The 144,179-nt window shown below is 47.6% G+C and overlaps 1 protein-coding gene across 1 annotated transcript; it reads right to left on the bottom strand.

The window, feature by feature from the left end:
- Positions 1 to 47,996: 47,996 nt before the first annotated feature.
- On the bottom strand, positions 47,997 to 87,981 carry TMEM74 (transmembrane protein 74). The gene is made up of 2 exons (XM_083186699.1): positions 87,847 to 87,981; positions 47,997 to 51,330 (listed from the first exon to the last, which is right to left on the bottom strand). The coding sequence occupies exon 2, from the start codon at positions 51,279 to 51,281 to the stop codon at positions 50,466 to 50,468; it is 816 nt and encodes a 271-aa protein (XP_083042825.1). The 5' UTR covers positions 51,282 to 51,330; positions 87,847 to 87,981; the 3' UTR covers positions 47,997 to 50,465.
- Between the last annotated feature and the right edge of the window lie 56,198 nt (positions 87,982 to 144,179).

Consider the following 144,179-nt stretch of genomic DNA (forward strand, 5'->3'; position numbering starts at 1 on the left):
TTACAGCCCTCTTCACATTACATAACACTGTAGTGCCTCCAGTTCACATTATGCCACATTATAGTGCCCACAGTTCACATTATGCCACCTGGTAGTGCCCACAGTACACTTTATGTCACATTGTAGTGCCCGCAGTTCACATTACATAAAAATTGTAGTGCCCGCAGTTCACATTAGGCCACATTTTAGTGCGTAAAGGTCACTTTAGGCCACTTTGTAGTGCCTGCAGTTCACATGTCACATTGCAGTGCCCACAGTTCACAGTATGTCACATTGTAGTGCCCGCAGTTCACAATATGCCACATTGTAGTGCCCGCAGTTCACATGAGGCCACATTTTAGTGTGTAAAGTTCACATTAGGCCACTTTGTAGTGCCTGCAGTTCACATTATGCCACATAGTAGTGCCCACAGTTCACAATATGCCACATTGTAGTGCCTGCAGTTCACATTATGCTACATTGTAGTGCCCACAGTTCACATTATGTCACAATGTAGTGCCCACAGTTCACAATATTCCACATTGTTGTGCCCGCAGTTCACAATATGCAACATTGTAGTGCCCGCTGTTCACAATATGCCACATTGTAGTGCCTGCTGTTCACATTATGCCACATTTTAGTGAAGTACAGTTCACATTAGGCCACTTTGTAGTGCCTGCAGTTCACATTATGCCACATTGTAGTGCCCACAGTTCACATTATGCCACATTGTAGTGCCCACAGTTACCAATATGCCACATTGTAGTGGCCACAGTTCACATGAGGCCACATTTTAGTGTGTAAAGTTCACATTAGGCCACTTTGTAGTGCCTGCAGTTCACATTATGCCACATTGTAGTGCCTACAGTTGATATTATGCCACAGTGTGGGGGCCCCAGTTCACATTAGGCCACATTTAATGCGTAAAGTTCACATTAGGCCACTTTGTAGAGCCTACAGTTCACATTATGTCACATTGTAGTGCCAGTTGATGTTATGACACAGTGTGGTGGCCCCAGTTCACATTAGGCCACAGTATAGCAACTCCAATGCACATAAATGAGACAAATCATACACCATACTTCACTGGTGGAACAAATAATGCGTACAGTATGAGAGTCTGGAGGAGGAGATCTCCTGTTACAAAAGTCTCCCCAGTCTCTAACTCATCCAACCCCCCTTCTCCCCACCCACACACTTGGCATTTGGAGTCAAACATCTCCTTTGCCCCAATGAGTTGCAGAACCTACAGAATACACACAAGTCACATCTTTACATTTAACTTCAGTATAAATCCAAAACTGTCTTCAATTTTTTTTAAGTTCAGAGCCACATTACGTAAATATATCAGATGACCATGACCTCATCTACGGGGTGGCGTACGTTGGGCATTTATGCAGTATTTTATATTTCACAAAGGCACACAGCTGATAAATTCAATCTGATACTTTACATAACATTCATGGAAGTCTCTGCTGTAAAGATGGAAAGTTCTGTGAGTGTAATTATAGCACCGAAGCCTGATCTTACTTTGTGGGATATAACTGACAGCGTACTGCAGATGTAATCATGATAAATGTTACAAAATGCATAGAAAGTGTGCTCCTGGAACGTAATACGCACAGAGTAAGCGCTGAGACACTAAACGAAGCAGACAGGCAATTATCTCCATTTATAATGTGGTCTGAATTAGATACCTTGGATACGGGACTATCTGATCTGGCAATACCAATGGTGACCATCCTACAGAATATAATTATGCTGGTGCTGGATCTGCAAATGACTGTATTATTTACTTCTGACTTTGTTGTTGACATCGTAAGATCACAGCAAATACTGTAGCTTGTACTAGGCAGCGGTACTCACTGTTATATGCACTGCTAATTAGGAAACAAAATTGTGTGGGAGGCAGAGAGCGGGAGGGGTTATTTGTAGTCATGGACTTAACCTTATCCACCTGATCTCCATTAGGCCCTTATGGTGTACCTTATCTGTCTCATTCTGGGCAGAAACCATTGTATGACAAAGGGGAGTCCCCTCTTCCAAATAATGCGCCCCCTTAGTAGTTATCGTCAGGAGATCACTAGATTATGATGATGACGCATGAAACCACAGTGTTGTTTTATAAACACACACTCACACTTAGGGTGGGATGTATTAATATACATCGCCACCCTTCACCTGACAGCCGCCGCGATGCAGCCGCATATGTACTAACATATGCGGCTAGCATCGGGGTGCGGTGACGGAGGTGACCGTTGATGTGGTCTGCGGGGGTCTCCGTCACATCCCGGCGGCTGCCAGTGTCCCCCTCCGTCTCCTCCTCCCCCTGCAGCCGGATGTCCTCCCGGCTGTGACACCTGCTGGGGGAGGAGGAGTTCAGGAGGACGGGGGGGGGGGGGGGCGCGGACGGCGGGCGGCGATAGAAGCCCATAGGCTTCTATAGGGTATCGCTACCCTCTGGGTGGCGATACCCTGCCAGGCAAAAACGGGGCGGACGGATAATGGTAAATAGGAAAATGTGGTAAAACCCCCGTTTTACCGCATTTTCCCTTTAGTACATCCCGCCCTTACACATCTTAAGATTAAAACACTTGTTTGCCTATGTTAGTTACATTATTTTTTTTTCCTGTATTTGGAGAACAAAGGCAAATAATATTTTATGAAAATACAAAGTCATACAGGTGGAGCCGCCGTCATTCAGCGGAAGCCGTCGGAAGGGGACCCGCGTGCATTAGACGCTCACGCGTCCCCTTCCGAAGGAGCTGCCCGTCTGTCCCCGCCACATCCCCGTCGCTGTCCGCTGGTCCCTGCACTCCCCTAACCCTGCCCGTCTCCCCCACCGCCCGAAAACTGGGACGCGTGTACGGGTGAGACGCTTGAGTGTCCCAGTGAGATGGAGTGCCTCTCCGCCAGGGATCACCAGTGGGGGCATTCTGACGAGCGCCGGCGCCATATATTCACATTCTAGGCCTTATTCAGCTTGGATAGCTACTGTGAGTATTCGCCGTGGACTGCGAGGAGATAGAAAGAAAACAGCACCGTGGTAATCACTTTCCACTTGCAGATCCGTACGCAAGTCCAGGAACATCGAAGAAACCTTTGCCGTCTGCTTCCACTAATCTGTGACTGAGATGGGGTGGAAGTAGTCAACGCTGAATTAGGCTTCCTGGCTGCTATTGATTAATTAACATATTGCATCATTTGCACAAACTTTCCTTGGACTCATATATTTCCATTAAGACGAACTGAGACAATTTCTGTAGTTATAAAATAAGCGTTCACGATGCTACAATGTTGCCCCCTACAGGCCAGTACTATTATAATCTTTAATATAAATGTGTATTGTCCGTGTGGCTCCGGAACACCGCCATCTGTTGGCAGAGAGTGAAACTACATCTACTAGCTTTGGAATCATTTGCTTCGAGCAGCCTTACACTTCCATCTGTTGGCAGCAAGTAAACTATAGCTATTAGCTTTCGAAGCATTTGCTTCGAGCGGACTTACTAGCGTGATAATATGTGACTAGGGTGGTCAATTCTGGGATCGGGATCAGTGGGATCCCGGGATTTGGCCACAAAATTGGCAGGATTTCAGTCCTGGGATTGGAGTTTAATGCCGGGTCGCATCTGAGCACCCACTCAGACGCTGCCTGGCTTCTCGCATCCCTGGCTGTGCAGCTCTGTGCAGCATGACGTGGTCAAAAGTCACTCTGCGCAGGCCACATGGCCACACTGCCAGCGCACCTCACTGTCCTCAGCACCACACCACAATGCACACCCAGCTCCCTGGGGCACTGCACCACCCGCCGGCTCCCAGATGCACTGCACCACCCACCCGGCTCCGGGCCGCACCACGCATCCAGCTCCTGGTCGCACCCTCCAATGTAAGTAAATATGCGATGCGGCTGGGGCATTTTTTTTTAAAATAGGGAAAGCAATCCCTGGATCCCAGGATTGAGCCCTTTCAATCCCGAATCCTGGGATTAAAATAAAATGCCCCTCTCATTATAGGCTTGTCCTGCATTGTTTTGTACAGTAAGTCAATTTTTTCTTCCTTCGCTCTGCGTATGCCCTTATTACGCAGCTTGTGGTGCCATATTAATACAGTATAATAATGAAGCCTGTATTTATATAACAGAGGACAAGCTGGCGGATACTGTACGGCATATACTATGGCCTATAAATACTTTCATTCAAATTTCAGGCTAAGTCAACACTCGCTGCATTTCTGGGACACATAATTGTAATAACTATCCCGGAGAACACACTACGCCGGCTACATGAGATCAATGGCTGAAGCCATAATTGCCGACAGGACAAGGCGGAGAGCTCCAGGGAAAACATCCCTTCAGTGTTCTGGCCTGTTCCATCTGTGGTTTGGGCAGTCCATAAATAAACAATGAAGTCACTCTCCTCCGTTCTAGCTATAGGTTGGGGTGCAGTGTGTACGCCTGCTCTCAGAGACACTGACAGATGCAGTATAATGCTGTGCAGCAGTCACTTTCCTGGCAGGGAACGCACACAGCGCAGCGGGGACAGATCGCATATGGTAATCTTCATGCCGGGACCCCAGGAGAGAGACCCCCATAGAGAGCCATACAGGGCCTATGCCGAAAGGCCCTGTCACTTCCAGGCATAGCTAATATTAGGACGAGACAAGCTTGGGCTAACAAAATCTATATATATATTTTTTTTAAATGCGCCATCATTATAATCATTATTATAATCATTAATAATGGACCAAACCGGTCCAAACACAATTACTCTCCCAACAGGGTTTTCATGCTTTTTACTAGGGGGTATGCTCATTGCCAGTGGTTTCATGCTCGTTGCCAGTGGTTACATGCTCATTGCCAGGGGTTACATGCTCATTGCCTGGGGTTTCATGCTCATTGTCAGGGGTTTCATGCTCATTGCCAGGGGTTTCATGCTCATTGCCAGGGGTTGTATGCTCATTGCTAGAGGTTTTATGCTTGTTGCCAGGGGGTTTTATGCTCATTGACAAGGGATTCATGCTCATTGCCAGGGGTTGCATGCTCATTGCCAGGGATTTAATGCTTGTTGCCAGGGGTTTTTATGCTCGTTGCCAGGGGTTTCTTGCTCCATTCCAGGGGTTTCATGGTTGTTTTTAGAGCTTTCCTGCTTGTTGGCAGGGGTTACGTGCTTGCAGGTGTGCTAGCATTCTCAAAACTTGGTACTTCCAGGTAACACTGTACATGCTGCACTCCCCTGACAGGCGCTAGAGGTCCAGTAGAATCTGTCTGCTCCAAGGCAGTGGATATTTTGGGGGCCTTTTGATTAGATTCCATGAGGACGGCCGGACCAAATGCAATCTGCAGAGAACCTACAACCCAGCGGCACCGGCTCCCCAAGCCACCGCTTGTGGGGCATTGTTACCCCACTGAAGAGGGCCCTTTCCTGGGTTTTCTTGTAAACTAAATAGTAAGTCAATGTTTTTCTCTTTTAGAACACGTACAGTACGTATACACTTATGCACAAGCTTTTTTGCAGGTGCCAGCTTTCGCCCCAATTAATTCATTTAGGCAGGAGGCAGCATGGCAAAGGGTTAAAGAGGAGGAACGAGTGGAACGTAATATGGAATTAGTAATTGCTGCATTTTATAATGACATCATTCCTTAATAAGTGGCTATGATCTCACTGGTTTATATCAGACATCGCTAAGCGATCGCCAATCTATACGAAACCTACTTACGTTGGTTGGTCACACAAATGGACATTGATTTTTCAATGAATTGGATCTTAGGCCAAGATCAATCTGGCCACGGCATTACCCTGGAGACATCGTTTCTCGCTTATCCCTGGCATTGGAGATAATTCCACAGCACTAAAGGTCATTGTGATGACGCAAAAATAAAAAAGAGCAGAAAAGACTGTCTAGGCCATATATGTGCAGTGTATACTGTATATAATAGTTCTCAGGGGCTGCGGTAGTAATGGGATAATAATACAGATATTTCCTGTTACCTAACCTGCACTGTCTTATACATGACCCTTAAGGCAGCAAAATAATTGTTATTCCATTTGTAAGGCATGCTGAAACTGTGTTATGGAAAATGTGCCTTTTCATTGTCCACCGATTCCGCTGATGTGTGTAGTTAATTGGCTCCTGACAAATTAACCCTAGAATGTCTGTGTGTGCGTGTACATGTGGTAGGGAATATAGATTGTAAGCTCCACTGGGGCAGGGACTGCTGTGATTGTTCAAATATTCTCTGTACAGCGCTGCGGAATATGTGTGCGCTATATAAGAAACTGGTAATAAATAAATATAGCCGGACAACATCTACATCTGAATTCGTTTAGCAGCGATCAGGTCTGAATCAGCCCCGCATTTACAAAACATTGTGTACGCTGTAATCCAACATACAGTTTATATGAAAACAAAACGACAAATATGTGGCAAAATGTTATTTTCATGCAAAACAAACACAACGCGATATAATTAGGCTAAACGGGTGTTTTTCATTTATCACATTTTTGCTTTGAGATATTGCACACACAGTTGGAGCAGATCTCGCCTGAGCTGCTCCTGGCGATTCTATTGACAATCGCCGCCCCCCCCGGCCGCCCTCCGACAGAAGGGGGCACCCGCGCTGTTCTGTTGGAGGCTGTAGCACCCCTCCGTACAGATCTGCCCCTCTGTCCACTCTGCCCCAGCCTGCCCTCGCTTCCTGAAGCAGAGACGGGCAGTAAAGTCGCGCCCCGCCACCTTGCTGACAGGGATGTGCGAGCGAGTGAGATGCTCGTCCATCTGTACAGGGTGAAATTTAATAGGGTGAGAGATTCAGAAAGTGAGAGATTTGGTAAGAAATCTCCAGTTTTTTAAAAGCAGCAATCATTTTGATTTTGCAGTGTAAATGATTGACGATTTAAAAAAAACTGGAGATTTCTTAATAAATCTCTCACTTTCTGAATCTCTCACCCTATTAAATTTCCCCCACTGTCTTTATTGGTCCATTGTTAGGCACCACCCACTAGGATCTTGATGATTTCCTCATTAAGTGGCTGTTAGTTTTCATTGGTTGGGCTGCAGCCAATCAGACCATTAAACTGTTTATTCAACAGCCTAAAGCTGAGCGACCATATTGCCAGTGATTTCATGTGCTGTGGGAGATAAATCGCCGGGAGCGCGCTCCCGCAGCCAGCCCTTCATGGTCGGTGGTCGCAGGAGCATGCTCCTCCGATTATGGCTAAAAATCGCTGGTCGATGGTGCACAATGCACTGTACACCATCGACCAGAGATTTCTAGTCAAAATGAGGTAGAGACAGAATGAGACAGAATAGCTTGCAATTTTCAGCCAAAATCGCTGGGCGCTGATGAAAACGGTACGCTGAGCAATATATTGCTGAGAAATATTAGACCAGTACACTGAGCAATATATTGCTGAGAGATATTAGACCAGTACACTGAGCAGTATATTGCTGAGAGATATTAGACCAGTACACTGAGCAATATATTGCTGAGAGATATTAGACCAGTACACTGAGCAGTATATTGCTGAGAGATATTAGACCAGTACACTGAGCAGTATATCGCTGAGAGATATTAGCCCAGTACACTGAGCGATATATCGCTGAGAGATATTAGACCAGTACACTGAGCAGTATATTGCTGAGAGATATTAGCCCAGTGCACTGAGCAGTATATTGCTGAGAGATATTAGACCAGTACACTGAGCAATATATTGCTGAGAGATATTAGCCCAGTACACTGAGCGATATATTGCTGAGAGATATTAGACCAGTACACTGAGCGATATATCGCTGAGAGATATTAGCCCAGTACACTGAGCGATATATCGCTGAGAGATATTAGACCAGTACACTGAGCGATATATCGCTGCAAGATATTAGCCCAGTACACTGAGCAATATATCGCTGAGAGATATTAGACCAGTACACTGAGCAATATATCGCTGAGAGATATTAGACCAGTACACTGAGCAGTATATCGCTGAGAGATATTAGACCAGTACACTGAGCAGTATATTGCTGAGAGATATTAGACCAGTACACTGAGCAATATATTGCTGATAGATATTAGCCCAGTACACTGAGCGATATATCGCTGAGAGATATTAGACCAGTACACTGAGCGATATATCGCTGCAAGATATTAGACCAGTACACTGAGCGATATATCGCTGCAAGATATTAGCCCAGTACACTGAGCAATATATCGCTGAGAGATATTAGACCAGTACACTGAGCAATATATCGCTGAGAGATATTAGACCAGTACACTGAGCAGTATATTGCTGAGAGATATTAGACCAGTACACTGAGCAGTATATTGCTGAGAGATATTAGACCAGTACACTGAGCAGTATATTACTGAGAGATATTAGACCAGTACACTGAGCAATATATTGCTGAGATATTAGACCAGTACACTGAGCAATATATCGCTGAGAGATATTAGACCAGTACACTGAGCAGTATATTGCTGAGAGATATAAGACCAGTACACTGAGCAGTATATTGCTGAGAGATATTAGACCAGTACACTGAGCAGTATATTGCTGAGAGATATTAGACCAGTACACTGAGCAGTATATTACTGAGAGATATTAGACCAGTACACTGAGCAGTATATTGCTGAGAGATATTAGACCAGTACACTGAGCAGTATATTACTGAGAGATATTAGACCAGTACACTGAGCAATATATTGCTGAGATATTAGACCAGTACACTGAGCAATATATCGCTGAGAGATATTAGACCAGTACACTGAGCAGTATATTGCTGAGAGATATTAGACCAGTACACTGAGCAGTATATTGCTGAGAGATATTAGACCAGTACACTGAGCAGTATATTGCTGAGAGATATTAGACCAGTACACTGAGCAGTATATTACTGAGAGATATTAGACCAGTACACTGAGCAATATATTGCTGAGATATTAGACCAGTACACTGATCAATATATCGCTGAGAGATATTAGACCAGTACACTGAGCAGTATATTGCTGAGAGATATTAGACCAGTACACTGAGCAGTATATCGCTGAGAGATATTAGACCAGTACACTGAGCAGTATATCGCTGAGTGATATTAGACCAGTACACTGAGCAGTATATCGCTGAGAGATATTAGACCAGTACACTGAGCGATATATTGCTGAGAGATATTAGCCCAGTACACTGAGCATTATATCGCTAAGAGATATTAGACCAGTACACTGAGCAATATATTTAGCTGAGAGATATTAGCCCAGTACACTGAGCGATATATCGCTGAGAGATATTAGACCAGTACACTGAGCAATATATCGCTGAGAGATATTAGACCAGTACACTGAGCAGTATATTGCTGAGAGATATTAGACCAGTACACTGAGCAGTATATCGCTGAGAGATATTAGACCAGTACACTGAGCAGTATATCGCTGAGTGATATTAGACCAGTACACTGAGCGATATATCGCTGAGAGATATTAGACCAGTACACTGAGCTATATATTGCTGAGAGATATTAGACCAGTACACTGAGCAGTATATCGCTGAGAGATATTAGACTAGTACACTGAGCAGTATATCGCTGAGAGATATTAGACCAGAACACTGAGCAGTATATTGCTGAGAGATATAAGCCCAGTACACTGAGCATTATATCGCTAAGAGATATTAGACCAGTACACTGAGCAATATATCGCTGAGAGATATTAGCCCAGTACACTGAGCGATATATCGCTGAGAGATATTAGACCAGTACACTGAGCGATATATCGCTGAGAGATATTAGACCAGTACACTGAGCAGTATATTACTGAGAGATATTACACCAGTACACTGAGTAGTATATTACTGAGAGATATTAGACCAGTAAACTGAGCAGTATATCGCTGAGAGATGTTAGACTAGTACACTGAGCAATATATCGCTGAGAGATATTAGACCAGTACACTGAGCAGTATATTGCTGAGAGATATTAGACCAGTACACTGAGCAGTATATTGCTGAGAGATATTAGACCAGTACACTGAGCAGTATATTGCTGAGAGATATTAGACCAGTACACTGAGCAGTATATTACTGAGAGATATTAGACCAGTACACTGAGCAATATATTGCTGAGATATTAGACCAGTACACTGAGCAATATATTGCTGAGATATTAGACCAGTACACTGAGCAGTATATTGCTGAGAGATATTAGACCAGTACACTGAGCAGTATATTGCTGAGAGATATTAGCCCAGTACACTGAGCAATATATTGTAATGCTTCAATTGTACCATTGCATTTTCAGGTATTTTTCTATGTGAGTAAAATTTTGATATATTTCCAATCATCTGGTATTGTCATTTTTAGCGCAGCTCGACTCGCCTTGTGCTTGTCCCTTTCACTGAGCAATATATTGCTGAGAGATATTAGACCAGTACACTGAGCAGTATATTGCTGAGCGATTTTAAGCCACAATCGCTCAGCGATCAAATCGCACCGTATGTGCACAGCTATAAGGTGCGTACACATGGATCAATATGATCGCTGGCAATATATTGCTCAGCAATCATATTGCTCAGTGTCCCGTTTTCATCTGCGACCAGAGATAGTCACAGATGAAAATGACATACTGCCGGGAGAAGAGGCAGGTAAGTCGCTGGTCGGAGGAGCATGTTCCTCCGACCAGCGACCATTCAGGGGCTGAAAACGGGAGCACGCACCTGGCGATTTAACGCTGGTGCACACTCCAATCACTGGCAATATGGTCGCTCAGCAACCATATTCCCAGTGATATTTACTATAATCGCCCCCATGTGTACGCACCATTAGAGTTTCCTGCAGAAGTGTGTCAGGACTCTGTGAAAGTTTCTTGTTTCTGCTCCAACCTGTCTTTGCACAAATACTATTTATTATCAACACATATACTGTATTTATACACTATGGACCTTATTCTGGTTGACACATAAAGATGAGAATCTCGCAGCTTTGCGCATCACGTATGCGCTGCCCGCCCCCTGCACAAAAGCCCGTCCCCGCTTGCATGCCGCATGTGTGATTTTGCAAGCAATCGCTGATCTAAGACACCTCTATGTGTCTTAGAACTGTGAGCTCCTTGTACGGGAAGCGGGCGGGCATCTGACATCCGCTGACTTCCGCTGTCATCACCGAATTACTATAAGGATGCTCAGTGTTTTCATGGGACGCAGCCCCTCGCCGTTGCTTCACGCTCTCCCTCGCCCACACTGCTAGGTGCGAAAGGGACGGCGAACAAGAAATTCGCCATTCTTATTCGCACCAAGCAACTGCACACGTGCAGTTACAAATCATCGCTCCCCTGTGTGTGTGTGGGTGGGGCTACGATGATGCAATTCAGAACAAATGACATCATCAGACACCGCCCACTCTAGAAGGTGGTGGCGTCGGAGGTTAACTGTTCTCCACCAGTGAACTGTTCTCCACCAGGGAAGATCGGGCTGGTGGAGAACAGCTGGGAGACTTGCCCACTCTTCCAGGAGGCCTGGAGTGCCACCAGATTATCAGAAGTCTCCCCGCTACTTGGGGAGAATATGCAACTATGATGTGCGCCTGTCTACTTTATATATAAAGTAGAGTTAAACCACATTTAAGCAAATGTGATCTGTAAACAGAGAATCCAAGCAGCGCTCACATGTACCAGAATCTCTGGTTGCTGTTGCTGCATTCTTGAAAAATTGTACAGTATCTGTCCTCTGCTAAAATACATTCATCCATTATCTACATCTATTAAATTTCCTATAGTAAGTGGAAAATAATAACCGTGTAGAAGGAAATAGTTTTATGAAATGACTAAGTAGAAAGAACCCATTTGTTCCAGTGTGCCTGGGAGCACGTGGCTGGCTGCCGACCCCCAGAAACAGATATTTCATGCACTTTAATAAGTAGAGTCAGGCAGGAGCGCTGTTTATGCCAATGTAAATGCCGTTTGTTTTCACGATAGATTCCCTTTAACTGTAGCTTTTGGCCTCAGAGTGGATTCAGTTGCATAGTTCTGGTGCAGTTAGTAAGAGACATTAGTAACTTCACATCCAGCTGTCCGATCATCTCCTACTAAAGTAGAGCTAAGAGGGGGAAAACTCATCCAGGATCAACACGGAACGAGTCTTGTAAATCTGCCAAAATCAATGGTCAGAAATTTTACAAATGCCAGAGGTTTCTTATTGTGATACCCAGAATTGCGCCACAAAATACCACGCGTTATTCTGTGAGCTTACAATTCGTATCCATATTTGTGCGTCACACATGAGAGAGAAAATGGACTTAAAATAAAATACAGAATAATCAGATTCCTTCTATTTCGATAAAGACTAATAAAGCAGAAAACATGGCATTTCCATACACAGGCATTTCAGCGACACTGTTAGAGAATTCATTTTTATTATTTATTAAACTCCATTTTTATATATATATATTTAGGAGTTACTGCATTTTGTTATGCAGGATAACCCACACGCTGGGTTTTCACCTAGAAGCCTGTTGGCATCTTACCGCCACCCACCCCACCCTGCACGGACCCCCGCCGACCCCCCACGGACCCCCGCTGACCCCCCTCACCTACGTCTGGGTAGCACAGTGCTGTGCTGCCCGGACCAGTGACCTCCTCCTCCCTGCACTGTACATCTTCTTCCGGATGCAGGGAGGAGGGGGCGGAGCCCACCCCACAGCATCGGCCTGCAGCTGTGTAGGAGGAGGGGGGAGCCGCTCACCCTCCGACGGCTGCTTTGCAGAGGCCAGCTCTTATTGCATATTTCCAGAGCATTAGTATCGCTGTGGTAGGCGGCGGAGGGGGGGGGGGGGCGGTAACTGACGGCGTAGGATAGTGCATCCCGCCCAATACCTTTTTATATCTGCACATTATCACACTCCATTGAGAGACTGGTCTTAGAAGCAACAACCGGATGTTTTCTGGTAACCCACCGCTGTGAGAGGGAGAATTCCCAAAAGACCACCTTTGATGAGTCCTAAAGCACAACCTAACGGTACGCACAATACAAGTCACTATCACTGTAATATGTCACTATTACAGTAGAGAGCGCTGTGTCTCACTTCTTTTCAGCCATCACAGAATATGTTAATCGTTTCAATGTGTTCTTTATGGTTCGCGGTGTATACTGTATATGTATTTAGATACAAAGGGGGAAATTTAATAAAGGAAATTTGTAAAAAATAGGTGTATTTGTATCCAGAAATACACTTATTTTTGACATTTACTATCCCAAAAATACGTAAATATTGGTTATGGTTACAGCGCTTCTACCTCTGTATGTAGGGGCTGCTCAACTGAGTTGTCCGTGCTCAATTCTTAAGGTAAATAAATGGTAGTTGTTAAGCGCTCACCCTTGGTTCTATGTTGGTGCGAATTAACTGACGAGATGCTAATGTTTTGAATAAGGTTTATTTGTCAACAATAATGTTCAATACATGCAATGTACATGAAAGAAGGGGGGCAATAATAGTGCACGTGTGCAGGCAGGGCAGCCGAGAGGAATGCCGGGCCCCGGTAAAATTTTGGGGTTGTGGCCTAAGTGTGTGTGGTGTGGGCACCTCCCACACTTAGGCCACACCCCCAAAATGTTTAGAGGTGGGTAAAAGAAAACTCTAAAAACTGTAATCTCAGACGCAGCACACACCTACAGCATGTGCTGTGCTGACAGCTGGCTCAGCATGACCTCTCACGCTGTCAGTGAGACACTCATGCTGAGCCTGCTGTCAAAACAGCACATGCTGTAGAAGTGTGTGCTACTGTTGATACCCGGGAGGGACGGAGGGGGAAGGGAGGGGTCGAACCAGGGTCCCTGCGGGGCCCCTTCAGCAAGCCTGGGCCCGGGTAATTAGTACCTGCTCCCCCCCTCTCTCGGCTCCCCTGTGTGCAGGTAATGGGGATGTCTGAGATGAGCCCTGTGGGGGAGATGGGGGTGCCAGCAGGCCCCTTTACCATAAGCCTGCAAGGATTATGTCTCATTCAGTGTTGGGTGATGCAGCAGCGGCCTGCAATGAGCCCTTGCGGGTATCAGGGGTCAACAGAACCCTTTTTACCATAAGCCCAAGGGCCTTTGTCAAGGATGCTGTATGCTTTGTATGGAGTGGATTTATTTATGAAACGCGTTGGACATTACACGCACTATTGACACGGCATCAACAGCATCTAAGTCTCCTCCAGCCGGAGTCAAGCACACAGCTTCCCCCTGGTGACGTCATCGCGCTAACCCGTAATGGGACAAAATGACTAGGGGTCCCCCGTATTTTAAAAACCAGCCCCAGGCACAACCAGCCAGCAGGGTAATGCTACAGCCGGGGGACACATGATATAAGGTCCCGCGGCCAAAACATTAACCCCCTGACCGGTCAGCCTGGCCAGGGGCCCTGGGGGAGTGGGGACCCCCCCAATGAAGGGGTCCCCCCCCTCCAGGACTTACCTGACCAGGCTGAAGCCTGGTGCTATCCCCGGTGACCCTGGGCTGTGGTCACCGGGCTGATTAAAGTGTAAAAAAAAGAATAAACTATTGTTTAATACTGGTGAACTATGAGTCCCAGCAAGCCTCCCCTGCAAGCTGGGACTTGGAGAACCACAAGTCCCAGCCTGCGGGGCATTAAAGGGCCCGCTGGGTCTTGTAGTTCCACAGTATTAAAAATAGTAAAATAAAACACACTGACACACACTTAAAATAAAACTTTAATACATCCAAAGCCCATACATACTGATACTTACCTATCTTCATCCCGTAGGTAGCCCTGGTCCTGATGTCCTGGTCTTCTGGTCCTGTGTCGTCTTCTGGCTCCATGTCGACCGTCGCTGTCCATGTCGTCGTCGCTGTCGGTGTCCGGGTCCGACGAAATCCATGGAGGAAGCTGTGGAAGGAAACCATACTCACCTGTCCCAGGGCGACGTAGTCCAGGGAAGGGGTCTTTGCAAAAAAACAAACCGAGAACGCGAACCAGACCGAACAGCTGAGCCGCACAGTACTCTGTGTACATCGTGCGGCTCCGCCCCCGAATGCCGCTATTGGCCGCCTTGCGGCCTAGCGGCCAATCAGGAGCTGGGACTTGTGGTTGTCCAAGTCCCAGCTTGCGGGGGAGGCTTGCTGGGACTCATAGTTCACCAGTATTAAACAATAGTTTATTCTTTTTTTTACACCAAGATCAGCCCGGTGACCACAGCCCAGGGTCACCGGGGACAGCACCAGGCTTCAGCCTGGTCAGGTAAGTCCTGGAGGGGGGGGATCCCTTCATTGGGGGTTCCCCACTCCCCCAGGGCCCCTGGCCAGGCTGACCGGTCAGGGGGTTAATACTTTGCCCCCGGGACCTTATATCATAAGTGTCCCCCGGCTGTAGCATTACCCTGCTGGCTGGTTTGGCCTGGGGCTGGTTCTTAAAATACGGGGGACCCCTAGTCATTTTGTCCCCCGTATTTTGGGAACCAGCCCCGGACCTGGAGCCTGGGGCTGGTTGTTAAAAATCGGGGAACCCCTATTTGTCGGGTTCCCTGATTTTTAATTACCGGCCCCAGCTCTGTCAGCCTGGTGCTGGTTACAGCTGTGGGGGGGGGACCCCACGCTGTTTTTTTATTTATTTATTTATTTTTTCTATTTTTTTTTTACACACTGCAGCCTGCACGGATCTGACTGATCCGTGCACACTGCCAGAAACATTCGTATTAGCGGCTGTATATACGGCCAGCTAATACGGATGGTTACACAATCGGAGGGTTACAAAGCAGTCGTATCTGACTGCTTTGTACATTCCCCTCTGGAACACGACTTTGCATACGACTGAAACAGTCGTATGCAGTCGTAGGGAAAATACTAATACGAAAAACTAGGTTTTTCATATTGGTAAATTTCCCCCACAATGTAACACGATGTAACACAATGTAACACGATGTGGCCATTCACTAACTGCGGATTTTATTACAAGTACAATTGGAAAAACAAAAACGAATTAAACTGCGTAATGCAATAAAGATGCGTCCAACCAACGCTGATATCAATTACAATTATCATGTATTAGTGATACTTTGTAGACCAGCACTAAGGTGTTACATACGGGTCCTTGCTGTGTCACGTACAATGACATTGGGGTGATAAAATAAGTTTCACAGGACACTGGCAGGAGTATCGGTCATTCAGAAGAGCAAGAGGAGGAGAGTGTGTGTGGCAGTCCACCCCAGAGGTGTCCCTGTGCCCTCAAAGAAGGTCAATTGCAGCTAATGCTGCTCAGAGAAAGAACTGCATTTTTATAGAAACAGCAGGGCTGTGAGGGGTTAACAGACTCAGCTAGTGTCCTAGTGTCCCAGCTCCCCTGGACATGAGACAGGAAGCTGGGAGGTCAGAGGTGATCCCAGCAGCAGTGTAAGAGAGAGAGAGAAAGTGTGCAGAGGGGAGAAGAGCTTGTATCCTGAGCCAGGAAGCATGCAGACAGAGATGCTTTGCAGAGAGAAGCACACACCTGAGACCAGGCACTGGGAGCAAGGACCCAGCAGTGAATGACAGCCAGCACTGCTGACCAGAAGAAGGGGTGAGCAGCATGTGAAGGGAGATAGAGCCCTGTAGGAGTGACTGCAGAGACCTACAGCACGGAACTAGGCAGAGAGGGACATTGCAGCCCATCTGGGAGTCACCCAGAGGACCACACAGCACCCAAGACAGGCAGTGGCCAGCCAGGAGTCGTGACCAGCAGGAGCTGGCAACTGCAGCTGAGTCTCCAGGTATTGTGTGCTCCCCACTGCTGGCCTGGAAGCTATATGCCCCTTGGCCCCACCTGTGCCCCCTTCTAATGTACCCAGATACCGCAGAGAGTCCTTCTCCCCTGCATAGGGGACAACTGTTATTGGGGTGCTGATCACCCTGCGACATTGGCAGCCAAGAGACACCTGCAACGCCCCTCTGGCTGCATGCCAGATTTGCCACCCCACCAAGCCTATATCTACAGCCTGTGTTGTATATCTAGCAGGGAGTTGCCCTAGGTAACGGGGACTCGCCTGTACCCCGTTATAGGGGACCATTAATATTTTCTGGCCTTTATATAGTAGTGTGCACACTAAGGTAGAGATTACCGTTTACTTGTAAGGATTACCGTCGTGGGACCTTTATTTGAATGTAATAACTGTGTGGTTTGCACCAGGGACTACCATGCAGCATATAGGGTGCATAGCGCCACCTGGCGGACTTATTGTGTTGAAGTGTCATATGTGTAGCAAGTGCCGTAGTGACGTAGTAATTTGTGTTTTGAATGTTTTGCTCTTTTCGTATTGGTATTGATGATCTACTGCTTTAAGTACTACATAGTATTAAGTGACTGTTTTGCATATAGCCGTGAATGTCTTGCAGCAACCGGTTTTCATATATTTTCTAAATAAATATTTGTTGCTGCTAACCGTAGTAGCCTCGTCTTTTGTGGGTTCCTTGGGTTGTGCCATTCCCTGCCACAGGTTCTCCGGAAGAAGCCGTGAGGAATCCAGAAGCTGCCGCCGTCACCAGCTCCAGATTAAGGTATCATCTTACACCACACCGTTACAGGGGCACTGTCACACTTGGCGTCTACGAACAGGATTGCACAAGACCCCTGTGAACGGCAAGATGTGGCGATCGCAGTACATAGAACCGCTGGAGATGCGAAGAACTGCCACTCCACCAGCCCAAGCCAATCAGAACTCGATTGGGGCCATCATCGAAGCGATGACCGAAATGACCAGGATGATCCGTGAGATGCGTCAGGAATGGGCGGAGGATGAAAAGGAAAGACAGCAACGTGAAGGTGGCAGAAGGCATAGATGGCAACAGAATCGCCAATGGAGGTCGGAACGACTACACAGTGACCGAGCCGATGTATGCCAACAGACTGTGAGATGGCACGGGAGAAGAGGTCCACCGGCAGTGTTCCAGAACACGTCAAGAGCATCCGGTGTAACGCAGATGACTGATAGGCCGCGAACCGGCCCAAGAAGGATCACAGGTCATGTCCTGTGGTTTGATGTGCCACGCGGATATGGATTCATTAAGCGCGCAGACACTGGCCATAGCGTGTATGTCCACTATACCGCCATCCAGCATGCCAACCCCCAAAACAGCTTCCGGAGCCTGAGCAACAGTGAGGCTGTAGAATTTGAATTGACAAGCGGGAAGAAAGGCACCAAGGCCGCCAACGTGACTGGACCGAATGGAACACCGGTGCTACGTAACAGATGCACCCCAGCACACTATCCAAGTCATGGAGAGCCCCAACCGTACTACCAGCAAGAGTACAGCCACAGCGTAAGTAGAGCTGAACTGAGGGAAGTAAATGGCGAGAGTGACCGATTTAATGCCAACCCGCCTCGACCAGGACAGATGCCCCGCCCACCAGAACCTGACATCACGAGGTCAAGCAAGAAACCGGTCGTGCGGAGTGAGGCAGTCCATCAGAACTGGCAAAAAGCGACCAGGCCTCAACTTCCGGAGCCGACGCGGGATGGACGATGCCGATTAACGGGTGGCGAATCTAAGGCCAAGAAATGTCGGAATGGTAGACCAGCAGAGAAGCCCAGAGATTGTGGTTCACATGGCCGTGACACAGACAGTGGAGCCGTCAGCAGCAGAACCAGTTGTGCCACTGCCTGAATCCAAGGCCAAAGTAGAAGCACCAGAGAGAGAAGACAAGGCCAAGATCAGTTTCATCGGTGGGAAGCCGGTAACAAGTGGTGAATATACGACCATCTCAGGAGAGGAATTCGCCCTCAGAATCCAGCAGGCGATACAGAGGTCGAAGAGGCAAGATCGAGAGGTGAGACATGCCTAAAGATGCGTACATCGTGAGAGTGGGCGCCATCCATTGACAGCCTTGGAGAAGCTGGACCGCAGAGGGATGGAGGTCCTGTGGCAGAGGGATGGTTGACCTGGGGAGCCCACATTAGATATCAGGTGGCAGGAAGGTAGTGATGCTTATAGTTGTTATTGAATGTATAATTGATCGTACCTGTTTTCATTTAGCGTTTGAATGTTGTTATGGACATTGACAGGACTTTGTCAAGAACTTATTGGTCCGGGTAAGTTGCCTGCGGACAGGCAAATTTCCAGCAGGGAGGTGTGTGGCAGTCCTCCCCAGAGGTGTCCCTGTGCCCTCAAAGAAGGTCAATTGCAGCTAATGCTGCTCAGAGAAAGAACTGCATTTTTATAGAAACAGCAGGGCTGTGAGGGGTTAACAGACTCAGCTAGTGTCCTAGTGTCCCAGCTCCCCTGGACATGAGACAGGAAGCTGGGAGGTCAGAGGTGATCCCAGCAGCAGTGTAAGAGAGAGAGAGAAAGTGTGCAGAGGGGAGAAGAGCTTGTATCCTGAGCCAGGAAGCATGCAGACAGAGATGCTTTGCAGAGAGAAGCACACACCTGAGACCAGGCACTGGGAGCAAGGACCCAGCAGTGAATGACAGCCAGCACTGCTGACCAGAAGAAGGGGTGAGCAGCATGTGAAGGGAGATAGAGCCCTGTAGGAGTGACTGCAGAGACCTACAGCACGGAACTAGGCAGAGAGGGACATTGCAGCCCATCTGGGAGTCACCCAGAGGACCACACAGCACCCAAGACAGGCAGTGGCCAGCCAGGAGTCGTGACCAGCAGGAGCTGGCAACTGCAGCTGAGTCTCCAGGTATTGTGTGCTCCCCACTGCTGGCCTGGAAGCTATATGCCCCTTGGCCCCACCTGTGCCCCCTTCTAATGTACCCAGACACCGCAGAGAGTCCTTCTCCCCTGCATAGGGGACAACTGTTATTGGGGTGCTGATCACCCTGCAACATTGGCAGCCAAGAGACACCTGCAACGCCCCTCTGGCTGCATGCCAGATTTGCCACCCCGCCAAGCCTATATCTACAGCCTGTGTTGTATATCTAGCAGGGAGTTGCCCTAGGTAACGGGGACTCGCCTGTACCCCGTTATAGGGGACCATTAATATTTTCTGGCCTTTATATAGTAGTGTGCACACTAAGGTAGAGATTACCGTTTACTTGTAAGGATTACCGTCGTGGGACCGTTATTTGAATGTAATAACTGTGTGGTTTGCACCAGGGACTACCATGCAGCATATAGGGTGCATAGCGCCACCTGGCGGACTTATTGTGTTGAAGTGTCATATGTGTAGCACGTGCCGTAGTGACGTAGTAATTTGTGTTTTGAATGTTTTGCTCTTTTCGTATTGGTATTGATGATCTACTGCTTTAAGTACTACATAGTATTAAGTGACTGTTTTGCATATAGCCGTGAATGTCTTGCAGCAACCGGTTTTCATATATTTTCTAAATAAATATTTGTTGCTGCTAAACGTAGTAGCCTCGTCTTTTGTGGGCTCCTTGGGTTGTGCCATTCCCTGCCACAGGTTCTCCGGAAGAAGCCGTGAGGAATCCAGAAGCTGCCGCCGTCACCAGCTCCAGATTAAGGTATCATCTTACACCACACCGTTACAGGGGCACTGTCACATGTGCACTTCTACTCCCGGTGTCAGTGTGCCATTAATCTGTGACCCCAGGTGTCAGTGTTCTGGGACCCCGCCTGTCAGTGTGTCATTGTTCTGGGACCCTGCGTGTCAGTGTGTCATTGTTCTGGGACCCTGCATGTCAGTGTGTCATTGTTCTGGGACCCCACGTGTCAGTGTGTCATTGTTCTGGGACCCCGCGTGTCACTGTGTCAGTGTTCTGGGACCCCGCCTGTCAGTGTGTCATTGTTCTGGGACCCCGCGTGTCAGTGTGTCATTGTTCTGGGACCCCGCGTGTCAGTGTGTCATTGTTCTGGGACCCTGCATGTCAGTGTGTCATTGTTCTGGGACCCCGCGTGTCAGTGTGTCATTGTTCTGGGACCCCGCGTGTCAGTGTGTCATTGTTCTGGGACCCTGCATGTCAGTGTGTCAGTGTTCTGGGACCCCGCGTGTCACTGTATCAGTGTTCTGGGACCCTGCCTGTCAGTGTGTCATTGTTCTGTGACCCCAGGTGTCAGTGTGTTATTGTTCTGTGACCCCGCCTGTCAATGTGTCATTGTTCTGTGACCCCAGGTGTCAGTGTTCTGGAACCCCGCCTGTCAGTGTCTCATTGTTCTGGGACCCCGCCTGTCAGTGTGTCATTGTTCTAGAACCCCAAGTGTCAGTGTGTCATTGTTCTGGGACCCCGCGTGTCAGTGTCTCATTGTTCTGGGACCCCACCTGTCAGTGTGTCATTGTTCTTGAACCCCAAGTGTCAGTGTGTCATTGTTCTGGGACCCCACCTGTCAGTGTGTCATTGTTCTACGGGGTGCCGGACGAGGTCCTGACAGTAGGGATCCCGACAGTCATTTACCCGACATCAGGATCCCGGCTGTCAAAACTCCGACAGATGGGTGCCCGACGGCCACCCGCTATTCTCCCTCGTGGGGGTCCACGACCTCCATAAAGGGAGAATAGAATAGGTGGCGAGCATAGCGAGCCCGCAAGGGGCCTTGTTGCGCTCACCATGCTGTCTGAGTCCAGGCAGTCGGGATCCTGACGTCAGGCTAATGACTGTCAGGATCCCGACTGTCGGTACCCTATACCACACCCGTTCTGTGACCCCCGCCTGTCAGTGTGTCATTGTTCTGGGACCCCGCGTGCAGGGCCATCTTTTCGTATGGGCTTAATGGGCACTTGCCCAGGGGCCCCAGGTGTATAAGGGCCCTATGCTGATAGCTGAGGATCCCCTTTTTCCAGGGATGCCAGAATTTTGAAAATCGGCCCTGGGGAACTGGAGATATCCAACTTCAAATCAGCAGTCCATATACCAGGGCCGTAACTAGGGGGTCACACGCACCGGGCGCTGGAGGGGGGGGGGGGGGGGGCGCTGTCAGGTCCGGGGACAGCCAGTGGAGGTCCGGTGACAGGCAGCGGGGTTCCGGGTAGCCGCTGAAGCGGCAGCTTGACTCCGTCCGTCTCTACTCTCTCCTACTAGCGTGGCGGCGGGAAGCGCTGGTGATGACTTTGAAAAGACTTGCCGGACACTGATTGGCTGAATTCAGCCAATCAGCGTCCGGCAAGTCTTTTCAAAGTCTGCAGTGACTGGGGGCGATATCTGCAGTGACTGGGAATTGCAATTAACAGGTCGTATGTGCAGGGCCGAAACTAGGGTTTCCGGCGTCCGGGCCAAGGCAGTCATTTGGTGTGTCGTCCCCCCCCCACACCAAATGACTGCCTTGGCCCGGGCGCCGGAAACCCTAGTTTCGGCCCTGCACATACAACCTGTTAATTACAATCCCCAGTCATATTTCTCAGGTTCTCTCTGACTTAGAGTTTTTCTGAGAGTACTGTATATTCCAAAAGCTGGGACTCTCCCCTTTCTGTCGACACCAGCGGCTTGTCTCTATCATGCCCAGAACCAGAGATATCAGCCATCCAGCAGCCGGTCCCGGCTCCAGCTCCAAACGTCTGGTGTGCAGTTTTATATTTTTGTCAATGGATTGCTCTGGCTCCTGATCTCTGATCCCCAAGTTCCCAGCACCTCCTGAAAGTTGGGACTCTAGGTTTTTATACTTTTGAAGGCTAAGAAATCTATTTCCAGATAATGGCGATATCTGCAGTCAAACAAGCTGCCCTTCCACCGGGAAATGACGAATATTAAGACCACTCCATTATCCAACCCTCCCCTGCGTATAAAACACCCCCTACCTCCCTGGAAGTCATTTACAGGGGACCCTTCATTCAGCTCAGTGCCCCCTTCCACACGTTAGTGTTCTCCCTCCCACCACCTGTGCAGTAAAGGAGTAATTAGCAGAAGTTACTGCTCCAGGTCCTACACATTGAATGGAAGATAGAGCGCCCCCTGCCACCCGTGGGACATGTTTTGGTAGCCAATATTTTATTTTTCTAATTTAACTACAAAGTGTACCTCCAAAATAGGTTTGATATTTTTAAGCTTGGGAATCGCCCCCAAATCTCATCAATAATCAAAAGGGATTTTAGCTCAATACTACATAGAGTATATTGTTAGTAAACATATTTAATCCTCTATATTTCATCTTACTGGTGCAGGCACAACACCCACCCCTTTGTCCCAGCATGCCATTGTTTTATTGGCCACTAGGGGGCACTGTTACGATCTGATCATTTACCTTGTATTACATTCTATTGCAGATTCTCCTTAATAAACACAAGAGAAAAGATTCTCTGGCGCAGATGTGTTGGACAGCGCAGAGATAAATGAGAATCAGTCTCCTTATGTCATGTTATGGCTTTTGTTGCTACAAGAACCATCACCAGGGCATTGTTATATTAGGACGCTGATGGCGTTTTTACAACAATGCTGTCAGCGCTGATACTTTGAAATAGCAGGAAATAAGAGATTGTTTTTCATTGGTGTGTATGTGGTTACAATTATCCATGCGGGACGTTACAGTTATTCATTCAATATGACTGCAGTCTGAGGCTGTGAACATGCAAGTCAGTATAAATACCATAGTTACCTCCCCCCTGCATTCTGCAGGAGACTCTCTGACATAGCAGCAATCTCCCTCTCTTACTCATTAGTCTAGCAATCTACCTCATGTCACCTAGCCTACATTACACTGTTACATCATAGTTACCTCCCCTCCTGCATTCTGCAGGAGACTCCCTGACATAGCAGCAATCTCCCTCTCTGCCTCATTAGTCTAGCAATCTCCCTCATGTCACCTAGCCCACATTACACTGTTACATCATAGTTACCTCCCCTCCTGTATTCTGCAGGAGACTCCCTGACATAGCAGCAATCTTCCTCTCTCCCTCATTAGTCTAGCAATCTCCCTCATGTCACCTAGCCCACATTATACTGTTACATCATAGTTACCTCCCCTCCTGCATTCTGCAGGAGACTCCCTGACATAGCAGCAATCTCCCTCTCTCCCTCATTAGTCTAGCAATCTCCCTCATGTCACCTAGCCCACATTACACTGTTACATCATAGTTACCTCCCCTCCTGCATTCTGCAGGAGACTCCCTGACATAGCAGCAATCTCCCTCTCTCCCTTATTAGTCTAGCAATCTCCCTCATGTCACCTAGCCCACGTTACACTATTACATCATAGTTACCTCCCCTCCTGCATTCTGCAGGAGACTCCCTGACATAACAGCAATCTCCCTCTCTCCCTCATTAGTCTAGCAATCTCCCTCATGTCACCTAGCCCACATTACACTGTTACATCATAGTTACCTCCCCTCCTGCATTCTGCAGGAGACTCCCTGACATAGCAGCAATCTCCCTCTCTCCCTTATTAGTCTAGCAATCTCCCTCATGTCACCTAGCCCACATTACACTGTTACATCATAGTTACCTCCCCTTCTGCATTCTGCAGGAGACTCCCTGACATAGCAGCAATCTCCCTCTCTCCCTCATTAGTCTAGCAATCTCCCTCATTTCACCTAACCCACATTACAATGTTACATTTTTTGGGGGAAAAAAGGAAATAAAAAAGGAACAAGAGATAGATACAGTTACATTGAATTATCAGCGCCATTTCCCAGCACATTAACAAGTATAGTAGCTTTTACTAACTGCTTTGGGGCTCATCTACATTTGGATATAAGATTCCTCTCAGATGTACACCCACGCTTCTAGGTGCCACGTTCACAATCTCTTTGCACAATCTCTTCATATATGAAACTAGCCACGCCCTTTGGGTGGAGCATGACACGCCCCCTCAATGGGGCTAAAATGCGCCCTCCGAAAGAATTCGGAACGGACCGCACCAAGCAGAATAAGGCCCTTAGTGTCAGGGTACATGCCAAGCTCAAACTGCAACACGATTATACTAGAGGTTACTATACCCTGCAAACGCACTATAAACGTCTGCAGTATTACCAATATGTCAGCTTGAGAAAAGGTGGTTGTAAGATCTGCCAGTGTGTATACATGTTAATAAAATCTTTCAATTCAATGTGCTGATACACACGAAATATGCCACGCTTAATCAAACTGACACACAGGGCGAGATTTAGTGGGTTGACCGTTTTTTTGAGAAAATGCGATTTTTTCTCAAATCGCCCTATATCGCCGTTTTTTAAAATCGCATTTTTACCACGAATTCGCATATTTAATGAGGTGTGTATTCCGGCATGAAAAGTGCGAGAAAGTGCGATATAGGGTGATTTTAGGCATGAAAAAGTGCGATTTTTTTAGTCATGAAAAGGTGCGATTTTTGTGATAAAAAAAAGATGGCGTGAGGTCCCCCCTCCTGTACATAACCAGCCCCGGGGGACAAAAAGCGTAGGGGTCCCCCGTATTTCTGAAACCAGCCCTGGACTATTGGACTGGTCCTGGTTCCAAAAATACGAGGGACAAAAAAACTGGGGGTTCCCCGTATTTTGAAACCAGCACCGGGCTCCAACAGCCCGCAGTGTCATGCCACAGCCGGGGGACACTTTTTACATAAGGTCCCCCGGCCGTACCATGAGCACCGTGGCTGGTCAGCCTTGGACGGGGTACCTGGAGGAGTGGGGACCCCCCCAATAAAGGGGTCCCCCCCAGGCTTCACCCGTCCAGGGCTGAAGCCCGGGGCTGTCACCGGCGTCCCTGGCCATTGGACAGCAGACCTCCCCCGGAGAAAGCCGGTTCAGCCCGCTGACAGTGCGGGCTGACCGGCTATGCTGCAGAGAGACCAGCGCTGGATCCTGGATGGGTAAGTATGTGGTTGTAAAAGTGAGGTGTGTGTATGTGTATGTAATAAAGTTTTACTTTTCTGAGTGTGTGTTTTCTTTTAACATTCTTTTTACAGGTGGACTACAAGTCCCAGTGGGCCCATTAATGCCCCGCATGCTGGGACTTGTGGTTCTCCAAGTCCCAGCCTGCGGGGGAGGTCTGCTGCCACTTGCAGTTCTCCTGTATTAAGCAATGTTAGGAATGTCACTTTAACCATATCAGGCCGGCGCCCAATGGCCAGGGACGCCGGTGACAGCCCCAGGCTTCAGCCCTGGACGGGTGAAGCCTGGGGGGTGGGCTCAAGGTTGACCAGCCACGGTGCTCATGGTACGGCCGGGGGACCTTATGTAAAAAGTGTCCCCCGGCTGTGGCATGACACTGCGGGCTGTTGGAGCCCGGTGCTGGTTTCAAAATACAGGGGACCCCCAGATTTTTTGTCCCCCGTATTTTTGGAACTAGGACCGGTCCAAGAGTCCGGGGCTGGTTTCAGAAATACGGGGGACCCCTACGCTTTTTGTCCCCCGTATTTTTGGATCCAGGTCCAGCTCAATGAGCCCGGGGCTGGTTATGTACAGGAGGGGGGACCTCACGCCATTTTGTTTTTTACTTTTACACATATTTTACCAAAGAACCATACACAGATCCCAATGATCTGTGCATGGTTCTGACAAAATCGCCAGTCAGGATCAGGTCTATTTTTTTTTTTTTTAACTTTAGACCATTTTTTTGGGCGATTTCAAAAATCGCATCTCATTAAAAATGCGAATTGTATATTTTTCAATGGGGAAAACATCTGGATGCGAATTCCGGAGATAAAAAAAAATCGCACTTTAAGAATAATTAATTATGCGAATTCGGAAAAAAAAGTGCGAAAACGGCCGTTTTTGCAATAAAAATCGCCAAAAACCCAACATCGATCTCTAATAAAAGTCACCCACAGTGTCAGAATACTGTGTATTAACAATTGTCTCACGCATAGCTCTGACGGCAGCGAGACCATAGGAGAGGTTTTTGTACCCCGCAAATGGACTATATCGCCCGCAGAATTGCCAGCATGTCAGATTAAGATTTAAAATTGCCACCCAATAGATTGATCTCAAGGGTATCCACACAGAATTGTATGTATAAAATAAGCGAGATTACATTAGAGGTTATCATACCCTGTAAGCGCACTGTAACACTTACAGTTTTGTAAGCATATCAGCTCAAGAAAAGACGGTTGTAAGATCTGCTGGTGTGTATACACAATAAATAAATCTCTCAATTCCATGTGCTGATAAAACTTATCACGTTTACTTTTACTTGACACATAGGGCGGGATGTACTAAAGGGAAAATGCGGTAAAACGGGGGTTTTACTGCATTTTCCTATTTACCATCACCCGTCCGCCCCGTCTCCGCCTGGCAGGGTATCGCCACCCTCTGGGTGGCGATACCCTATAGAAGCCTATGGGCTTCTATCGCCGCCCGCCGTCCGCGACCCCCCCCCCCCCTCCCGTCCTCCATCGATCTCCTCCTCCCCCAGCAGGTGTCACAGCCGGGAGGACATCCGACTGCAGGGGGGAGGAGGAGAGGCAGGGGGACACTGACAGCCGCCGGGATGTGACGGAGACCCCCGCAACCACATCACAGGTATCGCGGGGGTCTCCGTCACCGCAACCCGTTGCTAGCCACATATGTTAGAACATATGCGGCAGCATCGCGGCGGCTGTCAGGCGAAGGGCGGCGATGTATAATAATACCTCCCACCCATACTGTGTGCTAATAAATTTATTATTTATTTATTTATTAACAGTTTCTTATATAGCGCAGCAGATTCCGTTGCGCTTTACAAAGGAGACAGTGATACAACAAAACAGGGTATTTACAGACAGTCAAAATGTAGGAGGGCCCTGCTCGCAAGCTCACAATCTATAGGGAAATAGGCATTGATACATAAGGATAGATACTGTATTCTTTATTGCATCGATTCCACCAGAATGCAAGGTTCTGTGACTGGTTCTGGAATTTGATAAGCTAATAAATGTTGCATGCACAATCTCTGACGGGAGCGAGATCATAAGAAGAGGCATTGCCCGCAGAATTGCTAGCTTGTCAAATTGAAAGTGTTATTCAAAAGATTAATCTTTATGGCATCCACACAGAATTGTACATTATTGCACATAACAGATACACACAACACTGGTCAATACGTGCACGGGTTCTGTCCTCTACAGACAGCCTCTGCATGAAACAGTTTCTGGGCACCCAAATTCCCTTTATGGATAGAACATGGTGACCTTTAATTGGATGATTGTATCCCTCTAAACAGGAACTGTCGCCAAACAAGACTTTGTTGAAACGCAACATGTGACAAAACATAGAGACATTAAAAACACACAAAAAGTCCTCACACGTGCTGTTTTTAAACACGCACCAATTTTCACTTTGTATGTCATTTTTTGTAATTTATTTTATATTTCGCAGTTTTTAAAAATTACCCAATTAAAGGCTACATTTTAAGAGTATCATTATTTTTCCTAGGTGCACCACGACACACTTTTTCTTTCCTTGTGTATACTTACAAACCGACTCTAGTGACGCAGATATCGGGGATTTGCATACCGAGAAATGGAGTTTGAAATTATATATATTTTTTCAAATATCCATCCCAATAAAAGAATCTACCCCTCATCGTGTAATGTAATGCATTTTAAGTAAAGGTGTATGAAGTTATGCTTGTTAATCATGCAGTCCCTTATATTGGAATCCTCTAACTCAGGGGTCTTCAACCCATGGCCCGCGGGCCACGAGTGGCCCACGGAGCTGATCTCAGTGGCCCTCTGCCCACCGGCCAGCCATGCACAGGATTTATTTTTTTTTTTTAAGTAAAAGAAAATGCTGCCGAGGGAGGCAGGGTAATGGAGTCCCCCCGGGTGCCGCCTACCTGATTTTTCATTGGCTGCAGGCAGGGCAGAGGAGTGGATCCAGCGCGGTGCGGCTGAGGGAGGATTAGGCACGTCTGGTGGGAGCTGAGGAGTTGGGACCCGGCAAAGCTGCGGGAGGAGGCGACGCAGCTGGCGGGAGCAGGGGACCTGGCGCAGGAACTGCAGGAGGAGGAGGCACAGCTGGCGGAGGGGACCCGGCAAAACTGCAGGAGGAGGCATGGATGGTGACCCGGCAAAGCTGCAGGATGAGGAGGTACAGCTGGCTGGAGCAGGGGACCTGGCAAAGCTGCAGGCATTACTGGGGGCATTGTGTGTGGGGCATTACTGGGGGCATTGTGTGTGAGGGGCACTGCTGGGGCATTGTGTGTGAGGGGCACTGCTGGGGCATTGTGTGGGGGCACTGCTGGGGAATTGGGTGAGGGGCACTGCTGGGGCATCATATGTAAAAGCAGGAGTACTGCTGGCATTATGGTCTGTGGCATAATGGGCATCAGTGTGGGGCATAATGTGCAATGGGCATAATTTTGTGTGGATTAATGTGTAATGGGCATCACGGTGTGTGGCATAATGTGTAATGGGCATTACGGTGTATAACATAATGTACAACAGGTATTACGGTGTGTGGCATAATGTCTAATGGACACTATGGTGTGATGCACAATGTGTAATGGGCATTACGGATAAACAGTGTAACAGTTTATATTGATTTAAGTAGCCTTTCATTGTTTGGGTTCGATCTGTGAGGCGTACTAGGTCACTGTGTGGGCCTTCATGTTTATATGTCACTGTGCAGCCTTCAGTCAACTTAAGCGTGTGAGGACAACGACCATTCCTGCGGTAACCAATGTCTGGTCATGCAGGTTGCAAAAGAGGTGTCAGGTAATTGTTTTCCTGCTAGTTCACACTCTTTAAAATTAGACCACGCCCTTATAATTAGACCACACCCCTTTTTGGGAGCGCGCCTACGGCGCGTGCAATTTATTCAATATCAAATTATATATGGGGGGCCACATATTTCACTGTTTGCACTGGATCCCAAATTGGCTGCTGATGACTATTGGTGTGTGTGTGGGGGGGTTTGTGCTGAGTATGGGCGGCTGTGCCAACTATCTATGAAGGACTGTGCTGATGTTATAGGGGAGCTGTGATTCTATGGGGCTGTCCGAAATACCGCAGTAGAGTTTAGTGGCCCTTGGGCTTCACTGGATTTTTTTAGGTGGCCCACGTTGTCTTAAAGGTTGAAGACCCCTGCTCTAACTTAACCTCTCTGCAGAATATCCTATAACAGTTGCTGAAGTAAGCAGGGAAACTACAGGATACTGGATCCGTGAATGTCATGGTGAAACACTGCCCTCTGGTGGTGAGAAGGAAGTAATGGCATAAAACCTGCAATAATCAGAGCTGTTATTTATTATCAACATTTAACTTGTAAACTCCATTGAACTGGGTTATATCATAAGGAGAAAGCGGAAAGAGGGCCCTTGTCCAGAAGCTTACAATCTATAGGGCAGAACGAAAACATAAGGTGAGGTTATATCGAAATGAATACAGACCCAAATACATACTACTATATGGCACTGTTGAGTGGAATGTTTTCTACAGGTCTCAGGGCTCCAAGACGACTTTCAATCATTAAAATTAAAAAGTAATCTAAGGAACCTAATATGACATTGTCATTGTTCTTAAACTAGGGTTTCCTACGCTCCCGGAATGGCCGAGAGGGTCCTGGAAATCAGGTCCCCCTCCCGGCCCCCCCGGAAAGAGGGGCAACCCTCCCGCAAAGCTGCCCGGCTCCCTCGATCCCCCCCACCGGCACCTGCGACCCCCCCTCGGCGGGGGGATCCGCAGGTGAAATGACACGAATCGCTCCGTTTTAGCCCTGCCCACCGTGTACAATGTATTAAAAATGGCATTGCACGTCGGGGGGCATGACTAAAATGGCACGATCACTCGGTACATGCCCCCAAACAAATAGCCACTAGTGTGGCTCCGCCCCTGCCCCACCCCTTTTCACTCCCCGCAGCCCCGCCCCCGCAGAGCTGTCTGCCCTCTCCCAGGAAGGGCAGCCAGAAAGTAGGTAAGAATGTCCTAAACAACGACAATATCATGGAAACTGTCAGTCACCTAGGTTACTACTTCTAAATGCACAGAGTTTAGTAGGGACACAGGGGGTTATTCGCTGAGGGAGGAGGGTGTGGGGCGGCGGGCACAGGTCGCACCTATGGGAACGCCCAGCGTTTCATGAGTGTCCCCATGAAATGCTTGGCGTTGCCATGGGAATTTGGGCGGGATGAGGTGTGCCAGGGTGTGCCCGCCCTGTCTGGCCGCATATATAAGTCAGTCTCCTCGGACTTCTATTTGCTTGGCCTGAAGAAATCATTTGATAGTCGGCGACCATCGAATGATTTTGGGCCCGCACTCAAGGCTGCAAATGATGTTTATGCAAAACATCCATTCGGATGTCTGCGGGGAAATCGGCATTCGAGCGGGTGACGTTTAGCCGCACAACCAGAATGACCTCCCAAGTGTCTCTCATCATCCTGCAAAATGCCCGCTGACTGAGGACACACCTGGGGATGCTGATGCTGTGCCACTTAATTCTTAACAGAAGAGTGAGGCCGCCATTGGGGGGAGCGGGCTGTCTGGGACTGTAGTAGCCTGCTCGGGAAGACAGGGGGCCACGCCACCTCTGCAGTTGTTAAAAAGGATGTCTGTATAGAAATGTCCTCTGCAAAATGCAAAACACCTAACCGGGGATAGTGTTTGCCAGATGCCAATACGTGTGGCGTGCGGGTGCTGCCTCCTCCTGGGTGTGTCATACTGAGGATCTGTGTATGGGTGTGCTGATATGTATATGGGGCATGTGGCCATCAGCCTGGGGGCCATCATTGCTGTCATTAATGCAGCAGCCTGGCTGTTGCCCCTGCAGCAGGTGATGGGGAGAGCACTCGCTGATCTGGGCATCTCTGTGCCCCTGTGTTTGCTGTCAGTTACTGTGTGGGATAGGTAACAGAGGTCTTAGAGTGGGGTGGCTGAGGCAGGGGTGTGTGATGGGTAGCAGGGGGCATAGAGTGGGGTGGCTGAGGCAGGGGGTGTGTGATGGGTAGCAGGGGGCATAGAGTGGGGTGGCTGAGGCAGGGAGTGTGTGATGGGTAGCAGGGGGCATAGAGTGGGGTGGCTGAGGCAGGGTGTGTGTGATGGGTAGCAGGGGGCATAGAGTGGGGTGGCTGAGGCAGGGTGTGTGTGATGGGTAGCAGGGGGCATAGAGTGGGGTGGCTGAGGCAGGAGGTGTGTGATGGGAAGCAGGGGGCATAGAGTGGGGTGGCTGAGGCAGGGTGTGTGTGATGGGGAGCAGGGGGCATAGTGTGGGGTGGCTGAGGCAGGGGGTGTGTGATGGGGAGCAGGGGGTATAGAGTGGGGTGGATGAGGCAGGGTGTGTGTGATGGGGAGCAGGGGGCATAGAGTGGGGTGGCTGATGCAGAGTGTGTGTGATGGGTAGCAGGGGGTATAGAGTGGGGTGGCTGAGGCAGGGTGTGTGTGATGGGTAGTAGGGGGCATAGAGTGGGGTGGCTGAGGCAGGGTGTGTGTGATGGGTAGCAGGGGGCATAGAGTGGGGTGGCTGAGGCAGGGGTGTGTGTTGGGGAGCAGGGGGCATAGAGTGGGGTGGCTGAGGCAGGGGTTGTGTGATGGGTAGCAGGGGGCATAGAGTGGGGTGGCTGAGGCAGGGGTGTGTGATGGGGAGCAGGGGGCATAGAGTGGGGTGGCTGAGGCAGGGGGTGTGTGATTGGGAGCAGGGGGCATAGAGTGGGGTGGCTGAGGCAGGGGGTGTGTGATGGGGAGCAGGGGGTATAGAGTGGGGTGGCTGAGGCAGGGGGTGTGTGATGGGTAGCAGGGGGCATAGAGTGGGGTGGCTGAGGCAGGGGGTGTGTGATTGGGAGCAGGGGGCATAGAGTGGGGTGGCTGAAGCAGGGTGTGTGTGATGGGTAGCAGGGGGTATAGAGTGGGGTGGCTGAGGCAGTGGGTGTGTGATGGGTAGCAGGGGGCATAGAGTGGGGTGGCTGAGCAGGGGGTGTGTGATTGGGAGCCGGGGGCATAGAGTGGGGTGGCTAAAGCAGGGTGTGTGTGATGGGTAGCAGGGGGTATAGAGTGGGGTGGCTGAGGCAGTGGGTGTGTGATGGGTAGCAGGGGGCATAGAGTGGGGTGGCTGAGGCAGGTTGTGTGTGATGGGTAGCAGGGGGCATAGAGTGGGGTGGCTGAGGCAGGGGGTGTGTGATGGGTAGCAGGGGGCTTTGAGTGGGGTGGCTGAGGCAGGGGGGGTGTGATGGGTAGCAGGGGGCATGGAGTGGATTGACTGAGGCAGGGCGGGTGTGATGGGTAGCAGGGGGCATATAGTGGGGTGGCTGAGGTAGGGTGTGTGATGGGTAGCAGGGGGCATAGAGTGGGGGTGGCTGAGGCAGGGGGATGTGTGATGGATGGCAGGGGGCATATAGTGGGGTGGCTGAGGTAGGGGGTGTGTGATGGGTAGCAGGGTTGCATAGAGTGGGGGTGGCTGAGGCAGGGGGTGTGTGATGGGTAGCAGGGGGCATAGAGTGGGGTGGCTGATGCAGTGGGTGTGTGATGGGTAGCAGGGGGCATAGAGTGGGGTGGCTGATGCAGAGTGTGTGTGGTGGGTAGCAGGGGGCATAGAGTGGTGTGGCTGAGGCAGGGTGTGTGTGATGGGGAGCAGGGGGCATAGTGTGGGGTGGCTGAGGCAGGGGGTGTGTGATGGGTAGCAGGGGGTATAGAGTGGGGTGGCTGAGGCAGTGTGTGTGTGATGGGGAGCAGGGGGCATAGAGTGGGGTGGCTGATGCAGAGTGTGTGTGATGGGGAGCAGGGGGCATAGAGTGGGGTGGCCGAGGCAGGGGGTGTGTGATGGGGAACAGGGAGCATATAGTGGGGTGGCTGAGGCAGAGTGTGTGTGGTGGGTAGCAGGGGGCATAGAGTGGTGTGGCTGAGGCAGGGTGTGTGTGATGGGGAGCAGGGGGCAAAGTGTGGGGTGGCTGAGGCAGGGGGTGTGTGATGGGAAGCAGGGAGCATAGAGTGGGGTGACTGAGGCAGTGTGTGTGTGATGGGGAGCAGGGGGCATAGAGTGGGGTGGCTGATGCAGAGTGTGTGTGATGGGGAGCAGGGGGCATAGAGTGGGGTGGCTGAGGCAGGGGGTGTGTGATGGGGAACAGGGAGCATATAGTGGGGTGGCTGAGGCAGTGGGTGTGTGATGGGTAGCAGGGGGCATAGAGTGGGGTGGCTGAGGCAGGGTGTGTGTGATGGGTAGCAGGGGGCATAGAGCAGGGTTGCCAACCCTCCCGGAATGGCCGGGAGGATCCCGAAAATCGGGTCCCCCTCCCGGTCCCCCGGAAAGGGGGGCAACCCTCCCGGATTCCGGCTGTCCCCTTCCCCCCCCTCATTTACCTTGTGGTGGCCGTAGCCCGTAGCGTTAAATTGCCGTGATCCGCGGCATTTCGTCGGAAGGGGGCGGGGCTAAATATGCAAATCGCGCCTTTTTGGCCCCGCCCCCTCATCGGAGACCCGCGTATTGCGGTATTTGCATTACTGGGGGCAGGGACTGATGATGCTCCATCAGGCCCCGCCCCCAGAAGTGATGTAGACAGTCTCCTCTCCGGGGTTCTCCCGGAGAGGAGATTGTAAAAGTCGGCAACCCTGGCATAGAGTGGGGTGGCTGAGGCAGGGGGTGTGTGATGGGTAGCAGGGGGCATAGAGTGGGGTGGCTGAGGCAGGGTGTGTGATGGAGAGCAGGGGGTATAGAGTGGGGTGGCTGAGGCAGGGGGTGTGTGATGGGGAGCAGGGGGTATAGAGTGGGGTGGCTGAGGCAGGGGGTGTGTGATGGGGAGCAGGGGGCATAGAGTGGGGTGGCTGAGGCAGGGGGTGTGTGATATTTAACAGGGGGTATAGAGTGGGGTGGCTGAGGCAGGGTGTGTGTGATGGGTAGCAGGGGAAATAGAGTGGGGTGGCTGAGGCAGGTGGCATGTGATGGGTAGCAGGGGGTATAGAGTGGGGTGGCTGAGGCAGGAGGTGTTATGGGTAGTAGGGGGCATAGAGTGGGGTGGCTGAGGCAGGGTGTGTGTGATGGGTAGCAGGAGGCATTGAGTGGGGTGGCTGAGGCAGGATGTGTGTAATGGGTAGCAGGGGGTATAGAGTGGGGTGGCTGAGGCAGGGGGTGTGTGATGGGTAGCATGGGGTATAGAGTGGGGTGGCTGAGGCAGGGGTGTGTGATGGGGAGCAGGGGGTATAGAGTGGGGTGGATGAGGCAGGGGGTGTGTGATGGGGAGCAGGGGGTATAGAGTGGGGTGGATGAGGCGGGGGGGTGTGATGGGGAGCAGGGGGTATAGAGTGGGGGTGGCTGAGGCAGGGATGTGTGATGGGTAGCAGGGGGTATAGAGTGGGGTGGCTGAGGCAGTGGGTGTGTGATGGGTAGCAGGGGGTGTGTGATGGGGAGCAGGAGGCATAGAGTGGGGTGGCTGAGGCAGGGGGTGTGTGATGGGTAGCAGGAGGCATAGAGTGGGGTGGCTGAGGCATGGGGTGTGTGATGGGAAGCAGGTGGCATAGAGTGGGGTGGCTGAGGCAGGGGGTGTGTGATGGGGAGCAGGGGGTATAGAGTGGGGTGGATGAGGCAGGGTGTGTGTGATGGGGAGCAGGGGGCATAGAGTGGGGTGGCTGATGCAGAGTGTGTGTGATGGGTAGCAGGGGGCATAGAGTGGGGTGGCTGAGGCAGGGTGTGTGTGATGGGGAGCAGGGGGCATAGAGTGGGGTGGCTGAGGCAGGGGGTGTGTGATGGGGAGCAGGGGGCATAAAGTGGGGTGGCTGAGGCAGGGGGTGTGTGATGGGTAGCAGTGGGCATAGAGTGGGGTGGCTGAGGCAGGGGGTGTGTGATGGGGAGCAGGGGGCATAGTATGGGGTGGCTGAGGCAGGGGGTGTGTGATGGGGAGCAGGGGGCATAGAGTGGGGTGGCTGAGGCATGGTGTTTGTGATGGGGAGCAGGGGGCATAGAGTGGGGTGGCTGACGCAGGGGGTGTGTGATGTGGAGCAGGGGGCATAGAGTGGGGTGGCTGAGGCAGGGAGTGTGTGATGGGGAGCAGGGGGCATAGAGTGGGGTGGTTGACGCAGGGGGTGTGTGATGGGGAGCAGGGGGCATAGAGTGGGGTGGCTGAGGCAGGGTGTGTGATGGGGAGCAGTGGGCATAGTGTGGGGTGGCTGAGGCAGGGGGTGTGTGATGGGGAGCAGGGGGCATAGAGTGGGGTGGCTGAGGCATGGTGTTTGTGATGGGGAGCAGGGGGCATAGAGTGGGATGGCTGAGGCAGGGAGTGTGTGGTGGGTAGAAGGGGCGATAGAGTGGGGGGCAGGGGACATGCAATGGGACACAGTTGCAAATTAAAACTGAAAAACTCTCATTGAGGGTCATATTCTTACTGACTGTGGAACTGGAAAAACTGTTTAATACCCAGAATCCCGATGATTCCCTCACATTTACAGTGTAATTATAAATGAGTCCAGTTCCCGGTAACAGTTTGCTTTGGCAAACACTTAGGGGCCCATTTATCAAGCAATATTTGCGGCTAAATCGGTTCACCGCAAATATTAAGTATCCCCCAAATGTATCATAGGGGGAGCGCAGCAGGAATCTCCGATCCCTGCTGCGATCCCCCCCTGCAGCGCCGCCGGCCACATCCCCCATAGGTTTCTATGGGGGATGCGAAGCTGCCCGATGTATCAACCTCGGGCACCCCGGCATCGCACCCCTGGGCTATCGCCATTCTGATATGGCGATAGCCCGTTGTAGCCTATGGCTACACATCGCACTGCCTCACGGCAGTGCGGTCAGCGGGGTCGCGGGGGGTCAGCGCATAACCGCGCATGCTTAGACCCCCCGGCTTCCGGCTCCAGGAATTGCAGGGACGGGCTCCTTTCGGAGCTCTGTCCCTGTGCCCGGCAGATGATACATTAAGGTGATATGATCACATTTTACAATGCGATCCTGGGCGGTAATATTCCGCCCAGATCGCATTGTAAATGCGATCAATGATAAATGGGGTCTTAATGTAGCTGGAGGTGACCTAAGGGGGGAATGTTTTTCCCATGGACAACTTCATGTGGCCCTTTCGCGTGTTACTAAAAACTAAAAAAAATATATATTTTTGTTCTCACGTCCGAAGGAAATATGTGGTCTATACAGAAATGTTATACAGTAAGTAGCTAATTTCTTATTTTCACACATCACCGTTACTAGAATACATGTACCCGTGGGAAGCAGGGACAGGACGCTAGTTTACTTTATATGATTATGTTTGAATAACACCCACCCCATTGCCAAAATGTGACATTTTAAAATTGGGTTAGGCACCAATTGATGGTCTATTCCTTCTGTAGCTCCACTCACATTATCAACAGCTCCACCCCAAGTTGGCAGTATTTCACTAAGACAATGCGAATCATGCCAACCGTATTCTGCTCTCAGGGACCGATGTTTCCTTGTGTCCTATAATACGTGGTTGTGTTTTCAGGGCCGGATTATAATGGGGGCACAGGGGGTCAGTACCCCTGGGCCCCCCTCTCTCTAGGGGCCCCCTGTGGTTGGCATGTATTTTAAAAAGATAATATATATTTTTTATAGCTAATGGTTTTGTGCAGTGGGGTAGTGCTGCAACTTCACCTATCTGCCAATGTGACAATGATTAATGGTGCTGAGCATCGGGAGCCAAGGCACACTGACTGCACAAGTATGCAATGCATTACTGGGACTTGACTAAGCAGGGCCGTAACTAGGGGGGGGGGGGGGGGGGGCTAGGGGGTCACGCGCACCGGGCACTGGAGGGTGGGGGCGCTAGTGTGGTGTCCCGGCAGTGTGGTCCCTGGGATGAGCAGTGGGGGTTCGGGGACTGGTGGGTTAACGCCAGGTCCTAGCGGGGTTCCGGGGACTGGAGAAGGTTAACTCCGGCTCCTAGCGCTGCCGGGCGGTGGGCGGGAAGCAGGTTTTGAAAAGACTTGACTGACGCTGATTGGCTGAATTCAGCCAATCAGCGTCCGGCAAGTCTTTTCAAAGTCATCAGCGCTTCCCGCCGCCAGGCAAATAGCGCTAGGAGACGGAGTGAGTGAAGGCTGCCGCTACACCAGTCCCTGGACCCCTGGACGCTGCCTACCCCCGCTGGCTGCACACAGGTATGTTGGCAGCGGGGGGTCCAGGGACTGGTGTAGCGGCAGCTTTCACATACACAGCCGCTCGCTATTTGCCTGGCGGCGGGAAGCGCTGATGATTTTGAAAAGACTTGCCGGACGCTGATTGGCTGAATTCAGCCAATCAGCGTCCGGCAAGTCTTTTCAAAATCTGCCTCCCGTCCACCGCCCGGCAGCACTAGGAGCCGGAGTTAACCTTCTCCAGTCCCCGGACCCCCGCTGTCTGTCCCCCAGGCTTTTCATGTGGTATTTTATATATATATGTGTGTTTTTATTAATCCCCCCCCCCCCCCCCCCCCCATGCAATTGACCATTGACCAAGTTTATACTGCCATTACTCTGTGTTTTGACAGTGTAATATTCTTCGGTGCAGTTTGCGGCCAGTAATGACAAGTAGGCAGGGGCCCCCCCTTATAAAGTGCCCCGGGCCCCCCGAAGGCTTAATCCGGCTCTGTATTTGATGCATTGTGAAGCTCTGGCCTCAGGGGACACGTACCAGACTCGATCAGACGCAGGAGCGTTTTCTCCCTGTGACTCCTCCATTCAGCACAAGAACTGATTAAATAACCCTGGAACAGAACAGGCTGTAACAATTACTGCGAGTTATCTATTTATAGTATAACGAGTGATGCCACCGCCTCCAATACTGCGACTTACTGACGTTCTGTCGCTCTAAAGCAAGGAAACCTTGTAACGGCGGCATGTCTATTGTCAGATACTGATGTTACGGCAGTTGCAGAGATGAGCACAATCACTTATAAATGTCACTCAAGTTGAGTTCCGGAACAAGCAGTTTTGCACATCTGCGACATTGGCCGGTGGAAGCATTGGACCTTATTCTGGTCGACACGTAATGCTGTGAATGTCGCACCATTGCCTGTGGATGTAACACCGCTTGCACTGTCACCCCCCCCCCCCTCACTCACCGAGTTCCCTGCGCGGCTGCGAATGGATGTTTAGCACCGTGGGTGCGGGGGCAAAATCATTCGATAGTCGCCGACCATCGAATGATTTCTCCAGTGCTCGCAGATGCAAGACACCTCTCTGGTGTCTTACATCTGCGGGCACCCTGTGCAGCAAGCGGGCGGGCAGCTGACATCCGCTGACATCAGATACTCGTCCCCCGCAACGGGACGGCAAACTTACAGTGCACATGCGCAGAAGCTCAACATGCGCGTACAGGCAGGGGAGCGTGTAATTGAGAATAACCCCCATTGTACGTAGCAACCGAGTTTCTATGTATTTTTTATCTGGTACATTCTATGAAATGTTGGAATCTAATTGGTTGCTACAGGCAGATTTGTAAAAAAATTATTTATTTAATTTATTTTTTAAAATATTACAAACCAAAACAACAGGTGGGTGAAATGGGGCGTGACTTCACAACAGGTGGGCAGTGTAAGGACCTGGATCCATGTTTGCACCATTGCGGTCCAACCCTACCACTATTCAGTGCCCTATTACGGCATTGTAAAGCAGGGGGTGGGGCCAGGGGCGTAGGGAGGGTGGAGCTGGTCCGCCTTCCGGATGCCGTCTGCCCGTCCGCTGCAGAGGCGCAGAGTCTCTCGCAGCATTACAGAGACCCTGCACCCCGGCCGCCGCCAGAGAGAAGACATGCTAGAGGTACTCACACTGACAGACGCAGTACAGGAGTACCTCTAGCAACTGTCTCCTTTGTGGCGGTGGCCATCTTTGGAGGGGCACAGGGTCTCTAATGCTGTCAGAGACTCTGTACCTCCACAGCAGATGGGCGGTCAGCATCTGGCAGGGGGAAGGGCAGCATCTGGCAGGGGGAAGGGCGGGTAATAAACACATTTATTTCCCCCTGGGCAACTCACATTATATGTGTAAGCGGCATTAGTGGGGGCATTATGTGTGTAAGCAGCACAAGTTGGGACATTATGTGTGTAAGCAGCACAAGTTGGGGCATTATGTGTAAGCGGCATTAGTGGCGGCATTATGTGTGTAAGGTAGCGGCACTAATGGCATTATATTTGTAAACACTAGTGGGGGCGTTATATGTGTAAGGCAGTGGCACTACAAGGGGGGCATTATATGTGTAAGCGGCACTACTTGGACCATTATGTGTGTAATGGAGCTACTGCTGGGGGGCATTATATGTGTAAACAACACTACAGGGGGCATTATGCGTGTAAGTAGCACTACAGAGTGCATTATATGTAAGTGGCACTAAAGTGCCATGGGAGAGGGGGGGTGTGCAAAATGTATAATTACACCATTGTGTGTAAAGCATTACCCTGAAGCATTATGGTGTGTGGCATAAAAGTGAATGAATGATTATGGTGTGTGGTATGTGCAATGGGCATTATGATGTGTGGCATAAAGTTACTTAAGCATAATGGTTTGTGGCATAGTGTCTACTAGGCATTACGGTGTGGGCCATAATGTGTAACGTGCATTACGGTGTGTGTGTGTGTGTGGCATAATGTGTAATGGGCATTACCGTGTGTGGCATAAAGTTACTTAAGCATAATGGTTTGTGGCATTGGGGAAAATTTACCAATATGAAAAACCTAGTTTTTCGTATTGGTATTTTCCCTACGACTGCATACGACTGTTTAAGTCGTATGCAAAGTTGTGTTCCGGAGGATCAGTTACAAAGCAGTCATATACGACTGCTTTGTAACCCTCCGATGTCGTAGGAATTCGTATTAGCAGCCGTATATACGGCTGCTAATACGAATTATTTGTAGGCAGTCTGCACGGATCAGTCAGATCCGTGCAGGCTGCAAGGTGTAAAAAAAAATTAAATAAATAAATAAAAAAAAAACCGGCGTGGGGTCCCCCCCACAGCCGAAACCAGCACCAGGCTGACAGAGGCTGGAGCCGGTAATTAAAAATCAGGGAACCCGACAAATAGGGGTTCCCTGATTTTTAACAACCAGCCCCAGGCTCCTGCTCTGGGGCTGGTTCCCAAAATACGGGGGACAAAATGACTAGGGGTCCCCCGTATTTTAAGAACCAGCCCCAGGCAAAACCAGCCAGCAGGGTAATGCCACAGCCGGGGGGAGACTTTTTATGCAAGTCCCCCCGGCCAAAGCATTAACCCTACCGACCAGTCAGCCTGGCCAGGGGCCCTGGGGGAGTGGGGACCCCACCAATAAAGGGGTCCCCCCCTCCAGGACTTACCTGACCAGGCTGAAGCCTGGTGCTGTCCTCGATGCCCCTGGGCGGTGGGCATCGAGCTGATAGCGGTGTAAAAAAATAGAAAAAACTATTGTTTTTTACTGTGGCACTACAAGTGCCAGCAAGCTGGGACTTGGAGAACCACAAGTCCCAGCCTGCTGGGCATTAAAGGGCCCGCTGGGTCTTGTAGTGCCACAGTAAAAAAAATAGTTAAATAAAACACACTGACACCCATTTTAAATAAAAGTTTAATACACACATTACATACATACTGATACTTACCTTGCTTGATCCCGTAGGTAGCCCTGGTCCTGATGTCCTGTGTCGTCCTCCAGGTCCATGTCGGCTGTCTGCGTCGTCCTCCAGGTCCATGTCGACGGTCCGTGTCGTCCTCCAGGTCCATGGCGGTGTCCGGGTCCGAAGAAATCCATGTTGGAGCTGTGGAAGGAAATCCTACTCACCTGGTCCTGCGCTGAAGAAGTCTTCTCTTGATCCGACGTAATCCAGGTAATCTTCATGCTGTCGGCGCTCCCCGCTGTCTGCGCTGTCTCTGCATCGCGCTGAGGAGAGATGCTGAGAAGTTTCATATTCGCCGCCTCTCCTCAGACTGAATTCTATTGGCCGCCTAGCAGGCCAATCAGGAGCCGACTTTCTCGGCTCCTGATTGGCCTGCTAGGCAGCCAATAGAATTCAGTCTGAGGAGAGGCTGCGAATATGAAACTTCTCAGCATCTCTCCTCAGCGCGATGCAGAGACAGCGGAGGCAGCGGGGACCAGCGACAGCTGTGAAGATTACCTGGATTACATCGGATCAAGAGAAGACTTCTTCAGCGCAGGACCAGGTGAGTAGGATTTCCTTCCACAGCTCCAACATGGATTTCTTCGGACCCGGACACCGCCATGGACCTGGAGGACGACACGGACCGTCGACATGGACCTGGAGGACGACGCAGACAGCCGACATGGACCTGGAGGACGACACAGGACATCAGGACCAGGGCTACCTACGGGATCAAGAAAGGTAAGTATCAGTATGTATGTAATGTGTGTATTAAACTTTTATTTAAAATGGGTGTCAGTGTGTTTTATTTAACTATTTTTTTTACTGTGGCACTACAAGACCCAGCGGGCCCTTTAATGCCCAGCAGGCTGGGACTTGTGGTTCTCCAAGTCCCAGCTTGCTGGGGAGGCTTGCTGGCACTTGTAGTGCCACAGTAAAAAACAATATTTTTTTCTATTTTTTTACACCGCTATCAGCTCGATGCCCACCGCCCAGGGGCATCGAGGACAGCACCAGGCTTCAGCCTGGTCAGGTAAGTCCTGGAGGGGGGGGACCCCTTTATTGGGGGGGTCCCCACTCCCCCAGGGCCCCTGGCCAGGCTGACTGGTCGGTAGGGTTAATGCTTTGGCCGGGGGGACTTGTATAAAAAGTCTCCCCCCAGCTGTGGCATTACCCTGCTGGCTGGTTTTGCCTGGGGCTGGTTCTTAAAATACGGGGGACCCCTAGTCATTTTGTCCCCCGTATTTTGGGAACCAGCCCCAGAGCAGGAGCCTGGGGCTGGTTGTTAAAAATCAGGGAACCCCTATTTGTCGGGTTCCCTGATTTTTAATTACCGGCTCCAGCCTCTGTCAGCCTGGTGCTGGTTTCGGCTGTGGGGGGGACCCCACGCCGTTTTTTTTTTTTTTTATTTAATTTTTCTATTTTTTTACACTGAAGCCTGCACGGATCTGACTGATCCGTGCAGGCTAAAACGCAAATACGACATGAAAATGGTGTTCTATTTTCCTGTCGTATTTGCCTGGGTGTTTTACACCACTAAGCAGCCGTATTATCAGTACGGCTGCTTAGTAAATCAGAAACCACCATTCTTTGAATGGTGATTTCTGTCGTATTCTATCGATGGTGTAGACATTCGTATTTGTAAATACAAATACGAATGTTCCATCTTTAGGACTACGAATTGTTGTATTTTTGGGATTGTAAATCCCGAAAATACAAATTCGTAAAAAAAAGGTGTATTTCTCCCTACGAATACACCTTTTTTCTACGAATCCATTTTGGTAAATGTCCCCCATAGTGTCTACTAGGCATTACGGTGTGGGTCATAATGTGTAACATGCATTACGGTGTGTGTGGCATAATGTGTAAGGGGCATTACCATGTGTGGCATAAAGTTACTTAAACATAATGGTTTGTGGCATGATGTCTACTAGGCATACGGTGTGGGTCATAATGTGTAACGTGCATTACGGTGTGTGTGTGTGGCATAATGTGTAATGGGCATTACCGTGTGTGGCATAAAGTTACTTAAGCATAATGGTTTGTGGCATGATGTCTATTAGGCATACAGTGTGTGTCATAATGTGTAACGGGCATTATGGTGTGTGGCCATGGTGAGTGTCTGCGCATGCACATGGGCGATAATGCGCAAGTGCAAACTCCCGAAGTAAGCGCCTTCAGCAAATTTTAAATTCGCCGTGGTGCTTGCTGTCTGATTAACAGGCAGGGGGAGTTTCGGGGGAGGGGGGCACCTGGCGATTCATGAGCGTGTCCACAAAAGCGGGGAGGTGTGCATAGAAATGCTGGGAGGTCCAGAGCAATCGCAGGTGTGCCCCTGCCAGCTCAGGGCGGGCTGATGATGTCACCGCCTTCAATTCGGCCATCACCATTCAATTAAAATTCAAATCCCGGCTTCTATTTTATAGCGAACAGAGGAAAACTCATTCAATGGTGAGTAACCATCAAATTATCTTTCCTCTGTGCGGCGCATACGACCAGATGTGTAAATGTACAAATCTGCTCACAGAGCAGCAACGGGATCCGGCAGTCGATGGGGCATGCATTCAGCGAGGTGGCGTTAACCTCCTCGCTGGATGGTGAACATACGCAGCTTAGCGAGCAGGTGTGAATCGGGCTCATTCTCTTGCACTGAGCGGCATTTAGTGCTATCTCTCTCCAGGACAAACGGGGAACCTGACCACACCACTGCACGCCGGTCGTGACCACCACGGTATATTTGGTCATCTTCCATCAGCTGGAACACACACCGTTTGTACAGAAGAATCCGGGATACGCTGCATTGTATCAGCAGAGAGTGCAGCAGTATTGTTCTGATGTCACACTGAATGTTCCTGCGGATCTAAGAGTTTCTCTGCGGTTACAGACCCATCTAATCTCATTACGTGTGCCAATAAGTGATGTTTCTCACTCATACACACGTTGGGAAGACTCTGTCGTCCTCCTCCTCCTCGGGCATCTTCAGAGAGATAAAGGAAGTGAAGATCCATCCAATCCTATTACGCCACTTCTCCCACATAGTGAAGGTTTAGACAGCTGGAAGTTCCTGTGTCTCTGCCTGTACTGGGGAACGTACTGCGGGGGTAGGAAGACATTGTCACAGGCTTCAAAGGAGAGACGAGAATATTCAGCGCTGTATAAATGTATAGAAGACTTTCTCCAATTAGCGTCTTACTGGTGTCAGCAGTCGTCAGAATGTGGAGAGATGGGGGCCGCTGTTGTACATACTTCACAGGCATCTCAGTGTAAATTTACTGGTGCTGGATACACACTGGGTGATATAGAGTTAACAATAGGGGCAATATCAATATCGTTAATAATCTATAGTGTAAATCGTCTTTTGTGTATGCTAAATGTCGTTAAAGACGTGTGAGCATTTGCATCGTTAACATCCCCCACCTCCCTGTTGTCTACTTGCAGCTCAGTGTTGAAAATCTGCTCAATAATGCACATATTTATCATTTATTAACAGTTTCTTATATAGCGCAAACATATTCCGCAGCGCTGTACAGAGAATAGTTGAACATTCACATCAGTCCCTGCCCCAGTGGAGCTTACAATCTATATTCCCTACCACATGTACACGCACACACGGACATTCTAGGGTTAATTTTGTTGGGAGCCAATTAACCTGCCAGTAATTTTTGGATTGTGGGAGGAAACCAGAGCACCCGGAGGAAACCCACGCAAACACGGGGAGAATATACAAACTCCGCACAGTTAGGGCCATGGAGGGCCTCAGCGCTGTGATGCAGTAATGCTAACCATTCAATGACATCAATGACCACTATCGGTTAGTGTGTGTGCGCTATATCGGTCGCACGCGGCAGTGCCTGGAATCGCCCAGTGTGTACCTGGATGTGGGTTACGTGGATGATTCTGTGCAGGGTTTATCATACTACTACACAAGTATTTGCTTTCCAATATATGCATTGGGCATTGGTATACTGTAGCTCGCCTCCTACAGTGTAACCTTCGTAGTGCGCCCACCATGGCCGCCTCATCTGGTGCACTTGTGGGGGTGCCGGACAGTTTCCCGACAGTCGGGATCCTGACAGTCATTACCCCCACGTCAGGATCCTGACAGTCAAAACCCCGACACTCAGGGTCCCGACGGCCACCGGCTATTCTCCCTCGTGGGGGTCCACGACCCCCATCGAGGGAGAATAGAATAATGACGAGCGAGCGTAGCCTGAAGTCGGGCTAATGACTGTCGGGATCCCGAATGTCGGGACCATATACCACACCCAACTTGTGGATGGGATGAAAAATACATGGACCTGAGTATACATTGAAATCATCCATTTTGGGTAATTTCTTTTAGGGGTAATCTATTCCACGCAGAGCGCCTAAAATGGCAGCCGCACCTGGTACCTTCTCATGGTGGAGTACACAACCCATGGAAGTTATTATCCAAAATGCTGCACCACTCCTGCATTATGCTTACTGTGTGCTCAAGGGTTTCTTTTGTTTGTGACTTGTCCGTTACTGTACTACCTACATCCTCTGTATTATGTGCATTGTTTTTTAATGTCTGTAAAGCGCCTTGAGACTGTTGGAGAAAGTGCGCTATATAATTTAAATTTAGTGGGAAAAAAAGGTGGAGCGCTAAGTGGATCAATTGGATATCACTATTTTATTTTATATAAAAATATTAAAAAGCAAGTGATTTTATAACAAGACAATAATACGTGAATAACAAAAAACAACAATGGTAAAAAATATATATATAGGACAAGGAAGACAATACTTATGTCTCTGCGTAGCTGCCTTTGTGTCCCTTGGGATAAGGGGGGAAGGACTCTCCGGATAGTGCACTACCGAATTGGTGGTTAATAATTTGCCGTCCTGGATGGTATTAGAAGACGCTGGAGGATGCTCTGGTTCCCAAAAATTTGGGGTCCTCACTAGGTTGTGCTGATCCCAGTAGTGGATGAAAACTGTGGTTAATTTTCTCGCTGGAGGAAGATCTGTATACCTTCAGAATGAAGGGTCCTCACGATGGTGCGATAGTGGATGTCCACAGGATACAAGTTGATGACTCCCTATTTAGGAGATAGCAATGGGATTGGAATCCGGAGGATGGCAATGAAAGGGGAACTTCCAGGAGAGTGGAGGGCAAAGGGAGGGGGTGGGGGGCAGTAGGCAGAGTTAAAGGTTCTTCCCGGTCCTTATTCAATAAAAGCAAGTGCTGCCTAACATGTTTCACCGTGACCTCACGGCTTTATCACGGCTTTATTTATTGAATAAGGACCGGGAAGAACCTTTAACTCTGCCTACTGCCCCCCACCCCCTCCCTTTGCCCTCCTTTCTACTCTGAGTTTCCAATCTCGAGTATACCACCTATTCTATTATAATTTAAATTTACTTACTTACGTACCTAGCATAAGAGTCGATTTTAATTTTTGGATGATGATTTTGGAAAATGGGTATTTACTAAAGGGAGATTTGAGCTGGAGGTTGCCTTGAAATCAGCTGTAATCTCGTTTATTTATAAGGCGCCACAAAGTGTCCGCAGCGCCGTACATAGCAAACAAAAAAAAAAAAATTACAAGGTAACGTACAGGGTGTGTTGATAAAATACAGTATAAATAGGGGTATAGCTGGTAGAACTAAAATCAGCATCAATTCTGAAGTAGGTGTCGAATTTGTCGAGTAGACTGTAGATGAAGTAGAGGAAGGAGCACTGGTGAGGTAAAGAGGTAGGGTGAGTACATGAAGAAGGAGGGCCCTACTCATAAGAATTAACAGACTAAAAGGAGGTGGGTGGACAAACTAAATAGGATATGTACTGTAGGAACGGATGGAGGGGTAGGGTAGGCAGGATAGGAGCGAAAGAGGTTAGGAGGAGGAGGGATAGGCTAGTCGGAAGAAGTGGGTTTTGAGGGAGCGCTTGAAGGAGGTAAGGGAATCAGAAAGCCTGATGGGTGGCGGGAGGTTGTTCCAGTGCAGGGGGACAGCGTGAGAGAAGTCTTGGACACGGGAGTGGGAGGAGGTGATTAGGTGAGAGGTCAGGAGGCGGTCGGCGGCGGAGCAAAGAGGACAGGAGGAGTGTGGAGCTTCTATGTGTAGAGACATGTAGATACGTTTTATATTGTAGCGAGTGCCAATAGATGATGTAGACATGCTTGATTGGTGGTGTTAGACAAGCCCAATGGGTGCTAGACAAGCCCCTTTGATGGTGCACCCCCTAATAAAATGTGCTGTGCACACCTATGCTCCTCAGCAATTGATGTGAGTGGAACTGGTAGGTCCCATGAGCATCTTTGGGAGGAAGGGGGTTCATGCTAAGGATGGTAATCAGTTGGTTACCCAACAATGGTCACCAATAATAGGTAACATCAATAGTGTGAAACCATTTGGAAGGGAACCATTGTTGGTTTCACCCATCGAAGGTCATCACTGCTTAACAGTTCAGTAGACTGTGGACCAATGAGAGCGTGGCAGCAGAGGTAAGCACTTAGTAAGCAAAAAATAAAACATTGTTGGTTGTGTGTCATCAATGGTGGAAAAACACCCGGTTCTTCCCCACTGATGGTAAAAGTATTAGATCACAGACCGTTAATGGCTTTCAGTTGTCAGCGGTTGATGGCCATCTCTAGGTCATGCATTTCATGTCCACTGTAGGATTTTGCCCAGTACCAAGATCCAATGAAGAGTCCTCAGAATGTGTTAATATCCAAGACAACCAGATACAATACTGTAGGGAAGTGAACTTTATCTTGCGCCAAGTATAATTCCATTCATTGCCATGAGTCACACAGTACAGAATACCTCTCACTAAGAAAGCAGCTCAAACATAGATTTATTTTACCCCCTTACCCCCTGGATATGTGTCTGTCTTACATAGACCCCATCTCCCACCCCTTTGGATGCCCCACTGATTAGTATAGTAACATAACGTAGGCACTGTAACAACCAAGTACAAACCATAACCAACGAGGCACAAAAAGGCAGTGGCGCTATAGTACAAGGTATAAATACAATATATACAGTGTACATGAGATTGCAAATGTATATATACCACATACTGTATATACGTGTTGCATTGATAGCTACCATCATTTGAGTAGAAGATCTGTAACTGGCCTGATAAAGGTATACATATGCACTATATACATACATATGGCACACGTGGGTGCCGAATGACCTCCCAACAGCCCGGATTCCGAAGGTCAGTAGACCGACTTAGAATCTTGGCTGTTAAATGCAGGACAGTTGGGACCTGGACTTACAGGGGCTATTCTCCCTCGTGGGGGTCCATTACCCCCATAGAGGGAGAACAGAACCTGTGGTGAGCCACGAGCCCGCAAGGAGCTTCGTTGTGCTTGCCCCTCAGTGTTGGAGTCCCGACTGTCGGGCGCTATACCACACCCGGCACCCGCTCATCATGACATTACTATGGGATATTAGTATTATAATGAATGCCCTTAATATTTGCAGTGTAGTGGGCAGAAGAGGAATATGGCCGCTCTATATGGATAACTAGAGATTATGAGGCTTGGTTCCAAGTTTGGTAGATTTTTATGTATTTCATGTCCAATTAACCTGAGGTCAGGCACATTGTGGCTTCTATTTGGAGATACCTGGTTCGGATTTGACCCTGTTCTTTTTCAATGTAGCGCAAGTTCAGCTCCAAATTAAGTAAATGAATTGGCCATCCAAAACACGTAAGATTCAGATGACCAATAAGATGACATTTTCCAAACGGTAAGGTGCGTACACACTATGCGATATTACAAATGAGAATGCTTATTTTTGGCCTTCTGAACGATATTGTTTGTAATATCGTCTAGTGCAGTGGTTCCCAAACTGTGTGTCGTGGCTCCCTGGTGTGCCTCAGAGTACTCGCAGTGGTGCCTCAGAGTACTCGCGGTGGTGCCTCGGGTTTGGTGGTCCAGAACACATTCTAGTTATATATGGTCAATGTAATAGGCAGAATCACTGCTTGTGACTTTCGATTATAAAATATGCGGATAAACAGAAGTAAATACTGTCCCTCACCACATAACTGGACCTTAGGACGGCATATAAGCGCAACTTATTTCATTGAATATTTTTTTTTCAGAAATTCTCGGTAACAAACTTTGCACCTAGGGGTGCCGTGTGAAAAAATATTTTGACACTCTAAGGTGCCATGATTTAAAAAAGTTTGTAAACCATTGGTCTAGTGAGTACAATCAATATCATTAACGGTGCGTGCTCTAACAGGTTGTTGACCCCCCCGTCATCCATACATGGAGCTCAATTGGACTATAACACCAACTACTGCATGCTCAGCGGGGTGATGTCACTAACGATAGTGTTCAGGGCGCATGCTTAATATCATACGCTCCGGAGCCCTGCCGATATTGTTAATGATATCGCTCGAAAAGTGAATTGTATAGTGTGCATGCGCCTTCACAGCGTCGAAAAGGAACCAATCATATCTACTTTTGGTGAAACTATGGGTGAGTGGCCGATTTGATCCAGCAGCGATATCGTCAACAATTTCCTTTGAAATCCCAGTCAAACAATATAGTGCACTGAATGTTAACGATATTGTTCAGTGACGTCATGGGGTCCCTGTTTCGTACATGTAGTTGTTAACGATAAAGTCGAATTGAGCTGCATGTAGAGATGACGAGGGGGTTTGATGGTGGGTCATTAGCAATCCATGGGAGCGTTCATCATTCATAGTATATACAATGGGTAATATTTTCTACAATGGCACTCAGAAGGGCCAAAATGAGCAATTTTGTTTAAAATATCGCATAGTGTGTACACACCTTAATAGTCCCAGCAGGTATTGCCAACCAACATATGGAGAGCCACAGATTGCTTAAACTTGAGTTACCTGTATTCATAAGGTTAAAATAATATAAATATTAAAACCAAAGATATGATGCAGCCAGTTGAATGTAAACCCTGAATATATTCCATGATATTTACAGAGTAATCAGCCATAAAGTGATTCCAATGGGCTCCCTGCAGAAAACGGGGACTTCTGTGAAATGTGTCTCGGTCGTTTTTGATACAGAAGATTTTACGACAATTTTATAGTAAATACAAATCCCGTTAATAGTAGAGGTTTCATATGAAGGCACAAATACCTAGGATTTTAGGACCCCATTAAAAACAAAAGCTGCCACTTGACTAAGTAACTAGTCTTGCTGATACTGGCTTCAAGTTCAATTTTATCCACTACAGAGTGCAAATTATTTACGGCTTGTAAAGTCAATTTATAAAAACCAAATAAAACTTGGTAACGTTAATTAACTATGTCAATAGTTTCTTCCTGCACCAACGTATTCTCATTGCCTCCAGACTTTGAATGGTTAAAATTAATCGAGCCATAGAGTTTGGCAGAGTCCTTAGATGCAAACGCCTTCCTCCTGTAGAGTTCCCCTTTCCACATTGATATCATTAATAAAATTGACAAGACAACACCGCCAAGAGTTAGTAGACACAGCCCGGCAATCACACATCTATCCAAATGCGCACCGATAACTGCGTTTCTCTTCTCGATTTGTTCCATTTCTCGGGCCGTGATGGAGTTTGGATCGGACCGGTCTCTGGGGACTAGGTACGAAATTATGACGAGAAGGATCCCGGTGATCAGGAATGTCACGGCACTGATGAATCCGTAATCCACAGACTTACCGGAAGCCTCTGATGTAGCTTCATCATCGGACATTATAGATGCTTCATGAGTTCCATCTTGTTGGATTTCTCGATCAGTGGGGTGATGTTGGTGCCTATGGCCATTCTTGAAAGTTGAATGGGTCACAAGTTCTATGTTGACGTTTTCGTCAATATATGTAAAAGAGGTTTCAACTTCATCAATGCAACAAGGCTTTTTACTATCTTTTCCATAATCTTCTTGTGATAGCTTAGGACCTGGCACATCATCTGATGTTGCTAAAGATATGGACTCGTACTGATCCGGTGACAAGGCAGGAGCCAAACAATGATTTTCATAACAAAAGGTCTTTGGGTCTTTGACATTGTATCCCCAGTCCACGTTGTTGCACTCATCTAGTATTTGTGGCTGCCCGTTGATGTGATGAAGCTCCATACACGCCATAGAATTCCTCTACATATCACCACAGTCTTCGTCCAAGCCTTTCAAGTGTCTAATGAAAGAAAGAGAAATGATACATTTATGTAAGACTCCACAGCCTCTAAAACAGATGTAGATAAATTATATTAGTTATTATAAAGGTTGTTTTCAACCATTTAAAATACAGATGTGTCCTCAATTACTTCCCCCCACATGGTGTGAGGTGCTGTTACAAGTCATGGGTAGTCCAAAAGACCAAGCCATGGTCTTCTTATTGAGGGAAGTGGTCTGCATCCATGCCGGCTTCCAATTGCCGTCAGAATACTGAAGCCGTAACTTCAGGATACTGACGCAAGTATACCAGCAGCCAGCATTCCGAATGCAAGTATGCAATGAGTGCGGCCGGGAAAGGGGGCATTAGGTTTAGGCACTAGTGGGGGAACCAGGGTTAGGCTGCGGAGGGGGAGAGGTTATGCTACAGGGTGGAAAGGCTGGTTAGCCACTTACAAGGGGTGGCAGTGGGCGTGGTGGTGGTTTAGGCACAGGGGTGCAGGGGCTTGGTTTAGGCACAAGTGGGGAAGGTTAAATTCATGTTGCTGCAAGTTAAGTTAGGCTCCAGAGCACCTATCTGGAGCCTCTGTATCAGGATGCCGGTCTAATGACTTCTGGCATCCACAACAATGGGATATCGTATGTACACCCTTATTGAGATGAGCAAAGTATGCGGAAGATGGGTGTATTTCTGATATTTTATGCGATAAACACCTAGAAAGCTGACCGATCAGGATTTACCAGTACAGTATACTGAAATGTGATGCAAAATACAAAAAGAAAAGTCGGTGTTGTTATATAAATAAGGTTGAGTCACAAACAGTGAAATTTGGGTTGGTTCGATTTGGCTCAAAGAGTGTGATCATACAACAAGATCAAAATCTGATCACATTTCATCATCTTGCTGTAAAACGGTGAAAGAAATAGGTCAAATGCTGACCCCATTGTGTGACCTGAACCCCATTGAGTGACCTGAACATGTTTTCTGGCGACTGTATGTGTCCGATTGTCACTGTACAACATGAACGATCATAATAGTACAAAATGTGTGAGCAGATTGGCTTGGCTGAACCGACTTCACGTTGAAGGCTTATGAAGAACAACTTTGGCTTTATAAAGCTTCCGGTTAATTGGAGAAAATAAACATTTCAGAGCTTAAATATGTAAAAGAAAATATGCAGTTTCTCTAGCGTAATAAACAACGGAAATTGTGAAATAATGTGAAGGAATAGGATAGTAATTACACTATTGCATTGTGTATAAGGTAGTCGTCTTTTATATCGCAAATTATAAATAAATGAAATGGTGAGGTGGTGTCGGCAGACACAATAAATACGTTTAAAATAAGGTTGGACAAACATCTATTGGTTAAAAACATCCAGGGGTACAAACAAGAATCTTAATCTGTCTTTAAAGATATCAGAATACGCAACATATAAAAAGGGATGAAGCTAATAGATCATACTGGCTAAAACCAAGGTTGAACTCGATGGACGTAAGTCTTTATTCAGCCTTAACTACTATGTAACTATGTAGCTACAGTATATAGAGTGTGGTGTGCCAAACACCAAATTTTGCCTGTGATGCGTCCAGAGGCAGATTGGCCCACTGGGAAACCCGGTCATTTCACTGCGGGCCGGTACTGATTAGGCCACTTTTTCCCTGTCTGGGTCACCGCTTTTTCCCTGGCTGGGCCGCGGGACTCGGACCGCGCTACCACAGTGCTTAGTGCCCGTGGCCGCAGCCACCGACTCCTGGCTGCCCACAGTTAATTTGGCCGCCGGTCGCTTTCGGGTGACGTCTATCAACTGGATACCACACTGTAGATCTATCAACCGGATACCACACTGTAGACCTATCTACCGGATACCACACTGTAGGCCTATCTACCGGATATCACACTGTAGGCCTATCTACCAGATACCACACTGTAGGCCTATCTACCGGATACCACACTGTAGGCCTATCTACCGGATACCACACTGTAGGCCTATCTACCGGATACCACACTGAAGATCTATCAACCGGATACCACACTGAAGATCTATCAACCGAATACCACACTGTAGGCCTATCTACCGGATACCACACTGTAGGCCTATCTACCGGATACCACACTGTAGGCCTATCTACCGGATACCACACTGTAGGCCTATCTACCGGATACCACAGTGTAGGCCTATCTACCGGATACCACACTGTAGGCCTATCTACCGGATACCACACTGTAGGCCTATCTACCGGATAACACACTGTAGACCTATCTACCGGATCCAGCACTGTAGACCTATCTACCGGATACCACACTGTAGGCCTATCTACCGGATACCACACTGTAGATCTATCAACCGGATACCACAGTGTAGGCCTATCTACCGGATAACACACTGTAGACCTATCTATCGGATACCACACTGTAGGCCTATCTACCGGATACCACACTGTAGGCCTATCTACCAGATAACACACTGTAGACCTATCTACCGGATCCAGCACTGTAGACCTATCTACCGGATACCACACTGTAGGCCTATCTACCGGATACGACACTGTAGATCTATCAACCGGATACCACACTGTAGGCCTATCTACCGGATACCACACTGTAGACCTATCTACCAGATACCACACTGTAGACCTATCTACCGGATACCACATTGTAGGCCTATCTACCGGATACCACACTGTAGGGGCCTATCTACCGGATACCACACTGTAGGCCTATCTACCGGATACCACACTGTAGACCTATCTACCGGATACCACACTGTAGGCCTATCTACCGGATACCACACTGTAGACCTATCTACCGGATACCACACTGTAGACCTATCTACCGGATACCACACTGTAGGCCTATCTACCGGATACCACACTGTAGACCTATCTACTGGATACCACACTGTAGGCCTATCTACCGGATACCACACTGTAGGCCTATCTACCAGATCCAGTACTGTAGACCTATCTACCGGATACCACACTGTAGGCCTATCTACCGGATACCACACTGTAGACCTATCTACCGGATACCACACTGTAGGCCTATCTACCGGATACGACACTGTAGATCTATCAACCGGATACCACACTGTAGACCTATCTACCGGATACCACACTGTAGGCCTATCTACTGGATACAACACAGTAGATCTATCAACCGGATACCACAGTGTAGGCCTATCTACCGGATATCACACTGTAGGCCTATCTACCGGATACCACAATGTAGATCTATCAACCGGATACCACAGTGCAGGCCTATCTACCTGATACCACACTGTAGACCTATCTACCGGATACCACACTGTAGACCTATCTACCGGATACCACACTGTAGACCTATCTACCGGATACCACACTGTAGACCTATCTACCGGATACCACACTGTAGACCTATCTACCGGATACCACACTGTAGGCCTATCTACCGGATACCACACTGTAGGCCTATCTACCGGATACCACAGTGTAGACCTATCTACCGGATACCACACTGTAGACCTATCTACCGGATACCACACTGTAGACCAATCTACCGGAAACCCTTTGCAATGATAGGACGTCTGGTAAAGTAGTCCTGCCCTCCTACAGTTGTTGCTGTCTCACTTAAGACTGCTTGCTATTACTTTTACTCAAAGTGCGCATTGTGGAGATGTTGATCATTTATATTATATATTTCAATCACAAGACAGTAAAAAAAAGTAAGTAAAAAATAATAGTTCACTTGTGGATTGTGATACGATGAGTTTTTTTCCCCATGAAAAGCGCAAAATAGGGTCCTAATGCAAGTCTAGGCTACGGTGCTGCTAATGTCAGCAAGTGCTTCTGCCGCCCTGGAATCATAACCCGCCAACCTGAGTCATCACACGCTCATTCCCAAATGCGTACAGATTCTAAGCCTATACGCAAAAACGAGGAACATCGGGGCTAAGGGTTGACCTATGGCAACTAAGTCTGGACACAGCAGTAGCGTCGCATGTATTTGCTTGCAGATATAACACCCTTTCACAACAGCCGTGATGCACCTGCGTTTTCCATCTGCAAATAGCTGCAAATCCACTCGATTGATTTTCCCCGTGTGCAGTCTGTGTGTAGCCCAGGACTTAATCCTCGGCTGCGATAGAAACAGGCTGATGGAGGGCGGAGCTGATGTCACATGACTTCCCCTCACACACCTGGCCACGTCTGCGTATTACCTGACACTCCCAGATAACAGCCGCTCACCATGTAATGATTCCCCAGTGTGTGCAGTGTGTGTGTAGCCCAGGACTTACTCAGTGGCTGTGATAGAATCAGGCTGATCGGGGGCAGAGCTGATGTCACATGACTTCCCCTCACACACCTGGCCACACCTGTGTATTACCTGACACTCCCAGATAACAGCCGCTCACCATGTAATGATTCCCCAGTGTGTGCAGTGTGTGCGTAGCCCAGGACTTACTAAGCAGCTGTGATAGATCAGGCTGATCGGGGGCGGAGCTGATGTCACATGACTTCCCCTCACACACCTGGCCACACCTGCGTATTTCCTGACACTCCCAGATAACAGCCGCTCACCATGTAATGATTCCCAGTGTGTGCAGTCTGTGCGTAGCCCAGGACTTACTCAGCGGCTGTGATAGAATCAGGCTGATCGTGGGCGGAGCTGATGTCACATGACTTCCCCTCACACACCTGGCCACGCCTGCGTATTACCTGACACTCCCAGATAACAGCCGCTCACCATGTAATAATTCCCAGTGTGTGCAGTGTGTGCATAGCCCAGGACTTACTCAGCAGCTGTGATAGAATCAGGCTGATCGGGGGCGGAGCTGACGTCACATGACTTCCCCTCACACACCTGGCCACGCCTGCGTATTACCTGACACTCCCAGATAACAGCCGCTCACCATGTAATAATTCCCAGTGTGTGCAGTGTGTGTGTAGACCAGGACTTAATCCTCGGCTGTGATAGAAACAGGCTGATGGAGGGCGGAGCTGACATCACAGACCCTCCCTGAACACGCCTGTGCGCACCTGCATTTCCCCTGACACTCCAACAAAAGGCTGGACACTACCCCCAAATGCCATCTTCCTGTCAATCAACTAGTGATCAACAAAGAAGCTGAATTGTATCGGCGTCTGGCCTCGTACATGCGCTCTATGATCTGTATGCATGCGCAGTTGTTCATCCGCCGTCTGACACAGGCCCGATGTACTAACGTAATAAAACCAGAACTCTATCAATAGAGATTTTACAGAAAATGCAATAATAATATTTCAGCCTCACTTTACTGCTCTGATGCATTTGCCATGTTGCATTTCAATGATAGGCGTCCTCCAGAGGCTGTGGGACTACAGCTCCCAGCAAGCCTCGCCACAGTTCTAGCATTAGTGTAACTGCAGGACTGCGGCAGGGTATGCTGGGATGTGTAGTCTCACAGCAGCCGGAATGCAGCCCAGTCTTTGTGCAGGACAACCCTGTCAGCTCAGTCTCGGTGCTGTGGTGTAATGTTCTATTTATATCTCCCCTGCGCTGCCAGCCAATAGAACGCCTGCGCAGGAATACGCCGCTACAGCAGAGCTCTCTCTGTCACAGGACACTTTCCAGCCAAGTCATGTGGTGCACAAATCCATATTAACGAGCCTTGGCTTATTCTCCGGCATCATAAAAGCGGTTTGTTCACCTCACACTGGATGTTCCCCCGGCAGAGCTCGGACCAGTCTGAGCCATAATGAGAGCAGTAATGACAAGGAGTCATGGAGAAGACTGAAGAGTAAACACTTGGGAGAATAAAGTGCACTCAGAGCTTAAGGGCCGACCCAATATTCAAAGTGGTCTGACAGGTGCCGGAGGTACAGTAGACCACTAGTGATCTGAACCGATGGGTGGACATCTGAACGAATAACTCCGTGGCATCACTGAGGAAATGCAGGGGGCGTGGACCACACTGTCGACCTGGTCATGAGGTTGACACGAGCATTAGGTTGATATTGGGAAGGTCGACAGTCAAAAGATCAACATAGGTTTTTCACTTTTTCTTTAACAGACGCGCCGACAGTCCTCGTTACCATCCACTAGGACACGGAGGGAGAATATAATAGTGCGTCGTGTGCACCGAGCCGTGAGCATGGTGAGCGCAGCGGGCAATGCGAGGGGAAGCAGTACACTTTTTCGGTGTCTATGTCGAGTGTGTTGACATTCAGGAAAAAAAAAAGTGAAAAACCCCATGTCGACCTTCCCAATGTCTACCTAATGCTTGAGTCGACCAAATGACCCTGTCACCGTAAAGCCATGGCAACCTTTTCTCAGGTGTCGACCTACTGCATGTCAACCTTAGTTTGGTCGACTTAATGATCCACGTTCCTTTTGAGAGGCGCACGGGGGCACAGCAATATTAGGAGAAGCAGGTAGTGCGTGGAGAATCTCCGGGGGTAGACCAGCATTACGGGGGTGCAGACTGGACAACGCAAGCGTTTCCGGGCCGTTAGTAGGATGGGCTGCAGCAGCTTTGTGACATCATCAGCAGCCACTGTGACCCTAAACACGATGGCCCGGCATCTGGCTTTGCAGTCCGGCTGCGCAGCCAGGGGGCTACCATCAGCATTGCGAGCGCTATGCTGTATAGCAACACAAATGTAATGTGGGCGGGACCCTGCGCGCTGCAGCCGGGAGCTGGATTTATACAACTCCTGCAGAATAGGGATGGCCATCGGCCATCGACCATCGATGATTAGAAATCATCGGTGGTTCATGGCTGATGTCGAATAGTTTTGCCATCGATGGGGGAGAACCAGATGGTTTCCCACCATCGATGTCAACTTAAACGAATAGTTTTGTTTTTGCTTTTTCACCAAGGAGCCGGGACACGGAACATAGCTCTGCCCCCGACACCCGCGAAGCCCCGCCCCCACATTTTGATTGGCCCACAGGCCAATCAATCAAAGAAAATGGATGACCATCGATATGTAAAAAACATTGATGGTCATCCATTGAATAGAAATACACTATCGATTGTCGGTTGCATATTTGCCATTGATGGTAACCATCCCTACTGCAGAAGTGAATAGGGGGAGCGGTTTAGGACGTGTTCGCGACATGAGTTTGCCCTCATCTGCAAGTTTATATGGCATCTACGCCACTACCGCTGTATCCAGTCTGTGCAGCCAATGAACAGCCGTTAGAGCCTAAGGGCCTGATTCAGACTTATGCGCATGGTACGCTGTGCACATGCGCGAGACAGCCGTCCAAAGGCAGCGAGTGACAGCTAGCCTTCGCTTTATACTCGCAGCAGGGGAACTGACACCCTGCTGTTATTTGGGGGCGTGCCGCCGGTGTATTCTGGGTGTTTCCTAGAAAACGCGGGCATTTCCCGGGCGTCGGTAGCACAGGGCCGAGTGAGTCCTGGCGCACAGTCCAGCACGTTCAATAGTGAATGATTTTTTTTTTTAAATGCAAATCCAAATAAAAAATGGTCTTGTGCACATGGGGGGTATATTTACCTTTCACCCTCCCCCCTCTGGGGACGGGCCCCAGAAATCTGAAGGGCCCCAGAGTTCCATACCCCGGCACGGCCAATGCCTGTACTAGCTGGCCTGTCAGTGACCCTTGCGGCCTGGCCGTCTACTGTGCACAATCTGTTTTTGGCTGTGTCTGACTGACTCACTGTGTGCCACTGCTGTCTACTGTGTGTACGCCCTGCCACTTGGCGCGCAGAGCCATCTACTCTGTGTGTGCGCACGGCCTGGGGCCGCAGGTGCACAGCCGTACCCGCCACTGGTGCTGTGGCCTCAGTCTCTGGCTCCTGTACTTTTACTGCGCATTCCGAACTATGGGGTTTATTCTAGTTCATTCTTTCTGACAAAATCCTTCTTAGATGGACAAAACCATGTGCACTGCAGGGGGGCAGATGTAACATGTGCAGAGAGAATTAGATTTGGGTGAGTTATTTTGTTTCTGTGCAGGGAAAATACTGACTGCATAATTTTACACTTCAATATAGATCTCACTTTGAAGAAAAACCCCACCCAAATCTACTTCTCTCTGCACAAGTTACATCTGCCCCACCCGCAGTGCACATGGTTTTGTCCATCTAAGAAGGATTTTGTCAGAAAGAATGGACTAGAATAACTCCCTATGTGAAAGACCTGCCCTGCCTGCTCGTAGTGCTCAGCATTCTTTTGTGAAAGTGACAGGCCATCAGCAGCAGGAGCCAGCAGGAAGCAGCAGCCAGGAGCCAAGCCAGCAGGACTGAGAATGAGAGAAGTCCGCACCTGAAAGCAGGATCTGGAGCAGCGAAAGGTTAAATGAGGCTCATGCAGAAGAGTGTTGTGTGGATTTGGGATTAGGTGGGGGGGCCCCAGAAATATCATTGTACAGGGCCCCAAGATTTCTGTTGCCGGCCCTGCCTGCAGCCTAACACCTAATCCCTCTGCCTCACAGCCTAACCCAAGTACCTTAGCTAGTGTTCATTCTAGCACCCTGCATCTTTTAGAAAATCATGTGCAATTCCTCTTCCCTGCTTAGGATATTGCTATCAGCGCTGAAATACAGACCACACTGTGCTAAAAGTGTGCTCAACAGAGAGCAACACCCTAGGCAGGGAAGAGGAACGGCAGTGTTCAAAGATGCAGGGTGCTAGAATAAACATTATTAACCCTATCCCACCTTCCCCACAGCCTAAACCAAGCATGTCCAAACTATGGCCCTCCAGCTGTTGTGAAACTACAAGTCCCATCATGCCTTGCCACAGTTTTGCTATTAGGGAATGCTAAAACTATAGCAAGGCATGCTGGGATGTGTAGTTTCTGAACTTAGCCTACATTTTAAATGTAAGAACTTGGAGTTAGGAGGACGGTTATAAAATACAAGAGTAAATGGAAGGTGAGAATAACATAATTAGCAGGGAATATATAAATAGCAGACAAATGAGTGTTATCCCATTCTCCCACCCAGAACATCACACCTCTGCTCGTTAGCACGTTCCTGATGTCACATCTCTGCATGCCGACGGAATACCCAGCACGCCTGTAGAAATGTGCTACATTACAATGCAAGGCCCACACTGGAATTTTCTTTCTTAGATCATAAAAGTATATGTTTTTACGAATAGATTTAACGTGCAAAAGTCAAACCGTAGCTGTTACGTCATTCGTATAAATAAGTTGTTCTCTACTTGTAATCCTGCTTCCGCCCACTTCTCGGCCATCCTAGAGTGGGCAGCCGAGAAGGGAGCACATACCCAAACCCCGATCATCGGGGACAGGAAGGAATTCAATGCCCAGAAGACTCCGAATCCCATTAAATCTGCTTTATAACTCAGGAATACAAAATTGAGAGATACATTTTACTACCTCTCCAAGGCATACAATGTCCTATGATGATTTAACACCTGTCATTGAAACTTTATTATCTACTTTTTTCCTTGACAAGGTTATAAAAAAAAAATGGGCCAAGTCTTTTTAATACAAGCCTGAGATACACGCAGCAAAGAAAGGAAAAAGCCGCTCCGAACAATTTAATCACTGAGAAAGCACAGACTGTTTTAATCAATGTTTTTATGGGTTTAATTACAGAAAGTGCTCCTTCCCTACATAAAGCACATAGCTGACACTCGCACGCATCGTTAACGAGGGAAAAGTACCTATTTCAATTAATCTAGTGCCAGGAATTTAAAATACATCATCAGGCATTTAAATAGGAAGAGAGGTTAATGAAGACGCCGAGAAAGAAAGATGTTTTTTTTTTTTTTAATTAGTCTCCAACTTTTTTTGATAAGAAAATGAAACGCAATCTGTGATTCCGTTGTCGCCAAACAAAATGATGGCACGGCTATATCAGTGTGTAAGTGGCACTAAGGGACTTATTCTGGTTGAATCCGCAGCCTTGCGAGTCCCCCAGACGCCGCCACTCAGTTCCACCCCGTTCCCCCTCACTTCAACCCCTGGCGAGCACTGATGTCATGTGACATCATTAGGCCCGCCCCAAGCAGGCAGGGGAATGCCTGCCTTCCACAGAGTCTACCCAGCGTTCCACCCCAGAACGCCCCCTGCCTGTCAATCAGGCAGTGAACGCCCAGGCGTATGAAAATATCGCCAAAGCCGCTCGCTGTGGGGGCCTGCACATGCGCACTAACACCTATGCGCACGCGTACTCCTCCACCATCGGGGACGTTCCCAAATTCAGACCTGTGCCAGCAGGTCTGAATCGGCCCTACAGCCCTAATAATATAATCCAGAAATTCTTATTTATTTGAAGAACGCTTCGCTAAGGAAATGAACTTTGGCGTAGAAGGATTTATTTTCTTTATGCCAGTAGCTGAAGAAACGTCCCACATAACGGACCAAAGCGTGAAATGAGATGCAGATATTATTGGCTGGCAGCGTAGAAGCCTTCTCAGGTTGCTAGGCGGATGGCTCATTATTTATGCATTGTTCTGTATTTAGAGCCCTTGATGGCATCCTGTAAGCGTAAGATGTTTAAGAGTGAGGAGGACATGGCTCCTGGCAGACAGATGAGACACAGTTTATTTTTGGCTCGTGGAAGATACAGAGAAGTGTGCAGCCAGTGGACATCAGATGTGTATTAATTGCCCATGCTAATTAAGTTATTGCTTTAAAGAGCTCATTCCCTTGTAAAATTTGTAGGCTCTGGGCTTGGCGAACCTCACAGGAGCAGCAGAGCCGTACTTGATGGGTCCCACGGAACTGGTGTCACGTTCAACAGCCACAGGTGGGTACAGAATGTGGTTGGAGGGAAGCGGGAGCAGAGCTGAGTACCATTTTAAAAACACTAGGCATGACTTTGACTGTGAAGCCCAGAGGTATCCCGAGGGGGGTGTGAGCCGCACCCAGGTGTCACCCTGGGTAATACTAAAATGCCGGCTCCTCCACAGTGACAGGAGTCTGATGCTGCATGGTGATATTATCTTGCAGCATTCAGCTCCTGTCAGTGAGAGGAGGCAGCCAATTATTTATTTGGTTGCTGGGTGCGCTACCAGAGTGATTCAAACGGGTGTGTTGGGCTAACCTCAAGGTTAGGCCGCCATGGTGATGCAAATGGTGGCTACGCCTACTACCTTGAAGGCTAGGCTCTCCTTTAAGGATGCACAAGGGAACTCTTGACATCAGTGGCAACACTGTTACTATTGACACCTGATGTAGCAAATAGAGATCATTCATGGCTTCAGGTGAAAAGGATCATGGCCTCAGGGTACATCCCCCTTTTCGTCACTACGAGGTGTGCCCAGCATTCCTGGATATTTTGGACAGCCCCCAGACACTCTCCACGTACTGCTGACTTCTCGATGACAGGAGGTGGTAAATATAAAATCACATTTACCAACTCGCTCAGAATTTCCAGAAGACTCGAAGATTCTACTGGGCTTCCGAAAGACCAGGTCAACTCCAGCCAGTGGCATCACCCGCCAAGGAGTGACACCATTACATGCAGCAGCTGGCTCCTGTCACTCTGTAGGAGCTGGCAATGCACTCACACTACTCTCCTGGTACAGCCCGCATTTTCGTGAAACCTGGAGTGATAGAATGGCAGTCTGAGGCCATGACTCTTCTTTACCGGCATTTGCCTCCGACAGGTGGTCATTATCTATGCTGCACTGGGAGATGCCCCTGACTCCAGCACCCCACCTACTTCTCTAGCAAAGTGTTTATAGATGTGTCCACATACATCCAGCTTCCTTTCATGTTAAACAGCATTTCTGCCATGGCATGCCTCTGTAATGCTGGGCATCTTTTTTGTGACTTTTTCCATTATATAGCAACTTATTTACAAAATAGAGAGAATAGGATACACAAGCTGCTTTTGCTGAGTATGATATGCAGCATGCCTATATTCCGTGTGAGAATGTATCTGCATTTGAAATGCTGCATTATACTTTTCCTGGAAAACACTGACGTTCCGATTCTTATGCAGATACAGCTGAAGTCATGCACTGAATATTGACCTGACACATATCATTAATCAGCAGAAGCTGCTTGTGCATCCTATTCCCTTCATTTTACAAATAAGATATGGAAATAGTTTAAAAAAAAAGACTCCCAGTGCTACAGAGTTACACAGAACTCACATGTCATGTATAACGTGACTTGTATGACATGGACTGATGTACTGTATGTGGACACATCTGCAGCTTGATGACGCAATTTGCTCCAAATCTTGTCATCATGGTACAATCCACCATCATCCTCCCAGTGCATTCTCTTGAATCGCAGTCCCCCCATTACCCCAATTGTGCTCACAACAACCAAAGGACCAAACACGATCCTCTGCTGCCAGGCACATACATAGGGGAGATTGCCTTGGTTATCCCTCCCTGGATCCGCCTTTGCCACTATTTGCACTGTCAGCAAGAACTGCAAACTGTCACACAGGATGTTTTCTTGAAGGTGGAGAACAAACACAGATAGTAAATACCTTTCGCACCATATGGAATCCATTGCAGCCTGGACATTTTTCAGTTCATACTTTCTGCAAAGCTTTCCATGTTCTAACACACAGCAGAATGTATTAATATTACACTGCACCGTTTAGGTATTATACAGATATTATCTGTCCCTCTTGTCATGCACTGCAGCCGATAACGTCCTGATCACTGACTGAAAGCCTTAATTGACCATTACTGCTGCCTGACGTCATCTTTACTGACCCCTTGCTTACCCTATGGCCAGCGTGACCCCAGCCCCAGCCTTTGCCACACACCATCTGTGCAGAAGACATAAATTCACTGTACCACAAACGAAGCATTCTCTTTGATGGTGATGTCTTGGCTGGCACACATAAGAACACGGTGAGGCCAGATGCACATAATTTCACAATTCCTAAGCCGTTGGGACCATCTCAAGTTTACAAAAATTGTCTCTGACTGAACAATAAAAGTGTGTGTTTTCTGCTTACAAGATGTAATTCCTGTGCTCTCTGCATATTATCTACACTTTACAAGTTATATATACACAGTATATATATAAAACAAAAAAGGGGTAGATCCTTGTTTGAACTTATAGTTATAGCAGCACTCTATAAATCCTCCCTGTTTGTGGAGGAAGGGATAGATAGATAGATAGATAGATAGATAGATAGATAGATAGATAGAGAAAAAGATATACTGTAGGGTGCGCTTAATAAAGTCCACTACCTTATTATACAATTCAAGGGTAGACCAAACAATTAAAAACAAGTAAAATTTATTAATCAATCAGACACGGATTCCATAATCCAATTCTTCCAAGATATAATGATACCCGATGCGTTTCATCATAAATGACTTCATCAGGGGTTAAATTCTCTGAACCATTGAAGCTAGGTTTTAAGATTTTTTTTAAAGTAGTGTATCCACTTACTGGTGTTCTTTATGTGTATGTGTATGGAAAAGCACTCTTTTCCAACGGGATAAATAAATCTCAAGTGGGATATAGAAAGATATTTCCAATGGATATTGGGCAATCTGTGATCTGACTCCTATGCCTCCAGTGTCTGAATGCAGTGTCTTGAGATTTACTTATCCCGTTGGAAAAGAGTGCTTTTCCAAACACATAAAGAACACCAGTAAGTGGATACACTACTTTCCATGGATTGGCGATCTGTAGCTCGGATCGCGACAATCCATGGCGGTTATCGGCAGAACCGGCCCGACAGTTTCGAAAGTCGGTCCCGTTCTGCCGTGATCCTGCTTCAACGCTAAAGACGCATTGAATAGGGAGCTGCCACTATTTCCACCCGTCGGAAATAGCGGTGGCAGATTGCATACCCCCCTAAGTGGGCTTTACAGGGGGGTATTACCTCCTCCGTCAATGGGAAAATCATCGACCATTGGTGGCGAACCACTGATAATTGCTAGCCATTAATGCTCCATGGTCTTCCGTAATTCCCAATGCTTAACTACGCCCCTGGTATGATTGACAGCTACAGTAGGAGCACTAGTTTTGCCTATCACTTTGACCATAAATAATTTGTTTTTGTCCCAAACCATCAAGGCTCCCCTTGGGTTCAAGCAGATGTAGAGAACCTGGCACAAGATACAGATACTTCAGGAAGTGAGGATGTTACAGTCTTGCTTCAAGAAAATGCAACAATGACCATAAAAGCTTATGTATGCTGTATGTGGAAGGGTGTATGTGGCATCGTTACCATCCACAGGAAGTGTTTGTTCTACAGGAAGTGCCTCTAAAACCAACTTTCTGCTAGCTTGTAGAGATACACTTCTGAAGTTCTCCAGAGCCCTGTGGTGATTTGTACCCACCCAGACCACTTTATATGTACATCTTTCATTTCTATGTCATCTTTCTAGATTGTGAGGGCATCTGCAACTGCAACAAAGTTGGTTATTTCCTTTAAAGCATATCGACCATCAACTGATCATTGTAAAGGGATTCGGTATTAAATACCGCCAGTCAAAAACCCCACAAGGTCAAAATCCCGACATTTAAAATCCCGACCAGGTGAAAATCCCGACAAGGTCAAAATCCCGACAAGGTCAAAATACAGACATTTAAAATTCCGACATGTCAAAATACCGACATATATAATGTAGACAGGTGAAAAAGTCGACATTACTTTCGGTCGACATGTTGCGAGGTCGACATGGGTTTTTTCAGTTTTTTTACTCGAATGTCGACACAGTTGACATGGACACAGTTCTAAGTCAACCTCATGGAGATCGAACGCATTCCAACGGGGTTTGTGTCCGCATTACAGTGGGAATGTTATATGTGTAATTTGTGCTGTGCCCAAAAAAATATAAACATAAATGCCACCAATTAGCCTGGCACAGAGCTACTTCTAACCCAACCGTAAAATAATACCCACTACCACGGCTAAGAAACCAAGCACTCTGTACACCCTTTAATAAAACCTCTGCTTGGAGGAAGCCGCAGAATTCTTTTCCCAGAAATACTCTTTGATCTTCTGCAGATGCTTCCCTAAGAAATGTCGACCTTGGTGTTGACCTTTGACCTTGGCGGTGTCCCTTACACTTCCTGTCTCCCCTTGGTATTGATTCTCCTAATACGTGTGTCTCCCTGAGCTCTTATTGCTGTTAGGATGTGGTAAATGCTGATCCTGCGCTTCCGGCTGAATGAGCCACCTATCCCCATCTCCGTGCACCATAGCTCCCACTGGATATGAAATGTAATATTGTTACTTTAAGAGCCATTATAAAGTGGGTCATCAGGCGCTATGTAAGATAATATTAGTCTATGCATTAGGAATTTCTGATCAGAATGGTTTATACGGCATTTTCACTATGAGATTATGTAACATTGGTATGTAAGCGTTAATGCATACAGGAGAGGCTGCAATGGTGCGATAAGCACAGGACTGGAGTTTCTATTATTATAACACATTATAACGCTTTCTGTGGCACGTTCGGCCACTATGACACAGCAATAAGGAGGACGGGGCAAAGTTTAATAAATATATCACTTAGAGAACCTCATGATACACACAGCTCATCTCTTCTGTGGATATACTACGTGGAAACAGGTGCTGTGTGATTTTAAATGATTGCGCAGTTGAATTTCTGCATTGGGGCCCCTATACATCTGCCCAGGATTGTCTAATAGCAGCACTGATCCTGAATATAATGTCCCTCCCTCCAGGATCCGCCACTGGTCTATGTATGATAAGAGGCAAAAAACCACAGGATAAATCTGGATTATCTGGGGACACTCTCTTTTTTTTTTTTGGACACAGCGATAACCTTCTTCTTTCAGACTGAAGTGTAACTATAGCACAGCAGCCCCCGCCACCGCGGGGGGGCGCTGTGCATCATGTGGGGACGCCGGGGGCTGTGGTGCTATAGTTAAACCCCCCTCAATCCCCCGCAGACTTACCTATCTCGCTGGTCCCGGCGGCTCCGTTCTTCTGCTGAGGACCACCACAAAATGGCCGCCCCCATATAGCACACAGTTCTCTAAAACTGTCTGCTGTATGGGGGCGGCCATTTTCTGGTGGTCCTCAGCAGAAGAACGGAGCCGCCGGGACCAGCGCGATAGGTAAGGCTGTGGGGGATTGAGGGGGGGTTTGCATGGGCGGCGAGGCGGGGGTAGGGGTGCTTGCCGGGGCGTCGGCGGGGGGGGGGGAGGCGCCCCCCCCTAACGGCGGGGGGGGGCGCCCCCCCCCCCCCGCCGACGCCCCGGCAAGCACCCTAAAACTTAGCTACGCCACTGCCTTCAGTAAAAAAGTAGCATAAATTACCCATAATAATAAGGTTAATAACATGTTTAAAAGTAAGCAGAGAATATATGGCACATAGGGGACAAGTAAAACACATTGTAAAAAGCTGACAAATTCTCTGGCATTCAGAGATTATTGTGTTTCTTCCAGGTAGTTGTTATTGGAAGAATAATATATTTCTAGCAACAGACCCTAAAGGCTAATTAATAATTATTTTTAGGTCAGCAAGCAGCGCAGCCATGCAGCTGTAATAAATATATGTGTGTGTGTCATACTTGCCTACTTCCTAACTGTGGTCCCGCCCCCCAGCCAGCTTAGTGAGGCAGGGGGCGGGGCCACAGTCAGGAGAAAATAGGTATGGGGCGGGGGGAGCAACATGAGGGGGACTTGCTTAGGGGCATGGCCAGAGCAAACGCGTCGTTTTAGCCATGGACTCGCCGTGAAATTCCGTTATTTCAGGCATTGCACTGTGGTGGGCGGGGCTAAAAATACACAATTTGTGTGGGATGTGTTCACAATCTAAATTGCAGTGTAAAAATAAAGCAGCCAGTATTTACCCTGCACAGAAACAAAATAATTCACCCAACTCTAACTCTCTCTGCACATGTTACATCTGCCCCACCTGCTGTGCAGCATGGTATTCTCATATGCGCATGTGCAGGGCTGCTGTGCGGGCACCTTCAGAAACTTGTATAGTCAGGCGTGATGGAGGCGGGCAGGGGGGCATTCGCATGTGAACGCACTGCGTTTCCTGGGCGTGCCCATGCAAACACCTGCCTTCCGGGGCGGCCCACTATCCGTCCTGCTCTGAATCAGACCCAGTATGATAGACATTGGATTGTGAGGCACCTTCTCTTTCCCAGGGGAGCGAAGGGTCCTGCTCCAGAGACGAGGCCTCCTGGGTGTGTCCGTGGGTAACGTTTATCATGGCGCAGTAGGCGGAGGTGGCTCACATCACAATCTGCTGTATGCGAGGGGCGGAGGTACGCCTCGTATATACCATGCTTTGCCGCCATGCCAATGGACACAAATGCTTGGTCAACTTTTATTTTTGTGATTTAATAAATGAATGACCTCTAAGTCCGTCGGGGGTAAGAAATGGAAACGTCCTGATGTTATTTGCTGCTGGTATTGGGAGCGATCGTCCCATCTGCAGGTTCTGTGACCTACATTGCAGCTCCCAGTGTCCCCATTACATTAATACATGAGCCGCACAGCTGACTGAATGCATTGCTACACGGTAACCCGAACCCTGCTGTTGTCAGGAGCGACACACTTCTGTTATATTCCCACAAAATGTACAAATAGATTCCACATTATCATTATTAATAGCCAGCATTACTCTGTATTCTGTATCACTGACTGAATCATCTTGGAAGACAGAAGACCATGGATCAATGAGTGACCAAACGTGTTGTGAGGGGTAAAACCTGTTGCTAAGGACAACTGGTCCAGCTGTCATGGGTTCAGCTCCCAGCTGTCATGTGTTCAGCTCCCAACTGTCATGTGTTTGAAAAATGGCAGTTGGGAGCTGTTTGCGTATGATAATCAGCTGCCATTTTTCAAACACATGGCATGGCAAAGGTCGACACCAGCATTAGGTCGACAGTCAAAAGATCGACGAGAATTCTGCATATTTTTTGTCCCAAATGTCAACGCAGTCGGCATGGACACCGTCTAAGTGTATGTACCGTGTCCGCTCTCCATGCTTCAGGCACGGAGCCTTACTACACCTGCCACACTATTTTATTTTATTCCAGCAAAGAACAATCAGCTAGGAACAGCTTTCTGACACATTGCAGAACACGGTGTGATGTCACCGCCGTGCGTTCCAGCAGAGAACAATCAGCTGGGAACGACTTCCTGACACATTGCAAAACACGGTGTGATATCAATGCCGGGTGTTCCGGCAGAGAACAATCAGCTAGGAACGGCTTCCTGACACAATGTAGAACACGGTGTGATGTCACCGCCGGGCGTTCCAGCAGAGAACAATCAGCTAGGAACGGCTTCCTGACACATTGCAGAACACTGTGTGATGTCACCGCTGGGCATTCCAGGAGAGAACAATCAGCTAGGAAAGGCTTCCTGACACATTGCAAAACAAGGTGTGATGTCACCGCCGGCCGTTCCAGCAGAGAACAATCAGCTGGGAACAGCTTCCTGACACAATGTAGAACACGGTGTGATGTCACCGCCGGGCATTCCAGCAGAGAACAATCAGCTAGGAACAGCTTCCTGACACAATGTAGAACACGGTGTGATGTCACCGCCGTGCGTTCCAGCAGAGAACAATCAGCTGGGAACGGCTTCCTGACATATTGCAGAACACGGTGTGATATCAATGCCGGGTGTTCCGGCAGAGAACAATCAGCTAGACACGGCTTCCTGACACAATGTAGAACACGGTGTGATGTCACCGCCGGGCGTTCCAGCAGAGAACAATCAGCTAGGAACGGCTTCCTGACACATTGCAGAACACTGTGTGATGTCACCGCCGGGCGTTCCAGGAGAGAACAATCAGCTAGGAAAGGCTTCCTGACACATTGCAAAACAAGGTGTGATGTCACCGCCGGCCGTTCCAGCAGAGAACAATCAGCTGGGAACAGCTTCCTGACACAATGTAGAACACGGTGTGATGTCACCGCCGGGCATTCCAGCAGAGAACAATCAGCTAGGAACAGCTTCCTGACACAATGTAGAACACGGTGTGATGTCACCGCCGGGCGTTCCAGCAGAGAACAATCAGCTAGGAACGGCTTCCTGACACATTGCAAAAAGAGGTGAGATGTCACTGCCGGGCGTTCCAGCAGAGAACAATCAGCTGGGAACGGCTTCCTGACACATTGCAGAACACGGTGTGATGTCACCGCCGGGCATTCCAGCAGAGACCAATCAGCTAGGAACGGCTTCCTGACACATTGCAGAACACAGTGTGATGTCACCGCCGGGCATTCCAGTAGAGAACAATCAGCTAGGAACGGCTTCCTGACGCATTGCAGAACACAGTGTGATGTCACCGCCGGGCGTTCCAGCAGAGAACAATTAGCTGGGAATGGCTTCCTGACACATTGCAGAACACGGTGTGATATCACCGCCGGGCGTTCCAGCAGAGAACAATCAGCTAGGAACGGCTTCCTGACACATTGCAGAACACGGTGTGATGTCACCGCCGTGCGTTCCAGCAGAGAACAATCAGCTAGGAACGGCTTCCTGACACATTGCAGAACACGGTGTGATATCACCGCCGGGGGTTCCAGCAGAGAACAATCAGCTAGGAACGGCTTCCTGACACATTGCAGAATACGGTTTGATGTCACCGCCATGCGTTCCAGCAGAGAACAATCAGCTAGGAACGGCTTCCTGACACATTGCAGAACACGGTGTGATGTCACCGCCGGGCGTTCCAGCAGAGAACAATCAGCTGGGAACGGCTTCCCTACACAGTGCAGAACACGGTGTGATGTCACCGCTGGGCGTTCCAGCAGAGAACAATCAGCTGGGAACGGCTTCCTGACACATTGCAGAACACGGTGTGATGTCACCGCCGGGCGTTTCAGCAGAGAACAATCAGCTAGGAATGGCTTCCTGACACATTGCAGAACACGGTGTGATGTCACCGCCGGGCGTTCCAGCAGAGAACAATCAGCTGGGAACGGCTTCCCTACACAGTGCAGAACATGGTGTGATGTCACCGCTGGGCGCTCCAGCAGAGAACAATCAGCTAGGAATGGCTTCCTGACAAATTACAGAACACGGTGTGGTGTCACCGCCATGCGTTCCAGCAGAGAACAATCAGCTAGGAACGGCTTCCCTTCACATTGCAGAACACGGTGTGATGTCATCCCCGGGCGTTCCAGCAGAGAACAATCAGCTAGGAATGGCTTCATGATGCATTGCAGAACACAGTGTGATGTCACCGCCGGGCGTTCCAGCAGAGAACAATCAGCTGGGAACGGCTTTCTGACACATTGCAGAACACGGTGTGATGTCACTGCTTGGCGTTCCAGCAGAGAACAATCAGCTGGGAACGACTTCCTGAAACATTGCAGAACACGGTGTGATATCACCGCCGGGCGTTCTAACAGAGAACAATCAGCTAGGAACGGCTTCCTGACACATTGCAGAATACGGTGTGATGTCACCGCCGGGCGTTCCAGCAGAGAACAATCAGCTAGGAAAGGCTTCCTGACACATTGCAAAACAAGGTGTGATGTCACCGCCGGCCGTTCCAGCAGAGAACAATCAGCTGGGAACAGCTTCCTGACACAATGTAGAACACGGTGTGATGTCACCGCCGGGCATTCCAGCAGAGAACAATCAGCTAGGAACAGCTTCCTGACACAATGTAGAACACGGTGTGATGTCACCGCCGGGCGTTCCAGCAGAGAACAATCAGCTAGGAACGGCTTCCTGACACATTGCAAAAAGAGGTGAGATGTCACTGCCGGGCGTTCCAGCAGAGAACAATCAGCTGGGAACGGCTTCCTGACACATTGCAGAACACGGTGTGATGTCACCGCCGGGCATTCCAGCAGAGACCAATCAGCTAGGAACGGCTTCCTGACACATTGCAGAACACAGTGTGATGTCACCGCCGGGCATTCCAGTAGAGAACAATCAGCTAGGAACGGCTTCCTGACGCATTGCAGAACACAGTGTGATGTCACCGCCGGGCGTTCCAGCAGAGAACAATTAGCTGGGAATGGCTTCCTGACACATTGCAGAACACGGTGTGATATCACCGCCGGGCGTTCCAGCAGAGAACAATCAGCTAGGAACGGCTTCCTGACACATTGCAGAACACGGTGTGATGTCACCGCCGTGCGTTCCAGCAGAGAACAATCAGCTAGGAACGGCTTCCTGACACATTGCAGAACACGGTGTGATATCACCGCCGGGGGTTCCAGCAGAGAACAATCAGCTAGGAACGGCTTCCTGACACATTGCAGAATACGGTTTGATGTCACCGCCATGCGTTCCAGCAGAGAACAATCAGCTAGGAACGGCTTCCTGACACATTGCAGAACACGGTGTGATGTCACCGCCGGGCGTTCCAGCAGAGAACAATCAGCTGGGAACGGCTTCCCTACACAGTGCAGAACATGGTGTGATGTCACCGCTGGGCGTTCCAGCAGAGAACAATCAGCTGGGAACGGCTTCCTGACACATTGCAGAACACGGTGTGATGTCACCGCCGGGCGTTTCAGCAGAGAACAATCAGCTAGGAATGGCTTCCTGACACATTGCAGAACACGGTGTGATGTCACCGCCGGGCGTTCCAGCAGAGAACAATCAGCTGGGAACGGCTTCCCTACACAGTGCAGAACATGGTGTGATGTCACCGCTGGGCGCTCCAGCAGAGAACAATCAGCTAGGAATGGCTTCCTGACAAATTACAGAACACGGTGTGGTGTCACCGCCATGCGTTCCAGCAGAGAACAATCAGCTAGGAACGGCTTCCCTTCACATTGCAGAACACGGTGTGATGTCATCCCCGGGCGTTCCAGCAGAGAACAATCAGCTAGGAATGGCTTCATGATGCATTGCAGAACACAGTGTGATGTCACCGCCGGGCGTTCCAGCAGAGAACAATCAGCTGGGAACGGCTTTCTGACACATTGCAGAACACGGTGTGATGTCACTGCTTGGCGTTCCAGCAGAGAACAATCAGCTGGGAACGACTTCCTGAAACATTGCAGAACACGGTGTGATATCACCGCCGGGCGTTCTAACAGAGAACAATCAGCTAGGAACGGCTTCCTGACACATTGCAGAATACGGTGTGATGTCACCGCCGGGCGTTCCAGCAGAGAACAATCAGCTAGGAATGGCTTCCTGACACATTGCAGAACATGGTGTGATGTCACCGCCGGGTGTTCCAGCAGGGAACAATCAGCTAGGAACAGCTTCCTGACACATTGTGGAACACGGTGTGATATCACCGCCGGGCGTTCTAACAGAGAACAATCAGCTAGGAACAGCTTCCTGACACATTGCAGAATACGGTGTGATGTCACCGCCGGGCGTTCCAGCAGAGAACAATCAGCTAAGAACGACTTCCTGACATATTGCAGAACACGGTGTGATGTCACCGCCGTGCGTTCCAGCAGAGAACAATCAGCTAGGAAAGGCTTCCTGACACATTGCAAAACAAGGTGTGATGTCACCGCCGGCCGTTCCAGCAGAGAACAATCAGCTGGGAACAGCTTCCTGACACAATGTAGAACACGGTGTGATGTCACCGCCGGGCATTCCAGCAGAGAACAATCAGCTAGGAACAGCTTCCTGACACAATGTAGAACACGGTGTGATGTCACCGCCGGGCGTTCCAGCAGAGAACAATCAGCTAGGAACGGCTTCCTGACACATTGCAAAAAGAGGTGAGATGTCACTGCCGGGCGTTCCAGCAGAGAACAATCAGCTGGGAACGGCTTCCTGACACATTGCAGAACACGGTGTGATGTCACCGCCGGGCATTCCAGCAGAGACCAATCAGCTAGGAACGGCTTCCTGACACATTGCAGAACACAGTGTGATGTCACCGCCGGGCATTCCAGTAGAGAACAATCAGCTAGGAACGGCTTCCTGACGCATTGCAGAACACAGTGTGATGTCACCGCCGGGCGTTCCAGCAGAGAACAATTAGCTGGGAATGGCTTCCTGACACATTGCAGAACACGGTGTGATATCACCGCCGGGCGTTCCAGCAGAGAACAATCAGCTAGGAACGGCTTCCTGACACATTGCAGAACACGGTGTGATGTCACCGCCGTGCGTTCCAGCAGAGAACAATCAGCTAGGAACGGCTTCCTGACACATTGCAGAACACGGTGTGATATCACCGCCGGGGGTTCCAGCAGAGAACAATCAGTTAGGAACGGCTTCCTGACACATTGCAGAATACGGTTTGATGTCACCGCCATGCGTTCCAGCAGAGAACAATCAGCTAGGAACGGCTTCCTGACACATTGCAGAACACGGTGTGATGTCACCGCCGGGCGTTCCAGCAGAGAACAATCAGCTGGGAACGGCTTCCCTACACAGTGCAGAACATGGTGTGATGTCACCGCTGGGCGTTCCAGCAGAGAACAATCAGCTGGGAACGGCTTCCTGACACATTGCAGAACACGGTGTGATGTCACCGCCGGGCGTTTCAGCAGAGAACAATCAGCTAGGAATGGCTTCCTGACACATTGCAGAACACGGTGTGATGTCACCGCCGGGCGTTCCAGCAGAGAACAATCAGCTGGGAACGGCTTCCCTACACAGTGCAGAACATGGTGTGATGTCACCGCTGGGCGCTCCAGCAGAGAACAATCAGCTAGGAATGGCTTCCTGACAAATTACAGAACACGGTGTGGTGTCACCGCCATGCGTTCCAGCAGAGAACAATCAGCTAGGAACGGCTTCCCTTCACATTGCAGAACACGGTGTGATGTCATCCCCGGGCGTTCCAGCAGAGAACAATCAGCTAGGAATGGCTTCATGATGCATTGCAGAACACAGTGTGATGTCACCGCCGGGCGTTCCAGCAGAGAACAATCAGCTGGGAACGGCTTTCTGACACATTGCAGAACACGGTGTGATGTCACTGCTTGGCGTTCCAGCAGAGAACAATCAGCTGGGAACGACTTCCTGAAACATTGCAGAACACGGTGTGATATCACCGCCGGGCGTTCTAACAGAGAACAATCAGCTAGGAACGGCTTCCTGACACATTGCAGAATACGGTGTGATGTCACCGCCGGGCGTTCCAGCAGAGAACAATCAGCTAGGAATGGCTTCCTGACACATTGCAGAACATGGTGTGATGTCACCGCCGGGTGTTCCAGCAGGGAACAATCAGCTAGGAACAGCTTCCTGACACATTGTGGAACACGGTGTGATATCACCGCCGGGCGTTCTAACATAGAACAATCAGCTAGGAACAGCTTCCTGACACATTGCAGAATACGGTGTGATGTCACCGCCGGGCGTTCCAGCAGAGAACAATCAGCTAAGAACGACTTCCTGACATATTGCAGAACACGGTGTGATGTCACCGCCGTGCGTTCCAGCAGAGAACAATCAGCTAAGAACGACTTCCTGACATATTGCAAAACATAGTGTGATGTCACCGCCGGGCGTTCGGAACAATCAGCTGGGAATGGCTTCCTGACACATTGCAAAACATGGTGTGATGTCACCCCCGGGCGTTCCAGCAGTAAACAATCAGCTAGGAATGGCTTCCTGACACATTGCAGAACACGGTGTGATGTCACCGCCGGGCGATCCAGCAGAGAACAATCAGCTAGGAACGGCTTCCTGACACATTGCAGAACACGGTGTGATGTCACCGCCGGGCGTTCCAGCAGAGAACAATCAGCTGGGAACGGCTTCCCTACACATTGCAGAACATAGTGTGATGTCACCGCCGGGCGTTCCAGCAGAGAACAATCAGCTAGGAACGGCTTCCTGACACATTGCAGAACACGGTGTGATGTCACCGCCGGGCGTTCCAGCAGAGAACAATCAGCTGGGAACGGCTTCCCTACACATTGCAGAACATAGTGTGATGTCACCGCCGGGCGTTCCAGCAGAGAACAATCAGCTAGGAACGGCTTCCCTACACATTGCAGAACACGGTGTGATGTCATCCCTGGGTGCTGCAGCAGAAAACAATCAGCTAGGAACGGCTTCCTGACACATTGCAGAACACGGTGTGATGTCACCGCCGTGCGTTCCAGCAGAGAACAATCAGCTAGGAACGGCTTCCCTTCACATTGCAGAACACAGTGTGATGTCACCGCCGGGCGTTCCAGCAGAGAACAATCAGCTGGGAACGGCTTCCTGACACATTGCAGAACACGGTGTGATGTCACTGCTTGGCGTTCCAGCAGAGAACAATCAGCTAGGAACGACTTCCTGAAACATTGCAGAACATGGTGTGATATCACCGCCGGGCATTCCAACAGAGAACAATCAGCTAGGAACGGCTTCCTGACACATTGCAGAATACGGTGTGATGTCACCGCCGGGCGTTCCAGCAGAGAACAATCAGCTAGGAACGGCTTCCTGACACATTGCAGAACATGGTGTGATGTCACCGCCGGGTGTTCCAGCAGAGAACAATCAGCTAGGAACGGCTTCCTGACACATTGCAGAACACGGTGTGATGTCACCCCCGGGCGTTCCAGCAGTGAACAATCAGCTAGGAACGGCTTCCTGACACATTGCAGAACACTGTGTGATGTCACTGCCGGGCGTTCCAGCAGAGAACAATCAGCTAGGAAAGGCTTCCTGACACATTGCAAAACATGGTGTGATGTCACCGCCGGGCGTTCGGAACAATCAGCTGGGAACGGCTTCCTGACACATTGCAGAACATGGTGTGATGTCACAGCCGGGCGTTCCAGCAGAGAACAATCAGCTAGGAATGGCTTCCTGACACATTGCAGAACACTGTGTGATGTCACCGCCGGGCGATCCAGCAGAGAACAATCAGCTAGGAATGGCTTTCTGACACATTGCAGAACACTGTGTGATGTCACCGCCGGGCGATCCAGCAGAGAACAATCAGCTAGGAACGGCTTCCTGACACATTGCAGAACACGGTGTGATGTCATCGCCGGGCATTCCAGCAGAGAACAATCAGCTAGGAACGGCTTCCTGACGCATTGCAGAACACGATGTGATGTCACTGCTGGGCGTTCCAGCAGAGAACAATTAGCTGGGAAGGGCTTCCTGACACATTGCAGAACACGCTGTGATATCACCGCCGGGTGTTCCGGCAGAGAACAATCAGCTAGGAACGGCTTCCTGACACATTGCAGAACACGGTGTGATGTCACCGCCGGGCGTTCGGAACAATCAGCTGGGAACGGCTTCCTGACACATTGCAGAACATGGTGTGATGTCACCGCCGGGCGTTCCAGCAGAGAACAATCAGCTAGGAATGGCTTCCTGACACATTGCAGAACACTGTGTGATGTCACCGCTGGGTGATCCAGCAGAGAACAATCAGCTAGGAACGGCTTCCTGACACATTGCAGAACACGGTGTGATGTCACCGCCGGGCATTCCAGCAGAGAACAATCAGCTAGGAACGGCTTCCTGACGCATTGCAGAACACAGTGTGATGTCACCTCCGGGCGTTCCAGCAGAGAACAATCAGCTGGGAACGGCTTCCTGACACATTGCAGAACACGATGTGATGTCACTGCTGGGCGTTCCAGCAGAGAACAATTAGCTGGGAATGGCTTCCTGACACATTGCAGAACACGCTGTGATATCACCGCCGGGTGTTCTGGCAGAGAACAATCAGCTAGGAACGGCTTCCTGACACATTGCAGAACACGGTGTGATGTCACCGCTGGGTGTTCCAGCAGAGAACAATCAGCTAATAATGGTTTCCTGACATATTGCAGAACACGGTGTGATGTCACCGCCGTGCGTTCCAGCAGAGAACAATCAGCTAGGAACGGCTTCCTGACACATTGCAGAACACGTATGATGTCACCGCCTGGTGTTCCAGCAGAGAACTATCAGCTGGGAACAGCTTCCATACACATTGCAGAACACGGTGTGATGTCACCGCCGGGCGATCCAGCAGAGAACAATCAGCTAGGAACGGCTTCCCTACACATTGCAGAACACGGTGTGATGTCATCCCCGGGCGTTCCAGCAGAGAACAATCAGCTAGGAACAGCTTCCTGACACATTGCAGATCACGGTGTGATGTCAATGCCGTGCGTTCCAGCAGAGAACAATCAGCTAGGAACGGCTTCCCTACACATTGCAGAACACGGTGTGATGTGATCCCCGGGCGTTCCAGCAGAGAACAATCAGCTGGGAACGGCTTCCTGACACATTGCAGAACACGGTGTGATGTCACCGCCGGGCGTTCCAGCAGAGAACAATCAGCTAGGAACGGCTTCCTGACACATTGCAGATCATAGTGTGATGTCACCCCCGGGCGTTCCAGCAGAGAAAAATCAGCTAGGAACGGCTTCCTGACACATTGCAGAACACGGTGTGATGTCAACCCCGGGCGTTCCAGCAGAGAACAATCAGCTAGGAACAGCTTCCTGACACATTGCAGAACACGGTGTGATGTCACCCCCGGGCGTTCCAGCAGAGAACAATCAGCTAGGAACGGCTTCCTGACACATTGCAGAACACGGTGTCCACAAAAACATTGGCTCCGCCCATGGAGATGCTGGGCCGCAGGCATACCAATGCATCCTCGGGGCGGGTGGCTGACATCACATGAAGTCAGCACCCACATCCAATTCTGCGAATAGTGGGCATGTGAAAAGTAAGACCACACGTCCACTCCCATGCTAGGCTCGGCGAGGGGGGGGGGGGCAAGCTATTGGCGAGGCATTGTTTCACTGCTCGATAGACAGTAAGTATATGCAGCCTAGCGAGCATGGCCGAATCAGGCCCATAGTGTCCATTTGTTTAACGTGCAAGATAGATGATAGAGAAGTTCCAATAGCAGCCAATGAGCTTCCAGCTATTACTGTCTGAAGCTGAATGGTTGCTATGGGCAACGTCCCTTTTGAAGGTTTGATAGCTGAATCTGCTCACTGCGGGTGTTGTGGCATAAATAGGACGTCGCATTGAGTACGGTACGTCATATGGGTCATTTCTCTCCATAGATGGGGAAGTGCTTTGTTTGGAGGGAATGGTGGCACATTGGTAAGCATTGTTGTCTCACAACACCAGGGTCAGGGGTTCTTTTAAGACCAGGGCCTTATTTGTGTAGAGTTTGTATTTTCTCCCTGCTTTTGTGTGTGCTGACTTCAAAGCCTCTTATTCCCTGACCCCCCCCCCCACACTCTAATGCCCCATACACACTAAACGAGGCCCCAGAAACGACGATATTGGTGGCAGCAGGGTGCCAGCATGTGCATACACACTTGCTGATGCCGTCAGGGAAGGTAGGCTAATTATTTTCAGATCATAGATGTTTAAGCCAACACAGCGCAAGAGTGGAGATGATCGGACATGGAAGGAAGTCACCGTGAATGAGGTGGTGGTGCCAATGCATTCACTTGCATGTACTGAAGGTGTGTGGCTACCCTTTTGAGCACCAGCCCCCCCTTCTTTCTCCCCATCAAACTTCTTTTCTGTCTCTCCAGCTAACCCGCCCTCTATCTCCCCAGCCAGCACCTTTGTCCTTTCCAGCCCACCTTGGTCTCTGCAACCAGTCTCTCTTCTGTCTCCTCAGTCACATCCCCTTCTTACCCTACAGCCAGCCCTCCCCTTGTCTCTCCAGGTACTCCCATTCTGCCTCTTCAAGAAGACCTGCTTTGTCTCTCCAGTCAGCTCTCCCTTTGTTTTACCAGCCAGCCAACACCTTTGCCACCCCAGCTAGACCCTCCCTGACCTCTACAGCCAGCCTTCCCTTGTTCTACCTAGCCAGCCTCCCCTTGGTCTCCCCAGACCCTCCTCTTGTTCTACAAAGCCAGCCTCCTCTTAATCTATCCAGCCAGCTTCCCAAGCCAGCCTCCCCTTGGTCTCCCCAGCCAGCTTCCCCTACTGTATCTCCACCCATCTTGTCTTTCTGTCTCCCCAGCCAGCCCATTTTGGTCTCTCCAGCGAGTCTCTCTTCTGTCTTCTCAGTCACATCCCCTTCTTACTCTACAGCCAGCCCTCCCCTTGTCACTCCAACTACTCCCACCCTGCCTCTCCAGGAAGACCTGCTTTGTCTCTCCAGTCAGCTCTCCCTTTGCCACCCCAGCCAGACCCTCATTGGTCTCCCCAGACAGCTTCCCATTTTGTATCTCCAATCATCCCATCCTTTTATCTCACCTGCTAGCCCCCTTTGCCACCCCAGCCAGAACCTCCTTGGTCTTCTCAGGAAGCCTCCCCTGCTATATCTCCAGCCATCCCATTCTTCTGTCTTACCAGCCAGCAACCCTTTGTCTTCCCAGCGAGCCTCCCATTGTGTATCTCCAACCATCCCATCCTTTTGTCTCACCTGCTAGCCCCCTTTGCAACCCAATCCAGAACCTCCTTGGTCTTCCCAGTCAGCTTCCCCTTGTTCTCCCCAACCAGCCTCCCTGCTATATCTCCAGCCATCCCATTCTTCTGTCTTACCAGCCAGCAACCCGTTGTCTTCCCATACAGCCTGCCCTGGTCTTTCCAGCCAGCCCCACTTCTGTCTCAACAGTTCGACCCCCTTCTCCCTCATCAGCCACCCCCTCCCCTTATGTCTCCCCAACCAGACCCCCTTATGTTACCCTTGCTCATTACATGTCAAAATACAGCATGAAACATTGCAATGAGCCATGTCAAGTGGACATATTAGTAGGCGGGCACAAACATATCGTTTTCACGGGCACAGAACACCCTATCACTGGCCCTGCCCGATCCCGCCTACTTTCCCAATGAATGTGTGCTGCTTGATAATGTGAACTTTAGTTATTTGCACCCTCGCCCTACCTGGCACTGTAACACATCACAGCATACCAGGGGCAGTGTTGAAATAGGGACCTCTTCTCTGTTACCACCCAGATGCCATCCAGGCAAACATGGCTTATATTCCATTTCTGCAAATAAAGAGTATATTTACTGCAGATACTTTATAGTACAGTCCACTTGGCTCAATCATTTGCCGTAATACTATAGTACAGTATATACCTGTAGAATTGCTTAATATTCTATCCCTGAGGTAGCCATGGTTACGTGACCTTGCATTCGGTGATGGATACGCACCCGTGTGACCTCCCAGGCACTCATCCTTCAATTACTTCTACAATACCTACAGCAGGAAGCTCTACGCTTCAGCACAAAGTCTTCTCCTTACATCCCACACAGAACCTCCGCAGCCAACAGTGGGCGTGGCCGACTGATGCCTCAAGCACCACGCCGTCATGGTTACCATTTGGGCCTCATTAGTACATTACGGGAATCGGTGTGGAGTGGCGGCAAGGGTCCATGACCTATATGGGGCAAATTTACTAAGACGTGAGTTCTATTAAAGAAGCATACCTCCCAACTGTCCCGCTTACCGCGGGAATGTCCCGATATTCGCCCGCCTGGGGCCGCCATTGTCCCGCGGTCGGGGGGGGACAGTTGGGAGCCCCCCAGCCTGCCAAGAATAGCAAGCATGCGCACAGCGTCTATTCAGCGCCTACGAGCGGCGAAAACGGGGGCGTGGACGGAGTTCGCATCATCCCGCGAGGCCACGCCCCCTTTTCGGGAGCGCGCGCGGCTTCGTCGCGCGAACATCCCGACCTCCCAGCTACAAACGTTGGGAGGTATGAAGAAGTGATGTTGCCCATAGCAACCAATTAGATTCTATTATCTTCTAGAAGGTGCTAAATAAGACATAGAATCTGATTGGCTGCAATGAGAACCCTCCCATCTTCAATAGAACTCCAATTTTAGTAAATGTACCCCAATGTGTGTCTTATTCTCCCAATGTAAGTTCTCACAAGCAGGGCCTTTCTGCCCCCATGTGACTTTTATTCCTGACAGTACCTGCTGAATATGGGGCGGGAGCTGACATCATGTGATTCCGCAGCCCCGCCCAAGCAGGCATCGCCACGCCTGCATTCGTAGCTGAACACCCAGCGTTTTTATGTCGTCATACATTAGGTTGACAGAGCTTAGGTTGACCACTGAAATTGGTCAACATGGCTAAGGATTAGAAGGTGGACACAAGCATTAGGTCAACAATGGGAAGGTTGACATGAGTTTTTCATGTGTTTTTTTTTTAGCCAACATGTGCCGACAGGCGGTATTTCATATCCTATGTGGTACACTTAGACGGTGCCTATGTCAACTATGTCGACATCCGGGGCAAACATGATACAAATAACTCACGTCAACCTTTTGACTTTGATGTTCCCATTGTCGACCTAATGTTTGTGTCCTGTCAGCCATAGCCAAATTAACCTATTTCAGGTGTCAAACAAAGCCCTGTCGACCTAATCTATGTCAACCCAATGACCCATACCCCCATTTCAGTATCTTTTTTTTCTCTATGCCACAAATTTAGGAATGGTCTGCAGGTAATAATGAGGATAACCGGCTCCATTCTACCAGCCTGTGCCAACTGCTGCCCCCTGGCCAACACTGCCATCTTGCACTGTCAAATCTTACTTATTGGTGGGAGCTTGGCTTTGGAAAAGGAATGTCGGGGATTGTACCAACCATGGGTTCAGTATGATTTCCCGACATCCGAAATACCGACGAGCATTGGCAGGCTCTCACATACCAACATGTTCAAAATGCCGACATGGTCAAAATGCTGACACGGTCAAAAAGTCATACTGTAGGTCGACATGGACAACGTATAAGTGTAACGCATGCCTTCGCAGCTTCGGGCACACTGGTGTGTACACATGGGACGATTTGGTTGCTGAGCAATTTTGGCTTAATATCTCTCAGCAAAATACTGCTCAGTGTACTGGTCTAATATCTCTCAGCAATATATTGCTCAGTGTACTGGTCTAATATCTCTCAGCGATATACTGCTCAGTGTACTGGTCTAATATCTCTCAGCAATATATTGCTCAGTGTACTGGTCTAATATCTCTCAGCAATATATTGCTCAGTGTACTGGTCTAATATCTCTCAGCGATATACTGCTCAGTGTACTGGTCTAATATCTCTCAGCAATATACTGCTCAGTGTACTGGTCTAATATATCTCAGCAATATATTGCTCAGTGTACTGGTCTAATATCTCTCAGCAATATATTGCTCAGTGCACTGGTCTAATATCTCTCAGCGATATACTGCTCAGTGTACTGGTCTAATATCTCTCAGCGATATACTGCTCAGTGTACTGGTCTAATATCTCTCAGCAATATACTGCTCAGTGTACTGGTCTAATATCTCTCAGCAATATATTGCTCAGTGTACTGGTCTAATATCTCTCAGCGATATACTGCTCAGTGTACTGGTCTAATATCTCTCAGCAATATATTGCTCAGTGTACTGGTCTAATATCTCTCAGCAATATATTGCTCAGTGTACTGGTCTAATATCTCTCAGCGATATACTGCTCAGTGTACTGGTCTAATATCTCTCAGCAATATACTGCTCAGTGTACTGGTCTAATATATCTCAGCAATATATTGCTCAGTGTACTGGTCTAATATCTCTCAGCAATATATTGCTCAGTGCACTGGTCTAATATCTCTCAGCGATATACTGCTCAGTGTACTGGTCTAATATCTCTCAGCGATATACTGCTCAGTGTACTGGTCTAATATCTCTCAGCAATATACTGCTCAGTGTACTGGTCTAATATCTCTCAGCAATATACTGCTCAGTGTACCGGTCTAATATCGCTCAGCGATATACTGCTCAGTGTACTGGTCTAATATCTCTCAGCAATATATTGCTCAGTGTACTGGTCTAATATCTCTCAGCAATATACTGCTCAGTGTACTGGTCTATTATCTCTCAGCAATATATCGCTCAGTGCATTGGTCTAATATCTCTCAGCGATATACTGCTCAGTGTACTGGTCTAATATCTCTCAGCAATATACTGCTCAGTGTACTGGTCTAATATATCTCAGCAATATATTGCTCAGTGTACTGGTCTAATATCTCTCAGCAATATATTGCTCAGTGCACTGGTCTAATATCTCTCAGCGATATACTGCTCAGTGTACTGGTCTAATATCTCTCAGCGATATACTGCTCAGTGTACTGGTCTAATATCTCTCAGCAATATACTGCTCAGTGTACTGGTCTAATATCTCTCAGCAATATACTGCTCAGTGTACCGGTCTAATATCGCTCAGCGATATACTGCTCAGTGTACTGGTCTAATATCTCTCAGCAATATATTGCTCAGTGTACTGGTCTAATATCTCTCAGCAATATACTGCTCAGTGTACTGGTATATTATCTCTCAGCAATATATCGCTCAGTGCATTGGTCTAATATCTCTCAGCAATATACTGCTCAGTGTACATATCTCTCAGCGATATACTGCTCAGTGCACTGGTCTAATATCTCTCAGCAATATATTGCTCAGTGTACTGGTCTAATATCTCTCAGCAATATACTGCTCAGTGTACTGGTCTAATATCTCTCAGCAATATATAGCTCAGTGTACTGGTCTAATATCTCTCAGCAAAATACTGCTCAGTGTACTGGTCTAATATCTCTCAGCAATATATTGCTCAGTGTACTGGTCTAATATCTCTCAGCAATATACTGCTCAGTGTACTGGTCTAATATCTCTCAGCAATATATTTCTCAGTGTACTAGTCTAATATATCTCAGCAATATACTGCTCAGTGTACTGGTCTAATACCTCTCAGCAATAAATTGCTCAGTGTACTGGTCTAATATCTCTCAGCAATATACTGCTCAGTGTACTGGTCTAATATCTCTCAGCAATATACTGCTCAGTGTACTGGTCTAATATCTCTCAGCAATATACTGCTCAGTGTACTGGTCTAATATATCTCTGCAATATATTGCTCAGTGTACTAGTCTAATATCTCTCAGCAATATACTGCTCAGAGTACTGGTCTAATATCTCTCAGCAAGATACTGCTCAGTGTACTGGTCTAATATCTCTCAGCAATATACTGCTCAGTGTACTGGTCTAATATCTATCAGCGATATATTGCTCAGTGTACTGGTCTAATATCTCTCAGCAATATATTGCTCAGTGTACTGGTCTAACATCTCTCAGCGATATACTGCTCAGTGTACTGGTCTAATATCTCTCAGCAATATATTGCTCAGCGTACCATTTTTATCAGAAACCAGCGATTTTGCATGAAGATTGCAAGCTATTCTGTCTCATTCTGGGCAATGTACTAAGCCTTGAAAAGTGATAAAATGGAGTTATAAGCCACCAGCCAATCAGCTTCTGCCTGACATTTTTCAAACACAGTTTGTGACATGGCAGGGAGGAGGTGATTGGCTGGTGATTAACTCGCAGACAGGGCCCTCCTAACCCTGCCACCTGGGATTTATCTATAAAGCGTCCGGCACCTCTGATATGTATAAGGATGATGCTTTTACTAGCCGTGTTTTGCTAATAAAACCATTAACATTTTAAATATCGTTGATAAACACGAAAGGCTTCCTAAATACATATCCCCAGAACTGTTTTGTTCACAACTGTAAAGAGCAACATCATATGTTGGCGATATAGGCAATTATTATCAATAACAATAAACCGTGTTCCCTTGCGGGCACAGCATTTGACGTACGGACTTAGAGGACGCTGATTGATCATACAGCACTTCCCGATCCATAACCTATATGGAAATACAAAGACAGACAGCCAGGGAAAGTGGAACCAGAATGTCAGGATGCATTAACCGTCATAAATCAGATCAATGGCAGCTGTTTAAAGCCATATCCTAAAAAAAATGTCTATACAAAAAATAGTGCTGGGCAACAGCTCTATAACGGCGATTCATTGTCTACTCTGGTAACGTGGGGGGCGCACGGCAAAGTGAGAGGGTGTGCCGTGCAGGCGCAGAGTCTCTGATAGCATTACAGAGACCCTGCAGCCCTTCAAAAATGGCCGTCGCCTTAGAGAAGACATGCTAGAAGTACTCCTGCACCTCTAGCGGCTGTCTCCTTTGTGGCAGCGGCCACCTTTGGAGGGGCGCAGATACTCTACAGGTGAACCCTTACATAATTAAAAGATTTAACGCCCACTGGGCAATGAGCATGTAATCAACCCTGGCAACGAGCATGGAACCCCTGGCAATGACCATGGAACCTCTGGCAACAAGCATCTAATCCCTCCAGGCAAGTATGAAACACCTGGCAACGAGCATACAATCCCCCGTGGCAACAAGCATGTAATCCCCCCCCCCTGGCAATGCACATGGAACCCCTGGCAATGAGCATGTAACCCCCTATGGCAACGAGCATGCAATCCCCATTGGCAACAAACATGTAATCCCCCTGGCAATGAGCATGGAACCCCTGACAATGAGAGTGTAGGTAAGCGGCACTTTATGTGCCTAACAATGCGAGTCATCACAGTTAATCACAAAAATGTAATGCCATTAAAAATTTTAATCATTGACCAGCACTAATAAAAAAAATACCAAAAAAATTGACAAAAAAAATCCAGGACTGAATTTAGGCAGAAGATGAGGAAGAAACGAGGCACTGCACAGGACAAGGCACAGGCATTACACAGGACGAGGCACAGGTATTACACAGAAAGAGGCGCAGGTATTACACAGGACGAGGCACAGGCATTTCACAGGATGAGGCACAGGTATAACACAGGACGAGGCACAGGCATTTGATTACACAGGACGAGGCACAGGCATTACACAGGACGAGGCACAGGTATTACACAGGACGAGGCGCAGGTATTACACAGGACGAGGCACAGGCATTTCACAGGACGAGGCACAGGTATAACACAGGACGAGGCACAGGCATTTGATTACACAGGACGAGGCACTGGTATTACACAGGAGGCGGCGCAGGTATTACACAGGACGAGGCGCAGGTATTACACAGGACGAGGCGCAGGTATTACACAGGACGAGGCGCAGGTATTACACAGGACGAGGCGCAGGTATTACACAGGACGAGGCGCAGGCATTACACAGGACGAGGCGCAGGCATTACACAGGACGAGGCGCAGGTATTACACAGGACGAGGCGCAGGCATTACACAGGACGAGGCGCAGGCATTACACAGGACGAGGCGCAGGTATTACACAGGACGAGGCGGAGGTATTTCACAGGATGAGGCGCAGGTATTACACAGGATGGATGAGGCACAGGTATTACACAGGATGAGGCACAGGCACAGGATGATAAACAGGAACACAGAGAGCAGGATAGCACAGCCCAGAGGAAATGTGATAATCCCAAAAGACTCATCGGTGCCTCGGCAGCAGGAATACAGGAACGACCAGGAGCCAGCTGCAATTAAATCTGCACCCATAGAAATCCCTGAGCGCGCTCTTATTTTTAATTAATACAGAAATTATATATATATAGATATATATATATATATATATATATATATATATATATATATATATATATATATATATATATATCCATTAAAAGACCCAAAGTAGCAGGTAACATGAACCCAGTCATTACAGTTATTATGCTGAATGATAGAATTCCTGGCAGAAAGTCTGGATCTTGAACTCATCACTCAATGCAAACCCTGTATATAGGGGGCACATGTATAATAGGATACATATAATAGCAGTGGTCTCCCTGACTATTGTATAGACACAGAGAAGGAATGTACGGGGAAGGCAGGGATTCCTGGCATGGGGATGGCAGGGATTCATGGCATGGGGAAGGCAGTGATACCTGGCATGGGGAAGGCAGTGATACCTGGCATGGGGAAGGCAGTAATACCTGGCATGCTGTGGAGGGACCCCGGTACTTACTCAGTGCTGAGCCCGCAGCGCTGGTGCTCTGTCCAGGGTGATGGTGCTGCTGCTGGGAGCAGGCACTTGTTGTAGCTCCGGCTGCTCTGCTCTCTCTGTCTATAACAGCGAGGTGATGTGCTCAGCTGGGGAGTGGTTGTGTGCAAAGCCTGCTGGGAGTTGTAGTTTTACTGGGAAGGCTCTTGTGCTGGATGGCTGAGGATTGTCCTGTAGGGTGGAGATGCCGGGAGGGGGGAGCTGAAGTTTCATCATTGTAACATTTACCTTGTACAGCGTGTAATAATGCACAATGTACATTTATGTGACATTATATTTATGTGTATACACATATATACTGTACATACACACATGCTGTGTGTGCTTATATATATATATATATATATATATATATATATATATATATATATATATGCAAAAACAATATGTAAACGGGCTGACCACAGCGCAGGGATAATATATTCAATAAGTCTGTAGGATTTGTAGGGAAATAATTTCTCCAAAATGAAGCCACGTGATTTGCGTTAGCTTTAAAAATGTAGTCACTTTATTTGCAAAAAATGGATCAAACCATCAGACCAATCCAATAAAAATATGTATAAAAAAATCCACAAAACATCAAACGCATGAAAAAAACATCGGAAAAAAATTCGGTACTTGTTTCCTAGCACGGCCACAATCGCGGGCATCGGGTGTCATTTTTAGTGGTCTGCGACGCGACCGACGCGATGCCCCCGATTTTCCCATTGAAATGCATTGAAAAAAGTCAATATCGCGTCGGTCACGTCGTATGCGGCTAAAAAAAGCTTAAATGGTCCAGACGCGATGCCCCCGATTTCCCCATAGGGAACAATGTTAAATGCCTCAATTTAGCCGCGATGCCCCCGATTTCCCATAGGAATCAATGTTAAATGGCTCAATTTACCCAAATCATCATAGGGAACAATGGTAAATGGGCCAGAAAACCCAAAAAACACCCCTTAACAGTGAAATGTCCCCCCAAAAGTAGTTGACGCCACCCCACGATCAAAGCGAACCCGAAGCGTGGCGAGCGCAGCGAGCCCGCGAGGGGCGGTGGTACGCGTCCTCCGACCTTTTCATACCCCCACTATCCACGTCGGCGTGGAGTTGAGAATAGAATAGTGTGGCGAGCGCAGCGAGCCACCGAGCCCGAAGCGCGGCGAGCGCAGCGAGCCCCGCGAGGGGACGCGGATACCTTCACAGGTAAACGCGTCCCTTCGCGGGCTTCACAGGTATCCGCGTCCCCTCGCGGGGCTCGCTGCGCTCGCCACGCTTCGGGCTCGGTGGCTCGCTGCGCTCGCCACACTATTCTATTCTCAACTCCACGCCGACGTGGATAGTGGGGGTATGAAAAGGTTGGAAGACGCGTACCGACGCACCTCGCGGGCTCGCTGCGCTCGCCACGCTTCGGGTTTGCGTTGATCGTGGGGTGCCGTCAACTACTTTTGGGGGGACATTTCAGTGTTCAGCGGTGTATTTTGGGTTTTCTGGCCCATTTCCCATTGTTGCCTATGATGATTTGTGTTAATTGAGCCATTTAACATTGATTCCTATGTGAAATCGGGGGCATCGCGGGTAAATTGAGGTATTTAACATTGTTCCCTATTGGGAAATCGCGGGCATCGCGTCGGTACCATCGCACCAGATTTTTTAGTGCATGCGATGGCCGCGATGCCCCCGATTTTTCCTCACGATGCCCACGATCAAGATCTTTGTGGCCGTGCTAGGAAACAAGTACCAAAAATTCTTTGTAAGGAGAAAATTTACAGCTCACCGGACCTCTTGGGGGATGTGATTTTTCACCTTTTAAATCCACTGATCTTAATCAGGATTTTCCCACACTGGTACTCTTCCCTTAGGCGCCACACTGCCACTGTGGTTAGCCTTTGGGTTTTCCCTGTGCTTGTTTGGTTTTCCTGGAGGTAAGGGAAAAACAGAAGAGAGCCTGGAGCTAGGTGCACGAATCGCTGGTAACAGGTGTGCTCCCTCCTGTCAGAATCTGCCTGCGCTCGCAGTCTGGCAGGGTCGTGGCAAGGATGTTTGGTACTTGTGTATTTTGGCGGCGCCCGATTTCTGCATCGTACGATGAACGTATCGCATCGCATGCCATGTACCCGATGGCATGCGATGCGATGCGATTTTGACCCCCTATACAATGAAAAATCGTATAAGCACCCTAAAGGGTGCTTTTGAGCACCCTAATGGGTGCTTGCAATGTTAAATGCACCCCCACGCCACCCCCCCCCACTATAAACGTGAACCCGAAGTGTGGCGAGGGGCGGCGGTACGCGTCCTACGACCTTTTCATACCCCCACTATCCACGTCGGCGTGGAGTTGAGAATAGATTAGTGTGGCGAGCGCAGCGAGCCACCGACCCGAAGCGTTGCGAGCGCAGCGAGCCCCGCGAGGGGACGCGGATACCTTCACAGGTAAACGCGTCCCTTCGTGGGCTTCACAGGTATCCGCGGCCGCTCGCCACGCTTCGGGCACGGTGGCTCGCTGCGCTCGCCACACTAATCTATTCTCAACTCCACGCCGACGTGGATAGTGGGGGTATGAAAAGGTTGTAGGACGCGTACCGCCGCCGCTCGCCACGCTTCGGGTTCACGTTTATAGTGGGGGGGTGGCGTGGGGGTGCATTTAACATTGTAAGCACCCATTAGAGTGCTTAACATTGTATAAGCTTATACAATGTTTAATCGCATCGCATCGTATGGCATTGTATGCCATGTACAATGGCATACAATTTCAAAATTGTATGCCATCATACACTAACCACCGAAATCGCGTCGCATTGCATACCATCGCATGCGTTATGGTATGCGATGCGATGGGCGCCGCCAAAATACACAAGTACCGGATGTTTATATGCCACGATGCTCCACTGCTGGTATGTGCTCTCTCCCCGGCTAATGATTTTACTAAGCCGCCCGAGGTTGCAGACGTCTCCCTCGGCACTCCTCCCCTGTGTCTGGTGGCTGTCTCCTCTCAGAACTCCGGTCTCCAGCTGCTCACCAACGCGTTTCTACCGTAATCGGTCTTTCTCAAGGTGCCTTTATCCAGACTGTTAAAAGGTTCAATGGTGTGTTATTAATATTTCAGAGTAGCAAACGAATGTTCCCAATGCGTTTCATCCCTACATGGGACTTCATCAGGGGTTCGCTATAAACATATAAAAAGCACATTTCAGAAAAACATTTTCAACAATATTATACACATTAATTTAAAAATGCTGTACTTAGGACTTTACTTTGTTACACATACATATTACAAAGTAAAGTCCTAAGTACAGCATTTTTAAATGTATGTGTATAATATTTTTGAAAATGTTTTTCTGAAATGTGCTCTTTATATGTTTATAGTGAACCCCTGATGAAGTCCCATGTAGGGACGGAACACGTTGGGAACATTCGTTTGCTACTCTGAAATATTAATAACAAACCATTGAACCTTTTAACAGTCTTGATAAACCACCTGTATTGTGTGGAATAAGAGACTTTTATAATAAATAAATATGATTTTTGGACTTTATTTTGCTTGTTTTATAATTCACTACAAGGCTATGTTGATCTAATTACTAAGGTCAACAAAATTACTAAGGTCAACATCTTACAATTGCTATCCATATATATATATATATATGGTACTTATGTATTATCTGGACTCCCATGTTAAATGCACCCCATTTTTCATACCCCTACTATCCAACTATGCATGGAGTTGATTTTATATAGTGTGGCGAGCGCAGCGAGCCACCGTGCCCGAAGCGTGGTGAGCGCAGCGAGCCCCGCGAGGGGACACGGTCTCATAAGAAAAACGGGAGTCCAGATATTACATAAGTACCATATATATATATATATATATATATATATATATATATATATATAGATCAAAAAGAAAAGACTGGCACTCCGGGGTCTTCAATAAAAGTGCTGTATTTGGTGGCAACAAGCGTCCAACGTTTCGGGGGTTGTCCCCCTTTGTCAAGGTGCGTGGTGATAACAAGCCTTGTTATCACCACGCACCTTGACAAAGGGGGACAACCACCGAAACGTTGGACGCTTGTTGCCACCAAATACAGCACTTTTATTGAAGACCCCGGAGTGCCAGTCTTTTCTTTTTGATCTACTCGTTTTCATAGGCGGGCACCAGGGCAGTTGGACGTTTGCGGTGAGTGCCGGGCCGCACCCAAACTATATATATATATATATATATATTTCTTATATATGTGGCTACATGTGTCAATCATCCGGACACTGTGTCCGTAACGCTGGGCGGGGTCACACACCCCCTCCCAGCTGACACATGTAGCCAAATAGCCATACAGCACGACGTCATGGAAAGAAGTGCGTCAGGACCAATTAGCCAACGGCAGCAGGCCGGGGGGCGTGTCCGGCAGGGGGGCATGGCAGGCGCGGGCAGTGCACACTCCGGCAGCGCCTACTCCAGGGCGCGGACCAATGTCGGCCTGGGGGCAGGGTGCCATATGCCCCCCCGGCACGCTTACCCAGTCCCTGTCTGCGGCCCGCGCTGGACCTCCTGCGCTGGCCGCGGCTTCCAGAAGCAGAACACGGCCGCGGCTACAGGAAAATGGCTGCCGGCCCCCTGCACTGAGGACATGTACTCAGTGCAGGAGGCCGGCGGCCATTTTCCTGTATCCGCGTCCGTGTTCTAGAAGCCACGGCCAGCGCAGGAGGGCTGGAGGAGGTCCAGCGCGGACCACAGACAGGGACTGGGTAAGCGCTCTCCCCCCCTCCACGCTCCCCCCAGCAATATCTAGCACTGTGGGGGCATATCTCTCCCCAGCAATATCTGCCACTGTGGGGGCATATCTGGCACTCCACGCTCCCCCCAGCAATATCTATCACTGTGGGGGCATATCTCCCCCCCTCCCCCCACTCCCTGGCACTGTGGGGGCATATGTGTCTGGCACTGTGGGGGAATATGTGTCTCTGGCACTGTGGGGGAATATCTGGCACTGTGGGGGAATATGTGTCTGCCACTGTGGGGGCATATCTGGCACTGTGGGGGCATATGTGTTTCTGGCACTGTGGGGGCATGTGTCTGGCACTGTGAGGGGCATATGTGTCTCTGGCACTGCGGGGGCATGTGTCTGGCACTGTGGGGGCATATGTGTCTCTGGCACTGTGGGGGCATATCTGGCACTGTGGAGGCATATGTGTATTTGGCACTGTGGGGGCATATCTGGCACTGTGGGGGCATATGTGTATCTGGCACTGTGGGGGCATATGTGTCTGGCACTGTGGGGGCATATGTGTCTCTGGCACTGTGGGGGCATATGTGTCTCTGGCACTGTGGGGGCATATGTGTCTCTGGCACTGTGGGGGCATATGTGTCTCTGGCACTGTGGGGGCATATCTGGCACTGTGGAGGCATATGTGTATTTGGCACGGTGGCTGAATATCTGGCACTGTGGCGGAATATCTGGCACTGTGGGGGCATATCTGCCACTGTGGGGGCATATCTGCCACTGTGGGGCCATATGTGTATTTGGCTCTGTGACGGAATATCTGGCACTGTGGGGGCATATCTGGCACTGTGGACAACACATTGTGTGGTGTAATGTGCATCATGGTATGGGGCGTAATGGGCATTACGGTGTGGGCAGCATTAAGTAATTGCCATCACAGTATGAGGTGTAATGGGCATCAAGGTGTGCGGCACAATGTGTCATTAGCATCACAGTGTGCTCTCATTTTAATGGGGCGTAGCCCCCTACGACGGTGTGAAGAGCGCCCGTAGGGCGCGATGAATCACCTAGTATATATTTACTACCGTCGGTACATAGACAATGTTTTTTTGATTTGGCTAGGGAGTGAGAGTGACCTGAGGGATATGCTTTTTTGTTTGAATGGCCTGGAGACACCGATCCGCTTCACCTTTGTGAAATTAATTTTCTTGATGTAACCCTCTTTAAGGATGGGTGTGGCCTAGGGTCCAGACTTTATCGCAAGGACACGGACAGAAATTCTCTTCTCCACGCAACGAGCCACCATCCTCCCCATTTGAAAGAGAACCTAAGGAACAATACAGCTATTGTGACAATGGAGGAACAAATTGGAGAGATGTACTCCAGATTCAAGCAACGTGGCTACTCAGATACCACCCTCTCTAGATGCCTCACCAAGGCAAGGTCCAAAAATTCAGCAGAACAGCTAGTGCCTACTACAGCTGATAAGAAACCAAGAATGATTTATGCTAATACATTTGATAAAGGGGCACATACTAGGAAGCAAAAACTTGCTAAATATTGGCCAATTATTGCCACTGACCCGGCGTTCACTGGGGTTAGTAAAACACCTCCTATGTGTGCATACAGACGAGGAAGCAACCTCAAGGATCTGTTAATGAGACCTCTCTGCCAACCAAAAACTGACACAGGCTCCTGGTTTCCTCGCCCTAAAAACGGTTGTTTTAGGTGCAGTGATTGCACTACCTGCAGGTCCATGATGACAGGGCCAGCTTTTGCCCACCCACACAGTGGGAAAAAGATTACCATCAGACATCGGCTCCACTGCAGATTGGATTATGTAATCTATATCCTAATTTGCCCATGCGGGCTATATTATGTGGGCCTGACCAAGCGTGATTTTCGAGAGAGGATGGCTAATCATAGGACCACGATCAGGGCGGCGATTGTCGCAAAAACCTCGGACAAACCTGTCGCTAAACATTTTGCAAAAATGGGCCACAGTGTGGCCAGCCTTCGATGCATGTTGATAGATCATATCCCGAAACCCGTGAGAGGTGGTGATAGGGATACCTTGCTTAAGAAGCGTGAAGCCAAATGGATCTTTGAATTGGGCACGATTGCCCCTAAAGGCCTAAATGAGGCAAATCCACTGTCCATCTTTTTGCGTTAATAACCTCTGATGCCCTTTTCCCGTTTTTTAATTTTTATGGTTATGTTTCCAGTTGCCTTGGTTTGGATTTTTGTTTTTTTGAAGTTGGATTTGGTGTCTCCAGGTCATTCTTTATGTATTTTTTATGTATTTTTTATGTATTGTTTATGTTTGTTGATTTATTTATTTAATATTTCTTGGTGTCACTACGCCTGGTGTTTATGATACGCTTGTCTCACAGCTATAGGATTGTGAGATGATATCCACGGAAGTGATATGTATTCCTTATTACCCCCTTGGGGTATTTTGTTTATAAATTTCCTAATAATAATTTTTTATATAAAAACAAAAATATAAAAATATTTAAATAATATAAAATAACAAAAAACAGCATACTATTGCACATTCTGTGTGTATATATATTCTTTTGGATTTCATATTGATTTTTATGTCTTTTGGTGTTGTTGTTCCTTGTGTCAACAAGTGGTGACGCATGGATAATTTTCTTTGATGTTTATTTATTTATATTTTGTTTACCTTTATATTTTTTCTTTATATATTTTTTCTTTGTACTCTGCCAGTACTAGTGAGGCCACCCGGGCTGGTTTATGTATACCACAACATCCTACACATTATTTAAACATCCTTTGCTCCCCGCTGATCGGTGCCTTTTAGATTCCAAGCTGCGCTGTCATGACAACATAGATTGTGTGTATACTACAGCGATGTGCGCTGTGTATGGCACGCGGAAGCTCCCCATAGCTAGTACCGGTGGAACGCTAGTTCCACTTCCGGTCTAGCGCAGCTGACATTGAGAGCTGTGACACGCGGAAGTTCCCCGCGATACGAGCGGGTGGAACGCAGATTCTATTTCCGGTCTACCGGGACTGGAGCGTTTAGCGCTAAACAACGCTTCTATTGTCTTATGCTGCTAGTTGTTCTATCCTGGTACAATTCGTTAGTCTTATGTTCTGTAGCTAAGTTAACAGACTGCCTGTACTTCATTTATATGCCCTAAACGTATGATTGTACCATTTTGGATGTTGCACCAGGAAGTGCAGTGATCACTTCCTGTGTGATGGTATTTAAACTGGCCCGGCTAGGCTGTACAGTTGTATCTCCTCCATGGATGGATACCAGGTTGCCTGTTGGTTGGGAATGATATTTTGCTATCTATGTTGACATTTTCCTTATGACGATCCTTTGATCGAAACGTCACGTCACGTCGGATGTATTTTTATTTCGTGAATAAATTTTCTTGCTGAACCTAAGACCTTGGTGAGTGCCCATTTCATATATCTCTATATCCTTGTGATGTTCATTCATCTGTTGGAGCACCCCCTATGACAACAATCTACCTTGAGTGCGGACTCTCCTACATATCTATATGGTGGTCTCTTCAGATACACCTTGTGCCCAGCACCGATCTCCCTGTACCCTGTTGGGTTAAATAACCAATCTATGGACTTCCGGACCCCCCTGGAGGACTTTCTACTGTTTTTCCACTAACTGGCAATTTTTGTTCTTTTTGACTTTTTTCATTTTTTTCATTCTTTCATTTTTTCATTTTTTTCATTTTTTCCGTTGTTCTTTTGTATTTAGTTATTAATTAATTTTTTTCACATATCCTTAGGGTCACTCTCTCACCCGGCTATTGTTTGATTACTGTACAGTGTATACTTTTCTCTATATACAATATTGGTATGTCTCAGGGCATACCTACTCATATTTTGGATGAAGCGTTGTACCGCCAGGTTGAAAATAATGTAGTGTCTCTTACAGATGATGATGCGGAGAAAGTGTTGTTCAATGCTCTAGAATTTGCTAAATTACCTGATGATACTCCTAATGATTTATACTTCAAATTACACAGGCTTAAGAAACGTGAAGTAGAGTTGACCCTTCACGGTCAATTCCTCTCCGAGTATTATAGGAGCAAAAAAATACCGAGGGGATTCAGGGTGTCCAATACCCCCACCATCGGGCGTAATAACCTAGCGTTCTGCGCTAGATGGTGTGGGGTGTTGAATAAGTGTGCCCTGGATCTCATGGTTCTGGTGATCGAAGAGGTAGGGGTGGAATTGAACAAAATTAGAACTGACATAGAGGAATTTAATTCCAAATATTTGGCAACACTTCTCTCTGATAAGAAAAGCAAGTGGACTGAAAAGCTCAAGGAACAGATAGGCACCTTTGAACAAGAGTTAGTGGCGTTCAAAAGACGTAAACTGGCTACTGTCAATAGTGATTACAGTTCCCATCAGGTATATAGGTGGTTAAAGGGCGACTCAGGCTCCAATAGGAACCGCTATAGACAGAACCGGTTTAGACAAAATTACTCATCAACCTCTGCGTCCAATTCCGACTCTGAGAGAGGGGATAACGACCAGAGAGCTCAGAAACCTCCCACCGGGTCTTTTTCCCGGGATACCCGAGCGAAAAACCGAGGGAGGCCGGGGGACGATCAAGATACCCCTCTAGAAGGGGTGGGTACAACAAGAAAAAGACGAGGCAGGAATCCCAAATAATGGATTCAGTGATTAATTTGTCAAGCCATCAACTCACTGAGAGTGAGACCAAACTGCTGTCCTTTGGTTTTTCATTTGTGCCTACCTGTGACCAAAAACCTTTTCAGTCCACTGTAGATCATTACAAGTTTGGGCGTAAGCTTCGGCTCAGAGAATTTTTTAAAGGTGGTTCTAATACCACAGAGATACCATTATTTAGACAACCAAGTTTATTCGACCCCTCCAGTGCCAATCCCAGCATCAAAACGTTTTTAAGACTCACTGATTGTGCAAGGGACCCGCCCTCTTCACGCCCACAATTCCATAATCTGCAGACACCTGAACGTGAAGCTTTGAAATCCTTGATGGCCAACGACTCCCTGGTCTTCAGACAGGCCGATAAGGGGGGTGCGTTGGTCATCCAGGATTGGGTAGACTATGACAAAGAGATCGTAAGGCAATTGAGTGATAGCCTGGTATATCAATGTCTTCCAGGGGACCCTGGGGTACGGGTCAAAAAAGAGATTGATAGCGTTTTAGATCTAGCTTTATCTGCAGGATGGATTGATGAACATGTGTGTGGCTTTTTGAGGGTGGACTATCCCATTTGTCCAATAATCTACACGATGCCAAAAATCCACAAGGGCATGACGGATCCCCCTGGCCGACCAATTATTTCGGCCCGGGGATCCGTCCTGCAGCCTTTGGCACGGTATGTGGATCACCACCTACAACCTTATGTTACGAAAACTTCTAGTTACTTACGTGATACTGGTGACTTATTACAAAGTATTAAGAGCATTCCAGCCATACCCCCTGAAGCTATCTTAGTGACAATGGACGTCGCATCCTTGTATACTGTGATCCCCCACGGGGAGGGCTTGGAAGTGATTAGATTCACATTGCAAGATGAGCTTCGTGGAGGTCCCCCGACGGAGTTTCTGGTTGAACTAACCACACTGGTTTTGACTAAAAACTATTTCTTATACAAAGATAAGTACTTTGTACAAAAGACCGGCACCGCCATGGGGTCGAATTTGGCACCGGCATATGCCAACTTATACATGGCGTGTTACGAAGAGCGGCATATCTTTCCCATCTATGGGACTAAGATATTTTACTACCGTCGGTACATAGACAATGTTTTTTTGATTTGGCTAGGGAGTGAGAGTGACCTGAGGGATATGCTTTTTTGTTTGAATGGCCTGGAGACACCGATCCGCTTCACCTTTTCTTTTAGTTGTTGTGAAATTAATTTTCTTGATGTAACCCTCTTTAAGGATGGGTGTGGCCTAGGGTCCAGACTTTATCGCAAGGACACGGACAGAAATTCTCTTCTCCACGCAACGAGCCACCATCCTCCCCATTTGAAAGAGAACCTACCGGTGTCTCAATTTCTAAGAGTTCTAAGGAACAATACAGCTATTGTGACAATGGAGGAACAAATTGGAGAGATGTACTCCAGATTCAAGCAACGTGGCTACTCAGATATCACCCTCTCTAGATGCCTCACCAAGGCAAGGTCCAAAAATTCAGCAGAACAGCTAGTGCCTACTACAGCTGATAAGAAACCAAGAATGATTTATGCTAATACATTTGATAAAGGGGCACATACTAGGAAGCAAAAACTTGCTAAATATTGGCCAATTATTGCCACTGACCCGGCGTTCACTGGGGTTAGTAAAACACCTCCTATGTGTGCATACAGACGAGGAAGCAACCTCAAGGATCTGTTAATGAGACCTCTCTGCCAACCAAAAACTGACACAGGCTCCTGGTTTCCTCGCCCTAAAAACGGTTGTTTTAGGTGCAGTGATTGCACTACCTGCAGGTCCATGATGACAGGGCCAGCTTTTGCCCACCCACACAGTGGGAAAAAGATTACCATCAGACATCGGCTCCACTGCAGATTGGATTATGTAATCTATATCCTAATTTGCCCATGCGGGCTATATTATGTGGGCCTGACCAAGCGTGATTTTCGAGAGAGGATGGCTAATCATAGGACCACGATCAGGGCGGCGATTGTCGCAAAAACCTCGGACAAACCTGTCGCTAAACATTTTGCAAAAATGGGCCACAGTGTGGCCAGCCTTCGATGCATGTTGATAGATCATATCCCGAAACCCGTGAGAGGTGGTGATAGGGATACCTTGCTTAAGAAGCGTGAAGCCAAATGGATCTTTGAATTGGGCACGATTGCCCCTAAAGGCCTAAATGAGGCAAATCCACTGTCCATCTTTTTGCGTTAATAACCTCTGATGCCCTTTTCCCGTTTTTTAATTTTTATGGTTATGTTTCCAGTTGCCTTGGTTTGGATTTTTGTTTTTTTGAAGTTGGATTTGGTGTCTCCAGGTCATTCTTTATGTATTTTTTATGTATTTTTTATGTATTGTTTATGTTTATTGATTTATTTATTTAATATTTCTTGGTGTCACTACGCCTGGTGTTTATGATACGCTTGTCTCACAGCTATAGGATTGTGAGATGATATCCACGGAAGTGATATGTATTCCTTATTACCCCCTTGGGGTATTTTGTTTATAAATTTCCTAATAATAATTTTTTATATAAAAACAAAAATATAAAAATATTTAAATAATATAAAATAACAAAAAACAGCATACTATTGCACATTCTGTGTGTATATATATTCTTTTGGATTTCATATTGATTTTTATGTCTTTTGGTGTTGTTGTTCCTTGTGTCAACAAGTGGTGACGCATGGATAATTTTCTTTGATGTTTATTTATTTATATTTTGTTTACCTTTATATTTTTTCTTTATATATTTTTTCTTTGTACTCTGCCAGTACTAGTGAGGCCACCCGGGCTGGTTTATGTATACCACAACATCCTACACATTATTTAAACATCCTTTGCTCCCCGCTGATCGGTGCCTTTTAGATTCCAAGCTGCGCTGTCATGACAACATAGATTGTGTGTATACTACAGCGATGTGCGCTGTGTATGGCACGCGGAAGCTCCCCATAGCTAGTACCGGTGGAACGCTAGTTCCACTTCCGGTCTAGCGCAGCTGACATTGAGAGCTGTGACACGCGGAAGTTCCCCGCGATACGAGCGGGTGGAACGCAGATTCTATTTCCGGTCTAGCGGGACTGGAGCGTTTAGCGCTAAACAACGCTTCTATTGTCTTATGCTGCTAGTTGTTCTATCCTGGTACAATTCGTTAGTCTTATGTTCTGTAGCTAAGTTAACAGACTGCCTGTACTTCATTTATATGCCCTAAACGTATGATTGTACCATTTTGGATGTTGCACCAGGAAGTGCAGTGATCACTTCCTGTGTGATGGTATTTAAACTGGCCCGGCGAGGCTGTACAGTTGTATCTCCTCCATGGATGGATACCAGGTTGCCTGTTGGTTGGGAATGATATTTTGCTATCTATGTTGACATTTTCCTGATGACGATCCTTTGATCGAAACGTCACGTCACGTCGGATGTATTTTTATTTCGTGAATAAATTTTCTTGCTGAACCTAAGACCTTGGTGAGTGCCCATTTCATATATCTCTATATACACACACATACTGTATATAATGTCAGATAAAATAAATGTACATTTTGCATGAATATAAATATTTTGCATGAATATATATATATATATATATATATATATATATACATACCATTATGTATGGCGGCACTCAGTAAATAAATATGCAGGACACAGTTGCTGGATCTAAGCCAACATTTCAATGAGTTTATCTCATTTTCGTCAGAACAAGTAAAAAACATTCACTATTTATGTGTTTGTTACAACCATCACCAACTGCATCCGTGCCGGGCGACCGTGCTGCCGCACTGTGTTTCTGGCCCCAAAAATGACATCACCGCATGTGGGCCCATCACTATGATGAACCGTCAAATGCAAAACATACACATTAAGATAAATAAACGTGAGCATCACAAATACAATTAAATATCATATGCATAATGACAGCATAATAAAACAAATATGTGCATCACAAGAAGCAACTGAGACCTAGTGATTAATTTAACCCGCGAGGGCTCAATGAATCCAGCATGAAGATCCATTTGGCACCCCTTTGCAAAAGTATTTTAGATTTGTTACCTCCACGTTGTAGTGGAGGAACATGATCTATAATCATGTGTTTAAAACACGGTGGGTGAGTGGCCCATCTCTGCGTAATGTCTGGCTACGGGTTGATCACTGGTACCCTTTAACACTGCAGCACGGATGGCCAGTCTGTGCTGTGCCATCCTTGTTTTGAACTGGCAATCAGGTTTGCCTATGTAATATTTCCCGCAAGGGCAGACAATCACATAGACAACAAATCTGGTTGAGTATGTAAGGCGATGTTTAACTGGAAACAGTTTATTCTTGAAGGGGTGTTTAATGCTAGTACCTGTCCACATAAGGCTGCATGTCACGCAACCCGGTGCACTTAACACAGCCTAATTTAGGGGTGCCTAAAAACATAGTAGACGTGGATTTGTCAAATCCAGTAATATCACTATGTACCAGATGGTCTCGCAGGTTACGCCCTCTGGAATAACTTATGATTAATTTTCTGTTAGCCAGACCCAGTAGATCATTATCGGAAGTAATTATAGGCCAGTAGGTGTTTACCGCAGATTTGGCCATATAACTAAGCAGTGTTATAGCGATTTGGCCAAAAGATCCTATTAGTGGCTCGCCTATTGGCTCTTCTTTTTAAAGTTTTCCACGGGAATTTACTAAGGGGGTTATTTTGGTTCAATCTTTCTGACAAATTTCTTATGTGCACTGCAGGTGGGGCAGATGTAACATGTGCAGAGAGAAATAGATTTGGGTGAGTTATTTTGTTTCTGTGCAGGGTAAATACTGATTGCTTTATTTTTACACTGCAATATAGATCTACACCAGAGCCATTTGCAAATGAGGGCTGCACATCTCACTTCAAAGTAAAACCCCACCCAAATCTAACTCTCTCTGCACAAGTTACATCTGCCCCACCTGCAGTGCACCATGGTTTTGTCCATCTAAGAAGGAATTTGTCAGAAAGAGTGAACCAAAATTACCGGCTAGTTTTCCAGTGTCACTGCCAACACACCCTCAAAGCATTTCGTCACGTCCTGACTTCGTCCTGATGTGATGAAACGCGTTGAGGGTGTGTTGGCAGTGACGCTGGAAATCTAGCCGGTCTGATTTACAAGCTGTGGAAAGATCCTGTTACCACCTTGCTGAGAAGCGGTGGAGCAGCTGATGTACGCTTGTCCGGTTGTTGACAGACTTATGCTGGTGATGTGATCATCATACTCGTGTCCTGAAACTTAAGTGTATGTGAGCTTATATTTTTTAGTAAATTACTGTGTTATACTTGCTTATGGTGTGCGCCTCCTCCATTTCTTTTCTATGTGAAATCTGCTTGGTAGCTGGGGACAGCTGACTGTTGTGAGAAGAGGCTGCACTACATTTGGAGAAACAACTGGGAATAACACAGACCACACACATTTGTGGACAATATTGGAATATATATATATACATACATGTACAACATATATAAAATATATATATTATGGGACGGATTCTAATTGCTTTGGTCCCCAGTATGTTTGCACGGGGACTGATGGTGAGCCTCTGCATATGCGCATGTGCAGGACTGCTGCGCGGGCACCTTCCACGCCCCATACGCTACCCTGTGAAACAAAACATCCATTCACAAAGTGGCGGGCCCACTGAGCGGACCGCAGCAGTGGGCGGGGATACCGCTGCCACCACTGACACCTACCAAAGGTTCTTTAGTTGGTGGATGAAGAAGAGACCACCTGTAACAGTGGAACAGCCATCTCATAATAATGGATTATTGAATTTCTTTAGATGATATTTATGGAAGAATAGAATACCTTTGGTTAAATATTAAACCACGAAATTGGGGCACATCTGGTACCTCCTTATTGAGGAGAATATGAGCATGATGTTCTTTTTATAACCAAGGAGACTGAATAGAAGTTTGATGTTCTGTGTATAAGACCGTCATTATATACAGAATACATCTGGTACACGGATTACCTTTTTTCTATGAGAACATGGCCATTTAGACCTGTGAGAGCTTAAGAAACTGAGAGATTCTTGTATAAAAAAAACCACACCCCTGATGAAGTCTCCTTGTGGGACGAAACGCGTCATGTACATGTTTCCTCTTTGAAAAATCACAAGAAATCTAAGTGAATTTAATAATTTTTTTATAATTACTTTGTATCATTTATGTACATATGATGTATGGAAAGACATTGAGATACCAAAAGGTTTAAATATCTGGGCGCCATATAGCACTATTGTGGGTGCATATATATATATATATATATATATATATATATATATATATATATATATATATATATATACACACTTCTATATATGTATACATGAGTATATAATTGTAAGAGTGCGAGCTGGGTCCTGCTACCTGTAAGACTGTCTGTTATTACCCAATATTGTTTTATTACTTTTGTTTCCAATTGTAAAGAGCAATTGAAAAAACTGTTATTAAATGAAAATAACTATAGTGGATTGGCACTACAACAGGGAACAGCAATGAGCCTGTGGTGTGTCCAGTGGTTCTAATTCCAATAAAACAAGGACAAATGGGACACCTGTGGTTTTTTTTAAATTATTATATTTAACACTGTGGATGCCTACATGGAACAAAGAGGACCGATCTACACCAGAGCCATTTGCAAATGAGGGCTGCACATGTGCAGAGCCACAAACATCAGAATGGGGACCTTTGTGTATTACGTTCCGTTCCGTGTATTACATCCCGGAAAAGGACTCCTAGTGGCGTAACTGTTTATTGGGTGCCCCCCCCCCCCCCCCCCGCTGGCAATTTCGGGCGCCCTCCCCTAAAATAAAGCCCTCCCGCCTCCCACCCTGCACTTACCCCTCTGTTCGCCACCGGGACCCGCAATCAACCTTGCTGTTCACCGCCGCCGGGACGACAGATCTATCTTGTCTCTTGTCTGCGGTCCCGGCTCTCCTCCTGTCAGGCTTGTTAATGAAAATGGACCTCACAAAATGGCTGCCCCCTAACAGCAGACACTTTTTGAGGATGCTAGAGGAGCTTCCTATAGCATCCTCAAAAACGGTCTCACAAAAATGGACCTCACAAAATGGCCGCCCCCTAACAGCAGACACTTTTTGAAGATGCTAGAGGAGCCTCCTCTAGCATCCTCAAAAACAGTCTGCTGTTAGGGGGCGGCCATTTTTTGAGGTCCATTTTCATTAACAAGCCTGACAGGAGGGGAGCCGGGACCGCAGACAAGAGACAAGTAATTCTGCGGTCCCGGTGGTGGCGGTGAACACAAGGTTGATCGCGGTCCCCACTGCGGGGGCGGCGAACAAGGGGCAAGGTTGGTCCTGGGCTCCAGCAGCAGCAGTGCAGCGCATGATAGCCCCGCAGACCCCCGGCGCCCACACTTAATCAGCGCCCCCCGCGACTGCAGGGTTTGTAGGGCTATTGTTACACCACTGTTTCCAGGGCGCCTTCCAAGCACGGACAATTCGTTGGCAGAAGTGTGTCGAATCACAAGGGTCTTATTTTGAAGAATTATAATTGTTTTATCATGAATTTGGTCTCATTACACAAACCCTGTATCAAGCTCCGAGTATTGCTCCACGTTGTCATGGCGACATCAATCTCCGTAGCTACATTGTAGCATTGTTCAGTATAGAAGTGACATGTGAGATTTAAACCTTCACTTGAGGAGATACCGTGGATCAACCACAATGTTTATTTCTCCGCAATGCCTTGTGGGAAACGTGGGGGATGTTATAAAGGGGGCTGTAAATATCATTTTAATCCCTTTCCCCTAAAAGCAGCAGAATGTCATAGACTTCAATTTCCAAATGTAAGTAGATAAAGGGAAGTCTGGCAAGTGTCCGGGTAGCTTGTGCCGTCCCCATCTGTAATGTAAATCTTCTGTGTCACCTTCACCTTACTGACTGCTTTCTAGACTTGGGCCGGTTCCAGCATTATGTCATACAGCTATTATATGGGATCGATAAGGAATGGGATATGCGAGGCAGCCGCGCGGTGCACAGAGGGTAGGCCCCCGCACGGTGCACAGAGGGTAGCCCGCCGCACGGTGCACATAGGGTAGGATGCCGCACAGTGCACTGAGGGTAGGCCGCCGCACGGTGCACAGAGGGTAGGCTGCCGCATGGTGCACAGAGGGTAGGCAGCCGCACGGTGCACAGAGGGTAGGCCGCCGCACGGTGCACAGAGGGAAGGCTGCAGCATGGTGCACAGAGGGTAGGCAGCCGCACGGTGCACAGAGGGTAGGCCGCCGCACGGTGCACAGAGGGTAGGCCGACGCACGGTGCACAGAGGGTAGGCCGCCACACGGTTCACAGAGGGTAGGATGCCACATGGTGCACAGAGTGTAGGTCGCCGCACGGTGCAAAGAGGGTAGGCCGCCGCACGATGCACAGAGGGTAGGATGCCACACGATGCACAGAGTGTAGGTCGCCGCATGGTGCACAGAGGGAAGGCCGCCGCACGGTGCACAGAGGGTAAGCCGCTGCACGGTGCACAGAGGGTAGGCCGCCGCACGGTGCACAGAGGGTAGGCCGCCGCACGGTGCACAGAGTGTAGGCCGCCGCACGGTGCACAGAGGGTAGGCCGCCGCACGTTCCACAGAGGGTAGGCCGCCGCATGTTCCACAGAGAGTAGGTCGCTGCATGGTGCACAGAGGGTAGGCCGCTGCACGGTGCACAGAGGGTAGGCCGCCAGCAGGTCGACAGTGATCGTCAGTCATTGGGTCGAGTACTATCGGTCAACAGTCACTAATTCGACACATGACAAAGGTCAATATACATTAGGTCGACGCAAGCAAAATGTCAACATACAAAAAGACTACATGAGTTTTTCACAATTATTTTTAAAAAAGTAATGGAGGGGCAATGTACTAGTGTTTCGAACGTAGCGAGCCATGCGAGGGGACGTAGTACACTTATACGTTGACATAGACACCAAAAAATCAGGGGGCCCTGAGGAAGCTAAATCTGCGAAGTGCGTGGGAAGATGTTTGCAGCCTTTGTTATTTTTCATATCATTGCATTTTGATTATGTGTGTAAACAGTGACATGCCGCGATATCCCTTGTAAGGGTGCTCACTGTCAAGTGCGTTAGTCCATTTGGGGGCGACTTCATTGGACCCTTGCAGCAAGATACCCAGGTGGTGCCCTGACTCCTTTATTATGCAACTCCTGCATTTGGGAGCCCACACCATCTATTGATAGAGCGTCTCCACGCTGGGTACTGTGCCCCTATACACCTATACACAGCATTTCACGCCAATATAGAGGGGGTACCTACATCGGAGGGATCCTCCTAAGGAGTTAATAGTGTATACTCATTCATACACTGTTAAATTATCACAGTGCATGTTGATCCCTACTGATGTCACCTTGATCTTATAGGTGTGTTAACCCCACAAATGTACATGTGAGCCTGCGTCACTAAGGGCCAAATATTAAGAGGTTTATCAAAACCCGCTCACATATATATAACCTGGCCTGTCAGATCACACTTTATTCTGTACAGACCAGCCACACACTGCCTAAAAGTCAAAATCAGCACTGACTAATACTTTTGCAACGTCTGCCTGCCACCTTAGTTTTAAATTGTGTGAACCCCACCCTTGTTTGTTGTCATTTGTAAATTATTTTATCTCGCAGTTCTTCAAAAGTAACAAATAAAGGTTAAATTTTATTCTTGTTTGGTGCACCGACATAGGACATCTCTCTTTTTCTTGATCTTGTAGACACCAAAAAACCCTGGAGAAACCCATGTCGACCCTTTTCATGTCAACTTTTTTGTTTGTCAAGCTTTTGCTTATGACATTCTTTTGATAACATTGACTTGATGCATGTCGGCCTTTTTCATGTGTCGACTTAATACTTGTCCACCAACAGTGGTCAACCTAATGAATGTCGACCTAGACACTGTCAACCTAACAATCTACACCCGCACAGAAAACACCTGTCAGCCGGTGCGGGAGAACAACACCGCCTGGGACAAACCAGAGGCACACATGGGGGGTGGGCAGAGGCACACATGGGGGGTGGGCAGAGGCACACATGGGGGGTGGGCAGAGGCACACATTGGAGAGGGCAGAGGCACACATGTGGAGGGGGCAGTGGCAGTGGCACACATGGGACTATCATGGGGTAATTGGGGATATAGTATCTGTGATATCCCCTGTGTGGAATGAATAGGTCTGTAACTATGATGTAATAGTAGGCGTTATGTGATAATGAATTGGTCTGTAACTATGATGTAATAGTAGGCGTTATGGGATAATCAATAGGTCTGTAACTATGATGTAATAGTAGGCGTTATGGGATAATGAATAGGTCTGTAACTATGATGTAATAGTAGGCGTTATGTGATAATGAATAGGTCTATAAGCACCGCACTACTGTCTCCTTTAGGACGCAGTACATGTTTCTGCTGTTTCCTTATCTTTGCAAAAAGGATTTGAAAAAACTTGGTCAATGTGCAATATTATTATGACCTCACATTTCCCCTGTATCCGCTTATATACAGTATATACCTGTCCGGTCCACGATATAAAGTGTATTCAATAGATGTCACTGCTCATTAGCATGTGCCACTATAACACCGGTGGAACTGCTGATTAGATGGAGTGATCATTAAATCTAATTAAACAACGTGAAGCACTGAAAACATTTACCTACAAAGCATAAGATAACAACCACATTGCGGGTTACACGATGGGTTTATATACGCAAGAGCCTACAATGTGTTCATATATAACATTTTATTCCACGTGAGAACATTCATATAAAACAATTGTGGGGGGGGATGGGGGGCAGGGGGGGCAATAGCACTAAATAGGGGGGCTAGGGTTAGGTACTAAAGGGTTAATGCCAACCGTTTTTTGTGGACATGCCCATGAACCGCTGGGGGTCCACTCAAGCACGCCCCCTGTCTATCACTCAGGCTGCGAGCTCCTCAGGCCTGGGGGGGGGATTCGGATCTGTGTGAACAAGTCTGAATAAGGCCCTTAGTTTGTGTTAATCCGTTGGTTACTCCATAAATCAGCTCTTCATGTATAAATCCAGATCATTAGCTGATCTAATACAAGGAGCCGCTCTGTGGTGTAGATAACAGATTTGTGCTGGGAAGACGTCCAGGTTCCCGACAATAAACTATGTGATATGTAACTGCCAACACTGAGATTAATCCTGTGAATCACTGTCTGCAGAACACGTACACAGCACTGAGATTATTCCTGTGAATCACTGTCTAGAGAACACGTACACAGCACTGAGATTATTCCTGTGAATCACTGTCTGCAGAACACGTACACAGCACTGAGATTATTCCTGTGAATCACTGTCTGCAGAACACGTACACAGCACCGAGATTATTCCTGTGAATCACTGTCTGCAGAACACGTACACAGCACTGAGATTATTCCTGTGAATCACTGTCTGCAGAACACGTACACAGCACTGAGATTATTCCTGTGAATCACTGTCTGCAGAACACGTACACAGCACTGAGATTAATCCTGTGAATCACTGTCTGCAGAACACGTACACAGTACTGAGATTATTCCTGTGAATCACTGTCTGGAGAACACGTACACAGCACTGAGATTATTCCTGTGAATCACTGTCTGCAGAACACGTACACAGCACTGAGATTATTCCTGTGAATCACTGTCTGCAGAACACGTACACAGCACTGAGATTAATCCTGTGAATCACTGTCTGCAGAACACGTACACAGCACTGAGATTATTCCTGTGAATCACTGTCTGCAGAACACGTACACAGCACTGAGATTATTCCTGTGAATCACTGTTTGCAGAACACATACACAGCACTGAGATTATTCCTGTGAATCACTGTCTGCAGAACACGTACACAGCACTGAGATTATTCCTGTGAATCAATGTCTGCAGAACACGTACACAGCACTGAGATTGTTCCTGTGAATTACTGACTGCAGAACACGTACACAGCACTGAGATTGTTCCTGTGAATCACTGTCTGCAGAACACGTACACAGCACTGAGATTAATCCTGTGAATCACTGTCTGCAGAACACGTACACAGCACTGAGATTAATCCTGTGAATCACTGTCTGCAGAACACGTACACAGCACTGAGATTAATCCTGTGAATAACTGTCTGCAGAACACGTACACAGCACTGAGATTATTCCTGTGAATCACTGTCTGCAGAACACGTACACAGCACTGAGATTATTCCTGTGAATCACTGTTTGCAGAACACATACACAGCACTGAGATTATTCCTGTGAATCACTGTCTGCAGAACAGGTACACAGCACTGAGATTATTCCTGTGAATCACTGTCTGCAGAACACGTACACAGCACTGAGATTGTTCCTGTGAATCACTGACTGCAGAACACGTACACAGCACTGAGATTGTTCCTGTGAATCACTGTCTGCAGAACACGTACACAGCACTGAGATTAATCCTGTGAATCACTGTCTGCAGAACACGTACACAGCACTGAGATTAATCCTGTGAATCACTGTCTGCAGAACACGTACACAGCACTGAGATTAATCCTGTGAATCACTGTCTGCAGAACACGTACACAGCACTGAGATTATTCCTGTGAATCACTGTTTGCAGAACACGTACACAGCACTGAGATTATTCCTGTGAATCACTGTCTGCAGAACACGTACACAGCACTGAGATTATTCCTGTGAATCACTGTCTGCAGAACACGTACACAGCACTGAGATTGTTCCTGTGAATCACTGTCTGCAGAACACGTACACAGCACTGAGATTAATCCTGTGAATCACTGTCTGCAGAACACGTACACAGCACTGAGATTAATCCTGTGAATCACTGTCTGCAGAACACGTACACAGCACTGAGATTAATCCTGTGAATCACTGTCTGCAGAACACGTACACAGCACTGAGATTATTCCTGTGAATCACTGTCTGCAGAACACGTACACAGCACTGAGATTAATCCTGTGAATCACTGTCTGCAGAACACGTACACAGCACTGAGATTAATCCTGTGAATCACTGTCTGCAGAACACGTACACAGCACTGAGATTGTTCCTGTGAATTACTGACTGCAGAACACGTACACAGCACTGAGATTGTTCCTGTGAATCACTGTATGCAGAACACGTACACAGCACTGAGATTAATCCTGTGAATCACTGTCTGCAGAACACGTACACAGCACTGAGATTATTCCTGTGAATCACTGTCTGCAGAACACGTACACAGCACTGAGATTATTCCTGTGAATCACTGTCTGCAGAACACGTACACAGCACTGAGATTATTCCTGTGAATCACTGTCTGCAGAACACGTACACAGCACTGAGATTGTTCCTGTGAATCACTGTCTGCAGAACACGTACACAGCACTGAGATTAATCCTGTGAATCACTGTCTGCAGAACACGTACACAGCACTGAGATTAATCCTGTAAATCACTGTCTGCAGAACACGTACACAGCACTGAGATTAATCCTGTGAATCACTGTCTGCAGAACACGTACACAGCACTGAGATTATTCCTGTGAATAACTGTCTGCAGAACACGTACACAGCACTGAGATTAATCCTGTGAATCACTGTCTGCAGAACACGTACACAGCACTGAGATTAATCCTGTGAATCACTGTCTGCAGAACACGTACACAGCACTGAGATTAATCCTGTGAAACACTGTCTGCAGAACACGTACACAGCACTGAGATTATTCCTGTGAATCACTGTCTACAGAACACGTACACAGCACTGAGATTATTCCTGTGAATCACTGTCTAGAGAACACGTACACAGCACTGAGATTATTCCTGTGAATCACTGTTTGCAGAACACGTACACAGCACTGAGATTAATCCTGTGAATCACTGTCTGCAGAACACGTACACAGCACTGAGATTAATCCTGTGAATCACTGTCTGCAGAACACGTACACAGCACTGAGATTATTCCTGTGAATCACTGTCTGCAGAACACGTACACAGCACTGAGATTATTCCTGTGAATCACTGTTTGCAGAACACGTACACAGCACTGAGATTATTCCTGTGAATCACTGTCTGCAGAACACGTACACAGCACTGAGATTAATCCTGTGAATCACTGTCTGCAGAACACGTACACAGCACTGAGATTATTCCTGTGAATCACTGTCTGCAGAACGCGTACACAGCACTGAGATTGTTCCTGTGAATCACTGTCTGCAGAACGCGTACACAGCACTGAGATTAATCCTGTGAAACACTGTCTGCAGAACACGTACACAGCACTGAGATTATTCCTGTGAATCACTGTCTGCAGAACACGTACACAGCACTGAGATTATTCCTGTGAATCACTGTCTGCAGAACACGTACACAGCACTGAGATTATTCCTGTGAATCACTGTCTGCAGAACACGTACACAGCACTGAGATTATTCCTGTGAATCACTGTCTGCAGAACACGTACACAGCACTGAGATTATTCCTGTGAATCACTGTCTGCAGAACACGTACACAGCACTGAGATTATTCCTGTGAATCACTGTCTGCAGAACACGTACACAGCACTGAGATTAATCCAGTGAATCACTGTCTGCAGAACACGTACACAGCACTGAGATTAATCCTGTGAATCACTGTCTGCAGAACACGTACACAGCAGTGAGATTAATCCTGTGAATCACTGTCTGCAGAACACGTACACAGCACTGAGATTATTCCTGTGAATCACTGTCTGCAGAACACATACACAGCACTGAGATTATTCCTGTGAATCACTGTCTGCAGAACACGTACACAGCACTGAGATTATTCCTGTGAATCACTGTCTGCAGAACACGTACACAGCACTGATATTATTCCTGTGAATCACTGTCTGCAGAACACGTACACAGCACTGAGATTATTCCTGTGAATCACTGTCTGCAGAACACGTACACAGCACTGAGATTATTCCTGTGAATCACTGTCTGCAGAACACGTACACAGCACTGAGATTAATCCAGTGAATCACTGTCTGCAGAACACGTACACAGCACTGAGATTAATCCTGTGAATCACTGTCTGCAGAACACGTACACAGCAGTGAGATTACTCCTGTGAATCACTGTCTGCAGAACACGTACACAGCACTGAGATTATTCCTGTGAATCACTGTCTGCTGAACACGTACACAGCACTGAGATTATTCCTGTGAATCACTGTCTGCAGAACACGTACACAGCACTGAGATTATTCCTGTGAATCACTGTCTGCAGAACACGTACACAGCACTGAGATTATTCCTGTGAATCACTGTCTGCAGAACACGTACACAGCACTGAGATTATTCCTGTGAATCACTGTCTGCAGAACACGTACACAGCACTGAGATTATTCCTGTGAATCACTGTCTGCAGAACACGTACACAGCACTGAAATTAATCCTGTGAATCACTGTCTAGAGAACACGTACACATACACAGCACTGAGATTATTCCTGTGAATCACTGTCTGCAGAACACGTACACAGCACTGAGATTATTCCTGTGAATCACTGTCTGCAGAACACGTACACAGCACTGAGATTATTCCTGTGCATCACTGCCTGCAGAACACGTACACAGCACTGAGATTATTCCTGTGCATCACATGCCTGCAGAACACCTACACAGCACTGAGATTAATCCTGTGAATCACATGCCTGCAGAACACCTACACAGCACTGAGATTAATCCTTTGAATCACTGTCTGCAGAACACGTACACAGCACTGAGATTAATCCTGTGAATCACTGTCTGCAGAACACGTACACAGTACTGAGATTTTTCCTGTGAATCACTGTCTGCAGAACACATACACAGCACTGAGATTATTCCTGTGAATCACTGTCTGCAGAACACGTACACAGCACTGAGATTAATCCTGTGAATCACATGCCTGCAGAACACCTACACAGCACTGAGATTAATCCTGTGAATCACATGCCTGCAGAACACCTACACAGCACTGAGATTATTCCTGTGAATCACTGTCTGCAGAACACGTACACAGCACTGAGATTAATCTTGTGAATCACTGTCTGCAGAACACGTACACAGCACTGAGATTATTCCTGTGAATCACTGTCTGCAGAACACGTACACAGCACTGAGATTGTTCCTGTGAATCACTGTCTGCAGAACACGTACACAGCACTGAGATTAATCCTGTGAAACACTGTCTGCAGAACACGTACACAGCACTGAGATTATTCCTGTGAATCACTGTCTGCAGAACACGTACACAGCACTGAGATTATTCCTGTGAATCACTGTCTGCAGAACACGTACACAGCACTGAGATTATTCCTGGGAATCACTGTCTGCAGAACACGTACACAGCACTGAGATTATTCCTGTGAATCACTGTCTGCAGAACACGTACACAGCACTGAGATTATTCCTGTGAATCACTGTCTGCAGAACACGTACACAGCACTGAGATTATTCCTGTGAATCACTGTCTGCAGAACACGTACACAGCACTGAGATTAATCCAGTGAATCACTGTCTGCAGAACACGTACACAGCACTGAGATTAATCCTGTGAATCACTGTCTGCAGAACACGTACACAGCAGTGAGATTAATCCTGTGAATCACTGTCTGCAGGACACGTACACAGCACTGAGATTATTCCTGTGAATCACTGTCTGCAGAACACATACACAGCACTGAGATTATTCCTGTGAATCACTGTCTGCAGAACACGTACACAGCACTGAGATTATTCCTGTGAATCACTGTCTGCAGAACACGTACACAGCACTGATATTATTCCTGTGAATCACTGTCTGCAGAACACGTACACAGCACTGAGATTATTCCTGTGAATCACTGTCTGCAGAACACGTACACAGCACTGAGATTATTCCTGTGAATCACTGTCTGCAGAACACGTACACAGCACTGAGATTAATCCAGTGAATCACTGTCTGCAGAACACGTACACAGCACTGAGATTAATCCTGTGAATCACTGTCTGCAGAACACGTACACAGCAGTGAGATTACTCCTGTGAATCACTGTCTGCAGAACACGTACACAGCACTGAGATTATTCCTGTGAATCACTGTCTGCTGAACACGTACACAGCACTGAGATTATTCCTGTGAATCACTGTCTGCAGAACACGTACACAGCACTGAGATTATTCCTGTGAATCACTGTCTGCAGAACACGTACACAGCACTGAGATTATTCCTGTGAATCACTGTCTGCAGAACACGTACACAGCACTGAGATTATTCCTGTGAATCACTGTCTGCAGAACACGTACACAGCACTGAGATTATTCCTGTGAATCACTGTCTGCAGAACACGTACACAGCACTGAGATTAATCCTGTGAATCACTGTCTAGAGAACACGTACACATACACAGCACTGAGATTATTCCTGTGAATCACTGTCTGCAGAACACGTACACAGCACTGAGATTATTCCTGTGAATCACTGTCTGCAGAACACGTACACAGCACTGAGATTATTCCTGTGCATCACTGCCTGCAGAACACGTACACAGCACTGAGATTATTCCTGTGCATCACTGCCTGCAGAACACGTACACAGCACTGAGATTATTCCTGTGCATCACTGCCTGCAGAACACGTACACAGCACTGAGATTATTCCTGTGCATCACTGCCTGCAGAACACGTACACAGCACTGAGATTATTCCTGTGCATCACTGTCTGCAGAACACGTACACAGCACTGAGATTATTCCTGTGCATCACTGCCTGCAGAACACGTAAACAGCACTGAGATTAATCCTGTGAATCACTGTCTGCAGAACACGTACACAGCACTGAGATTATTCCTGTGCATCACTGTCTGCAGAACACGTACACAGCACTGAGATTATTCCTGTGCATCACTGCCTGCAGAACACGTACACAGCACTGAGATTATTCCGGTGCATCACTGCCTGCAGAACACGTACACAGCACTGAGATTAATCCTGTGAATCACTGTCTGCAGAACACGTACACAGCACTGAGATTATTCCTGTGAATCACTGTCTGCAGAACACGTACACAGCAGTGAGATTATTCCTGTGCATCACTGCCTGCAGAACACGTACACAGCAGTGAGATTAATCCTGTGAATCACTGTCTGCAGAACACGTACACAGCAGTGAGATTATTCCTGTGCATCACTGCCTGCAGAACACGTACACAGCAGTGAGATTAATCCTGTGAATCACTGTTTGCAGAACACGTACACAGCACTGAGATTATTCCTGTGAATCACTGTCTGCAGAACACGTACACAGCACTGAGATTATTCCTGTGAATCACTGTCTGGAGAACACGTACACAGCACTGAGATTATTCCTGTGAATCACTGTCTGGAGAACACGTACACAGCACTGAGATTAATCCTGTGCATCACTGTCTGCAGAACACGTACACAGCACTGAGATTATTCCTGTGCATCACTGCCTGCAGAACACGTACACAGCACTGAGATTATTCCGGAGCATCACTGCCTGCAGAACACGTACACAGCACTGAGATTAATCCTGTGAATCACTGTCTGCAGAACACGTACACAGCACTGAGATTATTCCTGTGAATCACTATCTGCAGAACACGTACACAGCAGTGAGATTATTCCTGTGCATCATTGCCTGCAGAACACGTACACAGCAGTGAGATTTATCCTGTGAATCACTGTCTGCAGAACACGTACACAGCACTGAGATTATTCCTGTTTATCACTGTCTGCAGAACACGTACACAGCACTGAGATTATTCCTGTCAATCACTGTCTGGAGAACACGTACACAGCACTGAGATTATTCCTGTGAATCACTGTCTGGAGAACACGTACACAGCACTGAGATTAATCCTGTGAATCACTGTCTGCAGAACACGTACACCGCACTGAGATTATTCCTGTGCATCACTGCCTGCAGAACACGTACACAGCACTGAGATTATTCCTGTGCATCACATGCCTGCAGAACACCTACACAGCACTGAGATTAATCCTGTGAATCACATGCCTGTAGAACACCTACACAGCACTGAGATTAATCCTGTGAATCACTGTCTGCAGAACACGTACACAGCACTGAGATTAATCCTGTGAATCACTGTCTGCAGAACACGTACACAGTACTGAGATTTTTCCTGTGAATCACTGTCTGCAGAACACATACACAGCACTGAGATTATTCCTGTGAATCACTGTCTGCAGAACACGTACACAGCACTGAGATTAATCCTGTGAATCACATGCCTGCAGAACACCTACACAGCACTGAGATTAATCCTGTGAATCACATGCCTGCAGAACACCTACACAGCACTGAGATTATTCCTGTGAATCACTGTCTGCAGAACACGTACACAGCACTGAGATTAATCTTGTGAATCACTGTCTGCAGAACACGTACACAGCACTGAGATTATTCCTGTGAATCACTGTCTGCAGAACACGTACACAGCACTGAGATTGTTCCTGTGAATCACTGTCTGCAGAACACGTACACAGCACTGAGATTAATCCTGTGAAACACTGTCTGCAGAACACGTACACAGCACTGAGATTATTCCTGTGAATCACTGTCTGCAGAACACGTACACAGCACTGAGATTATTCCTGTGAATCACTGTCTGCAGAACACGTACACAGCACTGAGATTATTCCTGTGAATCACTGTCTGCAGAACACGTACACAGCACTGAGATTATTCCTGTGAATCACTGTCTGCAGAACACGTACACAGCACTGAGATTATTCCTGTGAATCACTGTCTGCAGAACACGTACACAGCACTGAGATTATTCCTGTGAATCACTGTCTGCAGAACACGTACACAGCACTGAGATTAATCCAGTGAATCACTGTCTGCAGAACACGTACACAGCACTGAGATTAATCCTGTGAATCACTGTCTGCAGAACACGTACACAGCAGTGAGATTAATCCTGTGAATCACTGTCTGCAGGACACGTACACAGCACTGAGATTATTCCTGTGAATCACTGTCTGCAGAACACATACACAGCACTGAGATTATTCCTGTGAATCACTGTCTGCAGAACACGTACACAGCACTGAGATTATTCCTGTGAATCACTGTCTGCAGAACACGTACACAGCACTGATATTATTCCTGTGAATCACTGTCTGCAGAACACGTACACAGCACTGAGATTATTCCTGTGAATCACTGTCTGCAGAACACGTACACAGCACTGAGATTATTCCTGTGAATCACTGTCTGCAGAACACGTACACAGCACTGAGATTAATCCAGTGAATCACTGTCTGCAGAACACGTACACAGCACTGAGATTAATCCTGTGAATCACTGTCTGCAGAACACGTACACAGCAGTGAGATTACTCCTGTGAATCACTGTCTGCAGAACACGTACACAGCACTGAGATTATTCCTGTGAATCACTGTCTGCTGAACACGTACACAGCACTGAGATTATTCCTGTGAATCACTGTCTGCAGAACACGTACACAGCACTGAGATTATTCCTGTGAATCACTGTCTGCAGAACACGTACACAGCACTGAGATTATTCCTGTGAATCACTGTCTGCAGAACACGTACACAGCACTGAGATTATTCCTGTGAATCACTGTCTGCAGAACACGTACACAGCACTGAGATTATTCCTGTGAATCACTGTCTGCAGAACACGTACACAGCACTGAGATTAATCCTGTGAATCACTGTCTAGAGAACACGTACACATACACAGCACTGAGATTATTCCTGTGAATCACTGTCTGCAGAACACGTACACAGCACTGAGATTATTCCTGTGAATCACTGTCTGCAGAACACGTACACAGCACCGAGATTATTCCTGTGAATCACTGTCTGCAGAACACGTACACAGCACCGAGATTAATCCTGTGAATCACTGCCTGCAGAACACGTACACAGCACTGAGATTAATCCTGTGAATCACTGTCTGCAGAACACGTACACAGCACTGAGATTTTTCCTGTGAATCACTGTCTGCAGAATACGTACACAGCACTGAGATTATTCCTGTGAATCACTGTCTGCAGAACACGTACACAGCACTGAGATTAATCCTGTGAATCACTGTCTGCAGAACACGTACACAGCACTGAGATTAATCCTGTAAATCACTGTCTGCAGAACACGTACACAGCACTGAGATTAATCCTGTGAATCACTGTCTGCAGAACACGTACACAGCACTGAGATTATTCCTGTGAATCACTGTCTGCAGAACACGTACACAGCACTGAGATTATTCCTGTGAATCACTGTCTAGAGAACACGTACACAGCACTGAGATTAATCCTGTGAATCACTGTCTAGAGAACACGTACACAGCACTGAGATTATTCCTGTGAATCACTGTCTGCAGAACACGTACACAGCACTGAGATTATTCCTGTGAATCACTGTCTGCAGAACACGTACACAGCACTGAGATTATTCCTGGGAATCACTGTCTGCAGAACACGTACACAGCACTGAGATTATTCCTGGGAATCACTGTCTGCAGAACACGTACACAGCACTGAGATTAATCCTGTGAATCACTGTCTAGAGAACACGTACACAGCACTGAGATTAATCCTGTGAATCACTGTCTGCAGAACACGTACACAGCACTGAGATTAATCCTGTGAATCACTGTCTAGAGAACACGTACACAGCACTGAGATTAATCCTGTGAATCACTGTCTGCAGAACACGTACACAGCACTGAGATTAATCCTGTGAATCACTGTCTAGAGAACACGTACACAGCACTGAGATTATTCCTGTGAATCACTGTCTGCAGAACACGTACACAGCACTGAGATTATTCCTGTGAATCACTGTCTGCAGAACACGTACACAGCACTGAGATTAATCCTGTGAATCACTGTCTGCAGAACACGTACACAGCACTGAGATTATTCCTGTGAATCACTGTCTGCAGAACACATACACAGCACTGAGATTAATCCGGTGAATCACTGTCTAGAGAACACGTACACAGCACTGAGATTATTCCTGTGAATCACTGTCTGCAGAACACATACACAGCACTGAGATTAATCCTGTGAATCACTGTCTAGAGAACACGTACACAGCACTGAGATTAATCCTGTGAATCACTGCCTGCAGAACACGTACACAGCACTGAGATTAATCCTGCGAATCACTGTCTAGAGAACACGTACACAGCACTGAGATTATTCCTGTGAATCACTGTCTGCAGAACACGTACACAGCACTGAGATTATTCCTGTGAATCACTGTCTGCAGAACACGTACACAGCACTGAGATTATTCCTGTGAATCACTGTCTGCAGAACACGTACACAGCACTGAGATTAATCCTGTGAATCACTGTCTAGAGAACACATACACAGCACTGAGATTAATCCTGTGAATCACTGTCTAGAGAACATGGCGCAGTTATAATTCCAGCAGTAAATTAGTTGCCTTGTAAAGATGAATTGTGTGAATTGTGTGGTCAAGCGGCTCATAGACGACGTGGCCACTGACATTAGTGCTGCGCCGTTTCTAAAGGGGGTCATCCGATTGCCAATAAAAGATTTTCACCACATTGTGCACTCACACAACGGCCGGCCGCACAATAATGGCACGATTCTGGTTCATTTTCCCCCCCGGGGCGTTCACACAGGAGTAGGGTGGCCAATCCCGGGATCGGCGGGATCCCGGGATTTGGCCTAAAAAAGTCCGGGATTCCAATCCCGGGATTGGAGTATCCAATCCCGGGATTGGAGTATCCAATCCCGGGATTTCGGGATTAGACTGCGCATGCACAGTCTAATGCCGGGCAGCATCTGAGCACTCACTGCGCAGCCTTCTGCTGTGCCCGCCCCCTTCCAGTCTCCTCCGCACGGCCGCCTGACTCTGCCCGCCCGCCTCCTTTCCGGCCTGCCCTGGAGTGCCTCTTCATTCTCCGGCCTACCTGCTAAGAAGGAGGTGCACAAGCCTGGAGGCACCGTGCACCTCCGAACCCACTCCCGCCCGCCCGCCCGCTAATGTAAGTAAATGTGCGGGTCGGCCGGTGTGGGGGTGGGTATGTGTGGAGCAGAACTGTATAAGGGATGCCAATCCCGGGATCCCGGGAATCCCGGGATTTAGCTTTTTTTAAATCCAAGGATTGAAAAAATGCCCCGGGATTGGCTTCACTATACAGGAGGGATGTTTTGCTAATGCGCATTTCTGCGCATTTGCATAGGTTGGCTGCGAGCAGGCACAGCATATTGCTAGTTCGCTGTCCCATTCACACACACCAGTGCAGGCAGGGGGTGTGGGGCGATGGCGTGAGGATGCCCAGCGTTTCATGGGAACGCCCAGCGTTTCATGGGCGTTCCCATGGAATGAGGCAGTGACGTTGTTGCCGGGGGTGGGCAGATGGCATTACCGGATGTCAGCTGCCCACCATGTTCCCCTACAAGGAGCACACAAAACTAACAGGGACAGGGGGTCGATTTTCTTATTAGGGATTCCCGAGGTTGAGCATTTTTCAATCCCGATTGCCCCAGGATTACCTGCGAACAGGGCCCACCGGTCTGTCTGTAACTACCCAGTTTGTTCTATCACTGTTTACAACTGTAAAGTACAGCAGAATATGCTGTGCTATATACAATATTGTTAATAAATATTATAACAGTAGTGTCCCATATTATAGCATTACTATCCACATTATACCGACACTCTCCCATATTATAGCATTACTATCCACATTATACCAACACTGTCCCATATTATAGCATTACTATCCACATTATACCAACACTGTCCCATATTATAGCATTACTATCCACATTATACCACCACTGTCCCATATTATAGCATTACTATCCACATTATACCAACACTGTCCCATATTATAGCATTACTATCCACATTATACCGACACTGTCCCATATTATAGCATTACTATCCACATTATACCAACACTGTCCCATATTATAGCATTACTATCCACATTATACCGACACTGTCCCATATTATAGCATTACTATCCACATTATACCAACAGTGTCCCATATTATAGCATTACTATCCACATTATACCAACACTGTCCCATATTATAGCATTACTATCCACATTATACAGACACTGTCCCATATTATAGCCTTACTATCCACATTACACCAACAGTGTCCCATATTATAGCATTACTATCCACATTATACCAACACTGTCCCATATTATAGCATTACTATCCACATTATACCAACACTGTCCCATATTATAGCATTACTATCCACATTATACCAACACTGTCCCATATAATAGCATTACTATCCACATTATACCAACACTGTCCCATATTATAGCCTTACTATCCACATTACACCAACAGTGTCCCATATTATAGCATTACTATCCACATTATACCAACACTGTCCCATATTATAGCATTACTATCCACATTATACCAACACTGTCCCATATTATAGCATTACTATCCACATTATACCAACACTGTCCCATATTATAGCATCACTATCCACATTATAACAACACTATCCCATATTATAGCATCACTATCCACATTATACCAACACTGTCCCATATTATAGCCTTACTATCCACATTACACCAACAGTGTCCCATATTATAGCATTACTATCCACATTATACCAACACTGTCCCATATTATAGCATTACTATCCACATTACACCAACACTGTCCCATATTATAGCATTACTATCCACATTATACCAACACTGTCCCATATTATAGCATCACTATCCACATTATACCAACACTATCCCATATTATAGCATCACTATCCACATTATACCAACACTATCCCATATTATAGCATTACTATCCACATTATACCAACACTGTCCCATATTATAGCATCACTATCCACATTATACCAACACTATCCCATATTATAGCATCACTATCCACATTACACCAACACTGTCCCATATTATAGCATTACTATCCACATTATACCAACACTGTCCCATATTATAGCATCACTATCCACATTATACCAACACTGTCCCATATTATAGCATCACTATCCACATTATACCAACACTGTCCCATATTATAGCATCGCTATCCACATTATACCAACAGTGTCCCATATTATAGCAGTACTATCCACATTACACCGACACTGTCCCATATTATAGCATTACTATCCACATTATACCAACACTGTCCCATGTTATAGCATCACTATCCACATTATACCGACACTGTCCCATATTATAGCATTACTATCCACATTATACCAACACTGTCCCATATTATAGCATTACTATCCACATTACACCAACACTGTCCCATATTATAGCATTACTATCCACATTATACCACCACTGTCCCATATTATAGCATTACTATCCACATTACACCAACACTGTCCCATATTATAGCATTACTATCCACAATATACCAACACTGTCCCATATTATAACATTACTATGCACATTATACCAACACTGTCCCATATTATAGCATTACTATCCACATTATACCAACACTGTCCCATATTATAGCATTACTATCCACATTATACCAACACTGTCCCATATTATAGCATTACTATCCACATTATACCAACACTGTCCCATATTATAGCATTACTATCCACATTATACCAACACTGTCCCATATTATAGCATTACTATCCACATTATACCAACACTGTCCCATATTATAACATTACTATCAACATTATACCAACACTGTCCCATATTATAGCATTACTATCCACATTATACCAACACTGTCACATATTATAGCATAACTATCCACATTATACCGACAGTGTCCCATATTATAGCATTACTATCCACATTATACCGACACTGTCCCATATTATAGCATTACTATCCACATTATACCAACACTGTCCCATATTATAGCATTACTATCCACATTATACCAACACTGTCCCATATTATAGCATTACTATCCACATTATACCAACACTGTCCCATATTATAGCATTACTATCCACATTATACCAACACTCTCCCATATTATAACATTAATATCCACATTATACCACAACTTTCCCATATTATAACATTAATATCCACATTATACCACAACTGTCCCATATTATAGCATTATTATCCACATTACACCGACACTGTCCCATATTATAGCCTTACTATCCACATTATACCGACACTGTCCCATATTATAGCATTACTATCCACATTATACCGACACTGTCCCATATTATAGCATTACTATCCACATTACACCAACACTGTCCCATATTATAACATTACTATCCACATTATACCAACACTGTCCCATATTATAGCATTACTATCCACATTACACCAACACTGTCCCATATTATAGCATTACTATCCACATTATACCAACACTGTCCCATATTATAGCATTACTATTCACATTATACCAACACTGTCCCATATTATAGCATCACTATCCACATTATACCAACACTATCCCATATTATAGCATCACTTTCCACATTACACCAACACTGTCCCATATTATAACATTAATATCCACATTATACCACAACTGTCCCATATTATAACATTAATATCCACATTATACCAACACTGTCCCATATTATAGCATCACTATCCACATTATACCAACACTGTCCCATATTATAGCCTTACTATCCACATTATACCAACACTGTCCCATATTATAGCATTACTTTCCACATTATACCAACACTGTCCCATATTATAGCATTACTATCCACATTATACCAACACTGTCCCATATTATAGCATTACTATCCACATTATACCAACACTGTCCCATATTATAGCATTACTATCCACATTATACCAACACTGTCCCATATTATAGCCTTACTATCCACATTATACCAACACTGTCCCATATTATAGCATTACTATCCACATTACACCAACACTGTCCCATATTATAACAGTGTTGACCTAATATAACAGTAGTGACCCATATCATAAAGTATAACCACTGCATAATATTACAGCAGCAACACAGATATATTCTTACAGTGACAATATTACAGTGTTACTATGCAACAATGTTTTCATCTTACGGACGTATATATATTACGTCTATCAACATACAGAAAACAAAATCAATATTCATTTACTACATCATTACATAAAAAAGATGAGGTGCAGGTCGGGGCTTGGACAACAAAAGTGGCCTCAGGGTGCAATTACACCAGGACAGCACCAATGTGCCGGCGCGTGAGGGCAGGGGGTGTCGGCACGCGCGAGGGGGGGTGCCGCTGGGGGCCCGGGCTGAAGGTCAGTACCGGGCCACAACATTACTAGTGGCGGCCCTGCATTTACCACTAAGGAATGGTTGATTATACATTCACCATATTTGACCATCTTGGATCTCCAATTCTGGTTCCTGTGACCAGAAAATATCATAAGTACTGTAGATAGGACATGTGTCAGAACCACCCAACAGACACATCTGCTGTGCTAAGGAAATTCATTCCTTTTAAGGATCAGGGTCCGATTCATAGATTCTGCTCGATCGTCTGCGGTGCCCTGGATGCCACAGCTTGGTTGTATAAAAATGGGCAGAATCCTGGAGAATGGGTGCATGTCACCCTTGTTTTCTGGGCTCTGAAGCCAGTGGCTGGGTCCTTAGATGTAGCTTCACTGCTTTAGTAGTTTAAATACCCCGGTCATCCTTAGCAACCTGAAGGTTGCTCAGCTGAATGAAGTTCATTCAGATGATCAGATGCTGGGTCCTCAGAGGCAGCAGCGGACCGCAGAAGCCGCCAGGGTGCCTCCTGAGGAATTAGGCAGCTGCTGCATACAACGACTCAGCGGCTGTGTTCAAATAAAGTGTCAACATAGAATTTATAGTTCATCAGTCAACAAATGATTATTAAATAGGTTTCCTTTACTTAAACAGTGCAATTTGTATTTTAAAAATTGACAAGTCCTATTACAGATAAACCACACAAAGTTCCCAATTAAAAAAAAAATCACGACAAAGACCCATCGCAAAGCTTTTAGCCAATACTTTGTTCCATGAACTGAAATGTGCTGTTTTCTTCCAGCCTTAATTGTAATTAAATAGAAACACGTTGTACTTTCCTTTTTAATTTCCAAGTGTCTCCTCCATACAGTACAGTATGTGTTGAGCATATTAAAATGTTTTTTTTTTTTTTTTTTTTATGGTTCCCTTAGAAATCATTATATTCAGTTAGAGATGTGGAAGGGCTTTAAGCAGCGTGATTTATTAAATATGTAGACTGACCTTCTGGACCTTCCTCCCTCTGTACTTCTAATAAACAGGACTCCAGCATCTGCACTTCTGCCCTAATCTCTGCAGCATTGAAGTAAGAAGATTTAGTTTAGCTTATTGCACCCAGTAGGAGCATAGAAAGTAATGGAAAATAATCATTTCTTCTTAGTTTTGTTGAATAGTCATCTTGCATCGCACATCCTCATTTGGCCACCCATGGTTTACAAGATGTTCTTCCAACCAGGCCTACAGGAGGTTTCTACGCGAAAGTTTTCTGGTTATAGAACTACTTAATTTTTTTCCCAATTATAAAAGGGAGTTCGTAAAGTCCCTCTGCAATTACTGCATGCCAGTAATGTGTCTAGTAATATCATTTCCAAATTACGCTCTAGCACTTTATTTACATGATACACAGATGGTGCCACTCTCGGCTACCCTAGTTCGGCGCCCCCTGCAAACTATAAATGTGCGCCCTCTCATACTTTAAAGTATGCATGGGCAGAAAGAAAGAGGTGTGGTTTCACAAAGAAGGTGTGTGGCCACACATTTCAAATAATGCCACAATCTTATTCACATTACACCGCAAGTAGTGCCCTTAATTCATATTGCGCCACATAGCAGTGCCAACCAATAATTCATTAAACATTACACAGTAGTGCCCCTTACATAATGCCATCAGTAGTAGTGGCGCTTATACCAGTGTCATAACTAGACATTTTGTTGCCCTCTTGCAGAATGGGAATGGCTGCCCCATATACTGTACATACAAAACTGGAATATATTGCGCCAAAGCAGCGCAAAAAGTGTAAGAGTGTGGCTTCATGGGGAAGGGGTGTGGCCATATAATAGTACCAATAACACCATTATGGCTAATGGCACAGTCCTATTGGTCTAAACCAACTGCTAGATTGGTGGAGCATTAGCCACCCAGTGGTGGGGATATGTATTGCATGGATATTGTATGGCGTGCATCCACACACGTTGGCGCACCTGAGCGCACAAGAAAAGTGGATTGCCAAAACCTTCGCCATGAGAGCAGGTCCATCTGTACAAGAAAAACACTTATGCTGTAAGGTCTTTGGTGGCACACTAGTTTCATACCCTCCAACATTCTCAACTAAAAAAACGGTACAGGGGTGTGGCCATTGATAGAGGGGCGTGACCACGGGTAAAGGGGGCGTGACCTCGACCATTTTACTTTCAACCACATTGCCAATTTCATCAAGCGTTCAATTTTAATATAAATATTGGGCTGGCTGTTCCTACCTCGTGACGTCGCGCCGCCCCGGAGGTGGTGGCTTGTGCTGTAGCGGCCGGGACTTGTAGTCTCTGCACAGCCGAGACATCCCCAGTCTCTCCCTGAGCAGGGGGAGCTGAGCCTGACACAGCCCTCCGCCGTGCACCCTGGGAGATGTAGTCCCAGCTGGCTGCTCCTCCATGCTCCCTGGGGAGCAGTCGGCAGTATAATCAACTACATCTCCCAGAGTGCCCCAGTCAGCCAGAGCTGATATAAAAAAAACGGTACAATCGGTACAGTTTATTTTAGCCGGTACAGACCGTTAAAAAACGGTACTGTACCGGCTAAAACGGTGCAGTTGGAGGGTATGTAGTTTTAGCCCTCTCTGGTCTCCCCCAGTGGCAGAACAGATCCACAAACGGACAGTGCTCACTGAGGAGGGACATGCAGAGCTGACTCTGAGTCATATCCAAGGGCACCTAGTTACGAGTTTATGCTCTTTCAAATAACAAAAGATCCATTTGAAAGAGGTATTCTAGTCTAGAACATGAACCTCAAACATACAATTAACACATACAACCGGAACGATCATAAAGGGGCGCCACTCTTAATGGGCATACCGATTTCTAGCCGTCATGATTCCAGCTCTGCTCACCTACTTTTCTTGCAGGTAGCAGAAGTTGGGGCAAGCCAGCCACATACAGTTATGGAAGCTGAGATGAGTCAGCTGTTAACCCAGGCGTCCAGCCACCCAGAGATGGATGAGGAGGGGGGGGGATTAGTAGTTTATCATTTACTAATTGGACAGTGTGTGTGTGTGTGTGTGTCTGTGTGTGTATCCTTAATCAGTGCACTGGGCCAGAGAGCAGCTTCCAGGGAGAAGAGACAGGAGCCTTACCATAAGGTGGGAGAATGTGAACTTAGTAACTGCAGTACTGCTTCTATTATGTTTGTGTAAATTCTAATAAATAAAAATTAATATATATATATATAAACACACAAACACACACATTCATCTGTACATACACATATATACACATATAGAATACATACATACTGCAGACAGAAACACACATAGCATAATCACAGCATACATACACACTGGCAACCAACAAGAAACCACTGGCAAATTTCTGGTTAATGGACTATGGGTACCTGCAGCGCTGGAGGGCAACAAAAGTACAGGCACAGAAACTTCTATTATGTTGCGGTTTGCATCAACAGGAGGCATTTGCCCTACCCCCTATCACTATGGGGGGCCCTACTGTCACTTCTGCGCAGTTATCACTATGGGGTAACCCACAGGTGGAACCAGGGTGATGGGAAGGTACCGCAGGCTCTGTCGTAATAAACCATGCCACTTGCTTGGGGCAGTGCCCGAAATTGCTTGGAGAAGCATTCCATTGCGAAATTGCAACTGGAACCTTAATTACTGCTATAAACTTTAATATTCATTGTTAATAGCTGCTATGTCTAAGTACCATTGTGATGTCTTGAAGTGAAGGATTCCATAGCAACCAAGATAACAGATTGCAAGGTCAGGATCACGAATTCCATTTTCTAGGGGAAAAATGGATTTGTGCTTCATTTTCTGCATAGCTGCCAATTAGTATGAAAACTAGAGAGTGAAACATTTTATTCATAATTTAAATGATCCAACTGCGTTTTATGAAACATGCTGACGGAATGATGCTCCTTATTAGCCAATTTAAGGCTCCAATAGGTGCATATAATTGGTTGCTACCAGCAAAAATATTTATGTTCATTTAGTGCCTTCTATTGGGTCTTATACATTTTCTGTACAATATAATGGGCCTTATTCTGATCGGTGCGGATATTCCCGCATGCGGACGGACCGCCGATGTTGATCGTCTGCGCATGTGCAGAGGTCACTCTGCGCATGTGCAGGCGATTTCACCGCACGGATTCTTTATACGCCGCACAGGGGGCGTAGAGGGGCGTGAGGGGCTACTTAGCCTCATTACTCTATGCATACGCCCCGCGTTTCATGGGCGTTCCCATGCAAACGCGGGGCGTATGCATGGTAATGAGGCCGTGACGCGTGGGTACGGGGCGGGCATCTGACATCGCCGGATGTCAGCTGCCCGCCCCCATACATGATTTCACACGGACAAGTGTCCGTGTGGTCTAGGGTGGCGGGAGCTGGTGGAGCGTGCGGCCCTGCATTCGATGTTCGGCGACCATCGAATGCAGGGGCTGCTCCCAAGATGGAGGAGGCGTATCCCCGTCCAATTTCATGCGGATCGCCACATATCCGCGTACGGACGGCAGGTGGCGATCCGTATGGAAGGCGGGGATTCGCCTGCACGGTTGCGGCCGCATATTCTGATCGGGCCGCACCGATCAGAATAAGGCCCAATGTGAGTTGATACCAATATAATTAAGATAATATTGATGCATCTTTATCTGATATATTTCCATTTCTTGAGGTTGTTAGACCACAATACTGTGACCCAGAACAAGGACCAGGACACTCTCCCTGAGAACAGCCCTGTACGATATCCAACTGGTGGCGCTGATGGTTCTCACCGTGTGCAGCGACGACTCTCCGATAATCGGGACTCTGTACCACTCACTGCCCTTATACGCAGAGATTTCTTTGTCTCTAGGGAACCAGGACGCCGGGTCACGTCTCTGGTTGCCTAGCTACCCAGTTTGCGCAGACTGCTGCTGAACACCTGTCCTTCTTTATCACTGTCACGTTTCGTGAAGCACCAGCTGGAGTGTAGCGGAGGCTGGGTGCTTTAATATAAGGTTGTTGCATTAAAGACAGAGGGCGAAATGTAATGGGAGGCGTTTTTTTTTTTTTGCGATTTTTCTCGCAAAATATGCCGTTTTCGGGCATTTCCCGAAAATCGCATATTTTATAGGGTGCGATTTGCGGGAAAAATCGCATTTTTTAAAGGTGCGATTTTTAGTTAGACTAAAAATCGCATCCAGATGTTTTCCCATTAAAGAGGATAGAACTCGCATATTTAATGGGTTGCGATTTTTAGTAAAGGTTACTAAAAATCGCAAAAAAAATAGACCAGGTTCTGCCTGGCGATTTTATCAGAAACATGCACAGATCATTGAGATCTGTGCATGGTTCTGTTGTAAAAAAATAGTTAAAACAAAAAAAAAGAAAAAAAACGGCGTGCGGTCCCCCCTCCTAAGCATAACCAGCCCCGGGCTCAAAAAGCCGGTGCTGGTATAATAAAATCAAAGGAACAATCAAGTTGGGGTTCCCTGGATTTTATAAAACCAGCACCAGGCTCAAGGTCCGGCGCTGCTTCCCAAAATACGGGGGACAAAATGACTAGGGGTCCCCCGTATTTTAAGAACCAGCACCAGACCCAACCAGCCAGCAGGGTAATGCCACAGCCGGGGGACACTTATTATATAAGTTCCCGCGGCCAAAGCATTAACCCCCTGGCTGGTCAGCATGGGCAGGGGTCCTGGGGAAGTGGGGACCCCCCCAAAGAAGGGGTCCCCCCCTCCAGGACTTACCAGCCCATGCTGAAAGTCCGGGGCTGTCCCCGATGCCCCTGGGCGGACCAGCCCCGGAACCAGGACCAAGGCTCCGGAACCGGACTCTTCTGCCCTGGAGCCCTGGAGCCCGGACCCAGGAAGTATCAGTATGTGTGGGCTGTGTATGTATTAAACTTTTATTTTTCAGGGTGTCAGTGTGTTTTATTTAACTATTTTTTGTACTGTAGAACTACAAGTGCCAGCGGGCCCTTTAATGCCCCGCATGCTGGGATTTGTGGTTCTCCAAGTCCCAGCATGCGGGGTAGGCTTGCTGGGACTCATAGTTCTACAGTAGAAAACAATAGTTTATATTCTTTTTTTTACACTTTACATCAGCCCGATGCCCACCGCCCAGGGGCATCGGGGACAGCCCCGGACTTTCAGCATGGGCTGGTAAGTCCTGGAGGGGGGGGACCCCTTCTTTGGGGGGGTCCCCACTTCCCCAGGACCCCTGCCCATGCTGACCAGCCAGGGGGTTAATGCTTTGGCTGCGGGAACTTATATAATAAGTGTCCCCCGGCTGTGGCATTACCCTGCTGGCTGGTTGGGTCTGGTGCTGGTTCTTAAAATACGGGGGACCCCTAGTCATTTTGTCCCCCGTATTTTGGGAAGCAGCGCCGGACCTTGAGCCTGGTGCTGGTTTTATAAAATCCAGGGAACCCCAACTTGATTGTTCCTTTGATTTTATTATACCAGCACCGGCTTTTTGAGCCCGGGGCTGGTTATGCTTAGGGGGGGGGACCGCACGCCGTTTTTTTTTTTTTTTTTTTTACAACACAGCGCACTGTACTGAAAATGTGACGATTTTCATGACTGAAAATCGCACATTTTCAGGACTAAAAAAGCGCCCGAAATCGCACCATATCGCACTTTTTTGCCGCAAATTCGCATCTCATTACATATGCGAATTCGCTGCAAAAAATGCGATTTTTAAAGGTGCGATTTGGTGCGATTTTTTTCGTAAGAAAAAAATCGCACCCTATTACATTTCGCCCAGAATGGAGTGAAGCAAAGAGATCAAATATAACCTTATTTAATGAAGATACAGCGGTACAGGTTGTAATAAGGGCACAAGAATAATACTGTAGTTTCTGGAAAGATAAAAGTCAATGATATGCAATACTTTATTGAAGAAGTTGAAGATGCTTGGTAATTGAAAGAAGTATTGAAGAATGGTTGAAGAATGGGATGATTGGATGGAGACTTGGATGATTGAATGAAGATTGGTTGATTGTAATAATAATTGGATGATTGGATGAAGATTGGATGATTGGAAGAATAATTGGATGGTTGGATGAAGATTGGATGATTGGAAGAATACTTGGATGATTGGATGAAGATTGGATGATTGGAAGAATAATTGGTTGATTGGATGATTGGGTAAAGAATTGAAGAATTGGATGAAGGAATAATGATGAAGTCCGAGTGACCTTGCTGAATAGAATCGTAGCTGCAGAACCAGGAGTAACCATGGAGAATAACCGTCAGGAGTGAGGAGAAAGATAATACCCCTTTGGGGGGCTAACCTTATCCAGTCCGTTTAGGCGGCAGCAGGTTCCGTGGTACACAGGTATAGCAGTGAGACGATCAGTAGGAGTAGAGGATGACTTCACCAGAGGCGCAGGAACTGTAGGGAATGCTACAGACAGCCAGGAGTGGACAATGATGCATAGGGATGGACATCATTGTACTGACTGCCGGTCTTGCCCGGCAAGTCAGTACTTGAAGGGTGAGCTGTGCGGCGATTGGATGGCTGTTTGACAGCACTAGGTGGAGCCGCGCAGTATAGGCTGATGGATCCCAAAACATGGCCGCCGCCAGCGGAGGCGACAGAAACCAGCCGGCGGGGATTGTGCGCACATGCGCTGCTGCCGGCGATTCCAGCCAGAGACCAAACCAACACAGATCCGTCATGGCGGCCCACATCTCACGCCACCCAGACCCTGCATGGCACCGGAGCACACGCCACCACTGTCACCCAGTGGTGACAGTGCGGGAGTATGCACCCCACCAGCACAAGGAACAGGAGCGGAGGTGAGTGCTGTGACAGGAGACACGCTGACACAAGTTCTAGGGCCCGGCACAGCACAAGGGAATTGGGTAGCAGCCATGGTGGTCGTGACAATCCCTAATTACCTGGATGCTGCTGGTGATTGGAAGGCCAGTATTTAAATTCCTCTCAGTCCATTTCCTCCTAATAGTTTGTTTGCAGTCCTCAGTTTGTTCACAGCTTCAGTCATCTTTGGATATCCAAATCAAACCTGCAATCTTCTAAAGCTCTGCAGTACCTACACAGGAATTTCCCTCAGGGCTGGCCTGCATTCTCCTAGTGCCTGCAACATAGCTCAATGTAGCAAACCTGCAATCTTCCAGCCTTGACAATAATGCTCTTATCATCTCCTGAATTGATTATTGCAATATCCTTACTGGCGAACGGCTGTGGCACTAGACAGGGTACTGTTAGGAGCTGCACGGGCAGCGCCTCCGCTCGCCCGGCAGTCTCCCCTGTAGTTCTTCCGGCGGTTGCCGGGTTACCGCGACGCCGTCGCGTCATCAGCCGGGAGCTTCCGGCAGGCAGTCAGGCTGCCGGCGTACAACCCCTTCCTCCCCTGCCGCAGCGGTTGCCAAGGCGACGGGGGACGCCTGGCGGCCGCAGGGAGGAAGGGGTGTGCATGACGCCGCACGCAGCGTCAGGGTAGCGCTTGGCGCGCTATTTAAACTTGGTTACTGGGGCACTCAGACGCCGGCTATAGCTCTTGATTTGGCGTCCTGAGTGTTTCCGGTTCCAGGCTCCTGCTCACTCGTGGTTCCTGTTTCCAGTCCCTCTTTCCTGGCTGCCTCCAGAAATCCTTGCTTGTGTCTGCCTGCCGATCTCTTGGTTTTCAGATAAGTTGGGAGATTCTCACTCTTTGCCTCCCTTATTGTCATTTATCTTTTGTATCATCATATTGTGTATTGTTACACCCGTCAGCAGTTCTTATTGTGTCAGCATATTGTGTATTGTTACACCCGTCAGCAGTTCTTATTGTGTCAGCATATTGTGTATTGTTACACCCGTCAGCAGTTCTTATTGTGTCAGCATATTGTGTATTGTTACACCCGTCAGCAGGTCTGATTGTGTCAGCATACCGTGTATTGTTACTCTTGCTCAACATCTGGGTACACCTCGTGTATTGTGATACCGGGCAGCTTGGCCACGGTACATTGTCTTGCCTGTTGCCCACAGCATTAGCACCGCGGGTCCCAGCCCAGTCTGCTATCCACTGACACCCCCCTCCGTGGGGCAGGGTGGTTCTCGCCTCTTTGGTTTATTAGGTAGATTTCCCCTTGTTTACCTCCGGCCTTGGCGGCTGCGTTGTCACTAGTAAGACCAGGTGGCATCGGGGTGGGAGCCTGACTAACGGGCTCCCACGAACGCGGCTATTATTGGTGAAGGTTAGCTTAGCACGCATCCGCCAACTCCAAGGGGTGACAACGGAGTTAGGGTAGGCGAGATCTCCCTGTTCCTAACATTATAGCTGGCCCATACTTCACCCAACTTCCAGTCAGCCATTATGGATCCGGCCCAGCAGGCTGCTAATCACGCTCTGGCGGGGCAGATGCATACTCTTACTCAAGAGCTTCAGAAATTGACCCTCCGGGTAAACTCACAAGAGAAACGGGTACAAGGGGTCTTATCCTCATCTAGAAACCCCGAACCCAAGTTGAGTCTCCCGGACCGGTTTTCCGGGGAACGTTCCCAGTTTTTTAACTTTAGAGAGTCGTGTAAACTTTATTTCAAACTCCGCCCGGCCTCCTCCGGCGTGGAATCCCAGCGTGTGGGAATGGTCATCTCCCTGCTACAAGGAGACCCCCAGACCTGGGCGTTTGGCCTTCCCGCAGGGTCCGAGGCCCTTACCTCTGTGAATGCTTTTTTTTCTGCCATGGGGTTGCTTTACGACGACCCAGACCGTGCTGCCTCAGCCGAAGCCAACCTGAGGGCACTACGGCCGGGTCAGAGTAACGCAGAGGCTTATTGTACCCAATTCAGGAGGTGGGCCATTGACTCTGGTTGGAATGACGTAGCACTCCGTAGCCAGTTTCGCATTGGGTTATCTGAGACGTTAAAAGATGCATTGGTTCACTACCCTACCCCGACCTCCCTGGATGAAATTATGGAGTTAGCCATCAAGGTAGATAGGAGGTTCCGGGAACGCCAGAGGGAGAGGGTCTCCGGGGTATATCCCTCCACATCACTGGGGGAGACCTCGGAGGTTGTCTGTGACGAACCCATGCAAATTGGGGCTACACATTTATCTGCCGCAGAAAAGAATCGTAGGAGGCTGAAGGGTCTCTGTCTGTATTGTGGTGGTCAGGGTCACCGTGCAGTGGTCTGTCCGTTGAAGGCGGGAAAAGACAGGGCCTTGGTGGGTTTGGGGAAAATTTTCATAAATTTCATTGGGATTGGGGGCCCAGCGTCGTGAGGGTATCAGTACCCTTTTTAAAACACCTGTCTGTGTCATATATGTTTTTGTGTATTGTGTGTCCATTATTTCGCTACCAATTTTAAAGTTATCCAATTAAAAGTTACGTATTATTGTGTCAATTCTTAGGTGCACCACACAGTGACATTTCTTTTTTTGTCTCTGTACAAACCCTGTTGCTGGGTTTGGGGAAACTCACTTGGGCCTATCTTGTTTTTCTCCCCTAGACTCGATCATTATTCAGGTTTCTGTCACCTATAATAACTGCACTGTCGCTACCACTGCCTTTGTTGATTGCGGTGCAGCCGGCAATTTTATTGACAGGGGGCTGGTTTGTTCGTTGGGGCTCAAACCCATTTCCCTGGTCAATTCCTTGTCGGTTTGTGGCCTGGATGGTCAGCCACTCGCCAACGGCAGTGTTACCGCGTACACCCCTTCTCTCCAGCTTTCGGTGGGGGCTCTTCATTCAGAAGAGATTTCTTTTTTGTTGTTTCACTGTCCGCTCACGCCACTCGTCCTGGGGTTACCATGGCTTAGGAAGCACAATCCCAGTATCGACTGGACCACAGGAGAAATCATACGTTGGGGCTCTTCCTGTTCTGATCATTGTCTCTCTCTTCCTCTTCGTCTTGTCCTTCCCGTTTTTTCTTCTTTACCCGTACCCTACAGAGACTTTGCCGATGTGTTTTCCAAGAAGGAAGCTGATACGTTGCCCCCTCACCGTCCCTTTGATTGTGCTATAGACTTAGTTCCCAATGCCAGATTGCCCAAGGGTTGTCTATATGCACTCTCAGAACCTGAATCCCAGGCCATGGATTCATACATAAAAGAGAGTCTCGAAAAGGGATTCATTCGTCCTTCTAAATCTCCTGTAGGTGCAGGGGTTTTTTTTGTTGAAAAAAAAGATGGATCTTTGCGTCCCTGCATAGACTATAGGGCCTTGAACAAAATTACTGTAAAAAATTCCTATCCGTTACCACTCATCTCTGTTTTGTTCGATCAAATCCGGGAAGCGGTGGTGTTTTCCAAGATTGATCTTAGAGGAGCATATAACCTCATCAGGATTAGAAAGGGAGATGAGTGGAAGACAGCCTTTAACACACATTCAGGTCACTACGAATATCTTGTGATGCCGTTCGGCTTGGCCAACGCTCCTGCAGTTTTTCAGGATTTCATCAATGAAGTACTCCGGCCGTACCTGGGGGTATTTGCTGTGGTTTACTTAGACGACATTTTGATTTTTTCCAAGTCACTTTCTGAACATCGGCAACACGTCCGCCTGATCCTTCAGAAGTTGCGTGAAAATCAATTATACGCCAAACTCGAAAAGTGTGAATTCGAAATTGCTCAAGTCTCTTTTCTGGGTTATGTCATCTCTCCTAAGGGTTTTTCCATGGACCCCAGCAAGGTTCAAGCCATCATGTCCTGGGCTCGTCCTAACAATCTCAAGGCCATCCAAAGATTCTTAGGATTCTCCAATTATTATCGGAGATTCATCCGGTCCTTTTCTGACATTGTTGCCCCCATTGTGGAACTGACTCGCAAGGGAGCCAATCCTGAAATTTGGTCCCCACAGGCCGTTGAGTCCTTTCATCAGTTAAAAAAGGCCTTCTGCTCAGCTCCTGTCTTACATCACCCAGATCCCAGAATTCCTTTTATTGTGGAGGTTGACGCCTCGGATGTAGGGGCTGGAGCTGTCCTTTCTCAGAAGGACATTCGTGATCAGAAAATTCATCCTTGCGCCTTCTTCTCCCGTAAGTTCTCCTCAGCCGAAAGGAACTATGATGTCGGGAATCGTGAATTGTTGGCCATTAAGTGGGCCTTTGAGGAGTGGCGTCATTGGTTAGAAGGGGCCAAACACATCATCACTGTGATTACCGACCATAAAAACTTAGCCTACATCGAGTCTGCTAAACGATTAAACCCACGACAAGCCCGATGGGTGTTGTTCTTTACCAGGTTTCAATTCATCATTACGTTCAGACCCGGCCCCAAAAATGTCAAAGCAGATGCATTATCTCGTAGTTTCCAGACTTGTCAGAGCGCTGGACTCAAAGATACACCCATTGTCCCGTCTTCTGTCATTTTTGCGGGTCTGACTCAGGACTTGGCCTCCCGTGTCCTGGCTTCCCAGCCTTCTGCTCCTCAGGGGACTCCACATAATAGACTGTTTATTCCTAAACACCTCAGAAAATTGGTCCTCAAAGACTTTCATTCCAGTAGGGTCACTGGACACCCTGGCGTTACCAAGACCCTTGAGCACTTGTCTAGGGCGGTTTGGTGGCCCACCATAAAACAGGATGTTGCTCTGTTTATCTCTTCTTGTCCGGTATGTGCTCGACATAAATCTCCCAGATCATCACCAGTGGGTACTCTCCTGCCGTTGTTCATTCCAGAAAGGCCATGGTCCCATATTTCTATGGACTTCATTGTCGATCTTCCTTCTTCTTCTCGTTTTACCACCATTTGGGTCACGGTCGACCGCTTTAGCAAGATGGCACATTTTATTCCCTTGCGTAAACTCCCCACTGCTAAAGAGTTGGCACAGCTCTTTATCTCGCATATTTTCAGACTCCATGGCCTTCCCTTGGATATAGTTTCTGACAGGGGATCTCAGTTTGTGGCCAGGTTCTGGAGAAGTTTTTGTTCCGGTTTAGGAATACAGGTCAGTCTTTCCTCCGGGCATCACCCACAGTCCAACGGGCAGACCGAAAGGGTCAATCAGGCATTGGAGCAATATTTACGCTGCTTCGTCTCCAAATGTCAGAGCAATTGGGCCGAACTGGTACCTTTAGCAGAATTTGCTTATAACAACTCGTATCATGCGGCCTCCAAGACCTCGCCTTTTTTGTGTAATTTCGGGTTCCATCCCAAGTGCAACTCCTTCTTTGTTCCAAGGGATTCCTCTCGGCCGCCCTTCTCCACAGTGTACTTCCTTAGGAAGTCGTGGCAAAAGGTTCATTTGGCTCTGAGGCAATCTTCAGCACGTTCAAAGATTTTTTTTGACAAACATAGGAGACCATGTTTTTTCCGAGTGGGGCAAAAGGTTTGGTTGTCTACTCGCCACATTAAGCTTCGCCAGAGATGTCCAAAATTAGGGCCCAGGTTCATCGGTCCATTTTTGATCACTGCTCAAGTCAATCCGGTGGCATTTAGGTTGCAGCTTCCCAGAGCACTGCGGATCAATAATGTCTTTCATTGTTCTCTTCTTAAACCAGTCTCGATGGCTTCCCAATCAGGGCCTGCTCCTAACCGCAAACCAGTCCTCATTCAAGGGCACAAAGAATTCATAGTAGAACAGATATTGGATTCCAAGGTTGTTCGGGGTCAACTGAAATTTTTGGTCCATTAGAAGGGGTTCGGAGAAGAGGAGAGGTCTTGGGTGCCTGAGCGATTATTACATGCGCCCAGGCTCAAAGCAGAGTTCTTTAAGACCTTCCCGTTCAAACCTGGTTCTAAGGGTTCGGTGACCCCTCCTCAAGGGGGGGGTACTGTTAGGAGCTGCACGGGCAGCGCCTCCGCTCGCCCGGCAGTCTCCCCTGTAGTTCTTCCGGCGGTTGCCGGGTTACCGCGACGCCGTCGCGTCATCAGCCGGGAGCTTCCGGCAGGCAGTCAGGCTGCCGGCGTACAACCCCTTCCTCCCCTGCCGCAGCGGTTGCCAAGGCGACGGGGGACGCCTGGCGGCCGCAGGGAGGAAGGGGTGTGCATGACGCCGCACGCAGCGTCAGGGTAGCGCTTGGCGCGCTATTTAAACTTGGTTACTGGGGCACTCAGACGCCGGCTATAGCTCTTGATTTGGCGTCCTGAGTGTTTCCGGTTCCAGGCTCCTGCTCACTCGTGGTTCCTGTTTCCAGTCCCTCTTTCCTGGCTGCCTCCAGAAATCCTTGCTTGTGTCTGCCTGCCGATCTCTTGGTTTTCAGATAAGTTGGGAGATTCTCACTCTTTGCCTCCCTTATTGTCATTTATCTTTTGTATCATCATATTGTGTATTGTTACACCCGTCAGCAGTTCTTATTGTGTCAGCATATTGTGTATTGTTACACCCGTCAGCAGTTCTTATTGTGTCAGCATATTGTGTATTGTTACACCCGTCAGCAGTTCTTATTGTGTCAGCATATTGTGTATTGTTACACCCGTCAGCAGGTCTGATTGTGTCAGCATACCGTGTATTGTTACTCTTGCTCAACATCTGGGTACACCTCGTGTATTGTGATACCGGGCAGCTTGGCCACGGTACATTGTCTTGCCTGTTGCCCACAGCATTAGCACCGCGGGTCCCAGCCCAGTCTGCTATCCACTGACACCCCCCTCCGTGGGGCAGGGTGGTTCTCGCCTCTTTGGTTTATTAGGTAGATTTCCCCTTGTTTACCTCCGGCCTTGGCGGCTGCGTTGTCACTAGTAAGACCAGGTGGCATCGGGGTGGGAGCCTGACTAACGGGCTCCCACGAACGCGGCTATTATTGGTGAAGGTTAGCTTAGCACGCATCCGCCAACTCCAAGGGGTGACAACGGAGTTAGGGTAGGCGAGATCTCCCTGTTCCTAACAGGTACAAGCAGGGCAGTAGAGAGCCTGGCCGGGCCCTGACACTTTTCAGGAGGCGTGGTCTAACAACATGTGCTGGGCTGGGAAGAGCTGTTGCAGCCATTGCTACCAGGTATTGGGGACCTGGGCCTGGGTAATTAGTCCACCCCCCCCCCCCCTGCCTTTTACCGCCACTGGGCACCAGTTGTGATAAGTATTAGTAGTAGCTCATTGTATTAATATACTGACTTTTCTTGTGCACAGCTGATTTGATATAATGTATTAAGATTTTATTATAGATTGTAGGTTTCCTCCAAAAATGGAGGTGTCACACTTTTATTCACTCAATGTTAACGCTGCTGCAGTTTTTTTCCTGACACACCTAATGAGTACTCACATTGGCCCTTATTCTGGTTGGTGCGGTAATGGCCGCGTGTGTTCGTGCCGCCGATGTTTTGTGTCTGCGCATGTGCAGAGGCATATCTGCGCATGTGCGAATTCCGCATGAAATGTGTACACTACGAACAGGGGGTGGAGAGGGGTGTGAAGGGCTGTTTGGCTGCATTAACATATGCATACGCCCCGCATTTCATGGGCGTTCCCATGAAAACGCTGGGCGTACATATGGTAATGCGGCCGTGACGCACGTGTGGGGGGCGGACATATGACATTGCCGGATGTCAGCTGCCCGCCCAGATCCCTGCTTTTGCACGGAGAAATGCACGTGTGGTCTGAGTTTGCGGGAGCTGCCTGGCCACTCGGTCCTGCATTCGATGGTCTGCGACCATCGAATGATGGGGGAGGTTCCCTGAGATGGAGGAGGTGTATTCATGAGAAATACACTTGCGGTCCGTTCGGACAGCTTCTTACCGCGTACGGACGGAGTTGGCGATCCGTATGGAAGGCGGGGTTTAGGACGCACGGTGCTGGCCGCATATTCGGATCCGGCCGCACCGATCAGAATAAGGGCCTTTGTTTTGGAAATAATATCTGTTTAAACTTTTACAAGGCCATTATTCTGTGTAATTTACTATAATTCTGCTACATGCCTAAGTGGAGATGAGGAAGCAAGAGACAGAGTTATTGGCAGATGCCTACAAGTTAGCAGTGAGCCAGGAAGTTATGTTAGTCCTCCAATACAGAGCAGGGTTTATTAAAGGTAACATGATACATATGATGGGAGACTAACAGCAGTCAATATTATATGTTATCAATCTCTCCTGGGCTATGTTTGTACAGCCATACAGCACTATGATGCTCCAATAACACAGTGACAAGCAGGGCCGTAACTAAAGTAGTGCAAGGTGTTCCTTAAACATAGTGCTACAGGGTAGAGGGCACTGTTGGAGGCACGTGTTAATTATCTGTTTTAAGTACTTTCATTTATACTGTAGCTTCCCTCCATCTTTGAAGCCCGGTATTTCTGGACCTCCCATGTTTACTTCCTCCATCCCTTCCATCACTAATTACATTTAACCCATTACTTATTACATTTCAAAATGCTGACATAGCAATTTGAAGCTCACATTGTACTTTGTGAAAGAATTATCAACATTGTAGCTACAGCAGGTCTATGTAGTGTGCAGCAGCAGGGGATTGGATGTGTGGCTGCACACTACATAGATCTGCTCAATTGCAATGCTTTTTGGAAAGCGGTCATCTAAAAAGCAATTATAGACTTATTTTTCAGAAGGAAGCCTAAAAAAACATTCGATGACGAGAGACCATCGAATGATTTTATCGGTGTACACATGCACTTGTATGCTAGTGCTGGGAATTTGGTCGGGGGGGGTGGGGGAGTTCATCTGCTGGGCAATGCATATATGCTGCAAAGCCAGCAGGAGTGAATCAGGCCCTTTGCCAGTTATATTTTCCTTTGTTCTCCTGTGCGACAGTGAAGACCAGTGTGGTTCTAAACCAGGTAGGCACGCATTACCCGTGTCGTCACCAGCCATTGGCAGTGCCACACATCATATTAAATCCTTTAAATCTCTGATTGGAAAATCGTTTTATGGATAAATGCCCTTCTCTTCCTTCCATCTGGAATAGAGAAGACGTGTGACAGTCTCCTAGGTAACATAACTGCTCGTTTTAGGCATATTCCCATGCCAAGTTATGCAACGCGTTTTGGTGAACACGTCTTCCATATACAGCTGTTGTTTATTGGTAATATGGGGCATGGACTAAAATGTAAAATTAGGAATGTTGGAACGTTTATTGTACTACAGCCAAAACCTTTGTTGTCAAGAGCTACGGTGTTTGTTAATGACCGGGAATGTAGAAATATGATAAACGTGAATACATTTACATACACCGTCTCTTAGAGGAGGCCTCCGCACCAGGCACAGGGTTACGTTATGAGTATTTTTTTGATGCCACAAACTGTTAGATCATTAAAAGCTGCAGAGAGAATTTTATATATTTCCTCATTAAAATGATTTATGAGTAACATGCTTTGGCAACATCTCAAGTTGTGCTGTAACATTATCTGATTGCCAGAAATAACCATTGGGTGACAGCCAGGAGACGTCCGTTACAGAGACAGCCAGCAACTAAATAGTACATCACTTTGCTGTTTGCATGTGTAATTATCTTATTAGAGAAAGGCCTTCTGCCTAGCTCAATGGGCGCGATTCAGGCCTGCTCGCTAGGACGCGCCTAGTAAGTAGATTAACTCTGCCCTGCTGAATGCAAGACACCCCCCCCCCCCACCCCCATGAATACCTAAGGGATGAGGACCATTCGCATGTGGCCGCACAGACAAAAAATCATTTGATTGTTACTCTAATGACAATAGACTAACTATTTGGGGCTCTTTTACAGGTGTTTAATTTACCAGTTGCTTCATTTACATGTAATACCATTTCCTGCCAGCAGAAAGCTGTCACCCACCGTGATGCCACAGATATGGGGCTGGATCATAGTTGCCTACCCTCCTGCATTCTGCAGGAGACTCCCTGAAACAACAGCAATCTCCCTCTCTCCCTCATTAGTCTAGCAATCTCCCCCATGTCGCCTAGCCCACATTACACTGTTGCATCATAGTTACCTCCCCTCCTGCATTCTACAGGAGACTCCCTGACATAGCAGCAATCTCCCTCTCTCCCTCATTAGTCTAGAAATCTCCCTCATGTCACCAAGCCCACATTACACGGTTACAGCATAGATACCTCCCCTCCTGCATTCTGCAGGAGACTCACTGACATAGCAGCAATCTCTCCCTCATTAGTCTAGCAATCTCCCTCATGTCACCTAGCCCACGTTACAATGTTACATCATAGTTACCTCCCCTCCTGCATTCTGCAGGAGACTCCCTGACATAGCAGCAATCTCCCTCTCTCCCTCATTAGTCTAGCAATCTCCCCCATGTCGCCTAGCCCACATTACACTGTTACATCATAGTTACCTCCCCTCCTGCATTCTGCAGGAGACTCCCTGAAACAACAGCAATCTCCCTCTCTCCCTCATTAGTCTAGCAATCTCCCCCATGTCGCCTAGCCCACATTACACTGTTACATCATTGTCGCGATCCGATCAGGTGATGGATAAAGCATGCCTCCTGTTATTATTAGGTGTGAAATCAATGTATTTCTGGTTATTTGTAAAAACATGTCTGCTATTATTATGTGGGAGATCAGGGCATGTCTTGTATTATGTGTGTAAACGTAATGTGACCTAAAGGGAGGTTGAGTCTGTATTTCCTCAGATTGACCATCTGTAGAATCCTCTGAAGTTAAATTGTCAGATAAGATCTGAGACCCCTCATAAACCATGGTCCAGGAGAGAGGTCAGAAATTGTCTCCCTCCTCCAGATGCAGATCTGTAATCAGTGAAGCCTGTCTGCTATGCATCTCATTGGATAAGGAATTAGTATCAATCACTTTGAAAACAGCAGACAAATTCTGCATGTACTGCAGAAGATACATTATCTAGGCCAGGGCTGGGCAATTGCGGCCCTCCAGATGTTGATGAACTACACATCCCAGGATGCTTTGCATTAGTTTTGCTATGTGGCCATGCTGAAACTGATGCAAGGCATGCTGGTATGTGTAGTTCATCAACATCTGGAGGGCCGCAATTGCCCAGCCCTGATCTAGGCACAAGTTCCAGGAGGGAAAGGGTCAAAATCCCAAGGGTGGGAGGGATGAGGGAGCCTGCAGGTATAACTGTTTCTCTTGTCAATATTTGAGTGATACTTCTTGGGGGAACAGCAAGCTGGCTTAAAGCAACCTGTTTGATTCAGGTAGATATCCCCCCACTACAGGATTCGTACTTAGGTGTAAGATACAGTTCTATCATTTTTTAATTCCCTTTTATTTCTGAGTTGTATTTCTCTTGTGTGTACTTTTAAAATCATTGTAAAATCTTGTAACCATTTTTATCACTAAAGGCCCATACACACTTGACGATTTTCAGCTGAAAATCGGTCAAAACGGATGTTTTGACCGATTTTCGGCTGAAAATCGCCTAGTGTGTATGGGCCAGAGATCCCCGACTAGCGATGATGCACGCTCCCGCTACTGAGGTGGGCAGTCTGTTGGTTTATACCAACACATTTTTTAGCCATCATCACTAAATGTGTACGGCCGCCGGGCTGAAAGATAACAGACTTCACAGACTTTCAGCCCAGCTGACCGCCCGCTCCCTCCCCCTGCTCATACTCACCCCTCCTCGCTCCCACGCTGTCCGGGTCACACGCTGACGCTGCAGACCTGCATGCATCATCACAGCCTCCTCTCTCCCTCCCGGCTACACAGTACGCCGGAGTGCCCCACCACCAGCCGAACGCCCCGCCCCAGGCTCACTGGCTGCATCCGCCCCTGCTCCACAGTGTGTACTGTGTATGCACACACAGCTGCTGACCACCAATGTTTAAAGGGAGTAATATATACATTGCTGGCACAAGCCAGCA

The sequence above is a fragment of the Crinia signifera genome, chromosome 5, assembly GCF_055691185.1.
Source record: "Crinia signifera chromosome 5, ASM5569118v1, whole genome shotgun sequence".
Lineage (NCBI taxonomy): Eukaryota > Metazoa > Chordata > Amphibia > Anura > Myobatrachidae > Crinia > Crinia signifera.

Bases quoted from the DNA above. Each gene is read 5' to 3' on its own strand.
- TMEM74 (XM_083186699.1), bottom strand. From the start codon at position 51,281: ATGGCGTGTATGGAGCTTCATCACATCAACGGGCAGCCACAAATACTA.